This window comes from Netta rufina (genome assembly GCF_964035555.1).
Source record: "Netta rufina genome assembly, chromosome: 17".
Classification (NCBI taxonomy): Eukaryota; Metazoa; Chordata; class Aves; order Anseriformes; family Anatidae; genus Netta; species Netta rufina.
Genome location: NC_140141.1, coordinates 10,754,427 through 10,894,421, shown reverse-complemented (window position 1 = coordinate 10,894,421; position 139,995 = coordinate 10,754,427). Strand labels below are relative to the sequence as shown.

The following is a 139,995-nucleotide window of genomic DNA, read 5'->3' as shown; positions in this document are numbered from 1 at the left end:
TGTAATTATTCATTTCCTCTGGTCCCAAATTTCAGACTCGTGGAAAGAGTTTTCTATCATAAGGCAAGTCAAGGTCCCTGATGAGAACTCCTCTGGCACATTCTTTGTGGTAGCTTTTGAAATGACCTCTGGATATTTGGTTCTGGGGAATTTCAAGAAATATTGAAAAGTGATGAATTGAAAAGCACCTGAAACTCTGTCAGACTTCTTTTGGATTTTGCATTTAATTGAGTTTTATCCTGCATTGTCCCAAAGTGTCACTGAGATATGATGTGTCTTTTATAGCTTCTGTGAAGCGTTATCTTCCTGGAACAACAGAAAGTGTAAAGAGCCACTGAGATAGGCTGGATGTGGACACATTATTAAAAGCCCTCTGCGCTTTCTGATCTATGTGCATTTCTACAAGTGGATGGGAGCACTGGTCCCACAGCCCATCCCAGTGCTGAGCCTACTGCCAGTCACAGAGCTTTAAAACGAGACAGAAATTTCATTCAGCGTGAAGGAAATACTCTCAGAGAGAAACATGGCATTTCTGCATCCTCCGTGTGACCAGAATGAATGCACGGTGACATCCTACCGGGGTGAGGCAGCCGGCAGCGAGGCTTTGTGCTGGCTGGGGTTGGGATGGATGCTGAGCCCTCCTGCGTCTTCCTCCCTTCCTCAGGTGTCCTGTGCAACATTAACAGTGATGCATCAGGAGCAGAGCAAGTTTGGTCCTTTTCTGCTGTGAGGCTTTGGGAATGATTTTATAAAGGCTGTAGTAACGTCATTCTGCTGGGCTTTTATGCCCAGTGGCAGCAACCAGGAAAAAAAGTTTCTCCTTTCCAAGGACCCCAGCACAATTCACCAAGCATCCCTGCCATCCTGCAGGGTATGCACACCCCAGCAGTGCCCCTCCCGGTCCAAGTGATGGCACCAAAGTCAGAAAGGATGTCCCCTATCATCTTCCAGCTGCAGCCACTGAAGGGGGCTCCAGGAAGACCCCTCCCCAGTGCCCCCACACTTCAGTAGATCCCAGAGGTGAAATCCCAGCCACAGTGCCGCCAAGTTGTCGTGTCCAAAATGGGTCCCAGAGGTCCAGAAGCACAAAGCTGCTGGGGTTGTAGTGTCTGTGCGCTGGCTGCACCCATGTTATGAACCCACCTTGAGACAATACAGCCGTCCAGAATAGAGCCCTCCAAATAGGTTTCCTTCAGAACAATTTAGGAAAAATTAAGAGAAAAGATGAAAATTTTTTGAGAAGGAAATTAAGCCAGGCAAGAAATAGAAGATAAGTGTCACTAAATGAGTAAATAAATAAATAAAAATGGGGGCCTGTCCATGGAGCTGTGCAGCTCACCATGTTCCTGAAAACTGTGGAGAAGGGGAAGCACTGAGGTGGCAGATTTTGGGGGTAACATGAAATTAAGTAGGAAACAGGAAATTGGCTGTGGAGGGGCAGGGTCTGATGCTGCCTCACAGCCCCTGGGCTTCAGCAGCTGCAAATACAGGGTGGTGCTTGTGGGGGAAACCAGCAGCACCTGTGCATGCCCAAAGTGACTCCAGCAGTGCTCACACCTGGAGAGTGGGGGATGGCAGAGAGATCAGGACAGGCTATCAAAGACTGGGTCTGTTTCTGTGTGAAGAGACACCAAGCAGTCCCAAACTCTGCACAGATGGAAAGAAAGCTCCTGGGCCTGGGACAGGCAGGGACAATTTGGGTAACTGGGAACATACATCTTCTGCTCCCCGAGGAATAAGGGTGGCATAATTCAATCCTCAAGGAGATTGCACCAGAGCAAAAGGCGCTGTGCTGACACAGCCCATCAGTCAGCAGCTGCCCTCATAGCCAAAACCCAGGTGGGTTTGAGAAGCCATTGAACATGTCTGCAGAAAAAAAAAAAAAAAAAAAAAAAAAAAGAAAGAAAAAAAAAACAGGGGGAAAGTGTGTAGACCCAGCACAACTTCCCCAAGTCCCCCAAATGCGTTTGGAAACGTCTCTGATGAAGGACCAGTGCTTTGTGCCACACAAAGTGTGGCACAGAGCTCCCAAACCAGCAGCAGCATCTCTGCAGGCGAGTGAAAGTGTTCCCAAAATGGGTATCCCCACCCACGTACAGCACCGGGGTCCCTCTGGGGACTCTGGGCACCACAAGAACAGACTGGGTCAGGCAGTGCTCACCCTGCAGCTCAGCTCATCCCGTGTCATCTCAGACCAACCAAGTCCCTGAGATTACAGCCCCACGGCTGCCTGTGAAAAGAGCCTGGGGTGGTGAACTCAGGTGTAGGCTGGATCCCATGCTGATGGGTCACCACATCCACCCTGCTGCTGCTGGGCATTGCTGCCTTGCACTGCAACACATCGTGAAACACAGCCTTGGTACCCAGCTCAGTTTCTATAAAATTAAAAGGGTAAGTACACACTGTGCAACAGATAATAATAGCAATAAATTGGAGCATGGCATCTTCCAGAACATTCTCTTTGTTCTCAGGCTCTGACGGTGTTTTTTTCCCCTACTTGAAGCTGTATCACAAAAGATTATCTTTCTGCTCTTGCACCCTCTAAACAAATTGTTTTCCTGATTTGTCACATGCAGTGCCTGCACTGCTCTTTGCTTTATTCTATTATCAAATGATTCCCCACAGCTCATGGGAAGGGTGTTTCCAGCTGCTAATTTACGTCTGTTCCTCCCTAAAAATCTGGTGGCTAGGGTTTTTCTTGGTCATCTGAACAGGGGAAAGAGCTTCTGTCATCCCCAAAAGGACCCATTCAACCTGGACCCTAGCAAACAAGAGCATTTCCAGCATCAGAATATTTTTAATTGGTTCCATTAAAAAAAAAAAAAAAAAAAAAAAAAAAAGCTGCACAGCTTGTGAAAGGGCCTTAATTCTTATTAATTTTCCCAGTAGCAGACATGGCCTTCTTTTGATGTGCAAATTTTAAACTATATTTTTTCCCCACTCGGCGTAGATAGGGATCTTTGGGAAATGCTGATTGTACCAGCGCAGGATGGGGCAGGGGGAAGGGGAGGGACAAGCTCGATGTGAGCACCAGGAGGGGCAGAAAGAAAGAAGCAGCCAGGCAGGGGATGCCTGAGGGCTATTTTAAAAGCTAAGAGAAAACAGCTGTCCCCGCTGTGATCTGGGGTCTCTGCAGAGCTGCTCCCTGCAGTGCCAGGAGGTGCAGCAGCCATCAGCAGGGTGCCGGCTGCACACAGGGCAGGCTGCTGAGCAGTGCCCACATCGCCTGCTGTTCCCAGGGGTATGGTCAAGGCTGAGCAGTGGTCACCAGGCCAGTGGGGGAGAAAAAAAAAAAAATCAAGAAAAGGCTCTCCATGGGCAGCTGGGCACTGGGGAGCATCCAGAAGCATCAGAGATATCGGCACCACCTAAAGCAGCCACAGCCGGGGCTCTGCCTATACCAAGCTTCACCCTTGGCATGAGCCCCCTCTATTCTCTATACCCCAGGCTGTGTCTGTGTGCAGGGATGTGATCAAACAAGACCTTCAGCAAAGCTGATGGGAAATTCCAGTTCGGGTCACTTCTTTGGAAGAAAAAAGATCCTCTTCTGGGAAAATAAATAACTAAATAAATAAATAAACTAAAGAAAACTTGTTTAGAGGCAATGTATCACCGTTCCCAAATGGTGGAGTGTGAAAGAAAGGATGAATATGTCAGAGATTTCACTATGAAGAATCCAAACCAAAAAATGGAGAGAGGGAAATCTCCAGACTGACCTTCCGAACACTCAACAGCAATTCATTTCTCTTTCTTTTATTGGTTGAGTGTATAGATATGTTGTCGCCAATAAATTAAATCGGTTGTAAAACATTCTATATAAAACGATTGTTATTTTTCCCTGCATCTTTCTGTAACTGCATTGTTACCAACCACGTTGGCTCTGCCATCACCGTGTTGCACGTTCACCTGGTTCCCACCAGCACCCTCGCATCCATCTCAGGTTTTTCTCGCTGCAGGTACAGCCCATCACTTCACAGGTATAAGCGCCTTTCTCTCTAGAAATATAACTTTGCATTTAGTAATATTAACACACATGCTCGCTGCAGTCCCCTTTGCCAGGTACTTCAGATCACTCTGTAAAAACTGACTTGTCCCCATGCACCAATTTCTGTCACCTGCAAAATTCATCTGATGATTTAATGTATGCTTAGCCCTGGATCATTGACAAGGAGTAAGACTGTCACAGCACCCTCTCAGGTCCTCTGAGCTCCAGCAGGCACCAGGCACTTCCCCTTCCTTCCATTTTCCCCATCCACCTTCCTCTCTCTCTGCTCCTGGATGCTGTTTAGACAGACACTGATCTGCGAGTACTTTCTCTTGTGGCATTTTAGGAGCTCTGCCTACAAGACTCTAGTGGGAACCGCTTCCTTGCTTTGGAGGCACTTTGCTGACATCTGACCTAACAGACACAGAGGGAGAAGAGCATTTCCACCACACGCTTTGCTCCACTGCATCTGACAAAACAACCCCAAAAAGGACATTTCTAGCAAGCCACCCTAATAACCTGCCAAGAGAAGTAAGAAGGTCTGGCAGAGGAGCCAGACACCTCCAATGCCAGGCAGAGAATGATCTTCCCATCCTTGCTGGAGGGCATGACCACCATCAAGCACCTTCCCCGTCCAACCCCCAGTAGGACATCCCCTCCCTTCTCAAGGCCACCCCAAGTTGCCATCGTAGCACGAGGAAGCTCTGCATGGCCAGAGAAGCTGGAGCCACATCCATGGTCCTCTGGATGTGCCCCCCTGGGAGATGGGGCTGCAGAGTCCCCAGGCTGGAGCAGGTCTTCCTGGCCAGGCTCACACATTTTTATTCCTCCTGTTGAAGGAGGAGGAAGGGTTGCGGATCCCAAGGGCAGGCAGCAGGATTTCTTGCTGAACCTGACACTGAGTCCTTTGCCAGTGCTGCTGTGGCAATGTTATCACTGGGGGGCACCATGACAGGTGGTGGGAGGAAAACCCACCAGAGGGTCGCAGTGAGTCCCTCACACCTTCCCTGCCTTCCCTTCTTGGGTGGGCCTGGAGTGGGTTTTAATGTCCTGCATTTTAATGTGATAAGCCAGACTTTATGCAGTGCAAATCCCCTGCCTTTACTTGCTGTGAATGATGAAATGCAGGGGCTTTGTTTGCATTTCAGCACCTCCCAGTAGCAGATTTCCCAGGCAACTTTGATGTGGTGTGTGTGTGAGAGTTATTGGGGGTGGATTCCAGCATACAGAGAGGAGGCACAGTCAGCTTTGACCAAATGTCTTTAATCAGGGTTCCCGAGAAAGATAACAGAATCAGCTCAGTCTCTCCTGATAGCAACTCAACCTGGGCTGATGCAGCACAGAAAGCGGAGGAGTGGTGAATTTATCAGAAAAGTTATACCCCAGCGTGAGGTGGTGAAAACAGCAATTGTTCAGCTATTGATCTCCCACCAAAATATGTGTGAGTAGACTAAGCTCAGACCCAAACCAGCTGAAACAAACCTAGAATTACTACCAGGATGTGCAGCCAGTTTATACAAGAGTCCTGCAGACAGCATGGGGTGTGCCTGCAGGAAGATGCCACCGGTATCCACAGCATGCATTTTCAGCCCAAAGCAGTCTCACAAAAGCCCACCTTGCTCTCCCCAGGGGTAGGGATGCTGGTGAGGAGGACTTGATCCTAGGGTCAGGTGCTCAGACCTGCCCGCCACATGAACAAATCCTGGCCCCCCATCAGCTCGTCCCCACTTTGGGCACCAGATGGGGACAGGCACTGGGCTGACCACCAAGCCAAAGTGTCCTCTCTGGGAGGAGGAGGAGGGCTTGAACTGGCTCAGTGGAGAAAGCACAGCTCAGGCACACCAACGGGACAAGATTTGTCCATTTAGGTGTCAAAACCATGACAAGTAACCACTGAAGACAGCGGGAAGAAAGGAGAGGAAGCAATCTCTGAAAATCATTTTAAACTTTCCTGGTATCTTAACTGAAGATATGAGGCTGAAATATTTAACAGAAAAGTCCTGTTCCCGGAAGTTTAATTAGGCATTGGCATATAATATGTATTAAAGGTTCATATATTTCAAACAGGGCACAGAAAACTCGATAAGTTTGAAATATAACCTGCCTCTGTGAATAGCATGTCCATGGTACATCTTCCATCAGCTCCATGTCCCATCCCAACACATCACCAGCGGGAGTGACCAGGGCTGCCAAGGGAACCCAACTGGCAAGACCAAGTTTGTGGCCAAAAGGGCTTGGGTGGCTGCAGGGACCTTGTGCAGCCAGATCCTCCTGAAAAAAAAATAATAATAATAATAATAACACAGGACAAGCACTTCAGATGGGTGCTTGGAGGTTTACAAAGCATCAGTGAGTGTCTTTCCATAAAGCTCGAGGGCGCATTCATGGAAATGCATTGATCAGCTGAAGGATGTAAAAATACATCAGGATACTCAGAAGAAATATAATTGGTGAAATCAAAATTTTTCACCTGGAAAAACATGCCCCACCTGTCCAGTGCATTTGACACCCATGTACTAGACCATAGTGGACAACTCCAGTACAGCAAGAAACTGGGAAGAACTGGCCTACATTGCACTGATGCTGTGAAATATTAGCCTTGGAAGTGGGGTTTACTCACGTGGATAGACAAAGCAACCCAATTTTTTAAAGCTAAGAGGCAGAATTACTTTCTAACCCTTGTTTTACTTTTTTTTCACCTGTATGTTCTAGCAGAGGGACTCTACCTAGGGGGTTGGTTGACTTTTAAATTTCATATTCCCCTGTTTTTTGGGTGGCCAAGTCAAGAGGGAACTGATTTTCAGGAAGTGCCAAACCCTTGCCCTTGAACTTTAATCCTCTTTGAGTTATTAAAGCAGCCAGAGCACCTAGCAACTTGTAACAACCTGGCATGAGGCCACATCTAAGGGCTCAATGAATTTTTAAAAGACAAATCTTCTGGAAAAGTAGAGAGGGTGGAAAAGAAAAATGAGACATATTGCTGGAGCCAGGCCATGTTAGAAGACTTTTACAGCAAAGCCTACAACGAAAATGTGGTGTGTTTTTTTTTCCCATTTCTTTTTTTTTCACCTGGAAATGTGCTTGCAGAAACTCTGTGCATAGGAAATTATTTTTGGCGAATATTTGTGGAGCATGAAAATCCCTGGAAAGATGGTGCTCAGCACACCAGGGACCCTGGAGACACTGGGTGTGCCCCTGGGTCTCAGGATGAGGTGGGGAATGGGCCCTGGTGCTGTGCATCTTGTATTTGTTAGCAAGTATTTGTTTCGAGAAGAAAACACCAAGTGAAAACAAAAATGGGCTCAGAAGTGATGCCTGAGAGGATTGAAGCTCCCTTAATGTAACGGAAGAGCCTGGCACCTGCCCGACTGATGGCAGAACTGGGCAAATGTGACGGTGGGGAGGGGGTGCCACAGCCCACATGCTTCACCCACCCCAGCAGCCAGGTTTCACAAAGGTACTTTTGGTAACACAGATGCAGATTCCATCTCGTAAATCTCTAAAGCTTATCAAAGTTGTGTTTTCCTCCCCTCCCTCCCCCCCCCCCCCCCCCTTTTTCAGCCCTGTATATTCTTAACCACCAAGATCTTCTTATGTATAATAAATACAAAAATGCTTCTCTTCCCAGCTTTGCTGCTAAAGCCAAGATGATTATAAAGCTAAATCCTCAGCATATGGCATGGGTAGTGTACTTGCAAATTTTTCACTGTCTTGCACCGAAGGGCGGGTTAACCCTCGGTGGGGATCCCAGGGCATAGTGGAGGGACCCTCCTCCATCAAACAGGATGCGACCACAGGGAGCTGGACTCTTCCAAGCCCAGGTCAGGGTGCCAGGTGTTATCCCAAGGCAGTCTGAAGATGCTCTTCACTGAGGCCAGCTTCTAAAACCTATCCCCCCACACCATGCACAGCTCAGGTGCTTCCTCTACAGAGGGGGACGCAGAGCAGGAGAACCTTGGCCACCAGCTGCACTGAAAAGGGAGTGCGGAGACCCAACCAGGCTGTTTCCCAAGGGGTGACAGCCCCTGCAGACACCTCGAGGGGGGTCAGAAAGCTGCAAATTAGGGGTGTGGTTGCCAAACTGTGCAGCTGCAGAAAGAGCCCAGCTTTGGCTCACCGAGTCATCTTTCCATCAGGTGGGATAACAGCCCCACTGTGTGGCTCGGCAAGACCCAGTGCATCTCATACGCAGTGCAGGAGCACGGGCACGAAGCTGTCAGCCTTGGCAGGGAGCTAGGGACAAGCGTAGAGCATCATTCAGGGACAGATCTAAAGGGTGGAGGAAAGGAAGAAGGATACAGTATAAACTCGGACAGATTTGTGATTTCCTTTTGTGTGTTTGTGTCTGAACATACTGCACCTTTTTCCTGTATCCTTTGCAGTTTTCTGCAAAGTTTATGTATTTCTCTTTTTTTTTTCTCAAAGAAAGGGAAAATTACATATTTTTTTAACATCATTCCTCCTGGTAGTTGGACATGAGGTGCCAGTACAAGTATTTATACCATCAGAAAGAGACTGAACTCCAAAGATCCTTCAAAAATAGCTTAAGTGCCTTCCCACTTTACCTTGCAAAGACACAGAAGCTGTGCTGGTCCCTACAGGTAGCTCTGGAGAGACAGAGCTCTGCAGAGGGACAGCTCTGGCTGCCACAGAAGGGCAGGGGGACACCAGTGGGCAACCCTTCACAGCTCAGACATGCTGTTCCCCCAGGGCTTCTGGTCCGTGGGCTCCTCTCATACAAGGAAGGAGCAGGAGGGTAAGGCTGTGCTTCAGCAAGCCCAGGGGAACAGGAGAAAGTCATCACTAGAAGGGAAATAGGGAAGGTGTAGGGAAAAAAAGAGGGGAAGAGGGTGCCTGTGCTGCTGGGCAGCAAATGGTGGGCACCAAACAAGGCTGCGTACGTGCACCATGAGCACTACCCTAACTCACCTGGTGGATGAATGATGTTCAACTTTGCAGTTAGTGATGAGACCAGTTGCAAAGTAGAGAAAAAAAAAAAAAAAAAAAAACAGTTCAACAAGTGCTCCAAGGTCAGGGAGAGGAGCTCTTCCACCATCTTGTAAATCTTAACTCAGGTCGCTGCTTAAAGGAAAGGCTTGGGAATCCAGAGCAGGCTTCTCGATGCCCCGAGACAGAGAAGGTTTCTCTGAATACCTCCCACAAACTAACAATCCTGCAAATGGTTGTGGCCAGAGGTTGAGTTTGAATGTGCACCACTGCAAATGAGCTGTGGTCCAAACCCACCCCAGTGCGTGACTTTCTGAGGAGCAAAGTTACAGCATGGAGCAGTGCCAGCACCAGGCAGTTTGCATGCTTCTTTTCCAAGGAGAAAAACTTCAGCCCAAAGTCACTCCTCGGGCTCCACCTATTGCAGTCATTAGTGCTGAAATGGATGATTGCACAGGTTCAAATGTGCATTTTTGATCACATCTCAAAGAAAGGGTGCGTGTGGCTGGCTGAAGCTGTATCTGTCAGAAGCTTACACGAGGCAACATAAATCAAGCAGTCCTGAAGGCAGTTCAGAGCCAAAGGGCTTCATTTGAAAGTATTCCTGTGTCTCACAAGGAGAAAGCTGCATACACACAGAAAATAAATAAATAAATAAATATAAATAAAAGCTTTTGCTGCTGTTCCACTGGGCTCCTTCAGCACTATGCTCACTGCGCATGATTGGTGTGTACCATCAATAATCATCTAGATGAGAGCTTCAGACAGCTCTTTGAACAGTGAACGCATTTTGTTCCAGGGTTGGTTTCTTCATTTCAAATGTATTTTAAACATGGACAAGGAGCTGGATACATAGATGACTTGAAAGGTGCTCTCCCTTACTGGCACTCATCCCTTCACAGCTCGTGACACCTGGCCCACTGTGGCCACATGCACCATAGCAGGAAGGATGTCAGCTGTGAACAGCCCTGGCCCCGAGTGTGTGAGATTAACAGAATAATGACAGCCAGCCTCCACAGCCCACGTGCACCATGCCCACACTCCTGGACAAGATGTGCTCCCTTGTTATCAGGTACTTCGAGTGTCTCAAAGAACAAGTTGTCCCGGAGAACTGCTGTCTGCGAGAAGATGGAGGAAGCGCTGAGATATCCGGAAATCAATTCTTTGACTCTGGAAGAAGCTTTCAGTAAGATCTTTTACGGGTAATTTGTCACTTGGTAAAGAACCATCCAGTTCAATGATTTAAAAGGAGCCATTAATATCTCATTGGGGAAAAAAAAAAAAAAAAATGGAATGCCTTGAGGATGGAAACAGAGGTCAGTCAGGCATCTACTTTCTAAAGAACAACAGTGCTCTCTTCATTCACAGTTACTTTCTTGTCTCACAATAATTTGTATTAGAGCTTTATTCCTAATTGCATCACCAGCACTCCTCCTTTCAAGTCAGCTGTCTGCACATACAGCCTTACTTCTATTCAGAGCAAAGTGCTCAGCAGTAATCTCCTTTGACTTCCGGTGAGAGACCATGTCCTACTGCAAATGACCACTGAAATGTTATAAAAAGCCTGAGCTAACCCGTCAGGCACCAAATAAAGCTCAACCTACAGCATCATTGTGTCCAAAGAAAGATGACCCGAGTCAGAACACAACTTGTGGGCATCAGTCTTCTCTACTGCAACTAAATCCATGATTTAGTACTTCATGGTCACTCTTTAAAACTGGACAACATTAGTAACGAAATCAGCTTGCTTCCTAAACAGGAGCAAAACAACAGAGTGGATAATCCTTCAAATTGGTTTTGGAAGGGGAATGTGAGCCCAAATGCTTTCAAATTATGAGGCAAGGGGAGGAAGATAGCACATAGCTCTTTGGATGTCAGGGAGGAACAGCAGGTTAAACCTGCAAATCACAGGGATGCGATCACCAAGCAGGTCCAGGAGACAAGAATGTTAGTGAGTCATTTGACACGAGGACTACAAAACTAACCAAAGGTGGAGGAAGGCCATTTGTAAGAAATCATCTAAAAATGTCAAACAGGTCATCTATGTTTGTAACACATTATCCGTGGCCTCATTGAAAAGCTCATAGAAAATGGTAAATTGTCTGATAAAGAGAAAATGTAGTTTCACTGCTGTATAAATCCTTGGGTCACTCATACTTTAGCTTCTGCACGGGGTTTGGATCCCCTCATCTCAGAGATGTTCTGGAGCTGGGAAAGGATCAGAGAAGGTAAGAGGGTGATCAAAGGTCTGGAATGGCTCTTGTGTGAGAAAAACTGGAGAACAGGACCCTTCATCACAGAAAAGAGATTGCCTGAGTGGACATATGAAAGAACTCAAGAAACCCATGATAACCCTAAGAGGATGCGTAGGGCTCAGCTTTTCCTTTCTCTTCCTATGGAAGGATGAGGGGCATCAAATTAAACAAGTGGCAATCAAGTTCAGTCAAAGCAAACCAAAAAGAGCTTATTCTCATGCATGAGGTAAGAGACTTGTTGACCTTCTTGCCATAGAACACTGTGGGTGCTAGAAAGTTTACGCTGGCTTAAGGGAAACGATTTGGGAAATTCACCAGGGACTGCCAAACGCCTGGCCTCACAAATCTGCAAGAAGACACCAAAGCAAGAAAACGGTCCCCAACAAAGGCTTGTAGAGCATCTAAGATGCCATATGAGAAAGTCCTCACAGATAAATGTCTGTATAAAAGCCAGGAAGCAAAGGACTGGGTTAAGTGCTCAGTTTCCAGAGTGCAAGGAGGTGGCATTTTGAAGGGATCTATGCTTAACGCAGTGCACTTACACATGATCTACAAAAGAAGTTAATGGAAGCATAACACAATTTGCTGAACTGAGTTACTGAAGGTAGTAAAGGCAAGGGCTGACTGCAGAGAGTTTCAGGAGGAACTCGTAATATTGAGAGAGTGGATGACAAAATGGCAGATGAGATTCAATACAGATAAATGTAAAGTGATGCACATGGGAAAAACAAATCCTAACTTCAGATATACTGTAATGGGCTCTGAAAAATTACCGCTTGGGTGTAAGAGCTGGGGTTATAATGTACAGTATAATGTTCTGTGAAAATGTCAGTTCAGCTCTCTGCTAAGGTCAAAAACCAAGGAAACTGAATGTTGGGAATGAACAGAGAACAAAACAGCAACCATCTGTGTAAAACACCCAGGTTCACCTGCAAGCTGAAAATCGTGGTCTTTCCTGCCCCTGTTCCAGCTTCAAAAGGCACATGGAAAGGTTGGAGAATTTACTAAGAGCAATAGAGAAAACCAGACATTATTTAATGATGAGCTGTTAAAGAGAGGCCAAAGGAAGTCCCTGAGGCACAGGCTGCTGGAGCTGGGGAATTCTCATCTCCCCGTGCTGGTGCTGCTCTCAGGGCTGTCCCTTGGCACAGTGTTGCATTAGTGCCTCTTGACTGTTGTTTGAGGGTGCCCCAGCTGTATTTTTCACAGCTGTTTCAATGGCGTGCACTAGCTAAGAAGTATAGGTCTCTCTTTTCATCTTTGTTCACATTTCAGTTGTGGGCCCAAACTGGAACCTGAGTTTTCAGACATTATCAGAGTTAAGCCTTGTGGAGCTCTCCACCATGAAGGCGGATCTGTATCTGCTTCTCTTTGCTTCCTAGCCTTTAACCAGACACACCTTTGGGAAGACCTTCCTTCTCTTCCCAGCTTTGAGGTCCAGTAAGATTTAAGATCTTTTGATTAAGGAACTTGCTGAAACTCTCCAGGAAACTCCAGCAGACTACGTCAACGGGACCTCTGAGCATCGTGGTGTCTGATCCCCTGGCTGAATCTTCAGAAACTCCCAGGAGTTTGTAAGGTAAGAATTCTATTCTCAAAAGCCTTGTAGGCTTTTCCCATAAATCATGTCTCACTCACATGCTCCCTAATTCCCTCCCATACCACAGTTCTATCTCATTTGGGGATCAGTATTAATCTGCAGTTCCTGGATCTGCTCAGAAGCACTTTGTAAAATCAAGGTCTCACTGCTTTCTTGCCCTCTGATAGTGAGAAAATTTTAAGTGAGAGGTTTCACAGTAGACTTAATACAGTTAATAGTTTAGCTATTTCATCCTTGAATTCCTTTAGAGCTCTTGACTGAATACCATCCGGTGCTGCTGAACTGTTACCGTTTATTTTGTCAAGTTGCTTTATAACTTCATCTACTGAAACATCACTTTGAGACACATTTTCTGACTCGTCCCCCGTAAAGAAAGGTTCCGGGCTGGGGACTCCTGTAAGCTCCTCCACATGGACATAAAACATTTGCTCTGCTTCCCTGCTACACTTGTATCCTCTTCACTAGATGCTTTTGCGTCTAGATTATTAGCTGGCCCTAGAGCTGTTCTAACAGGCTTCTGCTCAGATGTGTTTGAGAAAGAAAATACCATCAGCATGCAATGCCTGAGCTAGCAGTGGGCACTGGGGAAAGGAGTGGCCCTATGGGAAGCATGGACGATGTTTTGGGAAGCTGTTTGTCACCCCAGAGACAGCAAAACTCATATTTTGAAGGACAAAAGTAGGCTTGTGTGTGGCTGGCAGTGGCTGTGCATCCAGCTCATGCATGCTGATGCTGTGGTGCCAAGGGAACAGTGGCAAGGTAGATATCAGAAAAGTCTTGGGGGGGCAGGCATGAGGCAGCAGGCACACTTCAGCTTTGGATGCCTCAGGCAGGCCCTGCAGAACCAGGGGGAGTAAAGCTGTGTGGTCCCTGCGTGGCTGCAAAGTGTGTGCTTGGCACAAAGACCTCCTGTCTCCTTGCACCAGAGAGGGATCAATCACAGATACCTTCCTTGGACAGGAGCCTTCCTCTTCCTCCTCACCTTTTCAGGTAACTTGTCCCATTTCCCAAAAACACAATGTCCCTGACACCAGCCACAATAAACTGCCTTCGGCCAAGGGGCTGGACTTAGAAAGACTTCAGTAAACACCAAGCAACCTCCAAACCAGCTGTGCTACAGCTTTTTCCTCACCCCATAGCCCAACCACTCCAACGGTGCCACGGGACAGGCACATAGGGCTAAAAGTCCTCTTCGGGACTGCCAGCTCCCACCTTGTCACCATCAGAGCCTGGATCCATCTCCTCTTCTGGAGCTGGGCTGGAGGTTGCTGCTGCCTGTTGTGCCCCCATTTGGTCCCACTGACATCGCTGTTTGTTGTTGGGCCATGCCAACATCACGGTCTCCTGCCTTCAGCCACATCTGATCCTACAGCAGCACACCTCCTTGCTCTCCAACAGGCAGCTCTATGTTCTCCCACCATCTCCTCCTCCTGAAATAACTTCAGCTGTGCTCCCCAAATCTCCCTCCACCTGGCCCCAGTCTGCACCTCCCTCCCCAGCCCCTCGCAGCTCCAAGCCACAGCCTTTCCCCATCAGCCCTAGTTCAATTACAGCCTCTTCAAATATTTCTGTTAGGCTTTGAACTGTTCAGCGAAATTTCTTTCTAGTGAAAACTGGGTTTTGCTTCTCCATTTCAGGCACTTCCTATGTATGAGAAGGAGCTCCTGCTGCATTAGCATTCTGCTCACCCTGTCGCTGCACACAAAAGGTGCCTCTGCCTTTTCGGTGCTTCCCTCCCCCTGCTCCTGAGGACAAAGTAGCCTCCGGTTTCTCCTTGGGGTTGCTCCGTGCAGAGCACGAAAAAGCAGCCTCACAAGCAGTCTATGAGTGTCAGTGATGATTATGATTCATAACCAGAGTGTTTAATGTATGATTTTTCCATCCTCTTTTTTTTCTTTTTTGTTGGACACTGCAGTCCAGGTGCTGCTGAAAGGGGTTGGTCCTGACACAGAGGAGCATTTTCCATCTGCTTTACAAATGAGGACTATAAAGAGTTTCACACACCAACTCCCTCTCCCAGCTGCTTGCTTTGACTCCACAAATACAATAGAGTCAGGTAACACCAGCTCCTGTGCAGACAGGAGTGGTCCACAAGGGCAAGGGTAACTATGTCTTATCCTGTCTTTGTGGGGCTAACATATAAGCCCAAGCTTAAAGCTAAGGGTTTGGTTTTTGGGTGCCGGACACGAGGTTTGGATCCTGTAGATGTCATCTGAGAAATGTCCTGTGGAATTTGAACCCTGGCTGTTGCTATTTCTCCATGCCAGGTCTTCGTGCTTTTGCAGAGGTCGGTCTGTCCACCACCATCGGGCAGTAATAAACAAATAAAAATATAAATAAGGTAATGCTTTGCAAACAGTAGTGTTCTAGGGGAAAGAAAGGCCGTCACACTCGGGATATACTCAGCCATGGTTTCGTATGAGCTGTCAGATGTCCCAGAAGGGAGCAGTGCGTCCCTCCCTGCAGCCTGAAATGTCCCCCTGAAGCAAAGCCCAGCTGCTCCCGCATTTGCCACTTTGGCTTATAGGCTTGATGCTGCTCTATATCCTGTTGTTTTTTGCAGCAGAAAAATCCTTTAAGTCTCTAAGTAAATAGGACCTGCTGCCTTTTTTTTTCTGATGCCTTTGCAGTTTTCCAAGAGCTGTGTGAAGGAGCAGAGCCGAGCGCGGAGCAAACTTGCCACCTAGCGGGGGACAGCCCCTCTGCGGCTCGGGTTTGTCTGCCTGAAACAGCCACCAGAGAGTGGGATTTGCCTCCAGGGGGGGATCATCTAAACGGGAGAGCTTCCAAATAAGCTAGTTTTGGGGGGTAAGAAGCGGACCTGCCTGCAACGACCAATGCAGCCGGCCTATACCCATTAACTGCAGTAAGAATGGGTGCCCAGATTTGATTTCTAGCTGGCTTTTAACCCACCAGTGTTAAGCTAGATGGATGCTGTGCGCCTGGCCACAGGCAGCCAAAGGCCACAGGATGCTGTCCTGAGGACTTTCCTTCTGTCTGTGTCTTCCTCTGGGCTCTGTGTCTGCAACCAGAGCTCCAAGGCAAGGCTCAATGACGGCAGTGATTTCCTTACTGCTTGCCTGATTGCTGTATTTCTTAGAGTTCTAATTAAAGCAAGAACTTTGCATAGTTCCAACAGACATTATATGCATCTTCTGCAGGTAATTAGATTTAGAAAAAAAAAAAATCACACAACAACAACAACAACCACAATAGTGATTGTAATTTCTTCTAGGAGCTCCTATGAATTAACAGCACAAAGTGGGTTTCCCTGAGGCATTACAGTGGGTGCCCTCCATTAAGCACCCATGAACGTACCTGGACTATAACACCACAGAGTGATAGCCCTTTCACAGCCATATCGCATGTTGGTTATCCCTGGTTTTGAGAGGATTTGGTGGAAGATGTGATTTACTGTCCTTTGCAAGAGCAAGCATCCAAGCTCCAGGACGAGCAAAGCAACCCCAGTCAGGGTTGCAGAAGTGCCAGGAGGGGCATCAGCAAGAGCAGGCTTTTACTACACAAGGACTTGTGACAGATTTCCTTAGCAGTGACTTACATAAATCAGGAGCTTCCAGGCTGAGAGAGGCTCTCATCTGCAAATCAGGGGCTCTTTGTGCTCCGTAAAATGTAAAGGGGAGTATGAAGTGCCATGCTGAGCAGGGTAAAGGAAGTCCTTCTTGCACGGCAAGCATGAAATATGTCAGGTGTCAGGTTATTACTGGCGGTCGCCTATCGTAAAAACAACTCTTGAAAATCATTTCAACATTTTTATTAAAGTTGCTGAAAGAATGGGGAAAAAAAACAGTGAATGCATTGGAATATTAAACGATAAGGCTCTTCTTTTGATGGCAACAATTATTCTCACTCCCTCGAGCCCTAAGGAGCTTTTATGGCCAGGAGCCTTCCATTTGACAGTGAAACCATTAAATGGGAACAGGTTCCCAGTGGGGTTAAGAGCAGGCAGAGAAGCAGCAGGGCAAATAGCTGAGCACTGGAAGGTGCTGTCCTCCTCGGGCGTGAGGACAAGGGCAGGAGGTCCCAGGGTCTTTGCCTTCCCAAACCGGTGCCCAGTGTGACTTTTTGCATGAATTGATGAGGGTTCATCCCCTCCAAGCCCCACCCCAGTATTTTGTTGTATTTTTGTTGGTCTCACAAGGAGAAGGGGAGACGTGCAGCTTTCATTATCTCACCCACTGGTGGGGAAGACAGGGTTGTCATCTGCGTTTTTCCCAGTTCTCCTTTCTCCCCACGAAGGCCAGATAGCACCTCTTTTCTTGCTCTTTTTCTTCTCCATTTACTGACAGTTCCCTGTTTTCATCAAAAGGGTTTAATATGTGTTTCTATTCATGACCTTTTCCTTTGGATTCTCTTGATATTTTTCATACCTAATGAAAAAAAAAAAAAAAAATCTTATTTTTTCCAATATTTTGTTCCAGCTTCATGTTTTCACCAAAAAAAAAGCTGCCATTAAATGTATTTTTTTCACTTCCATAGCATTTCTAATTGTTTTTCTTTATATTCTTCCTCACCTTATTCATACTTTCTCTTTTATTCAGTGAATCATGGTGGACTTTCCTTTTTTTTTCCCACTCCTCCCAGAATTTCTCTTATTTTGCTTCACTTTTTCTCTGGGGTAAAGTGAAAGGGTTTTTCCCCATTTTATCCCAGAGAACAGTTTTTTTCCCTGCACTGCTGCTCCTCATGTGTCACCTTCCTTAAGAGCAGCAAAGCAGCACCAGCCTTTATCTCATTTCTTATCATTTTTTTCCCTGATGGATAAAATAGTGACAAATATTGTTTCTCATTTTTCTCATTTCTTTAGCACCATATTTCATCTTTTTTTTTTCATGTGATCCCTCCGGTGGAACAACATGGCAGTGGCTTTCTTTCATTTTTCTTTTCCTCTGTTCTTCAATTTTCTGTCCAGTTTTTCATGTCACAAGCAGCAACATCTTTCCTTTGTTCCCCTTGGGTGGTTTGAGATTTCTTTTCTGTTTGGTTGGTCTTTTTTGTTGTTTTGTTTTGTTTTTTCCTCTATTCTCTTTTCCCAGTGGATGAATCAACAGCATTTCTGATGTAGGGGGGCAGCCACAACCAGCCCTGCACCCAACACCCAAGTCCATGGCAGGAAAAAAATGGGACCAGCTGCACGGGGCTCCATCAGGGGAACATCTTCAGCTCCCCAGATTCTTCCAGGGACGTGGGAACTGCTGATGGCAGCACAGAAATGTCTCACTATCACCTACAGGTCCATGGGGACAAAGTATTCTGGTTGTCAGACACTGGGACAGGCTGCCCAGTGAGGTGGGTGGTGCCCCAGTACCTGTTGGTGTTCAAGAGGCATTTGGACAATGCTCTCATCAATCTGATTTGGCTTTTGGATAGGCCTGAAGGGGTCAGGCAGTTGGACTAGGTGATCTTTGTAGGGCCTAGCCTAACCTAGCCTATCCTACCCTATCCTAATCTTGCAAGAACTAGGGTAGAAAAACAACACAAGCAGCAGACCTCTTGTTGCCTGGTGTTCTCCAACACTGTAGGGACTTAATTAGCATAAATCAAACGTCTTCAGTTAACCACCATGACTGGCACCTCCTCAGGGATGGTGGGCACTGTTAGGAAAACAACTCTGATTAATCCACATTATCTGGGACCCATGGGAAATCCTTGCTAAAACCCACCCATGTCTCTGCTCAGCCATCATTACTCATGATGCTCTAGGCTAGGAAAAAAATGTCCTCACAGAATTCATCAGAAAGGTGAGAAATTGCCACTGGAAGGTAAGCGTGGCTCGTCATCTCTCTCCTTGCTCAGAATTGCCAGGAATAAGCAGAGCGAAAGCAGACATCCCGGCCCCCTGTAGTAGATGTAGGTGTAGTAAATGGTATTTATTTGCCCCATTCAGCCCGGCTGGTGCAAAGCACTGTCTGCATCCGAATGCCGCAGGTTGGCACATTAAGAACATTGTCAGGAATTCCTCGGGATGCTGGGGGCTGATCAGCCAACAACACCTGCTCCTGCCCACTGGAAGGGGGTCACAGAGTGGTCCCAGTGAGCAGCTGCCTGCAGCCGAGCGGTGCCACCAGCCAGCACAGCAATGTCCTGCACAGCAACAGGAATTGTTCTGCGTAAGCATGAAATGTGTCTAATAAATCCAATTACCCAGAAATTTAGAGAATTAATCAGCATAAGACAAGCCTGGCCCTGCTTAACAGCCGTATCCCCCATTTCATGCCAATGATTGAATTATGCGTTATAAACAGAATTTGTACCCGGTTAACGTCAAGGAGGGTGGGAGCTGATGGGTATGTGGAGGAACAGGAGGAAAGAGGAGCAGAAAGCCCGCTGTCCCCCCGGGGATCCTTGGGGCTCTGCCATCAGAGGAGCAGGTCTCCCCCCCACCCAGACCTGAGCCCCCCTCCGAGAGCAAAATGCTCTTTGGTGCTCACTGGTTGAGGGGGGGTTTAATAACTGAATGGGTTAAAGAGGAAAAGGTGAGCAGCTGCAGCTCACCCTGATCATCCCAGATGTCCTAGAAATGGAGGGAGACAGTATCGGCAAAAATGCTTCTGATCTAGTGGCATCCTCCAGAAATTATTGGAATTAGATGGTGGGCAGCAAATATGCTGTTAGTTAAGCACTACTGCACACTGCATTACTGTGTGACACTAATTACTAACCAGGAGAAAAATGCCTCTTATGGGCTGATGTCGTCTCAGAATCATAGAAATTAATCAGCAAATGTTAAACGTACTTGCCTAAAATCACCGTGCTCCACACTCCCTATTGATTGGCTGGATTTAGTCGCGCTAATCACAGAAATACATCTGATTAACCAGTATGGCCCTGGAATAGTGGGAATGAGTTAATTTACATAAGGCAAGTGCCGCTCCGTGCAGTCAACACCGACTAGGAGCTGTGGGTATTTCTCGTCATAAGCAGAAATTGTCTGCTTACCTGGCACTTCCCAGGAAAACGCTGCCATCAGATGGGACTAAAATTAACTGCCACCCCCAAAACCAGCATGAGCACCAGCTTGTGTCAGCACAAAGCAAACATACCTTCAATTAGCGCTTGCCTGTAATTCATACTAGTGATGGGAGGCTTTACCACGGCCCCAAATGGCTCCGCCTAACCAGCATGGCTTAAGTAGGGACGTCTGATGAGCACAGGGGGAAATGTATGTAATACATAGACCCAAGCACCTCGATCCCATTCCCTAGCAGTGATGAGCATTCCCCTGGTGCCCTTTTTATCAGCCAAGCTGCCTTGGGGGCAGCTACAGACCTGCCAAGCCCCATCCTCCCAGCCCCACAGCAGGGATGCTCTGGCCCTGCCGGACCAAGGCTCCTGCTGCAGGATGCTGGCATTAATTCTGGTCCATGCACACCCACTGCGCACAGCAGCAGCTTTTCCCCTTGCAAGTCCCTGTCTGGAGCCAGAATCACTGCCCCAGCCACCCCAGGCATGGAGAAGAAGGACGTCAGCCTTTTCCTGCCTGGGTCACACTGCTTGTAGCTGCAACCCCTTCCTGTTTAGCACCCTCTGGCTTTGTAGCACTGGCAGCAGCTATCAGGCACCGGGAGAAGCTCTGCTAATGGCACATGGGAGACGCAGGCACTCACTGAACAGCTCCCCACATGTCTGTGCAATAATTCTCGCTAATTACCCTCACCAGCAGCTCCGGCAGACGGGTGGGAATGACATCTCCCTCATGACAAATGCCACTGATTACCCAGACGGCTCCAGCCTCACTGGGACATCGTTAGCCTGACACCACTGCTCCTCCCTTCCCTGCCTGCATCGGGAAGGACTTGTTCACGTGAGGTGGGGATGCCACCAATTACCCTGCCTTCCTCAGAGGGAGAACTTAATCAGTGCAAAGAAAATACATGTATATCAGCCGGGAACTACAAGTATCTGCAATCCCCAGGCATTAGGAGATGCTCTCCATAAGTAAATAACTCTAATGGGTGAGTACTCTCCATAAAAACACACAAAATCACTCAAGCAGAAGGCAAGTAATCTCCCAGCTAAGCAGCACTGCTGTGGGTAGGCAGCTCCGCTGATAGTAGAAAAACATCACATTTTCGAGTAGCAGTCTGGCCTCCGTTCATTTCTCCCAGGCATGAGCCTCAGCTGCACCGCTTGGAGGCTCGTGGCCTCCACCAAGGGCAGGGCTGGGGAGATCTCAGCAAAGGTCTGTTCTGTTCTGTTCTGTTCTATTCTATTCATTGTTCTGTTCTATTCTATTATATCCTGTTCTGTTCTGTCCTGTCCTATTCTAACTATTTCATTCTATTCCATTCCATTCTATTAATTTTCTAATTCTTATAATACTGAATGGAGATAACCATTTCTGTGCTTCAGGCCTTTCCTTAGCATAAGAGTCTCCCAAAAGCACCCTCGGTGCTTTATTACTACCAATTCCACATCCATACTAATTCAGCACCTCCAGCTGCTATTTTTATATAACTTTTTTTAAATGGTATTCAGCTATAACCCAGCATTAGCTTCCACACTGCACAGTGTGCATCACCGTTTCCAGGAATTTGTGAGTTTTCAGCACTAATCTTTCATCACAGAGACACTAATCGTTGGGGAACACGTCTTTACGTGGGATAACCCTGCCTGCAGAGGAAGACAGAGTTCAGCACAGACGCCACAAAACATCAAAATTAAAACAAATAAATAAGGAAGTCATTTAAGTCCATCATCACTCCCATGCACGTAGTTTTCTAGCTGTTGGCTAACACACCGGCTACTTAGAAAAGCTTGCAAAGCAGCGGTGGCACTTAACAGACTTTAAATGTAAACGAGAGGAATTTTTCTTCTCTGCTGCCTCTGCAAAGGCTCCGTCATTACAAAGGATTTTCAAATAGCCAGGCATATTATCAGCACATACAGGCTACATTATAGGAGTCCTCTGTAACCCCTGCAAGTTGCTTTTTCCGACCATTTCTGCGGGTGTAAAGGAGGTAGGGGCGTGCTGCTGCCTGCTGGAGGGCTGTGGGAGCACGAGCCACTCTGCTCCACGGTTTTAAACACAGAAAAGCCAAAAAGATGAAGGGTTTAAGAGCTCATCACACCTCTGCAAGGCTTTGTTACCTCGTGCAGGTAGGGAAGGCTTTTCTTTTTCCACTTCCCTATTTCAAAAGCAAGCGATGCCCAAAGAAGCATGCCCAAAAACCCGGCTGCGCACAGCGCTGGAGCTGGGGTCCCATGAGGTTCCCTTTAGCTCAGGTTTTCCCTGCCACCAAGCGGCCTGGAAGCTCAGTTTCAAGCAGGGAAATGCTGACTCCTGCATGAGGAGCGGTCCCAGGCGTTCACACGCCTACCCTGCGCCTCTCCAGCTTTAATCCTGGAGCCAACATCACTCCCGACACACAAGGGGAAGTCGAAGCACCTGAATGTTAAAAAATGGTCAAAACTGGGGAGAAAAAAAAATGTATATTTATATTATATTTTTATATATTTATATATATATATTACATTTATATATACATTTATATATATATATATATATATATATATATATATACACACATTTCTCCCAGGTACGCATTAAATCAGCCTCCAGGAGCCCGGCCCTGCCGCAGGACCACGAGCTCTGCGTCTCTGCACCGTGGGAGTGCTCAGGTCCCATCTGAAAGGGTGTATCACACTGCAGCGTGGGATCAGATAAACAGACCTCAATTAGCTTCATGTAGCTCTCGATTACCTTTTTTTTTTTCCCTGCAAATTAAGGCTGGGTTCGTGCATTTGCACTGGGTGGTAGCTGGGGAGGCCTGCCTGGCTCTGCATGGAGATTGGTGAGCTCAGCACAGAGCGGGGCAGCCCCCACTTTTTTATAAAAAAGACGTTCAAAGAGCTCGTTTCTAGCCCAGGGCTGTTCCTTACACCACCAGCTCCTCCATGGAGAGGACCAGAAGAATATCCAAGGTCCTACTCTCCCCTGAACACCCAGCAATTTCACAACTTTTTTTGCACACAGGCCAACACTTTTCAGCATGCAAGCTCCAAGCCTCCCGGTGATCCTTCACCCTTTCCATCCATCATCCCCACCTCCTCGCAGCCCTTCCTGGAGAAGCAGGAGGTGAAGAACCAGACCCGTTTGTGTGCCCCAACAGTCACTAAAGCCTGAGAAGTCAATGAAGGTCCCCCCAAGGTCAAAACCTCCATGCGTGTAGCAGAGAGTAACAGCGATGGAAATGCTGCTGTGGCCACCCAGGGAGCTGGGAGCCAGCCCTGCACCAGGCTCCTGCTGAGGGATGGGTGACACTCCTGTGTTTTGACCGGGAAGCTCAGGCTGCTGCTTGCAAAGGCATCCACGGGGCCTTGCAAGCCTTTGGGTTTTAATTAAAAGCCATTCAGAAAAAGAAAAAAAAAAAAAAAAATGGTAGCTTTTACCACAGTTCTCTTTGTGAAAATTAAAGAAAAAAAAAATGCAGTAACTTCAGCAAGGGCTGTGCATCATAGGTAATTTCAGAAACGTCCCCAGTCCAACATTCCAGAAAAAATATAATGAAAAACAGTTTTCTTTTAATTGGAAAGAAAGCATACAAATATTGCTGTTCTCATTCCCTCTCTTCCCCTGGCAGGAGGCGCAGCATAATCGAGTGCTGCAAGAAATTCTCATTTCCCCCCCTTGCAAGGAGAGGAGCTCTCCTTGGACACTCTCCGGCAAATTAAGAACAATATTTTCTCCAATGTGATGTGCCGAGACTGAGAAAAAGGTCTCTCCTCTTTCAAATGGAATGAAAGCTTTTAAAGAGAAAAACAGAAATCCCTATCTTATTTTTTTTTTAATTGTTGCTGCCTGCAACCATCCCAGGGCTGGTGCCCCTGGCTTGGCTGCGTGGCCACATCCTGCTTGCACACCTGGACACCTGGAGCTCCAGGAGCAGGGGTAAAGATGCTGGTAGGGCTCCAATTTTGGCCTGGCTGGACCTGGTGGAGACCCAGATCCACACTGATTGTTGCACCCAAGACAAATGTTGTCCCTCAGCCAGCAGTTCTGGAAAGGAGCACAGCCAGGAGGACCCGAAGGGAAGTTTCCATTTGGGAAGGTTTGTGGGGAAAGTCCTGCATAGGGAGGGTCCAGCAGCTTCACGGCTGGTCCTTCTGGGCACGCACAGGGAGATGGAGCAGCCAGGGATGTCTCAGCATCTCCCTGTCCCAGTCCAAGTCCCTGTCACAGCAGACAACAACTCCTGCAGTCGTGTTTCCTCCTGCTGCTCCTGCTGGGGTGTGGGGTGTCTGCTACCAGGAACCTCTGCCGCAAGGGAGGAAGAGCCAGAACTGGTGAGCGTGGTGGCACAGAAAGGGAAACGCCACCGCCAGCCTGCCTGAGCTGTGTCCCATGGCCACATCCCAGGGCAGGAGATGGGAGGATGAGGAGAGCAGAGGAGAAGCAGCAGAGTGGGAAGAGCCGTGTAGGGACTCCAGGTCCAAGCAAACCCAGAGGTGGACTCCCCTAGGACCTCTGTGGGCCTACCACCAGTAGGTCTCCCCCCACCAGCAGGTCCCTTAGCCATCCTCAGATGACCCCTGTGTCCCTTAACCCTACATGATGGCAATGGGATCTGCCCAAAGTCCCTAGGTTACAAACAACCCCCCTTGGAGTGCTTGGCAGAGCGGCTCTGCACCTTTTGCTTGGGTGAGGCCGCGACAGGGGGCGAGTCCCTTGTCCCAGGCTGTCCCCATTCCTCCTCGCTTGCTGTGGGGCCCAGCCCTCCTTCCAGGACTTCAGGGTGCTCCAGGCCGCCCGTGCGGTGTGTCTTATCCACCTGCAGCTCCTGCAGGCAGCGCTGGACATGGTGCAGGAGCCTCGGGGACCCAGGGCCGTGCTGCCGGAGACCAGGCGCGGTGCTCGGGGACGGGGAGGTGGCGGGGCGGAGGCGCAGACGTTGGCTCCATCTCTGTGCACAGGCAGCGTCTTCAGTCCCGGTTCGGATGGGACAGGGGGGACAAAAAAGGGGGATCCCACCCGAGGAGGTCTCACCCCACACCCCACACATCCCTGCCTCCTGCAGAGCACTTATTTGGGCCAGCGAGCAACTGTGGCTGCTCTCTAGTTGTTTTTATCCAAAGCCCGTCCTCCCTGTGGCACTGCCGGGGAGCAGGTCCTGCCCCAGAGCTACCAGCTCCCACGGGGCCGTGTCCCTGTCCCCAAGCGGGGCACACCGGAGGTGACACAATCACTGGGCACTGCCACCGCCCCTCTCCATTCCCTGACCTTCTCCACAGCCTCCTGGAGCTGATGAGATGCGGTCGCCTCCTCCTCCCTCAGCAGCACCCGGAGCTGCTCCAGGGTCTCCAGCCGCTGCCGCAGGAGGGAGCGGGTTCGATGGTGCAGCTCACGGAGCCTCTGCATGAAGAGATGGGTCCCCAGCCCGTGGAGCCACCCCAGCACGTCACCCAGGCCCAGCAAGGTATTTCCCACATTCAGTCCTCCCGATGCAGGCTCAGGCTGGGTTGGAAGCGTGGGCACAGCGGCGACCAGCATCGTGCCAACACCGCTGCCATGCCTACACCCCGAGGGACCTCCCAGCCCAACCAGCCAGGCCTGGGCACAGCCACAGAGGTGCTTTTCCCCACGGATCCTCTCTCTTTAAACTGTTTTAGGAACTTGGCCATACCCCGACACGGGACATGCAGGTGGCTGGGTGAGGGGCTTGGCCTCGACGAGGGACCCGCTCCCTCCCTCCCTCCCTGGGTCTGTCCCACGCAGCCCCAGACCCACGGCACACACCGACCTCCTGCAGCTCCAGTTTCTCGTCTTGCAGAGCCGACGTTTCCCTTCGTGCCTGCCCCGTGCCCCCATCACGGCCTCTCTGAGAGCCCCTGCTGAGACAGGACCCCCCTTCTCCACCTCCCACCTCCTCCACGCAGGAGCAGCTCCGCGCTTCCCTCCCCGTGTAGCCACAGCCTTGGCCACCCCAGCCCCTCGCCCTGCTGACCCCAAGCTCACCCAGAGTCCCCTGACCCCCACCCTGCTTTACCCAACTTGGGGTGCCCACCACCATCTCCAGGTCCACCTGGTCCTGTGTCCATGCCAGCAGCACCCAGCCAGCCCTGCTGCAGGGACAGCATCACCCACGTCCCCACCAGGACACCCCAGAGCCCACCCATGGGTCCCTGTGGGGTTTCAGCCCCATCCTCAGGGCTGTGGCTCCAGCCTCAGAGCAGGATGGGTCCCTGAGGGCTCACCTGCCTCTCTCCCTTTCTCTCCAGGTCCCCTGAGCACCAGCTCCCAGCTCTTGAGTCCCCTCCTGGCTCCTCCGCAGGGCCCGGCGCAGTGACACCAGCTGGAGGGATGGCGATGGACGTGCTAATTAACTTGATGAAGGTAACGACTTTCACGATGACGAACTGTTCTTGAGTGCTGGAAGGTTTTCCGTCAGGTCTCCATTTGCAATTATTCGTTTCTTTGATAAATGTCCCCATGTCGACCCTCCCTATGGCCACCAGCAAGGTCTCTGCTGCCAGGTCCTGCATGGGACTCGGGGACGGGGACATCCCAGCCGTGTCCCCCCCCCCCCCCATGGCAGCAGCCACCCCAACCACCCCGCTGTGCCCATGGGTACCTTGTGGGACTGGACGGCTGCCAGCCTCCCACGCTGCCCCTGGGGCTGGACAGGGCAGGACACAAAGCTCAGCACCTTGTAGTGGGGGCTGCATCTGCCGGAGGGTCCCGCTGCTGCCTCGGTACCTGCAGGACCACACGGCGTTTTGGGGGGACACCACAAACCCCATGAGCAAGTGAGGGCTGGTTCCTGCCAGCACATCTCCTGCGTGGGCACCCCAGCCCCTGACACCCTTCCCTTGCACCCTGCTTGGCCTCAGTCCCCCCGTCCTCTTCCAGCCCCTGTACCCCGGGGCCAGCCCCGACTCACGGTGAGATGAGCGGTGAGCTCCCCTCTGCTTGCTGCCACCTCCTTCCTTCTCCACTGCGAGGGCGGCGTCCCCTCCTTGCCACCCCCGGGCAGCTGCTGGCTGCTGATGTCTGCTCTCCGTGGGCTTCCTCCTGGGGTGTCCCCTGGTTCCAGCCCTGCTCCTGCTGGCTGAGCTGCATGGGGGTCTCCGGGGATGTCCCGTGTCCTCCTCAGAGGGAGCCAGGCAGGGTTCCTCCCAGGGTTTCCCAGCATTGACCTGGCTCAGCCTGGAAATCCTCACTCCCAGGGACTCCAGGCTGTCCCTCCTTGTCACCCACGGGGATGTGTCCCGCATGGGCCAGCCTGGTCCCACGGAGAGGGACGCATCCTGCCCATCGCCATCATCCTCAGTAGGGAAATAGAGGTCCTCGGAGAACACCGCGGGCTCCACCATGCCTTCCCAAAAAATGGCAGCCAAGTCCTCAGTGCAGACAGAGCTGGAGCTGCTCCCGTCACCCCAACACTGCCTCCAGGAGCCACGTCCCGCCGGCTCTGCGGAAAGCAGAGCACCCTGAGCCTCCCCAGCCAGAGCCCGACCCTGGACTGCTTCCAAAATAGAGACAAAGAAAGCGCTGCTACATGGCTTTTTTGGGGGTCAGGCTAATTTTGCAGGCACTGTGCAGCAGCACAGCTCGGCACAGGGTGCGTGGGCAGGATGCTGCAAGCTCCACTGCTGCCACAAGGAAGCGACCGCTGGGTGTGAGGTTCCCGGCCCCACCGTGCCCTTGGCACCAGCGCTCGCCCCTCCAGCAACGTTTGCGTGTCAGCAGGATCCCGGGGTGCCCTTTTGCCCTCTAGCTTTTGCTATTTTAGGCTCCGTGGTGCGTTGTTGGTTTATTTAAATGGTGACAGCTGCATAATGCTCTGCGCAACGTCCTTACCAGGGGGCTGCAAGGATCCCTGTCCCCACTCACCGGCCATCCTGGAGATGTCGAAGGCATCGGGAGAGGTGTCGCGGGCTCTGCTGCGTGCCCCAGTGCCCTGGGGCTGCGGGTGGCTCAGGGCCGGAGCACCCCAGTGTTGGTGCTTCGTGGTCTCCTCCAGACCCCCACACCTCAGCTCTGCGCTGCGCGGCTTGTGCACTCGAAGTCTACACGAGCCCAGACCGAACATGACAGGAACGAAGCAGCCAGGCTCACCCACCTGCTGGAGCTGAGGGCCAGGGTGTGGGGACCCTGCTGGCCCCTCACCCCGCTGCCTGCACCCAGGGGACTCCTCCCGGCACGGCACGGCACCGGCACGGCACCGGCAGGGCTGTGCGCTGTTGTCTGTCACCTGGCAACGTCCCGGTGACTCGGCCAAGTCTCGGCCTGCCCAGGGTTTCCCCTCCCCATCTCCTGTCCCGGGGCCTCCTCCCTGTGAGCCATCCCCTGGGACTCCTCTCCCGTCCCTCCCAGCCTGGTCCTCCTCCCCTGCACAACCTCCGCTGGGCCATCTCCCCGCCTCCCCCAGCCCTCCTGCCTCCCTGGGCAACCTCCCCCCTGCTCCTCTTCCTCCTCTGGGCCACCATCCCTGGAGGATTTCTTCCCCGGGGCCACCTCTCCTGTCCCTGCTTACCTGGGCCACCTTCCCTTGGCCATCTCCTCCTTTGGACCACCTCTGCTGGGCCACCTCCTCCCCTGGACCATCTCCTCCCCAGGGCAGCCTCCCCTCCTGATCCTCCTCCTTCCCTGGGTCTCATCTCTGGGCCTCCACCCCACGTCCTCCTCCCCTTGGACAACTTTCTCCTCCCGGCCACCTCCTGTGGTCCCTTCCCCATCCCCCTCGCCCACCACGCGCCCACCTCGGGGTTCCCTCCACCTGCAGATTTGGGGGGAGGGCGAGCGATAACCTCAGCACTGCACCTTTTAAAACTCCTGAATCCAAGTTTTATTACCGTGTAGGAGAAGAGGGATCACTCACAACATATTGTTCAAAAAGAAATACATTCAACAGCATTTACAGTAGAATGACATTAATTATTTTTTTTTTTTTGGGGTGGGGGGGGGAGACGGGTAGAAAGACCAGGAGATGGTGCTCAGATTAAGCGTTGCCGCTAGATGATCTCTGGAAGATACTGCAGTTTTTAAAATTAGCCTAAAAAAAGGGGGGGATTGCTGTTTCTGGGGGTGCTCCTCACACTCCCCAGGCTCTGCTAAGCTGTGTAGTGTCCGTGATGGTGATTTTTGGAGAGACATGGGGGGAGGGAACATCGCAGAGGAGCTCCCAGTGTCCCGGAGCCCAGCAGGACACTCGGTGCCAACACTCCCTGAGCAACGTCACCTCTGCCACGGGGACGCTCGGGTCCAGGTCTCGGGACAGCCCGGAGCTCCTCGCCCTTCCCAGCCCTGGCGTAACGCTTGCATTGACAACACAAGGAAAATAAGGCATTTGGAAGTGCTCAATCTCTAGTCCATTCTACAAAACCCATCCCGGTGCCACTTCTGCTGCTGTCCCGAGCGCAGCCGGGCACGGAGCCTCCTCCCGGCCCCAGGACGGGACACGGCACAGCTCGTGCCAGCTGTGGCCAACCTCACGCGGCAGTTTGGGTCATTGAAGAGCTTCGGAGCAAAATGTTGCTTCTCTGCTTCGGGAACAAATCACCATCACCCCTACACCCTACCTCGGGACACGCCTAGGGGAATGGCCGTACTCGTACTACAAAAACTCAGACAGACGCTTCTGTCTTCATCATTTTTTATCTATTGTGTACCATAGAAATTTAAGCAAAATAATTTTTTTTATATATATTTATATATATATATAAATTAGAAGCAAATAAATAAGATTAAGGGGTACATTGAGATCAGCGGGTGTTGCCACTCCAATAGCCACTCACTACTGTTACGCCATACAGGGTCTATATATACTGTACACATGGGTTTGCTGTAAATAACAGGTACGGAGGTGCTGGAGAAGCTGACCAGGAGGAGACTGACGGTAAGAGGAACCTGATTGCGTAAGTGTTCCGTGTGCAGCCTGGGGTTTCCAGTTCCCATTGCCTCAAAGTTCATTATTGCTAATTATCTTCCGATGGGGATGTGACAGTCCGGCTACAGGTGGCCTCTGACCCACGGGAGGGAGCAGGCAGCGTGATACGATGAACACCCAAAGAAGAAGACACCGAAAATGAAATCTGAGGAGGCAAAGGCAGGTGTGCAGGTACCTCCAATTCCCTCTGTCCCGGCGGGATCCACGGGATCTGTCCTCTCCTGGGTCCTCACTCTGTGCCAGGGGACCAGGCACGCCCAGTGCCCAGGCATCGCTCACTGCTGGTCCTCACCCATCACCTGCAGGGCTTGCTCAGCTCTCCCAGGAGAAGAGCTGCAGGAATCCCGCTGTTTCCATCCAGCAGCACGAGGGGTGTTCTAGCCATGACCTGCAACCTGCAGACTGGGGAAGACACGGGCCGGGGAAAGCAGGACAAACGCTGCCTCCTGGGAGCCGCTCTGACAGCAGAGCTCCTGCTACCCCTCAGTCCTGCTGCAGCGACTCAGAGCTGAGAGCTGGTCTGCAAGCCCCAGAGCTTCACTGGGCGACAAATCTCTTCGCTCTGTGCTCAAGCACCTCCTTACACCCCGCCAGCAGCTCGCTGTCTCAGCCCCCTTCGGATGCAGGTACGGGAAAACCAAACCAAACCTCACTCCAATCACAAAGCATCACGTTAAAGACAGTCCCAAACCTTGACTAAACACAGCAGACCACAGAGAATCTGCTCAAAGGCTTCTTTAAAGTGAAAACAAAAAGGAAAAATGGTCACCAGCTGAAATATCCTGATTGGTATTATTGGGATGACCGGGCGCTGCAGGAACCACCAGCAGCCTCCAGCAACAAGCGCCTCGGCCACAGCCCCCAGTGTTTTCTGAGCAGATTTGGAGTTGTTTGTGTTTGACTTTGAAGGAACCTGAACCAGAAGCAGATTTTTTTTTTAAATCTCCTTTAAGTCCACGCACAAATGAGGAAAAAAAAAATGTCAAAGAAAGAGCTCACACAAATGCACGGCATCCCCACGACGCGAGCATCTTTGGAAGTCGACGTCTCAGCCGATACAGCTGAGGCATTGAAAGATAGAGGCAGCAACTCCTGATAGCAATAAATATACTAGGCTAAAAACAAATCAGGTTCTCATGTCCATATTCCTAATCAGTAGCTGAAAAAGCCACCATTAAAAAAAAAAAAAAAAAAGGATGCTATTTATTAGTGCATAAAAAAATAGGTTTGGAATCCCTGTTTAGATTTTCTTTTTTTTCAGATTTCTGCATGAGTGTGTGTGTGTGTGTGTTTATTTGCACTGTCACCTGCCGGCAGGATGCTGCCAGCATGTCCTCGCTGTCCCTCTGTCTGTCCTGCTGCAGAGGCGCCCAGGGCCGGCCAGGCCGGAGCAAGCAGAGCAGTTCAGAAGATATCGGGGCACACGCTCCAGTCCTGCTTGTCCTTGGCCTCCCAGTAGCCGCCTTTGTACGCGCAGATCAGCTCCCCCGTCATGGGATCCACCTTCCTCTCGAACCACAGCGGGATGTAGCCTTCGTAGTCCTTCCCTGCACGGGGACAGAGATGATGAGGGGTCGGTCCTTCCTCCCCGAACCCAGCAGGGTTCTCCCCGCGGCACCCCCTCCACCCCATCCCGCATCCATCCCGTCCCATCCCACCTTCCTCCAGGGCTTCCACGGCCTCGGCCTCCCTCCTGCGGCGCACGGCTCGCTGCTTCTCCTCCAGCCGCTGCTTCTCCACGTTGGCCTCGTCCCAGCGGCCGCTCTCCATCAGCCGCTGGTCGGGGCGCAGCCGGCTGTCCGTGGGGGCCACCCGCTCCTCGGGCTCGTTCAGGGTGAGGGCCAGGTCGGAGAAGAAGTACATGTTCTCGGCGTTCTCCCTGCAGTGAGGACCGCGGAGGTTGGTGCCTGCCTCGAGCAGAGCTCCCATCCCTTCGGGTGGTGGTGTCTCACCCCAGCCCAGCAAAGCTGTTTTATCTATTATTCTGATCCCCAAAATGCCGTGTGTAGAGCATGCTTAAGGGGAGTCCTGCATCCCACCCCCTAAGTGAAGATGTCAGGGATGCCTCTGGGGGAGCACAGACCCCTCCTCTATTGCGTTCACAGAATTACAGAATAATCTAGGTTGGAAGAGACCTCCAAGGTCACCTAGTCCAACCCCTGACCTAATACTAACAAGTCCTCCACTAAACCATATAATTAAGCTCTAATCTAAATAAATCTTTGGTGTGGGGGAGCTAAAAGCAAAGCCTACGAGCTCCAGTATCACACAGCCAAAGCAGGAAACGACCCAACCCAAGAGCTACCAGACCAGAGCCTGAAGAAGGGACACTGGTTCGGTGTCCGACAGCAGGGCTGGTCCCCAGAGAGCTGAACTAACCCATGGGACAGGGATTTGGTGGCGAGGCAGAGCAGCCAGCACCTCGCCCTGCCACAGCCAGCAGCCAGGAGAAGCAAACCTCAGCCCAAACCAGCACCTGGCTGCCCAAACCCTGGCTGCCCAGCACGCCGCGCCGCAGGACGGGACTCACGGGAGGGGGTACTTCTTCCACAGGACCTTTGGAGACAGCGTTTGGTAGACGGTTTTCTGTTTGCCCTCCGAGCTGGTGCTGCCGTGGCTGCTGTGCACTATCTTGGAGCACTCCATCTTCTCGTCCCACGTGCCAGACATGACGTAGTGGGCTTTACCATCCGCGTCGCTCACCACCCCCGTCACCTGGCAGACGGAGAGACAAAAGTGCAGGAGGTGGCTCTGGTGGCTTCTGAAGGTGCCCAGGGGGCAAATCCAGGAGCGAAATAGCTGGTCCTGGTGACTCAAGTGGTGCTGCGTGTCCTCAGACGTGAGGACAGCACCCAGTTGCACCCAGGAGGCAGGTCCCATCCCACCCCAGCCCCTGCAGCTGGTCCTGCAGCCCATCCAGTCCTGCCCAGCTCCCAGACACGGATTTCAGCACCACCCTCCCAGCCCTCCCCATTGAGCTGCACCACATATGAAGGTGCCAGTGCAGATCCTCGCCCCGTGCTAGGATCCCTCCCACCCTCGGGCCAGGACCCCACAAGCCCAAGCCCAGCTCAGAGGGAAGAGCCAGGCCACCAGAAAGAGCAGGGAGATTTCTGGCCACGTACCTTTCGGGGGACGTCTCTGGAGAAGTAGCTGTAGGGGGTAAATTTCAGCTGGCATTTATCTTTTGACTTATGGTTAACAATCTCTATTTCACCAGACTAGATAAAAGACACAGAACCACAGCAAGTGAGAGACTTTGCAAGGAGACAAATGAGCCGTTAGTCACCGCTTGTGCAGCTGCACGGCAGCCTCAGCTGCAGCACCGCTTCTGCTCCCCGCCGCAGCCCCACGGCTGAACCCAACCCGGCCCCAGCCCTCCGAGGCCGGCCTGAGCACCCACCTGGTCGATCCAGAGCTTGCCCACGATGATGTTGTGAACGGTGGAGGTGACCTTCCTCCAGACGTAGTGGTTCCCACTGGAGTGGAACTCGAGGTGGATGGCGCCTGCGGGAGCACAGAGCCCCGGGCTCAGGGTGGGGACAGGACCAGAGGCCCCAGAACCATGCCTGTGCCCACCCATCGGCCCCAAAACAGCTCGGGGTCTGCGCCCATCCCTCCCTGCTGAAGCTGCTGTGGTAGCCACCAGGTCCCATGCCCTCTTTCTGATCCCAAAAGCTCTTATTTTAGGAGCTGTTCGGGAATGTGCCGTGAGACCATGCAGAGGGGACTGGCCCCAGGTGTGCTGCCCAGCCCCAGGATGGGGGGAAGGCAAACACAGCCCTGCAGGGAGGCAGCTTCTGGCCTCTGGCTGCTGGGGAGAGGGCTGGAACAGGCAGCAAGTCGACCTTTAAACAGCATTTAAGGAGAAATCAATTTATGGGCAAGCAGGAGTACAAAATTGGCTGTCTGCTGGCCACCGCCACCTCCCACTGGCCAGTCTGGGTGCCACCTTGGCACGAGTTAAGCCAGGATATTTCCTGAGCACCTCATCAGCAAGCAAAGCACTCTCCCTTTGCAGCTGGCATAGTTTCCACCTCCAGGATTATGGCTGGAAGTTTCAGGATTGTCTGTGACCAGGAGCACAAACACGCACTCCTACAATGCTCAGGGTGGGATTCATCGAGCCCTACCAAAACCCACGGGACTGGTGTGCTGCTTGGACCTCTTGGGTATTGCAGGAGCCAGCCCCGATCCCCTCGGCACGAGTCACCTACCCAGAGGCATGATGGAGAGGTATTTGCCCCTGAACTTGCTGGCGATCGTGATTTCCTGCCATAACGTCCACCCTCGCTTGGAGAAGACGTGGTGGGCAGCCGCCGGCGGGTGGTGGCTCACCTGGAAGAGAGAAGAAAGAGCCCGTGAGGTGCCCGCCACCCTTTCTGTCTGACCATGATGTGCACGCCCCTGCGTTCAGAGACTGCACGCACCGGTGTCATCACAGCCTGAGTGCCCTGAGCAGCTGGATTACAACCGTGAGCAGAGCCAAAACTTCTCCATTAAACCCCACGGTCACCGGCGGGAGGAAATCCTATTTGGATAACTGGATTTCAGGCACGGGATTATCAACGCTTTGCTCAGCAGGTCGGCGGGCTGAGCAGCACCCGCTGCTCCCAAGGGAATGGAAGCAGTCAGAGCAGCGCGATCAGCGTCCGTCCGCCCGTCCACCCCATGATGCCAGCACATCCCGGGGCAGGGGTTGTAATTCAGGGCAGGTTATTTATTTGGGAGGTGAGGATGGAGACAAAGGGACGAAGAAGTGTGGTGAGAAGGAGGGTGAAGAAACAGGAAAAGAGATGACAAGCACGGGAGTGATGTCGGGGCGCTCTGGTGGTATCTGACAGGCAGCACTGGGCTTCATCATCGCAGCCCAAATTGGGGTAATAAACCAAACTTGCTAAACTGACTGTACAGAACACGATGATGAGATGTGCCTGTGGCTAAGGGGTGCATCGAGCATCCTGCTACCGCCGTGTTGGCACCCACCCGCTTCCTACCACAAGGCTGAGCAGGGCTGAAGTGGCACAAGGGGGAACAGAGACCCCCAATTCCCTCAGCTGTGCATAAAGCCAGTTTGGGAATTGGGCTGCGAGGCAGGAGGGGTGAATTAATGCTGGGATTGGCACCAGACAGAGCACAACGGGGAGGCACCCTCATAGCTGGCTGGAGCTTTGCATGAGCAAAGCACTGAGCAAGGAGCAGCCATTACCATGGAGTGGTTTTGCTTGCACCTACATGCCCTGGTAGGAGCTGATCGCAGACCCCAGTGTCTCCTCCTGCTGCTGCTCCGTGTCCAGATTAGCAGCAAAGCTCTTTCCCTGTACTATGCCCCTCTCAGGAGCTCTCTGAATGGCCTCGGCCAGACCAAAAAGGCTCCTGCCCCAGTATGAACGAAGAGCAGCATCTCCAAAGCCCTGCCAAAAGGGACTGAGCACCTGGAAGACGTGGCTTGCAAGCACAGCCCCACAAAAATCACTGACCCACAGCCCTCAGTGGGCACGCTCTGCTCAACGCTGCTGCAGGTCTTGGACCTACGTTGGCCTCTGCAGAGCGATGGAGGTTTGTGGCTTTGTTTGATGCTTCTGAGAGCTGAAAGATGTGATGGTTGCTCTGCTCCCGATACAGCACAGCCACCTCCTGGAGCCCCCACCAACACGATGTCCTGCCTGCAATGGTGATAAACGGCCCCGGCCATCCCCAGGAGGGGTGGGACGCACCAGCCAAGCATGCTACATAATTAAAGAGTCAATTTTCTTCACAGGTCTCAACCCATTAAACGCTCCAGGTTTTTAATTAAGACCTGCTGTTTGACCGATACGCGTCAGAGGCACTCTGTGGTTAGCACAAGAGGATGTCAGAGGCTCTCAGGTTGCTCCCAAGCTTTGAAACTAAAACTTTTCAGTGTAACAAGAAAGAAACAAGGAGGAGCTGTGCCTCAGGCTTCACTGATGTGTCTTCTCCCTGTCTGCTCAAGTGTTGAGCTGTTACACAGACCCCAGACCCAAGCAGGCTGCCATGAAACCTGCCATGGTGACAGATGCTCTTCTCCTTCCCTTTTTCCAACCCCAACTCCTGCTCTGCAATGCTGGGACGGCCACACAATGCTCCTGCAGATGGCTCAGGCTGTGTTTGCTGCCGCTTCTGCCAGTGCCAGGAGCAGCGTGCTGCCTGTCTCGGCCAGGAGGAAGGCTCAGCACCAGGAGCTGCTGGGAATCCTTTGGGGAAGGGGCTGCTTGGACTGGACACGAGCAGAGGCACGCAGCCCACACCTCACCTGCTCGCACAGGGAACGGAAACCAAACTCCTCCAGCCGGTCGAGCTCGTAGGTTTCCCCCAGCAGGGGGTTGAACGGCTTCGCCGTGCGGTGGACCGTCGTCGAGTAGGAAGACACGGAAAACGCGGCCACGAAACACATCTGCTCCGTGGAGCTCTCGCACTTGACGGCTTTGTCCAGCAGCTCGTGGTACTCCAGGTCCTCCGTCAGCCGCTGCAGCATGGAGAGCGGCTCGTTGAAGTTTACCTGCAGGGAGAGAGGAGGGAGGGCAGCAAAGGAGGACAGGGGCCGAGCTGGGCACTTCAACATCTGCCTTTCACCCCAGCACCGTGTCCTGCTCCCCAACAGCACCCCACGCTGTCGGCTGTCCCAGCACGGGGCTCACAGCACGGGACTGGATGTGCCAGGGTGCCCTGCTCGCACACTGCCTCTGCAGAGCCACGCAATTGTGAAATAAAGCAAGAGATTCATGCTGTAACGTGCTCCCTGAACCATGCCACGAGAGCCTGAAGGCTTTGAAGAGCCCAGCTGGGCTGAGCTAGGAACAGCCCAGCAGGGAGCTGGCAGCCCCGCAGGCTAACCAGACACCATCCCAGTTCATGCATGCTCCAAATCAGGCACCGATGTCTCCCAAAATGAGCCTCAGCAGTGCCCAGCTCCCTCCTGGCTAGAATCTACCAGGCCAGGAGCAAGAGGTGGCACAGAGGTAGAGGTGAGCATCCCTGAGCATCCTTCAGCCACCTCCATCACCTCTGGGCTGCAGCACAGTGACTGGGAGAGCCTCAAAAACCTGATTTAGGGGTATCCCTGCTTCTGGGGTATCCTGCTCCTGGGATTACAGCCCCACATCAGCACCCGCAGTGCTTTTATGAGCTGCAGGCAGTGACAGCCGTGATGCACTGCAGGGCAAAGGGCAGAGAGGCAGCTCTGTCCCAGGAGAGCCCCCAGTGCATTTATTTCCAGCCCCAAATCATCGCTTTGTCAACTGGAGAAGTGTGCAGTCACCAGGTTGGGCAGGATTCTCACTGCAAATGTCTTTAGGGAAAAAAAGAGAAAGAAAAAAAAAAAAAGCAGTTGGTTTTAGCAATCTATTTGTTCTGAAAAGAATTAGAAGCACGAAGGAAAAAAAAAGAAAGAACAGAAAGTGAGATGTTTTCTGTTGCATGAGTGGAAAGTGTTCTGCCTCAAAACCATCCAAAATTCACTTTTCACTTTCATTTCAGATCAAAAAACGTATTTTAGAATGAGCAGATGGTTGAAGGACGGGAGAACCACTTCTATAAGCCCAGTTACACATTCCGTGTTAAAGACAACAAACCTCAGGTCATTCCACTCGGGGATTTAGCCTGTAAACAAGGGGGATCTTAGAGCATCCGAGAAAGACAGAGGCACCCAGAAAGGGCAGCAGCGCATCCACAGAGAAGCAAATCGCTGCCAGCTCGGGGTAACTCTGAGAGCCACCGCTGGAGCAGGCAGCTCGAGGACAAAGCCAGCAGCTGCGGCCTCCCATGGGCACCGCTCAGGAAGCCACGAAGCCAAACCTGAGGGAGGAATGAAGATTAACCCTCTCTAAATGCAAAATCCCTACAGCTGCTTTGTTCCATTTCACTGCTGCGGATTTGTTCACTCGCAGGAAAAACAAAGGAACGAATGCGGAGTTTGCAGGGGGAGGTTTTCCAATCCATTGTGTCCCCAGGGAGGGAGAGGGGTCTCAGAAACGCTCCCGAAAGGCCAAGAATCGGTTGAAGTACACGGCAGGAGAAGCTCCTGCTGCAGCCACCACACGCCACGGAGCGCAGCACAGCGGGCTCACCAGTGGTTTGTTCTGGTTTATACTGGAACTGACCAGCTTTCCAAACAGCCTTTCCCCAGCTGACTGCTCTGCTCCCTCCTCGTCTTCCCATCAGCCTGTGAGCTCCCTCCTGTCGTTGCTTCCCCACGGCAGAGGGCAGGGATGCAGAGAGAGGGGCTAACAGCGAGCTGACACCGGGCTGAGCCGTTCCCTTCCCACTCGTGGCTCTGCTGAACACTTGCTGGGAAACCCACCCACCTTCCCCAGAAAGGGACGGAGGAGCTGCAGCCCTCCAGCAGGCTTTGGCTCTGCTCGGCAGCTCCCGGAATGGTTTGATGGGGAGGGGAGGTAGCTACCTCCTCTCTGTCGGCGCCGCAGCTGCTGGTATTCCACGTCCTGAACTGATTTCTGTGCCCATCACGCCTCTATCTGATATTGATGTTTTGGCAGAAATGCTAACGGACAGCACCGGACTGCGGATCTCAGCTGGACATGGCCCAAGGAAGAGACGAACCCGTCTTTTTCTCCGAGCGTGTCAGGTACTGTTCTGAGAAATAAGATCTATTCTCCCAAGCCTGCCAGGATTTCATGGGGTTTGGGGAAGCAGAGTACTTGCGGTGGCACCCATGCCGCTTACGGGGCTGGCCGAGACCTGCTGGCAAAGCAGCAGCCTGTCCAGGGCTGTTCTGTACAGGTTCCACCTCCTTCACTGCAAGGGAGCTCTTTGCACGGAAAATAAAGGTACTTTGAGTCCCTGGATGAAACACGCTGCTGGTACAGAACACAGAAGGGTACGCGGGGCTGCTCACCCAGCATCATGTCCCCAGACTCACAAAGGGGAAAGGGTGATCAGCAGCAAGGTCTCTCCTCCTGGCCCCTGGGTGAAATGCTTGAGCACACGGGGATTCAAGATGCCCCAGTTTTCTCCTTGCCTCTGCACTGGTTGGATTTGCAGAGGACATTCAGGCAATGTCTCTCTGCTCCAGCTTGCTCAGGGCACCACGTGGGCACTCCAGGGCTCTCCACAGCCAGTACAGGAAAAGGGATCAGTCCCAACCGGGTTCAAACAGACCCTAATGCAACAGCCATGATGTCGGAGCTATTTACCGCAAAGCAATTAGCAGCACAGCTCCATGCTGCTGAGGACAGACTCCTCCTGCCTGGCTGTTTGTGCTTTCTGGCTGTGCTGGCTCCCCATAGCAGTGGACAATTTCAAGAGCAACCAAACTGCAGCCAGGACGGGTGTGCCAGTTGGTGACATGCTCTCCAGCCTGCGCGGAGGCTGCTGTGCTGCCACAACCCCTGCAGCACCACCTGGAGCAATAATTTAAATTCTCTGCAGCAAACCAAACCTTCAGCTTGGCCCCTGCGTCGTGGCAGCAAGCTCTCGGGGCTCACTTACGGGCATGGGGATCTTGGACAGCTCCTTGCCGATGCAGTTCTTCATGATGCTCCAGAGGTTAAGGCTGTAGTTGGGTTTGTCGGGGATGCGGGTCCGCCTCCTTTTCTTCGGCAGGAGATCTTTGCAAGACTCATTGTAGCTGCTTTGATTTGAGCTTTCAAAGACCTGCAGAAGCAACGGATGCACAGGTCTAAGCCACGCTCACTCCTCCTCTCCCTGCGTTTCATATTTCATCTCCCACCCTGCCCAGCCAACTCACGCTGTCCTCCAGGTTCCAGTCCTCGGGGTGCCCCTCGCTGGCCCCGCTCAGGTTACTGCCCGAACGCCTGCAGGGAAAAAAAGGCCAAATGCTGAAGGTGAAAAAGGGCAGAGAAAGGGAGAGAGGAGCCAGGGCAGTGCTGCTCAGCCACCACCAGCATGGGCATCTCCCTCCACCACCCAGGGTGCTGCCAGGAAGGCAACGGGGTGATAGAGGCCAAATGTGGGCATCAGAGGGGGCTGAGAGATGTGCACACGTGGGTCACTCCCCCTCAGGAGGGGAGGCTGCTCTAAAGCCTAAGCACAACACCAGGCAAACTCCTGCCACATGCTCAGGGGGCTTCGCCATATCCCGGGGCAGGGGCTCGTACCTGTGGTGCTTGGGGTCTGCGGTTACAGTGATAAAAGCTGGTGCATCCTCCATGGCATCAAAATACTCCGTCTCTTCATCTTCGTCACTGGCCTCTCCTTTTGAGGACTGCACACTCCCTGTGGGCACAAAAGGTTTGAGATGCTCAGTTGCTGCCAGTCCCCTTTGGAACCCATCGAGCACAAGTGTCACCGCTGTCCCCAGTGTCCTCCTCCTGCTGTGTCCCCTCCAACACAGGCTTCTTTCACAGCTTATCTCACATCAGCCTCTATTCCCCTCCACAAGGAGAGGTTGTCGTGCTGGTTTCCAGCTCCTAAAACCAAGAATGTGCCCCCCAGCTTGCATCCTGCCCCTGGTCAAGGCACACAAGGCTCCCCTGCCAGGCTCAGGGCCACCTCCAAAGTGTCACCAGGCCGCCCAGCCAGCTCCTGCTCCAGCATCTGCCAGGAAATCCGGTTTGGGTTAAAACAGAAAAAAAAAAAAAAAAAAAAAGCCAAATGTTTCAGGTGTTGCTCAGACTTCCTGGCCTTTGCGTTTTCCAGCCACGCAGTTATAAACATTTCTCTTCCCTGCTGCTTGGGGAGAGGTCACCAGGAAGCCAGGAGCCACAGCCTGAGCCACACATACCCCACTCACCCCCCAAAAATTAAGTGCTGCTGAGGCTGTGTGCAGGGACCAGGACGGATGCCCCAGCCCCATGGGGCTGGGTTGTTTGTAGGGGATGGCACCTTCTTTCCCTGCACCATCCCTATGTCCTTCCAAAGGAACAGGACCACCCCAAACAGGGGTTGGGACCATCCCAAAGGGGGTTGGGATGGATTTGTGCCTTCCCCTACACCCCCCGGCACCACCTTCGCCCCTCCAGCAGCAGCTCACTTCTCCCTCGGGGCCATAAATCCTTTTAAAATAAGACAGGGCTCTGCTTGCAGCTCTTGGCTACCAGGCTGTAACTAACGTCTCCTGCAGGGAAGGAGATTTGGCACTACTAGCCAAAGCTGTTAGATTTTATTGCCCAGTAAATAACTTTTGCCAACAGTAGAGTCCCGGCTGGGACAGTACCACCCCACAGCAGTGACCTCGGTGGCCCTGGGGACCCCAGGTTTCCTCTGCAACAGCCTGAGATGCTCCCAAGGGTAAGGGAGGAGGCTGCCAAGCCAGCCTGAGATAGCAGAAGCAAGCCAAGCTCTGGGGGCACAGCCCTCTCCTGCAACCACATCCTGAGATTTGGGGAGATCCAAGTCCCCAAGCAAGGAGCCACGGGACAATTAGGGACAATTACGGGGCGACGGGCTCCGTAAAAGCAAACACAACGGGCACGCATCCTCCCCTTCCCAGTATTGTGGCTCTGCCCCATCCTGGCTCACCCTTGGCGGTGCCGGTGCTGCCCGCGCTGCCCGGGGCCCCGCGGCAGGCTCTCTCCAAGCTGTTGTGCTGCTTGGCTAGCTGCTCGATGGTCTCCTCCAGCCGGATCCTCTGCTCCCGCTCATACTGCAGCGCCCGCTGCCATTTTCGGCTGTGAGTCTCCGCTAAGTCCAGGAAATCGCGGCAAGCCTGGAGGGAAGGAAGGGAGACGTCAGCTGGGAGCTTGTCATGGGAAAAACATCATCCCTGCATCCTTGGGGCTGCAAACAGTCCGGCCCTGAGCATCCGAACCCAAACCCGAACCTCCTTGGAGATGGAGGCAATGCAGACGGGGTCCTTGGGGTCAGGGAGCTCTGGCTGAGCTTACATGGACAGGGATGTCCCCGGACCCCAAGCAGCCGCCTCCAACCCTACTCCTGCAGGCACGGAGAAGCCAGGCAGGGCGATGGGTGACAACTACAGAGCGGGGGACGCACACGCAGGGAGCCACAGCCCCTGCCCAAGGCCAAAAGCCCCACTGGCCCCACCACGTGCTCAGCACCGCGCAGGAGCTCCAAGCAATTCAATGACAAAGTGGGGAATTTTGAGGGTCTGCCTTTCAACCATCCACAAAGCCTCGGTTATTTACAACCTTTGCATCCACTCGGATTTCACAGGTTACTTATTCAGCTCTTTCGGGCTGGCAGATGGCACCTGAACGCCGAGTTACCTCCAAGCAACAGCAGGGCTTCAGCTCCCGTAACGTGGCCCCAGGTTTTACCAGGATCTGCCCAAGAAAAGCTCTGACTCTGCAGGTTTCCAGCAAACCTGCGGATGGGATTTGAGTCTCATCCAGGGAGAGAAGTTTGACAGCATCGGAAATGATGCAGCACGGAGCAGCAGCTTTCGTGCTCCAGGTGAAGCAGCCCAAAGCAGAGGGAACAAACGTCCCATGGCTATTTAGGAAGACGCAGGGGACAGGCACGTGTGCCAACATCCCAACAGCATCGAACCAGCTGGAGGGGATTTATAAAGCCTCAGGCAGAGCCACGCAGACCCACACGCACCCTAACTCCATAAATGTTACCCCGTGCAGGTCCCCTGCACCCCAGGCATGCTCCCACCCCATGTACCCCAGCCAGATGGGTTCGCTCTGGGTTTCCTCATCCCCATGTCTGAAGCCTCCAAGAAAATCCCTCTGCTCCCCTCCCTGCACCATCCCAAACCTCGCCGGCACCAGTGCAAACCAAGCCGTGCCCCGAGCTGGCAGGCTCGCCTCTTTTATTACGCTGATGCCTTGCGGTAAGAGGATGAAAGCAGAAGGGCAAGTAATCAGATAGTGGCCACGACCTTGCCAGCACAGAAAGCTCATTACCTGCTCGGAAGATCCCAGATCGTGGGCAGTGGGTAGGGAGGTGCCAGCTGGCCCCGCTCAGGGGCTAAGCCCTTTAAAACGATGCGCCAGGAGATCTCCAGGCATGATCCCGCTGCGACCCAACACCCACACCCCCAGCTGCAAGCTTAAGTTATTCCTTTGCTTTTACACCTTAGAGAGGTGCCAAAAGGCACCCGGAGCCCAAACTGCTCCGGCAGCCGCACCCCCGAGCCACTGACGGGTGCAGAGTCCGGGCAGGTCTCCCCAGGCTCCTCCTGCCTCTCTCTAGTCCCTAAATCAGCACTTTCAGGGGTCGTTTGTCACCATTTAGGCTGTCCAAACCTTCGGTGGCGACAAGCCAGCTGCTGTGGGGATGTGCAGGTGTTGTGTTAAGGCAGCAGCGCCGGCTGGAGCCCGGAGCAGCTCTGCCTCTCCCCAAGACAAAGAGCCACGAGCAGGGGGCACCACGAAGCAGTGCCTTGCCCTGCGATGCTCTCGAGGCTGCAGCAATCCCCAGCCACAGCAGCCACTGAGCACCACTCCCTGCTGCCAAAGGACGTGGCACAACCGATTTCTTTCCCGTGGTTAAAGCCACGGAGTGGGAGCTGCCCCACACACCAGGAAAGTGCCCCGGGACCCCGGGGGTGGGACACCCCGAAGGGACGCAGCGGCTCCAGGAGACAGCAGCCACGGCTGGGGTGAGCGCGAGAGGAGGGCAGAGGAGCAGAGAAGAGGAAAACGGGAGAGAAAGCAGCAGCCAGCAACTCTGTGAGGGTGAGGACAGAGGAAATGCAGCTGCTGGGAAGCACTGACGGGGTGCTGGGAGGATCTGCCCTCACCAAACGTGACCCTGAGGAGAGCACCAAGTGCCCGAGGTGGCACAGGCAGAGGAGCTGCGGGTGCAGCTCGACGCGCCCTGCTCGCAGGACATCAAGGCTGGGAGATGCTGCCCTGGTGGTGCCAGCCTGCCCCACGGAGCCATCCCACAGCCCCATCCGCACCAGCAGTGCCCTGTCCTTACCTGCCCTGTCCTTGCCCTACCTCAAACGGGTGATGGCAGCGCCGGTACCATGCGCTTCACCACTCACGGGCATCACATCGCTGCTTCCACGCCTGCTGGTGGCTGTCCCCTCTCCCACAGGGGTGACTTCACGGCGCTGTCACCGTGCGAGGAGGTGGCCGGGGAGCAGAGGGGCGGCCCTGGTCACCGATCTCCCCGTGGTGACAGTGCAGGGCAGCGAGCTGCCGCCTCGGAGCAGTCCTGGCACGGGTCAGGGTGAGCGCAGGGGACACGAACCCGAGGTGCCAGCATCCCGGGTCACGGCCCATTCATTTCGTTAATCCCTCCGAAGGTGCAGACAATCGCAGCCAGCGGGGCTTTCTCGGGAGCAACGCGGCGAAATCCAGCTTATAAAAACCCTGACGGAGCGGCGGCTAAATTTAGCTAGGGCTGAACCTGAGCTGGATTGTGAGCGAGACAGAGCTGCAAATCCACACGGTGCGGGGAGAGCAGCCCTTCCCACAGAAGTCAGCGGGCGAGAGGCCCCCGGGTGAAGGCACCGCATGGGAGAGCGCAGGAAGAGTTTGTAGGATGAAAGCAAACCAGAAGCAATTCCCCAACGGGGCAGAGGCACAAGATGTGCTTTAGCAGAGGGCGCAGGCGTCCTGTGGCTATCACAGCCATCTGCAGAGCTCGCCTGGGGCCGAGCACGTTGTGCCCCATATGCCCTGACACAGCGGCTGTGTTTCAGCACGCCGATGCCCAAACCTCCAGCAAGGCAGGGAGAGGCCAACAGAGGAGCTGCTGTTCCCATCCCACGCAGCACCACACTGCTGGGAGCCTGGTTTTAATCCTCCAGGTTACAGAGGGGCAAAGGGGGGCGTGGGAAGGGCCGCACCGTGCCCCCATCCTCGCTGCGAGCTTGGCGCGAAGCCCCAGCCCCAGCCTCCAACCTCGCAGCCCCGAGACCCGATCGCTTCTTGGCATCCTCACAGCACGGAGCCAGCACCCCCTGGGCTCCACGAGCGTGTCTGAAAATAACCAGGGAGGAAGCAGCCCTGCTGAAGGCCGGGCGAGGAGGACTGCCCCTTCCCAGTGCCACGGAAAGGGCAGCGGGCTCTTCCCTCCGCGGCTAGCACAAGGTTTGGCACTCCATCCTAACTCAGTGCTGGGCTGCAAATCCCCATAAAGGCACGCTGGAAAAGCGCCCTCCAGGCTCCTGCAGATCCCTGCGGAGGGAGGCAGGATGCCATCGAGACCCCCCCATGGAGCAGGGGGTGAATGCCGCCACTGTCAGGATGCTCCAGCACGGCTCACGTGCCTGTCACAGCACGCACACCAGATTTCACAGCTTGTTGCAGCCCAACGGGAGCATCGTTAACGTCCCGCAGAGGATTTCTGTAGCTGGAAGCCATCACCTGAGGTCACCCGCGTCCTGCTGGGGTGCCAGTGCCACACACCCGCAGGCACCTGGGACCTCAGCGGGTCAGCAGGAGAGACACAGAGCACGGAGACAAAGCATCGCTCGGGACACGCATCGCTCCATCGCCCGGGCGTGACGTGGGAGAAGGGAACTGCCAGCTGCACTCAATCATCTCCCTTTCAAAGGTGCATTGTGCAGCGAGGGCTGCTTCATTCATCGCAGGAAAGAGCATCTTGCTGCTCTGCACGCTTCTGGTGCTGCGTAGATAAGTGCTCCCTTCCTTCCTGGGCTCATCAAAACGCAGGGACACAGCTGCGCTGCTGCTGCTTACCAGAAAATATCCCAGGGGAAGGGCCATTTCTCATCCTCTTTTTAGCTCAGAACACATTACCATCACGTCAGCGCCCCAGTCGTGGGGCGCAGCATAAAATTCAGCACTCGGCGTTGCGAGCAGGGAGATGTGCACAGCGTTAGCACAGGTTAATTTGCCTTCCCCCCCTCTCTCCCTCAAACACTGAGCACAAAGCAAAAGGGAAAAAAAGCAAGGACAGAGCCGGCCTGAATCCCAAATCGGCTCGCACAAGCAGCCGGAAGGCACCCAGACAGGGTGGACACGGTGTCAAGTGCCCCCAGCCAGGCCCACGGAGCAGCAGCACAGCAGCAGCGCAGGGGGACATCCAGGGGACACAAATGGCTGAAACAACAGCAAATCCCCCCAGAGCCCTTGGAGTGACCCTCAACGACCCTCCCAGCTGCCCGAGGAGGGCACAGGCACGCCGAGAGCTGATTCTCCCCCGGGAAGGGCTGGCAGCAAGAGGAGAGCCTGAAAGGTGCTGGGCTGAGCCCCTCCAGCTCACGGCACCATGCAATTAAGGAGGCACGGGAAAACTCATTAATGCCCCAAAAGGGCCGCAGGGAGAGACATGAGAGCAGCCAGAGCTGGTCCAGCCCTGCAGCACGCACAGCACCGCGCCAACGGCGGCGTCTCCGCCAGAACCCAGCGCTCACCCGACGTGCCCCCAGAACGCTGCTGGTCCTGCAGGAGGACCCCCAGCAGGTCCCTGCCAGCACCCGCATCCCACAGCAGCTCGGATGAAGTTCAAGGCAACCGAGGCTCTCGACTGGCAGGCGCAAGGACTGCTGATTTGGCCCCAATAAAGCGGAAGGGCTGCTCTTCAGGTGAACAGCAGCATTCACCCCGCACCCCCTCCGCTAAGCCCCCTCTGAAGCCCCTCAAACCAACCTCAGCCCAGGTCCAAGCAGCTGGGGCCGGCCCTGGCTCCACGGCTGGCTCCTGTCTGCAGCCCCGGCCGTGTAATCCAGCCCTCACCGCCCAGAGGATTAGCGTGGAGCCGGTGGCAAATCCCTGGGTGCAGCTGCGTTAACGGAGGCTCCTGCGATCCCTCGGGCACGCAGGCTGCTGAGCCCATCACCGCCGCGTCCTCGGCGGGACAGGAGCCCTGCGGTTTGCTTTCCAAAGCCCTGCTCTCTGGCAGAAAAACAAGGAAGGCATTTGCGCAATGCTTTGGCCCCGAACCGAGCCAGGCAGCACCGCAGCCCCGCCGGCCGTGCCAGGGCCACGCGGTGTCGGGCAGGAAGGTGCACGGGGAGCTGAGACCCCGCAGAGCCGGGCTGCCACGAAGGGCTCCCTTGTAGGGCTTTGCTGCTCTCCTTTGGGAACACTCACATCCTCGGTTTTCCTTCCAGAGGCTCTCACTGCTCAGCAGCCAGATCCCTCCAGCTGCACGCTGCGGTCGCTTCCTTCCTCTCTGGTACCCGCACCACCAAACCCAGAGTGGGGACCCGGCCCCCAGAGCAGGAACCTGCTCCCCAGCTCTGTCCAGCCTCAGCCAAAGGGCCCAGAAAGGCCAGATCCCATCCCAGACTTCATCCCCTGGGCTTGCCCTGCCCTCCGAGCAGCCCCAAATGCCTTCATGGTTAAACAGAACCAGGCTGGTGAATTGTCACGCTGCTGCTTCAGCCCAGAGGGAAGGGGTACCTGTGCCAACCCTCAGCACACACAGGGATCTGACCCCAGCCTCAGCACGCTTTGACAGCTCCGTCCTGCAAAGAGGGTGTGCACAGACAGATCTAACAGGCTCCTGCCTGTTGCTGGCTGCTGCTTTTCTCCAACAGAGAGAACTCCAGACTGGAAGGACGCCGGTCCCCACCACCCAGTGAACGGCCAGGGTGGCAGCAAGCAGCTGCCACTGCCCACGGGCAGCTCCAGCCCCAGGCCCTGGAGGCCCCATTTCATTTCATCCCTTGGTTTCGGCCCCATGCCACGTGTGTGCGCCCACACCCGGCTCTCCTTGCAGTAGTTTTAAAACTGCATTCTCACGGATAAAGATAACTGATTGAATAGAGAAGAAATTTAAGAAGACGTAAGCAGTCTTGTGGGAAAGACTGCTTAGCTTCTGGTAGGAGAGTGAGCTTGCAGTTGTGATGCTGAAGGAAAACTGCACGAGGCCACAAGGAGCAGCCCTGGGGGCCAGCAGCTTGCCCAGCAGCAGCTTCCCTCCCTTGTCGCACTTGTCTCCAGCCAGATCTGCCTGGCTGGGTGGTCCTGCAGCAATGTGGGGCATTTCTGACGGGGTAAGGCCGGTCTCTGAGGTGCTCAGACAGCAGAAATCAGCCCCTGTCACCCACCAGCTGCCTGGGCAGAAACGCTCAGAGCTCTCCTTCTCTGAAGCTGCAGGAGAGGAGTTATCGCAGAGCTGAAAAAAACAGGAGCTGCAAGAGACGTGAGGTCAGATGGACACGGCAAGGAGGAAGAGGAGGTGGAGGAGAGGCGCGAAGCCCCACGCCATGGTGAGGACAAAGCCACCTGCAGGAGCAGCAGCTCCAAGAGCACCGCCTGAAAGCCCCAGACTCGGAATTTATACCAAGTCCCATGGCCACGTGCAAGGTCTGAGGGTGAAATAAGAGGGCAGGAGGCTTCAGCGACCCCAGGGAACATGGGTCACAGCGCCAAGCCCAGCCGGAGGGTCGCCACACGAGCAGCCCCCCCAGTGACTTGTTCATCAGCATCCACAGCGACACAGACCCCTCGCCGCTGCCTCCTCGTCTGCCCGGGATTAGGGCCGGGTTAGGGATTTAATCGCAAAGCCACGGGCTTTCTGGGTCACTGACGTGGTTTTCGATGCGCTGATTAGAGCAGACGGAGCGGCGCAGCACGGATAATTAATTAACCGGGCTCCTCCTGCACCTTCACCGCCGCGACAGGCCCAGGTGGGAGCAGCTTAGGTTTTAGGTTCGGGTTTTAGGCAGGAGGGTGATTTTTGCCCATAAGGAAGCAGCCCCAGGAGCAAGGATGGCAACGTGCTCGCTGCTGCACCTGTGTTAGCACCAGTTCTGTAGGGATGTGCAGCTCCTCCAGCCCCACGGGTGCCCAGAAAGCTGCTCTGGGAGGGCAGAGAGGAGGTGGGATCCATCCTCCTGTCGTGCCTGCGATGAATTAGGGGATCCCAAGGGGCAGCAGGGTCCCAGCACGCTGCCCTCATCCTCGGAGCCACCCAGGGCAGCCCAGGAGGCAGGGAAAGGAAGGAAGCGAGCACGGATGTGCTGGTGTGGAGGTACCTGCTGTGTAGCAGCACAGGCAGGGGTTAAGCACGAGGCTGGAGGCTGCTGGGCTGAGCCCAGCGCCGCTCAGAGCACGTGCCCCACATCAGTGTTTTAATGCTGAGGCAGTTTTAGGAGCAGAGATTAATCACACCACCATCCCCGCGGGGCCACAGGAGGCTCACGGCACTGCAACAGCCGTGAATTTGGGCAGGGCTGGCACCGGAGCACAGAGCAGCTCTGGGGAAGCGCATCCTTCGTGGGGTCACGGAGAGGGTGGCAGCACTCCGGGTGGCTTTGCTGCTGTGGGAAGGGGAAATCCGTGCTGGGGATCAGCCTGGAGCCTCTTGTAGGGACAGCGGCGAAGTCCTTTGGGTCCCCGTGTCCCCCTGCCCCACACAAATCTCGTCCCCAAACCCAAAACCTCAGCATCTCGCAGCCAGCACCACACCCTCGCCCTCCTCACACGGGCTGTGCCTGCATGGCTGAGCCTTCCTCCCTCTGCCCTCCTCCTCCTCCTCCTGCTGCCAGGCTGCTCCCCAGCCTCGAGGTATGCCACCAATCCCACAGTGACACGCAGCCCGGCCGAGCCCCGCCGCTCCCTGTGCTCGCACCAGCCCTAAAAAAGCACAAAGGAGAAGGAGGAGAGCGGGTGTCGCACGCTTCCACGTGGCTCAGCCGCCTCGGAGCTCTGCCGGAGCCAAACCCACTCCCTTTCAAAGCCTCTTTCCAGCAGCACCCACAGCATTTCGAGCTCCCCGAGTCGCTTCCTCACCGCGTGCACAGGGCCCCCGCCCGCTGCCGAATCCCGAGCCGGGAGCTTTCCGCGCCGCTCGGCATCGCGTCCACGCCGCTCAGCACCGGGCTCTTTGTCTCTGCTCCTCCAATTACCCCCCTTTCGTTTGTTTCCTCTTATTTTGACGTACCTCCCACTCCTCCCCCACGGCAGATCGCTTTTCTGCGGCTCCGCGTTGCTGTCGCTCCTCCAGCTCCAGGCACATCGGCTGGGCCGAGCTCTCCCACGTGTCTCGCCCGGTGCGTTATTACGCAAGGCTTCAAAAAGAAGGACGGAGAGGAGCGAACGGGCAGCTGCCAGAGGTTTTTGATTTGGGAGATTTTGGGGGCTGTCCCGCTGCCTTTCCAATCTGCTCCCCCCTGCCCAAACCTCCCCCCGCTATCCCTCGCGCAGGAGCCCAGGGGACGACCTCCCAAGGAGAAGGGGGGGCTGCAGAGGGCACCCAGACCCCCAGCACGGCGCGGTTGCAGCGCGGAGGTCACCTTTTACCAGCAGAGCTGCTGTATTTACATATGTATTTACTTATTTCTACTCGCCTGCTGCTGCCCCCCGCGGCGCGGGGACATTTACATAATCCCATCGTACGCGGCCGGGTGGAAACGGGACCGGGACACACGCCCGGCCGGCCCCATCCCATACCCAATCCCAAATCAGAGACAGACCCCACGGAGACATTCATACACCGAAAGCAGCTCGCGTGGTCCTGAGGAGCCTGCCAGGACCCACGTGGGCACGCAGAGAGCATCCTCCCTGCTACAGCCAGGAGATGGCTTGGTCCCAGGTGCTTTTCCACAGCGAGGTTTAATTTCCATCTGGAAGGTTTCGGTGGCTCTGCAGTGCTCAGAGCCACCCCTGTCCCAGGAGAGGTTGTAGCAGGGGCTGACAGCCCGGAGGGCATCAGCCCGTGCCAACAGGGTAAATGGAGGTGCAGAAATGCTCCTGGGGTGTCAGCTCTCCCCACCTGTCCCGGGGTCCCAGCTGCATGGGGTTGGGCTCTGCTCCTGGCCCTGTCCCCTCTCCGCAGAACAAGGGGCTCAGCAGGAAGCAGGGAGAGCTGCGAGCACCCCCAAAGGCTGCCACCCACTCCCGTCCTGCTTCTTCCCCGTTACAGCCTCTTCCCTTCTGGCATCTCCCCCAGTGGCTCAGCGAACACAGAAAAGGACACTGTTAGAACATACCCCAGACACCCAGCAGCACCACAGCCCCTCTTACTCCATGTTTTGGACTCACCAACCCACGCCGAGGCAGCAGGTATCACCCCGCTCGCCCCTTCCCCAGGGGCTGCGCAAAGCCCCCTCCCCAGCTGCTCCTGCACCCCCTCGCCCTCCTGCTGGCACACCGAAACTCGGAGGAACTCAGGGCAGCAGCAGCAGCAGTGCTCCATGGGGACCCCAGCTCGGGAAAGCCTCTCCCCAGCGAGCGCCCGGTGTGCAGCCGCCGGGCTGATGATTCCTCTGAGCACACACAGAGTGACACGCGGCCTCCTTTCCGCTCATCAGGGCTGGGACAGCGCCGCTCCCTCGGCGATTCCCTGAGCTCTGCCTTCGTACGTTGTTCCGTGCCTGTCAGGCTTCGATTTCCTTTTTCCCTTTCAATATTTTATGGCCTTTTGCTCTCTCCTCCCCTCCCCAGGGAAGCCGGCGCTCCCGGGAGGAGCTGCTTCGCTCCAACAGCCCCACGAGCCCCACGTCCCACCAGAAGCTGTCCAAAAGCAAGTGGGAAGCCCGGCGGCGCTGCGCAGGGCCGGGAGCAGCTCCAGCAGGAGGCTGGGGGCACCACGCAGCCCGTGACCACCACTTAAACCCCTGGGTCGTGCAAAGCGAGGAGCACAGCTTCACCCACAGCAGCGACAGCACAAGCGGCAGGGGGACGTGGCTCTGAACCTGCAGCAGGCTCTGAATCGCCGTGCCAGCCTGCAAGCTGCGGCCAGCGGTGGCCAAAAAGCCCCCAGCACCCCAAAACCTCTGCTTTGCCGCGCTCTGGGGGCAGTTTGGAGGGGTTCGGCACCCGTGCAAGAGGGGAAGGGCAAAAGAAGAAGAGGAGGAGGAGAAAAGCCTCGCCCTGCCCGCTCGCGAACTGCGGCAGCACTCACGTTGACATAGCATTGGAGGTGATGCGGAAGAGCGTGGCTCGCTCGTTCACCGCCTTGATCTTCTCGCCGCTCTCGGCCGGCAGCTTCAGGTTCTCCAGCTCGCTGAGCGAGCGCTGCAGGGCGGCCCCGTGCTTGGCGATCAGGTCATTGCATGTGCTCAGGTCCCTCCAGCTTGCTCGAGAGGGTTTTCAGCGTGCCGTGCAGCTCGCTCTTGTCTGACTGCGAGGCGGGCTCCTCGTCGCCCGAGTCATCTGCAAAGGGAGGGATGGAGAAAGAAAGAAAAAAAAAAAAAAAAAACAGTTTCCATGGTTACCCCCGGACTGTACCAGCGGGCAGGGGGACCTCCTGCCTCCTGCTGCCTCCTCCACGCAGGCAGGGATGCGTCGGGGCAGAGGGAAGGGCACGAGCCCGGTCCTGACCCCCTGTTCGGCCACCCCGCTGGCATCCCTCTGTACTGGGATGCGGAGCCCAGCACCGACAGCAACCTGGGACAGCACCCCAAGGTGCCAGGAGGGCTCCTGCTGCTGCCACCGGGACTCTCAGGGCTGCTAAGGCTGAGGGATGGGGGTGACACCAGGGGAGGCGGCCCCTCTCCTTGTACACGTCTCCAAGTGGAGCCGCTGGCGCTGCCAGGAGCGCGCTGTGCCAGGGAAATCCGTTTCACCCAAGGGACTGGTCCTAAAAACTGCCTCTACCCCAAACCTTCCCCCCTGCGGCGGGCAGAAAGCCGTGATCAGCACCCGTCAGGTACCACGGGGATGGTTACAGCTGCAACTCCAGAAAACCAACTTCAACAGAGCCAGCAGCAAAACTGAAGCCATCAGGAAGGAAAAGTAACCAAATCCCCCCTGGGGGCTGCTTTTCCATTTCCCAAACTTTTCCATCACGGACACCAGGCAGCTGCCACAAAACACCGTTACTTCTGCGTGGCTCCAGGGGAAGAACCCGATCTGGGATTCTCCTGTTTGCAGACACAAGCGATACTTCCAAAGGCAACCTCAGCTATTCACAAAAACTGCCAAAACTGCACTGTAGGAGCGCCGAGCAGCAGGAAGCATCTTTCTGCCTGTCCCCAGGCAGCATTTAACCCCCAAATCCTTCCCATCCCCATTTTCTCTCCGCTGCACAGAATCAGACAGATCCTGGGTCCGATCGTGCCGCCTGTGGTGCTGCTCCTTGTGCTCAGCCAGGGACCCCTCAGCCACGGCTGGCCTCGAGGAATCTTCCTCCCCTTCCCTCTTACACAGCACCTGGGAGCGCCTGAGCTCAGAGAGACCCAGCTCGAACCCTGTAAGTCACAGTAAAATACAAACATCGCTCACCAGCAACATAATTTGCTGTAATTAACTGAAATCAGCGCACGGGAAGAAGGAAACACGGAGGCACGGTTACGATTAAATCAGAGCGAGCTAAAGGACAAAAATTTGTGCAGAGCCCCCAGACCACCTCCGGCACTCACTGGAGTGGTCACTGGGACCCCCCAAAGCCCTGTGAGACCCCAGCCCAGCGGGGTACCGGCTGGTACCCAAAAGCAGTAGGGTCAGGCAAAGCCAGCCACTTCCCAGCTGGTTTCTTGGTGCCACCAGGAAAAGTTTTGGGGACAGGGTTGGACCCTGTGCTGGCATCAGCCCCTTCTCAGCCATCGCTTCCCACCTGGGGGAGGACAGCCCCAGGTTTGCTGAAGTACGTGGTGAGACACCCCGGGGATCAGGAAACACCCATGGAGACAGAGACTGTTAGGGTCTCCTCATCTGAGGACAAAAACTGCCCCAAACCCACAGCAGCAGGCAGGGATGCGCACGCTGCCCGCCCAGCAACCTCACCCCACGGGGGGCTTCCCAATTTCAGCAACCCGGGCTCACAAACACCCTCAGGAGCAGCAGAAAGTGACAGCCCCGGGTGCCGGGGAGCTCGGAGCGCAGGTGGGGCGATGGCAGCAGCCCTGCGCCTTCACCACCGCATGGCCAAGACCCCAAATTCACAGCCCACCTGCCCCAGGACCACACGCAGCTTTCGTTTTGCTGCCCGTGCTTCCTTCGTGCACTACAAAGGGCCCCCTACAACCCTTTCGTTCCCTCTTCCGTACTTTGTTTTGGCTTGTGACCGAACTTAAAGGAAATCTGTTTTGCTTTTCATTTGTAGGGCACTGGCATGAACCAGTTGCTATAGGAACAGCCAGCCTCGCTGCAAGCTCGGAGGATTATTTTTGGAGCCCTGATGCTATTTAAGCTGCGTAAAATGGATCAGCAGCCGGCGGCCGTAAGCCTCCTCGGGCTGTTTCTCAGCCCAGCAGCCCCGGAGAGCAACACCAGCCCTCGGCACCTGCAGCACCAGCTCACAAAGAGCCCGGTAAAGCTCCCTTTACATCCCTATTTTCTGCCCCCTGAGCTTCCCTCAGCTCAATACCGCTTGCTGTTTCCCCAGTGCTGGTGGAAAGCTGCACGTGGGCTGGAAGGAGAGGAATTTCTCTGTGCTGCAGCCTTCCAGGGACACCGGTGACACTGGAGGTGGCAGGGGAGTGGCCGGGGACCCCGCCACATCGTGCTGGCCACGACAGCAACCCAAGGTGCTGCTGCTCACAGCCAGGGTATTTCGGTGCTCCCACGGATGCATGGAGCCAGGAGAGAATGGATCTCCTGGTCCTCTTCTCCTTTTGGGACCTGGATATCCTCACTTCCAGACCAGCCTCTGCTTCCTGCATCGCCTTTACCTTCTCAGGGAATCCCACCGGGCTCTCTGCTGGTCGGTGAGCTGCCACGGGAAAGGAGGTGTGGGATGGAGCAGGACGGGTGCTCCTGCTCCAACACCAGCTGCCCACAGCCCGAAAGCAAACAGCGTCGGAAAACATGGTCAGAATAGAGCTGTGAGCAGCCGAGCCACTGAGGCAGTGTCCCCAGGCACGCAGCCCCCTTCTTACCAGCCGGGTGCCCCCAGAAACTTGACAGCACAAGTGACCACGCTGACACATGAAGGATGCTAAAATAGCAAATGCACTGCTCCTGCGTGGCTTGGAGAGGGGCTCCGGCACATTGGCTGCTGCCAACACCACCAAAATGTTGAGGTGGAGGCTTCAAACTTTGCAACGGATTACAAAGTAAGCCTGGAGTGAATGGTGTAATGGTGTCGGTGGTTTTAATGAATGCTGCAGGGCTAACGAGCTGCTCGAAGCAATAACAAGGAGGAAAGCTCAGTGCTCTCCTAGGCAGGGCGTTAGGGGCACTTCTCCCACCTCATTTTGGGGCTCTGACCACCAGCACCTTCACCCAGCCCCGGCAGCAAGCACCCAGGGAGATGTTGGTTGCCAAATCACCACCAGCCACAGCACCTGATCCCCTCTGCCTGGGGGTGACCCCGAGAACCACAGCCCCCGTCCCCCTGTCCCTCACCTTCCTCCTGCCCAGCCCATGCTGCAGGAGCCGCGCTGTTCTCTGGGGCTGGAGAGGTTTGGTTTGGCTTCCTTAAAGCAAGCTTTTATGTTGAGCTTGGTGGGATTTTATGTTTATTTTGACTTTTTTCCTTTCCACGTCTCCTGGGTTTGGGGAGGGCACAAAGAAATACGATGGGGGATGATGCTGCAAAGCTCAGTGTGAAGCGAGCAATTTTCCAGACCCGGACTTCTGTTTTGCAGCTCTACCCCTTGTGCAGTTGCTCCTGACTTTTCCCATACCTGTCAAGGCGCTTTGGAGGTAAACGCAGAAGAAATCCTAAGGTGTTTCAATAGGAGCATCTCTGAGAAATCCCACGCCATTTGATAGGAGCCTCTTCTCCTCCCCAGGCAGTACAGAGAAGGTCCATGAGGGCAGGCGAGCACCAAAGCCAACCTTGGCGGAGGTGATGACAGGCAAAAAAAGCACCGTGGAAATCACACTCACTGCACCAGGAGGCTCTGTCTGTCCCTCTGGTCCTCCTAAAACTGCTCTCCCTGCTGCCACCACCCCGGTGCAGAACTGGGAGCCTTCCCCATCAGGGATTATCGCAGTGCTGATCCCCGGCCACTCCTCTGGAGCAATTCTGGAGCAATTTCCACGTTGGCTCCAAAAAACTCATCTGCTTTCCTCACTTTTAATAGCTATGAATATTAAATGCAAACTGGCATCTATATTTAATAGTCTGGCCTGGCTGCCAAGAGCGGGATGAACTTTTACAGCACCCACAGAAGCGGGCCCAGGCAGTGCTTTTTTGGGGTGGAAAGAATTATGCTGGAAATTAATCATCAAAATAGCCGAGCAAATCACCAGTCATAAATCCTTCCAAATTTGGGTGATCGCTTGGCAATTATCACCAACCTGGCAGGGAGATTTCTTCTATTGCTAATGCAAATGGAAAGCTGTTCGAGCCAACGGATGCCTAAAAATAGCAAATATTGGCTCGTTGGGACAAGCTGCGACATTTCCTCAAGTCATTTGGTGGGAGCAGGTGGTGGGAGCGAGCCGAGGGCAGCACCAGAGCCCACCACAGGGCTCTGCAGAACAGACCCAGAGCTCGAAGACCTTAAAAAAGTCCCACCAGACCCGTCTGAAATCCATAAGGATTGTGGACAGAACCGAAATGCTCAAGTTTTGAAGAAATTCAAGCCTGAGGATTTGAGAGAGCCGGTGTAAGCTGGCCCAAGGTTGGAGCAGAGAGCTCCAGAGGTGCCCTCCGACCTCCGTGGGAGGCCAAACTCCATCACTTCTAACAATCGCTTTTGGTTAACCATCAGACATAGCACACGGTTGTAATAAAAAGGAGAATCTAACATACAAAGGAAGAGATATATTTACGTATTCGTATCTGGTTAAAAATGCATTGAAAATGAGTATGTAAAATAGGCTAGACACCAACACAATAAAAAAAAATGGCTTAAAAAATTTTGGAGCCTTTCTCGGGATGACAGCTTGGCCAAGAGAGCAATCTGCCACCATGCTATGTTGAAATAAAGAAGGAAAGCAAATTCTTCTGTTCTGATTTTTAAAAAATATATTATTTCTCTTGATTTCTGCAACTGTGATTTTGTCAGTCACAGAGTCATAGAATCATTAAGGTTGGAAAAGCCCTCCAGGATCATCTGGTCCAACCATCCCCCTACCACCACTATCACCCACTAAACCATGTCCCTCAGTATCACATCCAGCCTTTCCTCAAACACCCCCAGGGATGGTGACCCCACTACTTCACCAGCCTCGCAGCCCTTCTCTGGACACATTTCAGGGCCTCGATGTCCTTCTTGTAGTGAGGGGCCCAAAACTGAACAAATTACTCAAGGTATGGCCTCACCAGAGCTGAGTACAGGGGCACCATCACCTCCCTGGCCTTGCTGCCTTCACTATTCCTGACACAAGGCAGGATGCCGTTGGCCTTCTTGGCCCCCTGGGCACACTGACAGCTCATTTTCAGGCAAGCATTGGCCAACAGCCCCAGATCCTCTTCCTCTGCACAGCTCTCCAGACACTCTGCCCCAAAACCCGCAGTGTTGCATGGGATTATCGTGACCAAAGTGCAGGACGAAGTGCCCATCACCCCAACCTGTCCAGGTCCCTCTGAGAGGCCATCCTACCCTCTGGCAGATCGACACTTACCCCCAGCTTGGTGTCATCTACAAATTTACTGAGGGTGCACTCAATTCCTTCATCCAAGTCGTCAATAAAGATATTAAAGAGGATGGGCCCCAACACCAGCCCCTGGGGAACACCACTCATGACCAGTCACCAGCTGGATTTCACCCCATTCACCACCCTCTGGGCCTGGCCGTCCAGCAGGTTGAGAAGAAGGCACTGAGAACCTCAGCCTCCTCCTTATTCTCAGTAGTCATGTTCCCCACCACATCCAGTAGAGGATGGATATTCTCCTCTTACCGTTAATATATTTGTGATAACATTTACATATATGTTGGTTTTTACCACAGTGGCCAGGGTGAGTTCATGCTGGGCTTTAGCCTTGCTGATTGTCTCCCTGCACATGCAAGCAACTTCCTTGTACTCTCCTGAAGTCACCTGCCCCTTCTTCCACTGCACATGAACTCTCTTTTTCTTCTGGAGTCTCAGCAAAAGTTCCCTGTTCCGCCACGCCGCTCTTCTTCCCTGCTGCCTTGTCTTACGGCACATGGGCACAGCCTGCTCCTGTGTCTTGAAGGCTTCCTCCTGCTTCCACAACATCTCTTCTTGGTTCACCAACAGCAGGTCTTGTGGGGCATCCCCCCAGCAGGCTCACTATCCAGCTGAGCCAGGAAGCTGTCTTCCACACGCTGCAGGAACCTCCTCGACTGCTCTGCTGCAACTGCTTGGAGCCAAACCTATAAGAAGTGACGCTGTTACATGGCCTGGTATTTCTTGCTTGTTCCTTTTTAGGACAGCAAACACCACAGCAACACAAGGACTGAAAAGACAGGAAAAAAAAGACCAAAGGGATAGAAAGCAGCTGGGATTAATGGCTTTGCCTCTCATCCAGGATGAATTACAGCTCACTAGGCAAATGAGCCCTGGTAAGAAAACTGGAGGGAGCCAAGACCCCAAAACAAAAGTAGCAAGGCTGAGCCCAGCAAGGTGCCTCCTTGGATGGAGGGGTGCTGCTGACAGGAGGTTGCAGAGGAATTTCTTCCAGGACATCAGGAAGTCAATGCAAACAAAATGATCAATAGGTCCTGACCTGTTCTGGCACCAGCCCCTTGCTGTCTCCTTGTGACTGGGCTGTGAGGACCCATTTCCAAAGGAGGTGAACAGAGCTGCTCGTCGCATGGGTGCTGAGCAACGCCTTTGAGCCATCAGCCTGGCCCAAAACCTGCTTTATAAAACCAGAGCCGCCTTCGGGTCGATGCCTCAGTGCAGTGCTGGCACCACCACACGTCCAAAAGTAACCTGAAATAGGTTTTGTGTGCAAAATTCCATTGGGAAACAAATACTACTTGTCCCTTTGCAGCACAAAGCCATGTAGGTTCCTAGCAGTGCACGTGTGATGAATTTTGACCCACCTGATGTTCTCTGCTCCCTTTCCTGTGCAGCGTTCAAGTACCAGCCTGCACGGAGAGAGGGCAATGCAGCCCATTAATGCACGGGAAGGATCTCTGCTGTTTTGAAAGAAAAGCACTGGGAAAGCACAAAGTATTTTTATAATGATGACTGCAGTCCAGCCATCAAAAATTTTATTGCTGCAATTAGAAAACGATGACGTTACCAGTCAATAACTCTGGGCAGCAAATGCTGCGCTCTCTCTGGCTTGCCGTCATTCTCTCTTTCCGGCACCTATGGGATTGTCTGATTACCCCATCACCTAAACAACTCCAACACACCACTAAGTCAGGCAACAAAGAGGGGCTGAAAGCACAGAGCAAGACAGGGTTTAAGCTCAAAAGAGTGTGGAGACAGTGTAGAAACGGCAACTGAAATACAGGACGTGATAAAAGCAGGATGCCACACTACCCCAGCTAGAGAGCACCAACCCAGCAGATACTGCATGAAAAAGGAGCCAGCAATCGCAGCTGGCTATAAATCCAGCAGGCACTGCAATAAAGGATTTTAAAGTGAGCTAAAAAAAGTGAATAAATTCAGGGTTCCATGGGCAGAGCAGTGCTATCTGCGACACGTGCCGCGCTTTCCGATCAGTCCCCACCAGCCCATGCCCAGTTTGGGATTCTGCACTCCAAAAACAGATGTGGCCATAAAAAGCCATCCATGCAAACGATAGCGGGGCTGGAAAACAACCTGCAGAGAGACTGAAATACAATTTCTGCAGAGCAGAAGGGAATGATCTGTTCTCTGTGTCCACAACAGAATGGAGAAGAAGCCAAGAGCCTCGGTTACTGCATGTGGGGCTTTTACTCAGCTGAGCTCCACTACAATCACTTTCTGTCCCCCTCCTCAGAGAGAAATGGGGAGAAAATATGATGAAGAGGGCTAAGGGGTTGAGGTAAGGACAAGCAGCACTCCACAACATTGTCACGGGCAAAACAGACTCAGCACAGGGAGATGAATGTAATTCAGTACCTATCACTAACACGCTAGAGCAGTGAGAAACAAAGAAAACAAACTAAAAACACCTCCCCCTCCATCCTCCTTCTTCCACCTTCTCTCCCTGTTGCTCCTTCATGGTCCCTCTCTGCCCCTGCTCCCCGTGGGGTCCCTCCCACGGGATGCCATCCTTCCCAAACAGAGCCTGTGGGGGCTGCCCACAGGCAGCAGCTCTTCAAGAACTGCTCCCACACGGCTCCATCCCACGGGGTCCATCCCCCAGGAGCAAACTGCTCCAGCACGGGTCCCCCATGGGTGGCAGCTCCCCCCAGACTCCCTGCTCCTGCGGGGGCTCCTCCTCAGGTGTCTTCAAAGCAGATTTCTTAAAAAGCTCCCCAAAACTCTCTTCCAGAGAAGCCAGGAGGACTTTCTTTGCAAGCAGATCATGGCACGCTTGCTTTAGGAGGAGGCAGGGTGAGGGCCCGCTCTCCATTGCCAGAGGAAAGTGCCAGCAGCCACCAGAACCACCTGGCTGAGCTTGGACCTGCTGAACCAGAGCTGAACATCCCTAAGAGCAGAGCTGGCAGGGAGCACAACTGGAGATGAAAACAAACCCACAGCTGATGCTATTGTTCCAGCGGTGGCAAGTTGGCTGCGTCGGGCACAGCCAAATGCCCCTTCCTGTCCCCAGCAGCCGGTTCTGAATAAAAATGAAAAGAAAAAAAAAAAAAGGAACAGTTGTGAAGGTGTGATTACAGGGAAATAACCATTCATTACCAAGAAATTGTCTGCTCACACTGCACATCACATCGCCAGGAAAGAAAAAAAAAGAAAAAAAAAAAAAAAAAAAGAAAAAAAAAGAAAAAAAAAGAAAAAAAGGCCTGATAAAAATAGAAAATTTTCGTTATACAACTGGGAACAGCATCGACACACTGCGTACTGACCTGAGCAGCGGGGCCAGCTCAGGGCACAACGCTCTGCTTTGTTGTGTTACTGCCTGCCTCCTCGTCTGCAACACCGCTAATTGTGGTCCCCAGAGGCTGCTGCTTTGCTTCATCCACACCTGCACAACTGGCTGGGATGGCCCTGCCAGCCCCAGCACCCCTGGATGGATGGACCAAGTTGCTCAGATGCCTGCTCATGGGGCTCCACCAAATCCCAAATCTACCAAATGCACATCAGAGCACCCCAACTCTTGGGCTAAATTCCTATCAGCAACACGGAAGCGAAAACCTCCGCGACCCATTCTCAGTCTCGGGCCAACAAGATCTGTGCCAAGACGCTTGTTACTAATTTACACTTTACTAAAGCCTCCTTGCTCTAATTTCCAGGTAATCTCCAAGCTCACAACCAACACGCAACCCAAGACAGCTCTGCAGGGAGGCCTGGCGCTCCCCAAGGCTTCAGGACTATCACCAAGCCGGCTGATGAATGCTCAGCCACACAAACAGCATTGTCATAAATAAGTGAGCATCGTTTGCTCTTGTCGAACTGACCAACAAAGCACGTGGGGAAAAAACAACATCCAAACTTTGTTATTTAATCGCATCTGTCTGGAATTTGCACCAATCCCACAGCCCGGTGTTGCCCCCAACAAGGGGACAGGAGCCCCGTTGCAGAGGTGGACAGGACTCCGGCAGATCAGCAAAATCACCACTGGGGTTGGCTTGTTTTGTTTTGTGAGGTTTTATTTTGAGACAAAAACCCACTGGAAAGCTCCCTCTGCATGTCCACGGGTCGCCAGGCCTTGCCCCACCACAGCGTGGGGTGCCCCGGCTCCCATCCCTGCCTCCTCTTCCCCAGCGCCCTGCATGTGGCTATTTAAAACTACCCAAGGTCTCGGGTAGCCTCCAAGCACGTCACCAAATGTACATTTTTAATGATGTTCAGATGTTTTCCAGCCGCAGGCCTGGCTACAATTTCAGCAGAGCAAGGAGCAGAGCTGCTGTGAGGAGCAGCCTCTCCTCCACGCACCCAGGAGTGGAAGAAATGGGGAACACTGCTGGCAGCACAGCTGGGTGTTAATTAAAATAATAATTAAAAAAAAAAAAAGTCTTTTTCTGGCCGTCTCCTGTCAGCAGGGAAAACACAGCCTGCCCCAGGCTCTCTCTTCTTCCCAAAGCCGGTTGGAGATGGACAGAGGACGCTCCGACGCTCCCGTCAGCTCTCTCCTTCCCCGCCAGCCCTCAGTAACATGAACAAAGTGACAGGGGACCGTGCTCCCGGGAGGGGAGCAGCGATGCAAACGGAAGCAAGGAGGAGGTCACGGGGCTGTGACAGCACTGTCCCCGCGGAACCGTGGCCGCAGCAGGACCGGGAATAGGGCAGGAAAATTTGTCAACCCCGGGGGCTTCAAACTGCTCACCCCAAAGACACAGCCCGTCCTGAAACCTCTGCTTCTGCAGCGCTGTCCGGAGCAGCTCAGGAAAGGACGAGCTTTTTTCCTGCCAAATGCAATGGGTAACGCACATCCCGCACAGTTGTGTCCCTACAGACTTGTAAGCTCAGCTCAGCTGGTTGCACAAGCAAAGATTTTGGAGAAACCATCACAGAGCTGCCCAGGATGAGCTGCCAGGCAGCGCAACACAGACACCAACCCGTTAACGCGTGCCCTTATGCGTGTTTATATCTGCCTGAGCCACCTTTGCTCAGCTTACCCGTGTGTAAGAGGATCAGAGCTGGTGTCAGTTACCCACCTTCTTCCAGTTCCACACAGGTCAGGAAGGGTCAGTGGAAACAGAGGGATGTGAGCGACCTGGAAATCTCTCAGCCCCTTTGCTCCACTGCCCCCACGTAACGGAGAGCCCCAGGCACAGAGAGGGCGAAAGCAGCTCACGAGCAGTCCCGAGGAGTCCGACCTGAGCCCTCTTCCCACTGCTCCTGCTTTTGGTTTCAAGCCCTGTTCCTGCAGTACTCACAAGCAGGCACGGCTACGCCCCGCAGCACGCACCTCCACCAGCCTCGCTGCGAGCACTGGGCTGCCAGGACAGACTTTGTAAGGCTTTGAACTGGAAGGAAAGACAAAGCTTTTATTAGTCCCTTAATAAAGAACAAGCAACGGACTGCAAAAGGGTGAAAAATACAGAATTTCACCCAAGAGACCTTTCACCGAGCGAGGAACGCAGCAAAGCTGCAGGTAGCGGTGAGGGGGTTGCGCGGCACCGCACCCAGCTCGCTGCCGAGCCACTCCTGCTCCAGCACTGAGTGCACGATGCGCCAGGGCAGTGGCACAAAGAGGAAGCACCTATTTCCTTTCTAAAGCTTCGTGTTTCTGCTAAATATCACTGAGAGATTAAAACACCACCTCTGAGGAGGCTGCGGCACAGAGCGCAGGCACACGGCCGCTTGCACCCTGGCAGTTCTGCTGCCTTCCCTTCCTCCTCCCTTCTTCTCTCCGCTTTCTGGGCAGCGAGTCTTCCCAAACACAGCAGGGCAGGCAGGGAACAAAGCACCAAACTCCTCAAGCGGGGGCAAAAGAAAAATCATGAATGGGCAAACAGCCCTGAGAGCTCGCTTCCTACAAACAGAAAGAGAATTTCATCAGTCCCGCTCGGTGACAAATCACGGGCAGGGCTCAAAGCAAGTGACAGCGCTCAGCATCCCCGCAGCCTGGCAGCCCGTGGCTGTGGTCGGAGCCTCTCTGCCACCCCCTGAGCCAACTGCCAACCTGGGGTCCCTCCCGACAGAGCCTCAGCAGCAAGGTGACGCTCCAGAAGCTTGCAAGGTGCAACGAAAGCAATCTGTTCTCGGCTGCCTCTCCATCTTTCACAACCGCGGGTGCCATCGCCTCGGTGCTGCTGCAGGGGACATGTAGAGCTGCTTGAAGGAGAGAGTCCAGGAGACAGAAAATGTTTTTCCAAAGCTTTCCAAACCCTCTGGTCTTATCAGAAAATAACAACCTGCTAAAGAAGGCAGAGTGTTTCTTGCTGGTGCCCTCGATGACCTGATGCAAAGCCAGTGCAAGGGGCTCCAAGAGGCTTCACCAGACATCACGGCACTATCTGGGCCTGCCTCCAACACCTCTGTCTCCTGGAGCAGGTTTCTGCCTTCAGTTCCAGCGTGAGGCTTTATATTTTGAAGGTGAGGAATGCAGCCAGCACAGGAACGTGCCCTCAGCAGCCAGGAACACCTGCAAGAACCTGCTGTACCGCGTCACCTGCCAGCTTGGCACAGGCGTGAAGAATTCTGCCATTAAATGCTCTCTTTGTGATGGAGAGACCTTCCCAGCCCCGTGCTGCAGTGCTTTGGGGTTTTGTTCAGAAGAGGTGCATCCGAAGTGCTCCCGGCTCAGCCACGCTCGCTGCCTCCAGGCAGAACCCAGCCCTGCAGCCACGCACTGCTTGGGTAAGGGGCGAGGGCATTACCCGTGAGCTGGAAGGAGCAAAGCAAGCTGTCCCCTCAGGGCTGGATGCTGACCCAGCCAGCTCCAGACACCATCAGAGCTGCTCTGCTCATCACTGCCTTCGGTGACCTTGTCCCATCGTCGGTTCCCTTCTGGGAAGGGGCGAGGCACAGCGCCCTTTAACCGAGGGCTTGAGGCTCCTCAGGGTTTGTCCACCCCTGCAACGAGCCCGCATTACTCACCAAACCCCACTCTGCATCCTTCCTCCTGGTGGCCAGGTTAGTTTTCTGCTGGATGAGTGAGTGTGAAGCCAGTTTTAATCCCATGAACTATGGGCACAGCATCAATAATTTCATCTCCACTGGACTACAAGGCAGGAAGGGCAGTGGCTCACTAATGTTTGGCCGCATGCTACTCTCCACACAGCAGTTACTATCGAGGACTTAGTGGAAATACGTCCTCTAAACCAGCAATTTGCCCCTGGAATTGCTCCTCCATCGTCTGCCCCCGATCCGGGTTTGGCCAGGAACTGCACGCCCGCAGAGCCAGGCAGTTCACTGACGCAGCATCTTCTCCCCCAGAAGTGCTGTGCTGGCCTTCAGCGCAGCCTCATCAGTAAAGAAGCAAAAAATAAATCCATTTGGGCTGTACGCGGGGCCTCTATTTGCAGATCCACGTGGATGGAGCTCAGGGTTCATCTCCGCTCCTTCCAGTTCTAGAAACCGTTTCCAGTCCCTAATTACAGCACCAGGCTGTCAAGACGGCCACTTCCTCCCTAATTACTCTTTGTGTGGAAGTCACAGCTAATAAGCCCGCATTGTTAGTGCCTGCTGCTGATTAGCTCTGGCGAGGAGAACATCTCCTGCCTGGCGCTGCGAGGCTCTGGCACCAGGAGCGCACGCATCTCCGCCAGCACCTGCGCGCCCTCGGGCACCTCCACGCCACACGCACGAGTGCAGGAAGAGATCTCCACGGCGGTTATAAATGAACGGGAAAGAGGCAGAGAGTCCCTCTTCTGCTTTCTTGTAGCCCCCTTTAGGCACTGGAAGGCCTCTATGAGGTCTCCCCGGAGCCTTCTCTTCTGCAGGCTGAACAATACCAATGTCCACAGCCTGCCTTCATAGGAGAGCTGCTCCAGCCCGTTGATCATCCTCGTGGCCTCCTCTGGACTCTCTCCAACAGGTCCCTGTCCTTCTTGTGCTGGGGGCCGCGAGCTGAACGCAGGGCCCCAGGTGGGGTCTCACAAGAAGAAGGGGAGAATCACCCTTCTGGGGTCATTCAGAGGGAAGCAACAGGGGATTTGTCATCTCCTTGTGCCTTGACACCTCGGTGAGATGCCTTTCCAGCAAACGTGCTACCCAGAGAGACTCCATCGCATAGGGGAAGTGGTATGGAGACATGCCTGTGAATTTCACACATCAGGTATCAGATATTGCTGCCTATTTTTGGCTTCATCTGCTCTTGGCTGGCTATGCCAAGGAAAGAGGTGTCATAACTCTCACACAACAGCCTCCCTAGGAGATTTCTAAATAAATCTGGAAGAAGGCTGAATCAACACTTCTGCTTTTGGAAGCAGGCTACAGCGCTGTCCATCACCAAGCGAGTACAGCACTGCTTCCTGCTGGCCACCTGCATGTGGCCATCAACGCAGCCTTACTTCCATAGCAAGAGGGATCTGCGCACCAGTCCTAAACAGCTGTCGAAGCAGCTTCTAGCTCAGCCATAAAATAAACAAACTGCCATGCAGCTGTAGAAGTGTCCTTCCTGCATTTAGCTTATGTCCTGGTTAGAAGCAACCGACCCGTGTGTGTGTGCCGTGAGCCCGGCCAGCAGCGTGCAGGCGGCAGCAGCCCAGGATCTGACCTCCGTCAGGAGACCGCCCGTGTCCTCACCGAGTGCTAACGGCAGGCTGCTCCTGCTGACATTTCAGAGCAGGGTCACCAAATGCTCCAAAAGGACCCGGCAGGGCCATTTCTGCTGCAACTTTCCTTGGAAGCTGGATTGTGCTGTAAAGAGCACAGGGCGTCTGTGCAAGGCAGCGTCACCTTTCCCGTGGCGCAGCACAAGGTGCTGAGCGCCTCGGTGCTCCCCCCTCGATCTGGCCGATGTCACCAAAGCCAAGCCACAATCCCCATGGCTCTAATGGAACAGGATCAAGACACGAATGGAAAAGAGCGCTGAACATCTCCTTACTTCCATTTCCACCTCTTTCTGTCGCTCTGCAAAGTCTGCGTTGGTTTCGCACACAAGGGACACCCAGCAGAAACCACTGCTTGGAAGGCATCTCCTGCCCCCAAAAGGTCTCTGGTCTCATTAGAAGCCATCAGCATTTTAAAAGTACCTCAAATGGTTCCTTTTCAGCGAGACAAACAGAGTTAAAGCCTTTCTATTTTTTTTTTGTAGAAAACAGCTATTACAATACAATGATTTTTAAGTGAGAAGCAAGGGATCCTTGGGAAATATCTTCACTTTGGGAGAAAGCATTGCCTTTTCCAAGCAGAACCAGCCTACCAGGGACTCCTTCACTGCACAGCCTGCACATTACATCTTTACAGCAAATTAATTTGAACAGCCAGTGTTTTCTAGCCTTTGGGGTTCAGCTTTTGTTGCTAAACCACGCCAATATCTGCATTTTTCTCCCGGTTCTCCTTCACCACCTGCCTGTGCAGCACTCCCCGGCAACCCGAGGCTGTCAGGCACCACGTGGGCATTTTGCACGTTTAATACAACCCGGTTCACATCTCGCATGTGCTGTCCTGTGATCCACGTGCCCAGAAGATCGTGAGGATGCCCAGCTGCTGCAAGCGCCCTGGGGATGGACACGAGCCTAATTTGGGCTTAAGGCACTTTGCTCCCCACTGGAGCCAACTTACACAAAGCAGGCGCACGCACCTGAGCTCTGCTAGTCCTCACGTCATCAGCTGGAGAGGAAAACCAAAGGAAAGGAGGGGACAATCTGGATTTGATTAATAAAAAACAACAAAACACTTTTTTTTGTCATCTGCCTAAAGACTGCTGTAAATCCGCAAATGCCAGGATTTTGATCTGACCTATTTGCATCTCTCCCTTCCATGCCTTTTTTTTTTTTTTTTTTTTTTTAAAGGGAATTACGTTTAGGCAAAATAACTTGCTGTGAAATGAGGCTTGGGAGCAGGACAGAGACACCTCCACGAGCAGGGACCACACCAAGGGGAGGCTGATGCTGTGCAGCGCTCTGCAGCCACCTTCCCACCATGCGTTAATAAAAATAAAACGGGGCCAGCGTTTGCAGTAAGGAAGCAGTGAGCCTAACCACCTGTAGCTACCGAAGACGAGATGACACCTCACCTCTCTTCTGATAGCCAGGAATGGAAATTCCAAGGCTGAGCAAGTCCTGGGGCTTCCTTGTGGTCAGCAGCGAGACACCAGCACGCACAGAGCAAGCTGCCCACAACCCCAGCACCTATCTCAGAAGGAAGCAAACGTCTCTCCAGAGGTGCCCGGTTCTTTACGAACCCCCAGAGGAAGCCCAGGTTCACCAGATCAGGCTCACACTTCAGGCTCATACTGAGAGTCACCCCAGCTTCCCCCAGCAGCACAAACCCAAAGCTGATCCTGGCGGAGCTCCAGAGAACCCCCTGCCCTCACACCGCAGCTGAAATGAGTCCAGGAGAAGGCAGGGAGATGAGCACGGGTCCCAGTAGCACCAGGTGGCTCCCGGCTGCCCAGCAGCAGGTGATGCTGACACAGGGACACCTGCAGAACACTTCTGGCTGGCGAGCTGCGAGATGCCGAAGCACTGGCTGCACACAAGTGGTCTCGTTTTGTCTTAGCTGCAAAGTTTCTCCTAGAGCAAAGCAAACCTGTCTGATGTGCTGAAACCAAGTAATAAGGCCGTCTGTGGCAGGAATTAACTTGACACCACAAACAAATCAATTCTTTTTGATGTTTAAAGCGCACAACATGAGCAAAATGTCTTACAATTTAACCCCAAACAGACCAGGGTGCAGCACGCCCTCCCTGACAGCCCCTTCCAGAAGCAAGGGGAGGTCTCGCTCCAGGACGCACAGACCCCAGGGCTGCAGCCCTGCAGACCGCTGTCCCCACGGCTCCCAGGGGCTCTGCCACACCACGGTGTCCCCCTCCCATCCCTCCCCACCATGCCGGGATGGCCACTGACCCTTGGGGAACTTGTTGAGGCAGGCGGAGTTGCAGAAGGAACGGACGGATCCTGACTCCCAGCAGCTCCGGCCCTTCATGCCCAGAGCGGGGCTGCGCTCGCGGAGGCTACACGCTGCATGGCCGTTAGCTTCAGGACAGAGGAGGAAAAAAATAATAATAATAAAAAGAGAGAAGAAACTGTCCTGATTCAGCGATCGTCCTTATTCAGCCCCACGTCTCACATGGCCACTTCTCGCCCCACGCTGACAGCAGAGCACTACGGCACCGGCTCGCAGCAGCCACCAGACCCCGTGGTACCGGCATGCACCACTGCTGGCTTCAGTACACACAGCAGCCCTTAACTCCATCTCTGCCAGGAAGAGGCATCCTCCTCCCCAAAAAGGGGGAAAATTCAGCCCCGGGTAGCAGCAAGGGCGGGATTCACCACAGCCGTCTCCGGAACGATGCACAGGAGGCTGCGGGAGATGCAGTCCAAAAACCAAAGGGATGCTGTTCTGTGCAGAGGATGATATTTGGAAGCTTGTCCCTTTAAACGCTACTGGAGGTTATTTTTGGGACGCTCGCTTAAAATATACACCAGAATTCCTTCATTTTTCTAAGAACCTTCATTATACATTTTACTCACGCAGCTCCGTTTCGGATCACCCCGAGAGCCCCATAATAAAACCTCCACGGTTTGCACGCACGCCTCCCTGACGGCCGTTTTCTCGCCCCTCTGCTGCAGCAGGATTGGATTTTCCCAGCCTTTAATATTTTACTGGTCCCAGGGGCAGGTCCAGAGGCAAAATGCGGCACAAATCAGCGGCACGAGGAGCTGCAGCCAGCGCGGCACCACGAGCGTTCAAACCGGCACAGCACGGCCACGGGGACCTGGGCACGCACCGAGAGCTTGCCAAGACTTTCAAGGCAATCTGGGTGAAAAGAAGGCAAAATCTGGAAAATGAAGCTCTCGGCACACGCTGCACACTCAAGGGAGAAATAAAGCTGACAACACACACACACTGCAATGTGTAACTTCGTGTGCTTACCCAACATACGCATCCATCTGCATTGGCTAAGAACCAGCCATTTTTCAAGGGAAAACCCACAAGCAACACAGGGACAGCAACTCTTAATTAGAGGGCCTTGATGGGATCTAGCTCCTAACGAGCACTCCTGCTTCTGCTATGGGATCCAAGAACCAGATGGAGCTGGGATCCATGGTTTGACATGAAGAGCACAGCCACCACGTACATACAGCCACAGAGAGCCTCCTGGACAGCTCCATGCCCACAGGGACACACGTGCCTGAACTCCTGGCAGTAGCTCGTGTACACACCTATCCGCAGCAGAGCTGGGACTTCCTACAGCCCCCCAGCCCCCCGTTACCCCAGGGCATTCCCTGGCAGGTCAGGGCCACCGTCAGGCTCAGGCACATGTGCCCGACCCCACCAAAGCCTTTTCCTTGCCACCGGCAGCCACGCACCCCAGCTCGTTACACCACGGCACTCCTCCTGCTGTGCTCCTGTAAGCAACCCCCTTGCTCTAGGGGTGACTTAAGCACAAATTTGTTATAATCCCATGGCAGAAACTGCAAGGGGGGATTGTGGAAAGCGGAGATAAGATACTTCCCATCAGCTTGAGGTTACTGAAGCTTTATAATCAGCTCTGCTTCTCTTCTGCCAGCTGCCACGAGCCTCCTCCTGCAAATAGTTAAGTCACAGCCACCGAGCTACACACCTGAATGCTTGAAGAATTAGTCTTAGAACTTTTAAGCAAGTTCCATGCTTAAAAGCAGATTGCAGATTAATCCCTGCATTTAATTCACTCTGTTCAAAACTAAGTTACCAAATAAAAGCCTTGGTCCCTGGCTCAGCAAAAAGCACCTGGGAAACACCACACGTCAAGGCGGAATTCCTGCTCGCTCGCTTTCCATGAGCAACACCCAAGGGACCTGAATTAGGTGCCTGGTTTTGCGTGCAGCAGAAGGTGGCAGTGGGCATGGGTGAGCCCAGGTGGACCAGGGTGGTGGCAGGAGGGGAACACTCACCTCCTGCTGGCACTTCCCACCGCCACGGCGCTACGTTCAGCTTCCCTCACAGCAAAGCTGGGCTGATGAAGGCAGCTTTGCTTTTAGCCTGACCCCTTCATCCTCGTTGGATGAAATTCAAAACCTTGAAGGAATTCTTTACCTGAATGTGCCTGCTAACACCCAAAACAACCAGACACCAGGGGCTATGTACTTCAGCATCTCCTTTTGTCATCATTATTCACCTATCCTGGAAGCATCCATAGCCCTTGATCCTTCCACATCACTACATCTATTTACAAAAACAACCACTAGAAATATCAGACAAATTAAAAAAAAAAAAAAATCCAGAGCTCTAATAGGATTAGTTGCACAAAACCAACTCAACTCCAGCTCGTTTGTTAGCCCATCAGAAACACTGCAGGTCCGGCAGCTCCTGTCTGGCACAGGGCAGAGACAGCACGGTGGAAGAGGTGTGTGGGGTAACCACCTCTGATGTTGAGGTGCATCAACAACCTTCAGGTTTCCACCAAACGGTGGCAAAGCCCTTCCAGACGTACTACACGCATAGAAACGAGCACAGCCACTCGAGCCACAAGCACCAAAATTGAAGTGGCCCGACTCCCCGACGTCACAGCGCTCCGCACGGCGTTTCCACAGCCCCTCTTCCTCACATAGCACTCGGGATGGGCTGGGGATGTAGCACCGAAGATCAGCACCAAAGATCAGCACCACACAGCTCCAAGTGAAGCCAGCAGGGGCCCTGCAGGCTCCATACCCACCTCGGTATGCTCCATATCGTCTCGGTGTGCACCGGCAGCCGCAGTCCGGCACATCGGGGTCGCCTGGGGATGGCAGCGGTGCCATCAGCCGCCCTGCACCCGGAGGAACAGGACAGGAGACAGAGGCGTGGGGATTTCAGCTGTTCTGGCTTCAGGCTTTCTAAGGGATAAGCCCACACAAGCCCCTTGTCACAGCCCTCCTCTGGAGCGCGCTGGGCAGATTTGCTTTTTCGGAGGGACAAAAGCCACACAAAGACGGGCGCCCTGCCAAATCCCAAGCCCTCGCTTCAAACCCTTCTCCAGCCCAGGGACCTGCTGCTGCACACCAACGGGGCTGCCTCTGCCCCCTGCAGCCATGAGAGAGAATTGGTTGCCTTTCTCCCTCGCAAAAACCTTCAGCGTGTTTGAAAACACCAGTAACACCTCTGGAATCCCCTTCCTTGTCTTTTTTTTTTTTTTTTTTAATTACTACTTCTTTCTTTCTCTTTTCCCTCATTACATTTCTCCTGGCTTTACTAAATTTCACCTTACTGATATCAGACAACTCACCAACTTCCAACACCTCTTCTGACTCCTGCCGCCGTTCCCATCCTCACTCCTAGAAGTCACTCGTGCCATGCCTACGCAGCAAGAAAATCCTCAGGCTTTCAAAAGGAAAACACAATTAGCATTTTAAAACTTTGTCCTGCCAACCAGGTAACACAATACCTCCTGCTGCACTTTCTCACAAGTGCTGCGCATCAAAATAAAAATTATTTCAGGGTTAAAAAGTAAAGAGGAATACAAGATGCACGCTATGTACACAGATGGACACGGCAGCTTTGCTCCTCTGGCTCTTTAGACTTTCTCATTCCTCTTCTTTCCACAAGGAATTATTTTGCATTTCTGCCACAAGCTTATTCTTAATAACACCTGAAAAGCAACCTCACCTCTGCATCTGGTACTGGGGTTCCCCAGCCCCTCACCATCAGCGCTGCTGGATCCTCAGCCCCATCCCGCTGCTCCTGGGCTGCTGAGGTCACACCAGGACACCCAGAAGTGAGAGCACAACCCTCGCTCAAGGTGATGCAGAAGGAAACAGACCCCCAGGAGCCCTTTCTCTGGCTCTGCCCAAGGATCTGCTGCTGCTTTACATTTTGTTCCTTCCTCCCTTTAGCTGATTTCACTCAAGAAGCGCTGCTGGACCGAGAGCAGACACCCACAGGCTCACCCCGGGCTGAGGTGGGTTTGTGTGCTCCCAACGCTATCACGTTACGAACACCACCCACGCAATTTGCCCTGGAGATGGACAGAAAGAGTGATGGAAATAAGCTCCTGGTGCAAACAGCTGGAACAGTTAGCGTGTGGACCTTGCATTAAGGCGCTGATGGCTCTGCCCACGTACGGCTCAACCCCGGCTCTCTGTCACCACGTCGCAGCCTGGCATCTAGGCAGGAAACAAACTGTTAACAAACGCGTTTTATGCGCAGCTCGTCTGTTTGCATTTCTGTTCCTTTAGCCCGATTCTGCTCCTCTCAGCGCTCGCATCAAGGGCGGCGAGGAACAACTCGCACAGAGCTCAGAGGGGGCTAACGCAGAACGCGCTGAAATGGAACGGGTGGGACCCCATGTCTGAGCTACCCCAAGCTGCTGTTCATCCTCTCACATTGCAGAGCCTGACAGGAGGATTAAAATACACAGAAAACCACCCCTGAAAACGAAACATCTTGTCTCTTCGCAAGGAATGGCTTTAAAAATTTGTCTCCTTGAAGCATTCTGGCCCAACATGTGTCCAAAATCCCCCACACGTTGGAACAACACGCTGCTGTGTGCGCATCGCTGTGCACCTACAGCACACAAGACTTTTTACTCGCTCGCTGAAAAAGCCTCAGAACCTGTTTTTCCACAGTAATTTTAAAGCTGACAGCAAAAAGCTACCTGGGGAACACAGCACTCACCCCCAGGTGTCACTGCAGCATCAAACCAGCACCACTCGCTGAGAAATGCACGGAACAATTGGCAGTGCCCCGAAACTTGCAGTTTGTGTTCACATCATCGTTCTGCTTTTAAGGTTTCCCAGGCGTGATAAAGCAAACAAGAAAATTAGGAGTAATACCGCTCTGAAGGGTTGATCAGTTACTGCTCATTGCTCTCGAATCTCAGCATCAGGAAGGCACCCAGGAAACAAAACAGCATTTATTTTCCATTTCTAGTTGTTGATGTTTGTTTTGTTTTGTGTTTTATTTTAACCCAGATGCTTCCTTAAAACAGCGCAAGCTTTATCAGATGAGCTCCAGTCCCTTTGCTTGTGCCACTCAACCATTCCAGGAAACTTCTCAGCTTAAACCATGCACTCCTACAGCTTCCTTCCCTAAAGCAGACGTCCACCAGTCAGGAGACGAAGTGCACAGCAACAAGCACCGATTTCTGAGCTGTTCCTCCAAACCACACACACGTGCAAACACAAATCCAACAAGGCCAAGTTCCTCTTCCCCTCCAGGGAACGCACTGTGCCCCGACCAGAGCTGCTACGGGCAGATAAAACCTTGCTGCTCGCCACAAGAAAAAAATAGGAATTGACAATAAAGCTAAATCCTCACCAGCGAAGACATTCATAACTTTTTATGGCATACCAAGGCAATATCTCCTCTTTTTTCTTTGCTTGTTTACAGTTATTCACTGTGACGCATCACCAAGCATCAGAAATACACAAGTAGTTGAAAAAAAAATAACCAAGGACGAGGCAAAGCAGCAGGACGCAGGTGATCCTGGTACGGCACAGCAAGGAAATGCACGGTTTGGGTCGTTTTGGGTTGCTTTTTTTTCAGGACTTTCAAGCGCCGGGGGTCAAAACCCTGCTGAGTGAGATCCCAGAATCACCAAAAACAAATAGAAGCAGTTTCAGAAGCAGAGATGTAAATTACAGCTGTCTCCAGTGGATTTTGTCACTCAGCCCCACAGCAGACCCCAAAAGCCACAAAGCTCATGGAGAGCAGGAACGTGGGGTCTAACTCCAGCTGACCGCACCGCTACCGGCTGCTTGACGCTGCTGATGCCTTGGCACTCAGCATAACCTCGGATGGCAGGAATTTGGGGGTAATTCAGCTTTGATAATACTCAGAGCTTCTCATTTTCCCTATTTTTCAGGCTGTTTCAGTCTCCGGTGCCAACACCATTAAGTACACGTCCAACTGTTTGGGCATTTTAGGATCTGGAAGACCCGAAGGGGTACTGAGGCTTCGGCAGGAGCTCAATGCTACAGTCCAGTTCCACAGCTGCTTTTTTCCAGTACTATTCACCGAGAAAAAGAAAAGGCATTAAATATGTATGTTAAAAACAGCCGGGACATTTGCCAGCACGCCGGTAGGAAGCGTGGAAAAAGAAATGCATTAAATGAAACGATTTAAATAACACCTCTCCGCTGGGCTCTGAGAGGACAGCTTCCCATCGCCACGTCCCAAATTAGGGACGAGCAGTAGCCAGGGCAGGCGAGCCAGCACCTCCAGCCCATGGAGGACACAACAACCCGCAGGCTGCTTTGGCACAGCGCTGGCTGCGAGCTCCTCGGCTGGCACCACGTTTCCAGCCCAAGATCTTCAGGGAGATGTGGATTTTTAGCAGCAGAAAGGAGACCGCTTCCAAAAGGAGGAGTTCGATAGAAAGGGCGTACCAACAAAAAGGGCACACGGTCATTTTTTTCCCTCGAAGGCTAACTCATTTCCATCGGACAGGTCTGCTCAAGGTGACATCCCACATCGCTGCTGGCTTCATGCAGCTGAAAACAGGCTCAGGACGGGATCTACCCACTCTGTTTCACATTGAAAAGTGAGAATGTCAAAGCCTGAGTCCCTTTACAGGCAGCAAAAACAAGGATCTCTTTTGGGAGACCCCCCTTCCATCCCTGGGAAGGAGCAGATTGGGCTGGGAGGCACCAAGCCACTAAAATCCAATGCCCCCCAGCACGTTTACCAGCAGCCCTGTCACGCACCTGGGACCCGCAGCATCACCAGCCCCCTCTCAGCCTGCAGTTCTGTCCCCTCACCCGTAAGGAGGATCAAGGCAGCATTAAATTCTGTCACCGAGTTGATTTTCATTTTTTAGGGTGAGAATTTTGGCTTAAAACCTTCTAAACTCCATGGGAATGGTAAATTCCCACTCTGCTGACCACCCATGCCCTGCAAGCAAGCCATCTGTTTCAACAACTTACGTGCTAAAAGCTCACCTGTTTTAATCCTCTGTGTTGGTTCTCCTGAAATTAACCCACAAGCAGCAACCACTGCGCTTGTCGGACACGTGCTTGGTGCACTCTCACACCGAGCTGATGCTGAAATCAGGGAGCTGATCACTGAGCTGGGGGAGCAAAGCCAAATCCGTGCCAGCAGGCAGGCTCAGCAGCTCCTTCCCAGCACCAGATCCCCGCCGTGGGGAGCGGGGAAAGCTCAGCACCCTGCTGGGTCGCTGGGATGAGCGGCTGCAGTGTGGCACTGGGTTTCAGCACCGGGAGGAGGAGGAGGAGGAGGAGGGCTGCAGGAGTGTGCAGCACCACAAGGTGCCAGCACAGGCTGGGCAGAAGAACTGCTGAGGGATAGCTGAAAAGGAAATGACAGCGAGCAAACGCCTTCAGCACCTTCGCTGCCGGCCCTCTGCTGGGCCATCCCTTACCCAAAAGCTCCAGAAACCTCATGAGGGATCCTTGGTGACGAGAGCCTCATGCTGCCAGTCCTCCTCCAGGCAATAGGAACACGGGGATTGTGGAGGAGACGTGGAGGAGATGTGCCAGGAGAGGGCATCCTGCCACCGCAGCATCGCTCCAGCAAAGCGCCAGCACCCAGCTTGGGCCTCAGCCGCGGCACCCACACAGCTACGGCCACGGAGAGCAGCGTGCTGCCACCACCACAGCCTTTTTCTAGGTGGTTTAGGGTCATTTTGGTGGAGTTCCTCATTCCCCTGGGCCCCTGCAGCAGATGCAGTGCCCTAAATGACTGCAGAACACCTAAATGGCCTCTTCACCCATCCCAAGGGACACAACCTGTCCCCCAGGGATGGAGCCCGAGCAGTGCTCCCCAGGCACAGCCTGGCAGCCTCCAGCTCCCTGCGCGCTGATGCGGCCAGGTCCTATCCCTGCTTTGGCAGAGGGGTTGGACCCGATGATCTCTTGAGGTCTCTTCCAACCCCTACAAACCTGTGATCCTATCCCCATGAGTCCCAATTCACTGAAATTCACCAAAGCAGCGCTACCAGACTAACCCAGAATAAAAACATTTCCCTTCCCACATTGAGCTCAAATCCAATTCTCCATTTCGCAGGTATGCTGCAGAAGCTGACGTGCTCAGGTGGACAAAAAGTGAAGCAGGAAGCTCCCTTGCAGCCATTCATTCCCAAATGACTTATTTCTAATTAAAATTGTTATTATTTTCAGACTTAGAAATTGATTTTCCTCCGATAGCCTTTCTCTATACCAGTTAAAAAAAAAAAAAAAAAACAACAGCCCTTGCAAATCGTAAGTGCCTAACAACACAGAAATACACTGAGCCATGTATCTGAGCTGGACACACTCCCCCTTGCCATGTCCAAGGCACGATCCCACTTGCACAAAAGCCCCTGCTATGTCATTCAGGGTATTAAAAAAAAAACACCTATGGGTCAAACTCGCTTGCTTTGAGCCTTTAAGTAACAGCCACGCCTGTCACCACTTCATGGGCACTGTGTCCCCATGTAGCATCTTGAGTTTATACAGTAAGGTTTTGGTAGCTGGGGCCGCAGGGGTGGCCTCTGTGAGACGAGCCCCAAATGTTAGATAAGGGCCAGTTTCAGCCAGCTCTAAAGGGACCTGCCGCTGGCCACAGCCAAGCCAGTAAGTGATGTTGGTTGGGCCTCTGAGAGAACAGATTTAAGAAGGAAAAAAAAAAAGGAAAGGAAAAAAAGGGGGACAGAGTGGTTGTGGTGGAGCTCAGAGCACTCAGAGCAGGGAGAAACCACCAGACGTGGGAACTGTGCCACTAACAGCACCAGGAAAGCCCCCCCGATGGGATGGGTGCAGAAAAGCCCAGGTGTCAGATTTAAGCATCTCCAGACACCGCTGCTCGGGGCGCCTGATGCCAGCAGTACCTGCAGCACAAGGCAGCTCCACCACATCCTCCCTGGAAAATAAAAAAAAAAAAGGACCCAGCTTCGTTCCTTGCTGCAATCGCAGGCTTCCCCCAGCCCCTACCTGCTATAAATAAGCGTAGAGCCTGTGCTCAGCACACGCTGTGCTCAGTGAGCTGCTGCTTGTGAACCTACACAGCATGGGTTCGTGAAGGAGCTGCTGTAGGTGCAGGACATCAGCCATCAGGCCTGGAAGTCCAAGGGTAAGGTTAAATCAGAGCTGGGCCCAGCAAACCCCGGCCCTGGGGATCAGCAAGGAAGCATCCTCACCGACTTGCGTCCCAGCTGCAGCTGTAAGGCAGCAAGATGACAGACTAAGCTAATTTTAGCAGGCACAGCGAATGAAGCAGCACATCCCTCCCGCTCCTGCCAGGTGCAGAGAAGCAGCTTTCAGAGCACAGGGAACAGGGTGAGGAGCCCAGACTCTGGAAGAGGAGACAAGCAGCAGGGATGAGCACGAGGGCGGCTCTGCAAGGCCAGAGGCACGCTTTGAAGACCCAGCCTGCGCTGAGCTGGGAGCTGCTCACACAACACCCAGGTGTTTCAGAGGAAACCTGGCTGGGAGCTTCCCGTGGGGCAGCTGGTTCCTGCCGGAGCAGCCCTGGCCACCTCACCACCGCACCAGATGAATTAAAAATCCCAAAATTCCCAACACCAGCTGCTCTGAAGCCTGTGAACAAGATCTCAGCAGCACAGCTCAGGTTCACAGCTGCCAGGGCTGGCTCGCTGCTCATGGCTTCACCTGCAGGCAGACACATTGTAAAACAACCGTGGAGTTGTTTGGGCACACGAGTCAAAGGAGCCTGGTTTCCATCCTGCTCTCAGGACACGCAGTAAGCCAGCCTGGAGGGACAAGTGACACAAGTGACAAGGCCAGCAGTCACACAGAGTTCACGTGTGCCATAATCAGATGAAAAGGCAGAAGAAATCAAGAACATACGTGGGCACATCCCTCTGGTGTGGCCGGTGCAGCCCCATAGCCTAGCACCAGCAGGAGGCCACCAAACCTGCTCTGGGGGCAGAACCGAGCTGCTCTGACACCCCCAGGCACCAAACCCGACCAAGAAGTCCTCATTCAAACGGACAAAACCCAGCTTAGAAGCAGCCAACAGCGAATGAACCCAAGGCAGAAGGACCAGGCGCTGAATCCCAATCTCTGCAGCCGTGTCCAGAAGCCAGCACAACCTGCGGGCGCTTTGGGGGTTTTGGGACCTGTGTGGGAGCAGCTTGGAGCCATCCCAAGGGCTTGTTCTGTGCCCAGCTACTCAGCTCCTCACCAGCACCAGGGCAGCGGCCCCTTCATGCACAGCAAAGCTCCCCAAATGCATCTGAGCCCCCTGCAGGAAGAGGACGAATCCTGATGGAGGCAAGGGACAGGCAGGAAACGTTTTGAGCCGGGGGAAGTGACCACACACCACTCGTCAGTCACCAGGTGAGGAAATTCATCGTGAATTAAGGAAGATGCGTGCATGCACTTCCTGGGTTTTATTGATTTCGCTTTGCAGTCTTGACAAGTGCCCTTGATAAATTTGTTTTTGTTTTTTTTTTTTGTTTTGTTTTGTTTTTGTTTTTTTTTCCTGGAAGCGTGCAAAAATGGTAAAATCAAACAATCCACAAAAAGGCCACTGAGCATTAGACAAAGGAAGCATTTATTTACAAAGAGCTGACAGGCGTGAAACAATGGAATTAACACTTCCTCAAATCACACACGCACCCTCAGCGAGAGGCAGCAGCGTTTGTCCAGGGCAGAGGAGAAGAGAGGCCAATAAATCAGGAAAACGAGAAACACGCAGATCTCACAGAAACAAAAACAGGGAGCAAAACCTCAAGACTTTCCTTTAAGATCACAGTGAAAACAACTTTTTTTTCCCCTCCCTTACAAAAAAGCAGGAGAATTAAAAATAAGTTAGTAAAAAAAAAAAAAGGGGGGGCCTTTCCTAGCTTGGGAAACACAGGAAAATCCTAAAAGATTGCCCTATCTTCCTGACGGTGCAGACAGAAGCTCTCTGCTGCTTTAAAACTCAGCTTCATCTGATGCAGAGCAAGCAGGAACTGCAGCCCAGAGCAGGGAAGCAGCCTCCAGCTGTGCAGGTTTCGGGCTGAATCTCAGCTGAACATCCATCTACAGGGATCCATCAGCTGCAGAAATTCAGCCGACTCGATGAAGGATTTGCCCCCCAGGCCTCACATCCCAAGGTCTGTGAAACCCTGCGGGGCTCTCCTCTGGGACCAGCAGATGCCCTGACTCAGCCCACACACCGCTCAGGTGGAGAGAAATTCCCCAGGCTGATCAGATCCACTCTAAAAACAATGAAAAAAATAAATCACTAGGGTTTCTTTTTTTTTTTTTTCCTGCCAGTTTTCAATTTCTTAGAACATGCAATATGTGTTCGTGCCACCTACTTTATCCACCCGTATTTAAAGTGGGTCAATGCTTCCAAACCATTCAGGGCAATTGCTGGTGGAGCCAAGCACCCGAGCACGCAGCCTCAGGAGATCCAGAGACACGGCCACCTCCTGGGCACCATCCCCAGAGCCCTGTGCGAGATGCCCACGAGCACGGTGACAGCCAGGGATGGATCCTGCCCCGGATTGTGCCCGTGGTGGGGCAGAGGCACCAGAAAGGAGGAGCCACGGATCCCATCAGAATGCAGCTCCGGGTGGATGCTGGGGAGGTGAGGGTTGGGTTGTCTCGGTCTCTCCCCGAAGGTCAGGTTTGAGCAGTGAGGACAAACTGTTAGAAAATCCAGGGCAGCAGCCCGGAGAGCCCAGAGGACAGGAGAAGCACACACAGAGCTCCCTGGCACCGCTGCAAAGCGCGGCCGGCAGAAAGCTTTGTGTGCCTCGAGGCTGGCATCCTCTGAACGCAGCCCACACCCGACCCGGGATGTCAGGGCCCCAGCTGATAACGAGCATAATTATTTCTAAATGAGCACAGCGGAATGTTATTTCACAGAGAATAAACGTTCCGAAATCAGATCAGCACAGCTCCATTAGTGACACATCACGGCTCACGCAGGATTACCTCCAGGAACGGACTGGAACCGCCAGCAGGATTAATCCTTTATGGACACCGCCAGAAAGATGCAGAGGGCCAACACGGACTTCCCAGAGACTGAAAAATACAGATGGAAAACCCCAAGGGCCAAGCACAACTGTGAAACCCTTAGAGAAATCCCACTTGCTGTTTTTGAAAGGGGGGGGAAAAAACTGGCTGAGAGTCTCCAAAGTTCAAAACCTTGATTAGGGACAACTAAGAGAGGGAAACCCAAGAAAAAGGCTCTGTCCCAGCAGAGCTGCCAACCACACTTTCCGTGTCAGCAGCTCCTGGCAGAGCAAACAGCAGCCGGCAGTGCTGGGAAAATCCAGGCTGTGCGGATCAGAAGCTAATTAGAAGAGCGAGGTAAGGGCGAGCTGGCAGCGAGCACCCCTCCTAATATGTGCCCCGCGAGCCGAGGGAGCACGGCACCCAAGGAGCGGGATGGAGCAGCACCCGAGGAGGAAGGGAAAAGGGAGCGTGGTTGTGAAAGGCACTGACGGAGCTGGGAACAGCAGCGCTCTGCCAGCAAGCTGGCGTCGGGAGCACGCAGCCAACAACGAGGGCGATTGTCTCGTCAGGCTGCAGTCAGAGCAGGAACCCGAGGGACAGCCACCGGAGCAGGAGCTCGCTGCGAGGCAAGGGAGGATGTCAACAACGGGACGATTCACAGAGCTGGGCAGGGAAGGCTGCAGATGCTTTGCAGCATCACATCGCCAAGGCAGACTGCGTTTAGCAAGCAAACCCCTTGCTTGGGAAGAGGGGGAAAAAAAACAGACAAAATTCTTCAAGCAACAAGACCGAGGCTATCACTAGTGCAGTTAGAGGAAAAGCTTTGGAGTGGCTAATTATGCACCTTTTCTTCCTATAAACCCCAGAGCAGGGGGTCAAAAGGAGTTACCAACTCACCTCTCCAAGCAACCAAGCAGCCCGAGTTCATTTTGGAGATGTCATTGCTTAGGCCACCAAGAACAGATTTCTACCCTTCCCTTGCAAGGCTTTTCCAAAGATCCTCTCCCTCACATAGCCAAGAAAATAGTTCTCAAATACCCACACTCACCATTTCACAGAATTAATCCCCGTACCTCATAACACTGCTCTAAAACAAAACAACATTTTACTACCTCAAAACCCAGGCATCGATCACAGTCACCAAATCTAACTCACGCTCTCCAAGCCACATCTGCAGAGAGAAAACCGAGCTTAAGGAAGAGAGAAACGTTCACCAACCCCTTATAAATGCAGCTAGAAATAAGAATTTGGGATTTCAATGAACGGCGGCAAGCTGCTCAGCTGTGTCCAGGCCCCTTCTGTGACGTTATGCGTTTATTTTAATGGAATTCAGTGTGACATTGTAATTGAGAAGAGATAGACGATGGCAAACCATCTCCGCTCTCGCTTTCTGCTGCTAATCCACGCGGTACTGCTCGTGACACCAGTCAGGCTTCTCATCAGCGAGGACAGACACGGATATCGAGCTCTCACGTAACATCTGAGAGTATTTGCTCATGTCCCAGCTCACGCTGCCTTACCAAAATAGTCCTAGCCCTGTGCTGGATGGAGGGGAAACCAGATCCCCTCCGGCTACACCCTGGATCTGCAGCAATGTCTCCCATCTCGCAGTTTGGGTATAGGGTTCGCTGTTTCTTAAAAATAGAAACGAAAACCCGTTCTGTGAAAAGAGCACCTCTTCTCAACACACAGCTCGAGCTCACCAACGCTCGCAGTAAAAATGTTTTTGGGTAAGTTTACTTCAAGAAAACTACCGGGGAAAAAGGCAGCTTTCATCCAGCAAAACATTCTCCCAGCAGCTGGGCACCTGCAGAGCCCAGCAGCACCACCTGCACCCCGTTACACCGCCAGCAGCAAAAAGTCCTTGGGGGAAGCGGCTGAGAGCTGCACGTGTTGCACCTCCTCGTGCCTCAGTGCTGCCAGGGCACGGGAAAGCAGCAAGAGAGCGGTGATTGCTGCCGAAATACAGGGCTGGGATCACTCAGGGCAAGAGGAATTGAGTCAAGACGACTCCCACGTGAGCAGGCCTGAAGGATCTGAGGGCTCCTTCAGCAAAGCCAGAGCCTCGTCCTTCTGCTTGCAAACACGCAGCTCGAGGCTCTGTGCCATTCACAGCACAGAGGAATTTTACTTGGACTCGAACAGAACTGTCCAACCTGACACACGTCCATGCTCCACCTGAATTACGAGGTCCCTAACTGGGACAAAACATCATTTGGGTGAGCATTCAGCACAGAGGACTTCCAAATCCTCAGCTCCAACTCCCTACCAGATCAGCAGCGCTCGCATGGCCGGCAGACAGCGAGCACGCTGCACGATGCCATGCTCAGCCAGGCCAAACAGGCGTGTCTAGAAGTCTCCATCTTCTCCTCAGTCAGCTGCATTCCCCATCAGCATTTCCATATACTCCAGAGCTGCAGAGCTGCGGGACAGAGGGTTCACGGTGCTTTCTGTAATTAAATCTGTAGATGCTGGTGCCATGGAACACAGCACACTTAAATCATTATGGGAAACAAGTAAATGGCTCATGCACTAATCAACTTCTAGATGACCTTGTGGGACGGCTAATTATGCAAAAAGCCAGACCACGCGAGCGCAGGACTGGGGGCTCACTCCCTGCAAGCCGAGCAGGTTATGCTTTGGCACCGTGCTGCTCTGTAAAACAGGACGCTAGGCACAGAGCGCCCACCCTGCGCTCAGCAGCCGGCATCCCAAAGCACCGTCCCACCGACCCGGAGATGCACACGCTGCTGCGCTGCCTTCCAGAAACGCGGTCAAACCAATTTTCTGTTGACTCCGTGTTTTCATGAGGCGGCAGCATCAGGCGGTGCTGCTCAGACATCCACGCAGCCCCGAGTGCTGCTCAGAAGAGCCGTGCCCAGCAGTCACATCGAGCGCGCCGCAACGCGACGTGGGTTTGCTGAACACAGCAGCGCTTCCCCTAGGGAAGGAGAGTTTTTTTTTTTCCTTGATGCACTGACCGAGCCACAACCTTCCTCAGTGGCAAGTCTGGAAGCCTCATGAGCACTACCCACAGATGCATATTCAGTGCAGCCAGTACCACAGAGCAGCATTTATGGATGTCCCAAAGCCCCAGCCCCGGACCAGGAGAGCAACACGCTACAAGAACACCAAACCAAAGCAACCCCAAACTGGGCAGCCAGTATCTCACCGTACCATGAAGCAATGTTCTCATTTTAAGCAGAATGTAACAAAAGCAGGTGTTCCCTACATCTTCTCTCTTGCATAAGGTTTGATTTCCAGCATTCAAGGTAAGAGCAGAGTGGTTTTGTAGGGCAAAATGGGTGGCTGGCTGGCTGGCTTTTTAATACATTCATGGGTTTTGTTTGCTGTGATTTGAAGCCATCCTCGTTTGTGGAAGAAAACCAAATGTGAATCCCAGAAGAGTTATGAACACAAATATTTCAGAAATATTGTTTGTTAAGCACTTATCAGATCTGTTACACAACAGAGCAGTAAAAACTACGCTCTTGGGAGGAGCACGCATGGGGTTTTGACAGCTTTACATAATGCAGTTGTCCTAAGTATACACTAATAAATACCAAACCAGAGCTTAGCGTGTACAGAGGGGAGACAGGGAATATACACAGGCAGCTAGATTTATGCATCATTCATCTCCAGCACTCCCCTACAGTGGGGGTGAACAGGAGAGGCGCTGCTCTGGCATTTTGTTGTGAATCAGAGCTCCCCAGGGCGCCACTCACCGCTGTGCTTTGTGCCTCCTGCATCACTCCCCACCACACTGACCACCTCAGTCTCCCTGAGAAACACACACCATCCTACCTTCCAGAAGCAGCACTGTAACTTCACTTTCACTTACTCTCCCCAATTTACAGTCATTACCCAGGGGCTTTAAAGACTGGCTTAAGGCTGCGTGACCAGCTGAGAAGACGTTCGGCGCACGCAGTATTGCTTAAAACCCTTCGTGGCTCTTTGGGAAACAGACAGCTACTTTTAATTGCATATGAACCGGTATCTGCTAGGGTTTCTGCACGATTTAGCAGGCCCAGAAGGGCTGCTTTACAGGAAGGTTTTTAAGAAGGATCCAGCTGCACGTTCGCACGCCGAGCCGCGCTCTACCTGACTGGTTGTTCCTCATGCGGATGGCTTTCGCCTTGGCCAGCTCCAGCGCCGTGACCCAGCGCTGCCTCTCCACTTCCGAGTTGGCCTTCAGGTGGTACGTCCTTCCCCCGTTGGAGAGCACGATGTTGCACGAGTCCTCCGTGTCGATGTGGGCCGTCGACAGGTTGATGGTTCCGCGGCACGTGTGGGCCATCTCTGCCTGCGTCCTGCACAGGAACAGAGGACAAGGAAGCATAAATCCCTCTGCACCCACCCTCCCCGGGATGGCCACCAACCCACACACCACCAGGGCATTTCTCATCTCATTTGCACTGCTGCTCTTCTCTCTCCCTGCTATCCCACCTTTATTACTCTCCAGTTTTGTGCCTTTCCATACCCTCTCCCTTCAATCGTTCTCTTTTGTCCAAGTTTGATAAGATCTTGCATGCGAAGATCTTCATTTGTAAAGCAAACGAGCGTGGCATAATTCCTCTGGGGCTGTTAAAACACCTTTGCTGCAGGCAAAATTGCTGCACACTTCAGCAGGTTTCATCAGCACCAAGAGCAGGCGGCTGTTCTGGAGCCAAAATTTCCAAACAACCAAACCCTCCTCGTACCCCCAGCTTAGCCAACCGAGGAGAAATGGGTATGCTGCTACTATGGCACCTAATTCTCAGCGAGCAGTTCACCAAGCAGCTGCAAGAAGATGGAGCTCCAGGTCAGGCCAAACCTTTCTTTGGATCATTATCCAGGGATCAGGCCCCCCTGCCCAGGGATGCTTTGGTTGCAGAGCACGAGAGCTGTGCAGGAACAGCACACAGACCAACAGCCAGCGCTCCAAACACTCCCTAGCATGTTTTCAGCAGCACCTAAAGGCACTTTTTTTTTTTTTCTTAAGCAGAGACTAGATGTATCAAAGGCACTCGGGTACAAAGAGAAATGCCTGATGTAGTCTGAAACTGCCTCTCCACCCACTGCTGCACTTACAGACACCTAAAATAGCTCAGCCCGTGAGTCCCACAGCCCTCCCAGCACCCAGCTCAGGCACAGCCCACAGCACAGCGGTGCTGGCAGCACCCACGCAGCCCACCCCCGGCACACAGCCCACCCCCACGGGGCCGCCTGCTTTCCAGCCGGGGCTGCAGATGCCGTAAGCCCCATCCCTCCGGCCTCTCGCACAGCCTGGAGCAGCTGAAAGGCAGATCTGCAAGCAGGAGGAAATCAGAGGGTCTCCTTTGACCCTCTTTGCATCTCCTCCATCTTTTACCACCCAACCGTTTCGTCCCATCCCATCCAGCTCTGCCCCAGCACAAGTTAATCTTGCCCAGCGTGTTCACCATGAGGTGAACCAGGTCCTGTGACGTTTCTTAAAAACCCTCAACCTCCCCAGGCCCAGGGGATCACGCTGGAGAAAGGTGGGAGCAGAGCAACAGTGTCATGGGATGAATCAGCCTCACGTTTTCCTCAATGCCCCTGTCCTGAATCATTTCCAGAGTCCTCTCTCCAGCTCTTTTCCTGACACGAAGACCTGTTGGAATGGGACAGATGTCAGATAATAATTAGATGCATTTTTCTAATATTTCAGCAAAACGCATTACTGCCCAGTTGCTCACTGAATTGCAGTACCAGGAGGAACCAAGGGAATCTGCAGGAATTTCTCTCAGCCACTAATGGCTCCTTTATTTCCCCCCAAGCCAGCAGCACAGTCCTTACTAAAGAATGTCCTCAAAGTTTGTCATCATTAGCTTTAACTCCTCAAGACGGGGGCCTGTTAGAAAAACCCATGGGTGTTTGCTTATCAGAAGCCGCTGAGTGCATCGTGCAGCCTTCAACAGGGGCATCACCACTCTGGGCAGATGCTCACCTGGACAGCACCAGCACGAGAAATCACAGCCAGTAAGAAACCACCAGGCTTAGTGGCAGGACTGGAGAGAGCCTCAGCACACGAAGCTCTGCCAGCATCAACATCTCCTCTCCGCTGTTCCTCCCTGTCTTAACCCAGCTGCTTTGTCCTGGAAGCACAGCACGCCGAGGCACAGCCCTCCCAGAAGGGTTGGTTCATCCTCTGCTGGATTTGAGGTGCCCCAGCTGGGCAGATGCCTGCGCTGCTCCTTGTGGGGCAATGCCAGGTCTCTCCTTCTGATCCTGATTCTGATCTGGGTCATCACTGGCCACAGCTTTTCTATCATTTTACACCAAGTCACATCCTTACAGCTGGCAGAGCTGAACAAGTCACCGACTGCTGAGCATCAGAAACTTTGACTAAGGCACATGAAGCAGCTCATAGTGACAGCGTGGCACGCACAAGACCATGCCTGCCAGCGCCAGGAGCATCCCCCCGTGATCCCAAAGAGCTCAGAGCAGTTTGCCAGCTGCTTCCTTCTCCACGTCACGTCCATCACACAGGCAGGGGTGCAGCGAGCTGCCCCAGAGAGACCACGAGCACCAACCTCACAACTCAGCGTGATGACACTGGTTTGTGGAGGGGATAATTTGGCCCCAAATTAAACCAAGCACAGATTTTTGTTTCCAGAGTCACCCAGCTCATGATGCAGCACGTACTGGCACGGTCCCAGCAGGGCTTGCTTTTCACTTTGAGCAAACTGCTAAAATGATTTTTCTCTCACACAGAAAACAAAGGTCTCCAAGGTGACTTTGCTAAATCGATTTAGTCACATGAAAACAGCCCTGCTCTCCCACCCAGGAAAACTGTTTCTGTATAGGACTTTGCTCTTCGAGCTACTTCTCGGTGCAAATCTGCATGGGAAATCAATTCCCATCACTCAGCACCCACACGCAAGGCAGGCACCTGACCCAGCTCCGAGCCAAGAAGCCATTTCCCCTGTCCGCATGCAGGAAAATACGAGGTGCCCTTCAGAAGCACTCCTGCTCAGCTGGATCTGCTTATTCACCGCCAGCAGCTCAACTATTGCATAACGTGATCCAGGCAGATTTTCTGATTCTCGACTTTCTGCAATAATCTGAGGGCCGCACAGATGGGAGAACACGTGGGCGGGCTGCAAAAAGCTGCCCAAGGGTTGAGGGTGGGCACGGACCACACAGAGGTGCCCGCTGCTGGGTGCCTGGGATTTTCCGCTGCTCCCACTCCGAGCTAATTACCGGGTTCACCTTCAGAGATGTGAAATCACAGCTGGGTGGAGAGGTGAAGCAGACAGCTGCCTGGCAGAGTCCACGCGTGGCGAGAGGCAGTGGAGCTGGGCAGCATTGCCCCGTCACAGCTCGGCTCCGATTCGTACCCTGAAATGAGGCAGCATCAAAGCATTCACCTTTGTTTTCTCCACAGCACGCAGAACATGGGAATCAAAGCTTCAGACGAGCATCGTTACTCGGGCACCCTGCCCACAAGCACAGCAATCCGCAGAACGCTGGATTTTGCAAAAAGCTGAACAACCAGAAGATGTTTGAAAACATTGTTTGCATCGTCTTCTGGTTGTTAAAACATTACTTGCATCATTTCTCTCTTTATTTAACGAAGCCACTTAAATACCACAGATTTAAATAGAACTCTTGCAGCTATTTAGAAAGGCCTTCAGGATGAAACTCCCCGAGTCTGATCTTTGGCATCCTACTGCCTGACAGATGAGCTGCCTGGCGTGATGCAATAGGAACAGCAAGCTGCTGTTTAAGGACCCGCTTCCAGCTCTGGGGGAATACCTGAGCTGCACGCTCCCACTTGGCAGTGACCGAAAGGAATCTTAGAAAGGAATTTCATTGTTTTATGGTAAGAGCTCAGAAGACAGGTTTATCAACAGAGCAAAGATTAAAAGAGAAGAAAAGCAGAGAGAAAGGTTTTTTTTTTTTTATTAAAGCGAGCGAGGATGATGGATGCTTAGGGCTAAGCTGCTCTGTCACAGGGCTCTTGTCAGCAAGGCTGAGCGGTCTCTGAGTGGCCTGAGTAGTCTCTCGCCTCTCTGACTTTCATGAGGGTGCTGAAAATGCTCCAGCTAGCAAGTCAGAACTTCTTTAAACTGGATTATCCACAGAAAAAATGAGTGAGATGCTCCACAAACACTGACCTGAGGCTTCTTTCCTAAGCTGGAAGTACCAACACTGCCTGCTCACGCTCTGCATTGCTCACAAATCAAGGCAGCTCCTTATTTAAATAGAGCTCACCTCTTGGCAGGTTTCTCACTATTTAATCCACTTAGACCTTGATTTTCAGCAGGAAAGCCTGCACCGGGCTGAACTATTTCAGAAATTTGTAGAAGAAACATGGTTACTCCAGCGCAGTGGCTGCAAGACAGCCCCGCAGCTGCTTGGCCTCCTTCCTCCAGCACTCGCATGAGACTTTCTGGCAGATGGCCCGAGGTTACGCAAAGATGAGAAACTTTGCTGTCTCCGGGATATTGCCAACATCCATCAGCTTTTGAAAGCAGAAAATGAAAAATGAAAAAAAAAAAAAAAAAAACACTTCCACAGGGAACTATGAAACTTTGGTATGTGTTTGGAAAGGACTTCCCAAGCAGAAATGAAAATCAAGCCACCAAGGAGGTTTTTGTTACCAGCTAAGAGCAAAATCGGAGCTCCCCAAGCTGAGCCTTGTGCTGGCACTTTGTCCATCCACCTCTCCTTCCTGACAGCACACGAAGCAGCCTACAAAAGGGACAAAATTCTTACATGCTGGTTTTCTTGAGGACAAAGCCTGAGCCACAACACGAGCAAAGCTTTCCCTGCCAGCGAAGAGCTTTCTGTGCCATCACCAGGCTCGGGACCGAGCAGTGAGCAGAGCCAGGCCAGGCTGGTGGTGGCTGCTCGTGATGCGAGAGGAGACAGATTGAGAGGGGTCGCTTTCAGAAAGGCATTTAGCATTCGGGGCATTTATCCATAAACCTGCCCTCCTTCTCCGAGTCCAGCCTGCGGATGGAGGGATGGGAACTGACCCACGGGAAGAGCCAAGACTTGGGCTGGAATTTCCTTCAGAAGATGCCTTCTTGTTTAACTGCCTGGATAAAAAGTCACGTGCACAGGATTCTTGCACGCTAGCGATGGGACAACAAACAGATTATTTGATTTCCATTAACCTTGCACACAACCTGCAGGCCATTCTCCATGGCCAAAGCATGGATGTTAGAAAACAGACAAACCACGTTAGCAGCCTGTTAGTGCCCCTGTAAGAGAGAGAAACTGGGAAGGCCTCATCGGTCACACACTGACTCAGATTAAAACCCACCTATTTTTCCCTACAGCGCCTTTCGCAGATGAAGTTGAGCACGGTTTGATTTTAACACTGCCCTGCTGATTTATCCAACTCGCTGTCCCATCGTGCCGGGAGATTAACACAGCTTTACCCAAATCAAGGGCTCTGCAGCCAGAGAGAAACCTTCACAGCGGCTGCAGAGCTGGGAAATGCCCCTCGGGGCGAGCCTCGGGATGGGAAATTGCTCTCAGGGTTAGCAGAGAAGGAAACGAGGCGCACCAACCGAGCGTGGGGCATTTCACCCATCTGCTTGGATTTTGAGCATCCCTTTTTTTTTTTTCCAGGGAGCGGCTGGCTGTGAAGCTAGTGAGACCCCTGCCTTCCCTTTTATGTTCGAGGAATCCCAAAAAGCAATTTAAAACCGCCTTCGTTCTGAGGCCTAAAGTTCCCCTGCCTCAAGTCTGAGGATACGAGCACAGACACCAAACCTCCTGGGATTTTTACCCTCCTCGGTACAAGGGAAAAGGATTTTTTACGACAGCTTAATTCCAGGGCACGAACGGCCAGGAGAAAGCAGGCGCGTGCCCCAGGAGGTGCTTTCCCAGCTGGCACGGCAGGCAACGAGCACGTTCAACACATTACAAGCTTGTTCAGCACCTCTCGCACAAACCGCAAGCCCCACATGACAAAACAGCTGAGATTTTTTTTTTTTTTCCTTCCTTCCTTTTTCTTTTCACTAACCCTACCGAGTCGCAAACAAAACCCAAACAAGCATATGGCAAGTGTCGCCCTGAGATGTCTGCACAAAGATTCAATTTGCTTCTATTTGCAGGCCGATTAATCTGCAACTGGCTGCAGTCAGGATGGGTACAGATTAGTGACAATCAGATTTAAGGAGGGGAAAAAAAAAAAAAAAAAAAAAAAAACGAGGCTGTTTTCTCAGCGCTGTTGTGTGAAAGCTTTCGGTCACAGCCACCAACGAGCCAGGAGAGCTGCACTGAAGGGGTCGGATCTGCACGGCACGACTCCAAACCTCTGCTTCGAGCAGGGGCTGCAGGAGGAGAAGCGATCTGGCTGCCACCTGCTTCCTCTGAGGAGGGGACACGGAGCACAGGGCCGCCTCTTTGCTGAGAAGACAAAGTGCAAAGATGAGGATAGGCACAGATGTCCAAAGTGCTTTTTATCACTACCATCCGAACGCCAGGTTGTGCCCCTGCTCCCTTCCAGCACAAAACCCAAGCAAGGCTCCCACCCTGAATCAAAGGATACCCTAGAAGCGATCTGTTCAGGTGCACATGCTTCAGAAGTAGCTTTTATAACAGATTTATCTGTCTCAGGTGGGCACAGCGCACAACTCCTGCCAGGAAACCTCAGCCAGTGAGATACAAAGAGTCAGCAAGCCACCACTCAGAGATCAGCAAGTGCAAAACTGGTCTGAGAAAGGAGACTTTGCGCTGGGTTTTTTGATGAAAAATTAAAAAAATAAGACTTTAAAAAAAAAAAAAAAACAGCAAGGCCTTTAAAAATTTAAAAAATAGAAGGGCCTGTATAGTTTTCAGAGAACGTTTTAGATCTTAGGATTTTAAATCCTCCTCCACCTGAGCAAGGGCTCCAAGATCACCTCTGGTTATGGTGCAGGGGTACGGCACTGCCGATTTCCTCCCCTGTAGGCTCTCCCCAGGCTACAAGCAGCCCAGCTCTGTTCCTACAGACTGGTTTAGGAACGTGTTCTGGTAACTACAACGTGTGCCAGGCACAGCCCACACCGCAGCTCGGCAGGGACTAGAGCAGCTCCACAAAATCACAGCTTTCAGAGAGAGCTGCTAGAAAGCACAACTGCCTCTCCCAAAAATGCCCAAGCAGCACAGTTTACTGTTTTCATTACTTCCTAAGCAAAAAATGCTGAAGATCTAGAGCAGAAGCGAGATTTATGGAAGGTCTGGTCCAGATCCCATCATCCGGGCAGAAGTTAGTTTACACTGAGCACTGGAAGGGACACAAATTACACGTCTGGTGGCTGGTTTCTAAGCAAGAAAGAACAAATGACCACACACAAGGTTAATTTGACAAATTGCACAGAAAGCCTGACATAAATGCAACACGGCAGACACAAGCCTGAGGCAGCATTGTGTCTGTTATTGCCTCTGCCTTTAAGTTTCCACTGGCCCCTCAGCCCCTGGAAATTGCGTTAAAACAGTAAGAATGAAGCTCAGCCACCGTCACCTCACATTTGCATTTTCTAGCCACTATGTCCAAGAATATAAGAGCACGCAGGGCACAGCGTGGGGAACATTAAGACCAATTTTATTCTGTTCTTATCCCACTGATGTGCATCCAGCCTGATTATTGTTGTGAAAAGATGCCCTGTGTCAGGGCGTGCCCTTACCAGTCCTTTTCAGGTCAAAGCTGGAGAGAAGAGCTTGTTCCAGGAATATCTCCCCTGCTGCAGGCAGCTGCCTGCAAGCTACAGCCAACGCTGATGCTTTCAGTACCAAACTAATTTTCTTTGGAGGTGCTGTGCATGAATTATGGCCCATGACCTCGAACACCGAAGAGCACTTTGAAGTCATCCTTTTTGCCAGCTTTCAAACGGTGCCAAAGTCACACCATAATTTCCTTCTGCGGGAGATATTTCTTACGGATGCTTCAGGAGGGTGAAGTATCTTGGGGTCACCCGCAGCCATAACTTCTTGGGCTTCCTGTGCCCACCCAGGAAACGTATTCCTGGAACAACCTGCTCAGACCTACAAGCAACCTCGGGAGCTGAGATGTACCCAAGTGACTTCCATGATCTCCGTTATGACCTCTATAAAATATTCAGATTTACAGGCCCACCCCGTTGCCCTTTGGGGACACGCTCCTGGGAAGTGCAGAGGACAGCAAGTCACAGAACAGCACTTTTTTTTCATCAGGACTGATGAAACAGAAACAGAAAATGTGAGCAGGAACGTAAACCACGCCTGCAATGTAAGTACCCCAGGCAGTGTAACACAAGGCAAGATCCTTCCCATTCCTTACGACTCTACCCAAAGAATAAAACATCTTGACAGCTGGCTTTTCAGCCGCTAGAGATGCCAAGGGCTTTTTTTTTTTTTTTTTTTTTTTTTAATAGCAATCAGGAGTTAACTGCTTACTGGCCCGTGATTCACACTGGCAGGGCTCTTGGGTCTTGCAGCCCCTCCTGGACAGACCTGGCTGACCTCAGCAGCTTCACTCGCGACACCAAAGGCCCAGAACACATCTTTCAGCATCTGTGTCTTGAGACTTCTTCCTGAAGCCACATCTCCGTTGCCATCAGCTTCCTCAGATGGCCTCTGCTCCTCAGGGTCAAGCAAGTCAACCAAGGAAGAGGCACAGGGGGAAAAGGGATGCGATGGTTAGAGCAAGGCATTAACTGATCAGCGACACAGCTCCCAGATACCACGCAGGCACCAGCGAGACCCACGTTCCCTCTCAGCCTCCACGCAGGAATATATAACTGCACAGAGCACACACAAGTCATGTGCTTTCAGAGATTTATCTTGGGAATCTGAGTCACGTCAATACTCGGCACTGGGAGCAGTCTTTGCGGGCTGTATATTTGCTGCACAAATCCCGTGGATGTTGACTGGGGGTTACCAGAAATAGAAAAGTGCAGTGTATGGCCAAAAGGGAAGGGAAGGTCAGTAAGCTCCCTAAGGAAGGGCTCTTGCATCGACCAGGGGGAGTTGCAGCTTTCAGCCAGTTTCCCAACTGCTCAAACCAGACTTTCAGTGGTACTTCAGCAGCTGGTGTTGCAAGAAACCCCCTGGAGCAACAGGAGCTGATGCAAAACTATCAGAGATGCTTTGGCACAGCTGAAGACCTGCCCTCCACAAAACCAGCACCAGAACTTCATCCCAAGGCCCTGCCTTCGGTTTCAGCAGCCACTTTGGGAAGCCAAGGAGCCTCTGGAGATGCCTGCCGCATGCATCCCCCAGGAGGCAAGCTGCACGTTGCACACCGAGGTGCTTCACCCCGCTAATCCGCCCCCCTGAGCCTGCCCAGCAGCTCGGACACACGGACAGCAGGTCCCAAAGGCCCTCTGCAGCCCCTGCCCTCGTGCCCCAAGCACTGCGGAGTGTGTCCGGCACTTCCCACCTCAGGGACGGGAGCAGGAACATTATTTTTAGACCTCAGAAGAATTCATTTCTGCAGGAGATGCATTAAATGCTTATATTCCTTAAAGCCTGCCTTCCTTGCTGCTCTAACGGCCTCAAAATTGGACCACTCGAGACAGAACAAAAAAAAAGAGATTTGTGTTTGCTAATTTTAAGTGGCCAAAGCAAGCGAAGTGCTGTCGTGCACAAGGATGACATCCAGATTATTTGGCCAGTGCAGAAAAAACAAAAGTGGAAGTGGGAAAAGTTGCGGCCTCCTTGCCACGTGCTGGTAGCAGGGTCCTGATACAGCCTCCTCCAGCAGGTCACGAGGCGACGGGCAGTTACCTTTGAAGACAGCTCTCGACACGCACAGCACTGGAAGGAACTCACTCTCCTGAAGCTTCTTCACGCCTTGAAGTCTCCTCCAGTCAACAGAGAAGAGACGAACTCCGTGGCACAGCGTTAGAGCACAACACGTTGAAGAACAAACGCTTACAGGGATGTGTCGCTGCGGGTCCTGTACAAGAAGAGCCAAACTTCACGAGAAAGCCTCTCCACAGACACACATCCCTCCATCTGAGCAGACCCATGGAGGCACAGTCCAGACGACGACTTCTGTCCCATGCCAGGGCCCTTCCAGAGCCACTGCAGCTCACGACCAGCTCAGGAACAAGAGAAAGAAAAGTCTCCAGTCCCAATAAAAGGGTTTACCCAGCACCAAAAGTCTTTCAGGTTCGGAAAAACACCCCACAAAAGCTCAGATTCCCACCAAAGGTTAAGGGATATCTCCCTGTTGCACACCTTCAGGTGTATCCCATCCAAGGAGGCAGTCCTCCAGGCACTGGAGGAGAACAGATGCAAAACCGTGTGGAATAAAGGCACCCAAGGAGGCAGCGCTGCACTGCTGCAGAGCTGGGAAGACAAATCCTCAAGGGGAAAAGAAACGCCTAACGTGAAACAGGAGGCAGGCTGCTGTAGGAAACCTTCTCACAGAGCCAAACCAGCACGCTGAGAATTACACACCAGTGGAAAAACAGCAAAACTCTTCTTCCTGAGTAAGGGAGCCAGGTAACCACGCCTGAAGATCATGGGAAGAGAAAACTGAGCTGTTAGCGCTGCAACGCTTGCACACAGGAGCAGATTCTTTTTATAGAGATCTGGCACAGCCGAACCGTTCCTCTTGAGGTTTTATTAAAGAGATAAAAGGTGCACTTAGCACTAAGCAGGATGATGTGCCTTCACGGATTGCAATCACATGAGCACGCTGAAGCTGGATGGTGATTTTCAGCGTTTCTGCCAGGTTTACATTCCTCGGGCTATAAACTCACCCTTAATACCTCGCACATTACCGCAGCCCTGTTGGCTTTCCTCGCACAAAGCCAGCAGACCTCCCTGGGTTTTCTCCCATTAGCAACTAAAGCAAAAACAATTAGGGCGACAGACAGCTCCGCGGCCTCTACAGCAAGCCCCGTCGTGCCGCTGCACCTCACCCATCAGTCCCACGACAACTGGCTGGTATCAGGCGTTTTTTACCCTTCTCCTTCCATCAAAGATGCACTGAGCAGAGAGAAAAAAGGCAGCACTGCCTCTTCACAACGCAGTTACAGGCACCAAGCCTGCAGTGACAGAAGGGAGGACCCCCCCCCAGCAGCCTGCATCCTTCGAGCGAAACCCCCTGGCAGCACGTCGGTCTGATCAGCAAAACCTTCCCCCAGCGTTTTGCCTGGGCAGGGGACGTGTTTAAAGGTATTGCTGCCGGCAGGCCGTGGGTTTACCGTAACACCTGCCACGGGGAGTAACAGCACGGCAGTGTGCGTGAAATCAGCAGCGCAGATAAACCAGCAATTCCTTAAATAAAGCACAATTACGAGTTAAAAACACACAAATGGCAACAGCCGGGCTCGCTTGCACAACAGGCAGGACACAGGCCTTGCAAGAACTGACGCAGCTCCTCTCCAACGCAGAGAAAAAGGAAAGAAAACATTTAAAGGCCGGTATGTTGGGTGCAAGACCAGGATGGATTCACCCTGCACCAGTGGGGCTTCATAACCCCTGCTACGCCTTGAGGCCAGCTTGCTGTTAGTGCTTAGATTAGCTCCTGGGCTGAAACTCCCTTCCTAAAACTACAGAAACGGGAACCCTGCATCACGGACATACCTCGGATAAAGGCCACACATGAGAGCCCAGGGCAGAGCGCTCCAGAGCCTTCCCGCAGGTTTTGTAGGGATTTCTCCCCAAAGCTCTCAGTGCCCCATCACCAAGCTACACCAAACACCGAATTTAGCTCCTACAAGATCATTCTGGAGACCTTTCTCCTGCTCCCATGAGCAAACGCAACCCACGCGTCCTTAAACCTGTTTACAGGCATTGCGCACTTGGAAATTAAAAGTCTGGGTGAAGTAATCTTGTTCCCTTGTCTCGGAGTAACTGAGCGACATCACAGCACTGCTTAGCAAGGGGTGACAGCGAACGTGTTAACCTGCAACACCCCCAGCCCGGAGAAGCCCGAGATGTTCCATTACGGCGCTGTCAAGGCAGGTGAGGCCGGAGCTGTGAAGCAGATCTCACTTCAGTCCAGCAGTTTCGGACCCCACCTGCACCGAGACGCGGCGCTGCGCCGTCTGCAGGTCCTCAGGCTCAGTGCCCGCAGGCTGCAGGGAGAAAAAGCACAAAGGGAGTCCCAGCACATTACTCATGCACCATCTTCTAGGCCTCCACAACTAGAACTCCAAATTTAAAGCTCCCAAGGAACTCGCATCCATAGGTTGTCCACTTTGAAGCCACTCTGTACACGCGTCAGCTAAGGAAACCCTAACACACCAGAAAAGCAGTTTGAGCCCATCCTCGATTTCAGAGGTGCGTTTGTATCAGCTTGTCAATCCTCACGTGTCGGACAGGAGCGCTTCCCTAAACTTAGGGGCTGACTTGTAACTTTAGAGGATAAAACTGTGCTGATTTTTTAAAGAAAAAAAAGGTAACTCAGCTGCAAACGGCGCAGGAACGGAGCTGCGAGGCTCGAGCTGGAATGGTTTGCTGAGCAATGCTGGCTTTTACAAAACCAAACTCTCCTGACAGCCGGCGCAGAGCACACAGAGATTATGTTGTGTGAACCACACTTCAGGCCCACTGTCCTCGCTGATGCCTCACCAAAGCGGCTTTTCAGATTTATGGTGGATCCTGCTTATTTCCAAACACGACGCGCAGAGGAGAGCCCCGGGCGACCCAGGACTCCATCCCAGCAAGCTGAAGGCACGCGTGCTGTGTGTAAAGCACCAGAAGCCAAACACCCAGACACAAACATCCAACCGAGGTCAGGAGGCCCCTCGGGAGCCTCAGGTGCAACCTGCCCGAAGCAGGAGCAAGCAGCTCAGCTCGCGCAGGATGCTGTGTAGCCAAAGTTTGAGCACCACCACGAATTTCCTCCAGCCCCCGTCTCAGTATTTGGCCTCACTCCCAGTGACACATTTCCTTGTGCCTGCCGGGGGTTCCCCACCTCCCTGGTGCACACCAACCCGCTGATACACAGCAAAACAAATGCTGGGAATAATGTTGTGCGATCTCACGGCTACAAAAAAGAAATTAGCGTGTAGTGCTTGGTCACAGGACACTCACCAAGCCGCACAATATTCCTAACAGCTCCCTGACAGGATACAGCTGCTGTGAGCAGCAACCAGCTCCAACAGGAGTCCTACACCTTGTCTTGAGACGCTGGCAGTACCACACGATTCAACAGGAGGTGCTGAGAGCACGCTCAGTTGGAGGTACACAAGATGAAGATGGTTCTGTCACCTTTTGCACCAGTTCCCTCCAAGATGCAGCAACCTACGAGCAGTTTAGAAATAAAATACCACCTCGGATAAAACAGCTTTTGGTACAAGTACTGCCTTACCTCCTGCTCTCCAAAAACTACATCCCAGGAAAGGCTCGAATTAGAGAGGCTGCAGCAATCCCACCGACACAGAGACACACGAGCAAGAGGGAAAGGGAAAGCTGCTTGGGTAAGACAGAGCCACGCATTAGTTTCACCTGAGCACACGCTATAAACCTGCAGCACTTCTTGCTCTGCTGGGGAACATCCAAGCAGTGACACAGGAGCAATAAATGGCAGCTGAATGGTAGCCAGCTGGAGGTCAGGATGCTCAGGTCGGGATGCCTCCAACAAGGACTTTGGACCAGAGCTGGAAACTTCATGACTCGCAGCGAGCTGCAGGGTAGGGGGCACCCCTCAGCTGCTGCACGGCTCCGTACCGTCACGGGTCGTGCAGATCCGTGGTACCAACGAGTTCGGCGGCCGTGCCAAGGAAGCAAGCAGCTTGCCCCGTGTTAACAGCGATGGAGGGACACTGCTGGGGTGCCCGCACCCATCCCCGACCTAAATTGCAGGAATATGCAAGCAGTAGGGTGAAGGACAACATTTTCTGCTCCATTTCTCATGAAGTGCTTACAGAAACCAGCTTTAGCTATTAATAACCGCTACGAAGAACCGCTGCTTTGTGTTAAAGAAGGGAAGGAGAGGCACAGACTCCCACAGCACCGTATTTATCCCCGCTTGCATTGCAGAAACTACCCTAACCTGCTCTGCATGCCTGCACTGTGCTCTTTAGAAAGATTTGGAGAATTAGGCTATTTTTAGGAAATGAAGGACCTCCTCCACAGTCACGGCGGGGACATACATCTACCCAGGCGTGATTTCAAAGCACAAATATCCTATCTTGAAGGGCTAGATTCAAAAAAAAAAAAAAAAAGGTAAAAACGATCAGGAAGGGTGACAGAAATACCATGTGGCCCCAAAGGAGCATGAAAGCAGGGCTGCTGGAGGCATGCACGCGCCGTGCCGAACGCGACAGCTCATTGCTAACGCGTGCCTGCGAGCCAGCCTGTACTACTGACGCTGCAAAATGCTATCGCAGCCCACGTAAGCGCTGAATGGCACCGCAGAGCTGGCCAGAAGCAGGGCCAGCAGCTCAGAAATGCCACAGTCACAGGCAACAGCCACGGCTCCCCCCGAGCCTGGGCTCACAGAGGTGAAGCGAAGCACACAACAGCCTGGAGCGGGGCCAAGGAGGAGATGTTGCTCCCAGGGCTGCCACCGGCGGGCGGATCGTGCCACCAGCCCCCCTGGTACCACGCTCTCGATTTGCATTTTTAATTTTGAAGTTGCTGCACACGCAGCCCGCAGGCACCCGGGTGAGTCAGCAGCCGCTGACCCAGCAGCAACAAGCACGTCCAGCCCGGTTATCCTCCGAGCTTTAACTCCGGCTGCCTCCGCCTGCCGCTGTCAGACAAAGAAAAATGAAGCGATGAATTATTAAAGCAGCTTTTTGATCGAAACCAAACAAAGGTTGATAGAAAATGTACCAAGATCCTCGCCCAGGTGCCCAAGGAATGATTAAAGGCCCGAAGGGAACCCAACACCTCCCGCTCAGCCAGGGAGCGGGCCGGAACAACTCACGTTTCAGGTGATGACCCCAGCATTGGCCATCAGCGCTGGATCCGAGGAGACCTGCAAGAAGCAGAGGGCTCCGATGTCACGGCCTGCTTAAGTCGCCTGAAATTACCCGAGTTACCTAGCTACAACCTAATTTAGACACAAGCACACCTCAATACGGCAAGGTTCAATAGTCTGACCTGCTGCAGCACGAAATCAGCCGACAGGTGAGGGAAGCCAGAGAGGTTCAGCAGCGACTTACAGTGCAGTAAACGCTGCAAGTTGCTGAGGGAAAATGCTTCTTTGCAAGGGAATCGGGCAGAATTTAAGAGGGATGCTGCAAGGAAAACCAACCACAAGCAAGGGAGCTCTGCACCAGGTGCTTGCATTACTTCTGGCAGGAGATCGGCTCCTTCACCACGGACTCAGTGGGCACAGAGGAAGGCTGACAGGGCAAACACAAACTTAAACCTGTGCTTGGAGCAAGGGAAATCAGAACCAAACGCCTAAATAGTAAATATGGGAAGAGATGGGTGCAGGAATTACAGCCAAAGGGCCAGGGATGCCACTGGAGCAGCAAGGACAACCACAGCACACGGCGCCCGCGCTGGCTTCCACCTTGCCAAGAGGGTGGAGAAGAGGAAGGGCAACCCAGAGCCTGGTGGCAATTTCTCAGAGGGAAGCAAGGCCACTGCTGGCACTAAACTGCAGCCAGACCGTAGCAGCTCTCAGCTGCAAAACGCAGAGCTAAAGGCAGCTCCCGGCAGCGCCTGGAAGCGACGCAGGGCTCGGAGCAACGACCTTCCCCTGCCTTCGTGGAGGACAGCAACAAAAGCTGGCACACTCGAGACTAGAAACGAGTGACAGGCGTCTTCTCACCCCATAGATATCCTCGCAGCTGAGCCCATAAGTAAGCCTCATACCCACAAACACCTCCAGGACTAGAACTGCAGCACGAGTGATGCCCTCTGGAAGCTCACGATGCAGCTGACCTTGAGTTAGCAACACGGGCTGCAGCTACACCGCACAAAACCAGGGCACGCCGCTCCTCTGGCCACCTCAGAAGTGAGCACTTGCACAAGATCAACCAGTTACTTCTGCTGCGGCTTCATCGGATAAGGCATGTGGGCCAGTAGGCTAGATTTAAGAGTCGAGCAACTCCCTGGGTGCAGCATGAACTGGAAACAGAGTGAGCTGGTCGAGCAGCTCGAGCGCCGCTTTGACTCGCGCCGTGTCTCCGGTTGCAAAGCACAGACGACGAGATTCCTCAGAAACAGGCGAGAGATGAACAACGATCAACAGCACAGCGCCATATGGCTTGAGCAAGCACCGTGTGAAAACAAGATGAGTGGAAACAAGCATTACGTGCTGTTTAAACACAAGTCGCTCGCAGTTACCATGCAGCCACGGGGCTGTCTTGAAAACCTGCATGCTCCATCACCCCGAGGATGAGAAACGGTCAAGCTACTTTATTTCTGTGGAGAGATGAGCTGTTTATGAAAAACATGCTAGGAAAATCTCTCTCCCCTCATTTTATTACGTGAAAATTACCTGGGCATCCTCACGGGGTGGCTCTGAGTTGCACATGGGTTTGAGACCAGAGGTTGCTTCTGGAAGCCCTCAGTTCTTCTGCTCCTGTCAGCAGCAGATTCCAAATTCCTGCCTGAACTCACCGCCTCAGCTTTCAATGAGAGTCTCAGCACAAGCTGGAGAAAGCCCCTCTGGGTCGTACTTGAGAACTTAAAGCGCTGATCAAGAGTTAACCTCTGGGTAAAGAGAGCTGGGGGAAGAAACCTGTTCTGGGAAACTCAGCTCTTCCAGGGAACCACGCCACCACCCCAGCATAGGCAGGACAGCTCATCTGCTCCAGGCACAGCTCGCTCCTGCAGGAGCTGAGAGGGGAGCTGAGGCTGCTAGGTGGCGGGGAGCCTTCCACATCCCAACCATGAGCAATTAGACACAGCACAGAATATTTTTTTCCTTCTCCATTTGGCACTGCTTTAACCATGACTTCCTGTGGCCACAGTAAATACTGAAATACTGCAGAAGACGCTTCAGATACCGGGCTGTGCACCAAACCTGTAGAGGGGACAAGATGAAACTCGAGCTCCTTGAAACATGAGCAAGCTGCCCGGAGAAGACAACCCACGTCTAGAACGTCGGTCACAAGAACCAAAGGCAACCTTTGGTGAATTAATACTTGCCTCAAGATCCTCTCTAAGCTCCTTGAAAACCCGTATCTGTTCAAGGTGATGAGGTTCTCCCATACACACAGTAATTATAGATGATGATAAATCTGCGAGTGGCAGCCTGCCAAGGAAGAGTTTTGCTCATTAACGAAACAAGTAGCTGTGCCATGCTTGAACACAGCTTTCCAGCACAGAGGTGATTTCCAAGTCAGCCAGAAAACTTAGCCAAAAAAAAAAAAAAAGGACAATCAAGGGCAATTAAAATGTAGAAGAAAACAAGGGGCTACTCAACCTTCCAAGTGCCAGTCATTCCCGAGCAATGAGAAAGTCAGGAATATCCTGCAGATGAGTCTCCTGGCTGCAGAGGGCCAGCAGTGCTCCAGGTGCTGCCATGCAATTAGGTGCCAACTATGCTAATTGAAGCACATGCCCCGTGCCCCCTGCCATGCCCTAGGCACCAGCCCTGCCCGTTCCCAGCTGCATTTGTAGCTATTCAAGCACTGGCCTGCAAAGCACGCCTGTCTTTGTCAGAGACCAGCCTGCAAGCACCTTGTGGAGAGGGAAGAGCCCAGGTTGCTGAAGAAGGGCCCCAGCCCAACCCCTGGGTTTCAGCGGTCAGAAAGGCAGCACTCAGTGTCTGCAAGGGAGGAGGCTGCCTGGCCAACTGGCTTGCTGTGCAACTCCCAAACCCCCACGTCCCACTCCACATGAAGGTTTTGCAGGGTAAATTATAAAAATTACTCAGCTATGCCCATTTTCTACAGGTTCACAGTAAGGAACACGAAGCAAAAGCCCGCATCCTGCACAGATGCTTCTCAAGCAGCAAGATTTGATGCCTTCACTGATTCAGCAGGGATACAGGAGGCTTTTAAGATGCAAAGTTGTTTGGAAAGAATCCTAGGTAGAAGTTTTAATTCAGAAAACCATCCCCGTACGGCCAAGGGGGCAGCAAACAGGTGTTCTCCCACCTCCACTCTGCTCTGGAGCCCTTGCAGGGCTTTAAGAGATCAACTCCACAGACATACAAAAAAAAAAAAAAAAAGCAACCAGGCAACCTGACAGGCTTTCTGATTTCTGTTTTTGTAAGCCAAGCAGTGAGCAGCAGGAAATTCAAGTGAAAAGAAGCGCTTCAGCCTGCAACTAGATCAATACACACAAGGAGGCCGCTTAGGCGGCAGGGCACGGCATTTCAATTGAGGTGACTTTTCGTGCACAAGCCAAATGAAGTTTTTCTCACCTTCCTCAAACCAGCCCTGAGTAATCAGCAGCTAAATCAACAAGGCCGTCCATCAGGACAACCATCTTCCAAAATTCAAATTGCACAAGTGCCAAAAGCCACAGAGGGGGACAGAGCACAGCGAAGCACGGGATTTAACCTGTGCAGCCTTCAGCTGCAAAGACGGAAAAAGAAAATTCTAGCACGCTTCTTCAGAGCCGTGATGAGCACCAAGACCCAGCAGACAGTGGGAAATGGGGCTCACAAAGCAAGACACCTCCCCAGAACTCACTTCTTAAAGACTCTTCATCGGCACCAAACAACCAGAAGCCCAAGTATTTCTCCAGCAATTTCCTCAAGGAAAAGAGGCAGATGAAAGGCACTGCCTGACAGCTACAGCTTCCTTGCTCTATTGATAAGCCAGAAGCAGTACTTAAAAGCATAAATGCCCTTTTATAAGGGATTCTCTCACCGGAGCTCTCTGCCACAAGCAATCCCTGCAGACACTCAGGGGTGGGCACTGCCTCCAAGTAACAGCTGCTCTGAGGAGCCTGGCAGGTATTTCTTCCATTTGTTTAAGGAAAACTTTCCCATGTTCTGTGATTTTTGCACTCCAGGCTCACAGCTCGGCTGACGTGGCTCCCGCCAGGCACCACTGCCAGCCTGAGCAGTGGGGATGCTCGCAGCAACCCTCCCAAAAAAACACCCCGCAAACCTCCAGCATCATCTCTCCAGGTCCGCACCTGATGCCGCTCCACCTGATTTCCCCAGCTGGTTTTCGTTTGTTTGTTTCCACCAAAATCACCTCAGATTGCCTCAAAACAAACCCGCCGGTGCAAAGCTACGATAACCGCTAGAGAAAGGCACTCGGTCGCTCGTGACAGGCTTGGCCCCAGTACAAAATAAATAAATAGATAAACAAATAGGTAGATATATTCTGCCAGGGTTACAAGCGGAGCATTGAACCTCATCAACTGACCCTGCAGCAGGGCTCGGGGCTGAACCGAGCCGGGCTGGGCCAGGTCCCCGGGGTCCCCCCCTGTGTCCAGGCGGGTTGGGGGGAGCCCAGACACGGAGCTCCCCGGGCTGCGGCCTGCCCGGAGCCGAGCCCGGCCTTGGGGTCGGGGTTTGTGGCCGCAGCCAGCCCGGTTTCCATCCCCGGGATGCCGTGGGGGAAAGCAGAGAGCCGGCTCCTTGGCCAACCCTCGGGGAGAAACCCTGAGAAGGGCAGCGCGGAGCGGCTTCCCCAGGGCAGCCCCCAGCTCCCAAACGGCCCCGTCCCCGGTACCTGTAGTAGCTGAGGAGCCCGTTGCTGAGCACGAACCAGCGGCGCTGGTAGCCCTTCAGGTAGTTGGTCCACTTGAAGAGCCAGCCCTTGTAGGTGTCGGAGCCCGGGGCTGCGGGCGCTGTCCCCGCCGACCCCCCTCCACCGCCGCCGCCGCCCCGGCTCCCCGCTCCCGTCGCCGTCGCCGCTGCTTCGTTGCTCATGGCTCGGCGGCCGGAGCCCGGCAGCTCGTGGCAGGCCAAGCAGGGGACGGCGCTGAGCAGCGAGACCAGCCCGCGGGTGCTGCCGCTGCACAGCGCGGCCGCCTTCCCCATAGACCCCGCGGCTCGGCCCCGCTCCCCTCCGCTCCGCTCCGCCGGGCAGCGCTGAGGGAGGGGGGGGGGGGGGGGGGGCGGCACCGCCGTGCGTCATGGGCCGGGAACGAAGAACGGGGAATGGGAATGGGAACGGCAGCCCCCTGGCGGTGGGGCCTCAGCGGCTCTGTTGCGGGATCGGGTCGGGATCCGGGCGGGATCTGGTTGGGATCCACTCAGCCCGGATCCCGCCGCCCCCCCCCCCGCCATTTTGCTCCCGCCGCCATTTTGCGGCCCCGCGGCCGCGGGCGCCCCCTCAGCACCGGGGTGGCTGTGAGGCACCGGGACCCCCCCACCTCAGCCCCGGGACCCCCTCACCCCCGGGCAGGAGCCGGCTCCTTGAGGAGCAGGGAGGCGAGAGGCAGCTGGTGATGGAGCTTGGGCAGCTCTTTGTAACAACCCCGGAGTGACGGGAGCATCGCAGCCCAGCAGTCCCCCAAAAACACCTCACCGACACCCTTTAAAAGTGGCTGTAAAAAGAGGGCGGCCCATGGAAGAATAAAAATGTGCATGGAGACACAAGGAGGGAAGGCCTGTGGTACCCCACGGTCACCAGCTCAGTGCTGGGTGAGGCGGGGGCACCGCCTGCTGAAGCGCCACAAGGAGCTTTGGCAGCCGCTGCCTTCCCCGGGATCTCCTTTCCCTGATCCCGCTGATCTGCTCTTATCCCGCTAATCGCATCACTGCTCGCCGATCACCTGCGCGTGCACCTCTCACTTGCAGCCCTGCCGGCACCAACAGCCCGAATCGGGAGGTGCCACCACCCTCAGGGCCATGGTGGCCACCAGCTGATGCTGGCCACCGACACAGCCATGGGACTGGCCACCTCAGGCAACCCAGCCCCTCATCCACCGAATAAGAGACAAAATAGAGACAGTCAGCATGCCCTGTGCTAACAAGCTGCTGTTTGGGGGCTCCAGCATGGCCTTGGTGTGGAGCCCATCCATGACCAGGGGGTGAAGAAAAGCAAGCCGTGGTGGCACCAACACTTACACGCCGAAGAGCACCTCAGAAAAAGAAATAAACCGTGGTGACTGAAGGCACCTGAGCCAGGATCTGCTTCTGTCCCTGCTGATGCCCCTGCAGGCAGAAGTTGGTGTTGTGTGACAGCTGGGCCATGGATCTACTGCAAGGCAGCGAGGCTGTGCTGGAAGGAGGAGCAGGTGGGGTGACACGAGGCCCACAGGGGACCCCACAACAGTTACAGGGTCCCAGTAGGCTGGCGGTAAGTAAAAGTGTCGTGAACAAGTGCCATTAGCACCGGGTGGCCAGTCTGAGGCTGAGCAGAAGAGAGATGCTGAGGCTGGGGCCAGCCAGTGATGAGCAGCAAGAGGAAAAGAGGTTCCCCCAGCCTCTGACATAGGCCTCGGAAACATCTCCAAAAATATGGATTTGGATCCAAGCCTGAGGATCTGGGCCAGGCAGCTCCTAGGGTGAAAAAAGATGTAGCCAAACTCTATCCACTGCTCTGTACAGAGCTGCATCTGCTCTCCTAGAGCTGGTTGAACATTTCCTTGCTTTCTAAAGAGGAACCCCCGAGAGACCTTCAGCCATGAGTGCCAGCATTGCCAGCATGAGCAGATATTGAGACAGCTTATATGGGTAAGTCCCGTGTCTGGAAACAGTCTGAGAGAAATTTGGACTCTAAAAGCTGGAATGTTTCCATCAGGTGTTCTGGGACTGCCACCCAGCCGAACATCTCTCCAGATAGGCTTTGGCAACTGGAGGTAACGTGGAGGTTTTAGAGAAACTCAGACAGGAAGGCATCAAAATCAGTGCCCAACAACCACTCTGACATTCTCTGTTAAGGGTTTTAAAAAACATGTCCAAACCTTCTTTTGCCAAGAACGAAAGGGCTGTGGGCATTTGTAAACCAAAGCCCCTCTGGAGATGAAACATCCTTTCTTGGTGTAAACATACCCCAAACTGCCCACGTGGGTACCAACTTCTGAAAGTCTCTGTGGATCCTGGAATCTCTTCTGTCTGCAAACAAGAGAAGAAACCTCCTCTGGCTGTGTCTGAGGAGGGCTGAGTCTCACCTGATCCTGCCTGTCAGAACCTTGGGTCCAGGTGTGAGTGATCACAGCAGGCACTTGGGATCCTGCACAGGACGGGACATACGATGGCAAAAATCCCATGATTTGCACTGAGTGTGTGAAGGAGGTGTCACAGTGACCCCGTGCTTTTAACCAAACAAACAATCCAGGGCAGATCTGGCAGGACCGTGTACTTGGTACACAGGGCACTGCTGTGTCATCATCCCCTCGCTGCAAGCTGAGGCTTTGAACACCTCCAGGGACTCTTTGCCCAGAGGAAAATTGTCCCTCTCTGCCTTGGTTTGCAGCACAGTCTGTTTGCTGCAGGTACCCATTTATGAGCAGAGGTAGAGAGGCAGCCAAGAACTGGGGCTGCTGGGGCTTTGCAGCCACCATCACTGCCCTCTCCTGAGAAAAGAGTCTGCAGTGAGGAGCCACCGGTGTCAGGGAGTGCAGCAATGTCACCAGCACTCTGGATCAAAGAACTGTTTACTCTGAGACTTGTTAAATGTGAAGAATACGTGAGAGGAGCTGCCGGGGTCATACTGGTTACATACAGCAGCCTAGTTCCCCAAGGAAATGAAACAGGTAAGACATAGCACTCTGTAACTCTGCCCTTGCACAGTTTCAGCCCTGGCACAGTTGCAAAGAGCTCCACGCTACAAAGTTTCTACCTGGTTACTGAGAATAGGAAGCAGAGGGAGGAATTCAAAAACGGACTCACGGCCCTGTGAAAGGGAAAGGCTGCAGAGCGCTCTCAGGGCATTAGGCCCTGAAGAATCCAGAGGAGAGCGTGATGTCAAAAGGGAACAGGCATTAAACGGGGCACAGCTTGCTGCTGGGCTTGGGGAGCGACCTGTAGGATCAGGAGCACAGCATGGGCTGGGCTGTGCCACGTCCCACCCTTCGGATATCCCCTGGTGAAAAATTTGAATTTCCAGCAGTGATACCCTGGTGTACACCTCGTGATGACACCTACACCTCGTGTGTCAGCACCTGGTGAAAGTCAGGGGTGAAGTTCTAAACCAGGTGCTGACACACGAGCAAAGTACGGGCAAGGGAAAGAAGCCAGGGATCTGCACTCCTGGCCCAGTCCCTTCACCAGCAGACCTCCTCCTCCTTTTCAGAGCAGCAAAGCTAAACCTAAAGTGGAGAGACATCTTCATGCCACCACTCTGCTAGACCCAATCTAGGAGAGGCAGCTCCACCCCTGGACAGCTGGAGCCTTAATGCAAACATTATCTCAACTCTAATGCATTTATCTGGACGAGTTCAGTCTCAGAGGAGTCAGCAACGTTTCCAGGAGAGGATGGAGGAAAGAAAATAGATTCTGTGATTATTTCTTAGCCTTTGTGTCCTTGCCCTTGCCTTTGCCCTTGCCCTTCTTCTTCTTTTTTGACTTGAAGGTGGACCGAATCAAGTAGCCTCTCCAGAAGGCCTGGATGCGGGTGGCAGCAAGGGTCATGGTGGCCAACTCCTCCAAAGCCTTCTTCTTCTTCTCCTGACATATCCTGCGCTCCTCCTCGATCTGGGAATACTCCTGGAGAAGCAGAGCGTGTTTCTCCATCAGCACGGACAACTCGGCCTTCTCCTTGGTGTAGGCAGCGTGAACCTCCTCGTACTCAGCCTAGCAAAAGAGCAGACAGCACGGAACATTCAGCAGCTCCTCCCTGAACATTATTAAACACCTGGCAAGGGAAGGAGCATGGCTAGCAATTAGCAGCCAGCTCCTAGGCCCCTCCCGACATTTTGCTTTGCCAGTAATCCAGCAGCTTTTAGCCATCTCCATGAAAGGGCAGGAAAAAGCACCTAGGGCCATCTCAGGGGCAACTTTAGGGGGTGCTGACGTGATTCTCAGCCTCCTGCTCCACAACGACAGAAAGCTTCACAACTCTTCCTCTGGATGGAGAGCTGCCCCTCGCTTCCCTGGCCTCCTGTGTGAGAGCCACGCGTCCACGTGGACGGCGATCTACCTGAAGGTGTCACCTCACGGGAGAGCAAAGCACGTCAGAGAGGATACCTGTTTTTCTGCCATGTCTGCGTCGTATTTCTGGACCCAGTTCAGAATTTCCGTCTCTGCTCTGCACTTCCTCTGAAACGAAAAATACCGTGGGTTACCTGCAGGCACTTCAAGTGGAGTAAAAAGCCTGAGCTAAAAAACAGCATCAGAGCTTTGAGCCCCAGCATCGTTATCCTGGAGGAGAACACCTCCTCCTTGTGGCAAGCTCCCTTCAGCTGACGTGTATTTTGCCCCTGGTTTGGATAGTCTCAGGGGACAGACCTCCATTCCCTGAGGCCAAAAGCACCTTGTTTGTTTTACAGCACAGAGCTGGGCGAGGGCTGAGGACTGGAACGCGTCTGAGAGGTGTGTGGAATGAGACAAGTCATCGACAAACTGGGGCAGCCACCCCAAAACTGAAGCGACAGAGAAATGCTAAACATGAAGGCCCTCCAAATACAGAGCCTCCTAAAACAGAGACATTTCTAGTTGTGAGACGGTTCAACAGTGGCCTGACTCGGCGGTTTAACCAGGTTTAACCCCATCAAGAAAAAAATCAGCCAGAGCCTATCACAAGCCACATGATTTCCTGTATGACACTGGCCCAGGATGTCCCAAGGGCTTCCAGGCCATCACGAGGTCAGACACGGCACTTCCCAGCTATTCACCCCGCAAGAACAATCTCAGGCCACCCGGGGCTAACGCACGTGCTAAGAAGAGGGAAAGGACACGTCTGTAGTCGGTAAATCTCCCTGTCCGAGCCGAGCGACTCGTCGTGACAACTACTGCAGCAGCCTGCAGGCTCAGAAGAAACCAGCTGATCAAGCCACTGCACTACGGGAGGTGTAAATGGGTGCCTTGGGTTTTGAACTGCAGCTCTGACTTGTATTTGTGCCTTGTCACAGCTGCCCTGTCCTACATTGCCCAGTGCACGAAGGAAAGAGGTCCCGTTACCAGAGTGTGCAGTCCTGTTTGGGGTAAACACCAAGAAGGAGACAAAATTAAAAGAAAGGAAGCTCTATCTTTTTCTAGCTCCAGATTTTCCATGCCCAGTTATCTCCCGAGGCCACCTGCATTCAACCCTGAACGCTACAAACAATAAAAGATGTTTTTATGCACAGGCTGGACCATGTTTGCTAGGCTCACCCCACCCCAAACCTCTTGTTTCTTAACACCCGCCTGTCTTGCTGCAGCCTTGCTGCTCTGAACTTTGACTAGAGCACAGCCTCTCCAGCAAGCCGTGTCGCAGCACTACACGCGGGTGTTTCCTGAGCTGGGTCAGGGCACAGGAGGAGGACCCGTGAGCAGGCTGCTTCCCCGGCACCGCTGCAGGCTTGCTTTCCGCTGGAATCAGCAGAGCAGGAGGCCAGCGTCAGCACACTGACACACAGCGTGTGCATCCTGCCAGGAACTAGCAGGAATCAAGTAATTAGTGGCAGAAGGCAGCCGCCAGACCTAACAGCAGTACAACAGGTCTTAAATTTTGTATTCTGGAGCTCTCCTGCCATTCACCTTTCTGAGAGCCAGCTCTGATGCTCGATGCTCCAGCACCAGCTTCTTGAGTTGTGCTCTCAGCTGCTGAATGTCCTGCTGTAGGCTGGCACACTTGGCCCGAGAAGCTTGCAGCTCCTCTTTTTGCTCTTTTTCTCCTTCCCACTTGACCTGCAGAATGTCGGTCTTGCAGTTTTCAGCTAGATCTTGCATGCTCTTTTTGAGGCCTTTGATCATATTGTCCTTTTTCTGAACCTAGACCCGGAAAAGAAGAAAGAAATACCATCAAGACTCGCAGGTGAGGCATAAAGCAGGCAGAAAGCACATTGCAAAGGTGGAAGCGATCTAAGAATAGGGACCTGCCACAGCTGGCTGGGAGAACAATCAGATTTCCGCCAGCTTCTCCCCTGTGAGCCTGAGAATAAAGCTGGAGAAGGAAGGAGCCAGACCAAGACCACCGTCACTGAAGTCTTCTCATCTCGACAAGAGCCAAAATCATCCCTCAGGATTCGGATGAGGCTCAGTGACTGTCTGGGAGATGCAGCTCAGTGGGCTGCCTGCAAGAGAAATCCTCAGCTGGGAGCAGTGAAACAGATTTGCTCGTTACGCGCTGGACAAGCTGCCAAACTGCACGTAAAAAATCTCAATTCACAGATCTCCAAGGAGCAGAGGGGATGGGGAGCACGAGACAAAACCTTCCCCCTCTGACCCCTTGTGCAGAAAGGGGAAGTAAAAGCACACACAGAAAATGAGGGACTGCTTGTCAGGAGTCCAGGGCTTGAATTCTGGCACAGCCCATGGGCTCACAGAAAGAGCCTGGCAAATGCCTGTTAGTTAATCCATGCCTCAGTTGCCTTCGCTGAAAAAGATGAAGACATGATACCATCAGATATTAATTACAAATGCTCCAAGGCAGCTAGTATTACCAAGTTGGAAGTCACAGAAATATTGGTATTAAGCAAGAGTGAAGGCAGAGCAGATATTAAAAAAGGATTTTAATCTGAGCAATCTCTCCCCAAATGACTTTTCATCATTTCATCAGCAGTGAATGGAGCCTCTCCCTGGCAGCTGACACTGTGGCCCTGCCAAAACACCACTGCAGTAATTTGTGCCTGTCCTGCAGCTCCTTTGTAAACCCAGTGACTTGTGCCCTTTAAGTTGGCCTGTGAGAGCAGGTTCAAAACATGCCAAATGCAAGTTCAAAAATGAAGCATCCAGTAGGAATCTTTAAATTATATTTCACAATGAAATAAGTATCTTTCGATTTAGGATCTGATTTAGAAATCATCTCTGGAACCGCCACTTTCATATCTCCAAGAAAGGGGTCAATCTTTAGCTTATCAAAATTTTGCACCAGTGACCCTTTATCAGGAAACATGTTCTCACACTGTTGTACCTCCTCATCTCGAGTACAGATTGCTGCCAGCAGTTCTGCCCGCGAAGCTGTGACTGTTTCAGTGTTTTTCTTAATCCGGAGGGAGACATCTTCCATGAACTGAACCATTTCTTCCTCTTTTGTGGGATTAGTCAGGAGTCGCTCCAACATGAAATTCCTGAACTCCCTAAAGGCTTTGATAAACGCTTCAGCTGATGGCTCTCGTGGCCCAGCTTCGCATTTCAGAGCCTTACAAATTGAAGGGTTGGCCTGCAAAAGCCTCACGATATTTCTAACAGAAGACTTCAGCTGTTGTTCGAGCAGGCAGAGAGAGACCCTTCGCTCCTCAGCTCTCTCGGCATCCTCTTCTTCAGGGCTGGCAAGCAGTTGCTCCATTTTGCTTGAAAGCTTCTGGTGCTCAGTTAGGTTCTTTGTGATCTCAGGTCCCAGCAGAGCCGAAAACCTATCCAGCGAGGCGAGAATACGTGGAACCAAGCAGCTCAGCTCCAGCTTGGCAATCGTCTCGTCCAAGACGGATATAACCCATTCCGTTTCAATGCTATCAGGTTTTAACCAACGCGGATCTAACACCTTTGTGGCATCTAACGCGGTCGCTGCCTTCTTTGGAGACACAATGCCCATTGTCAGGGGCTGGTTGCTTTCCTTTGTGTCCTGAGAGGACACCTGGAGCTCGGTAGGATTTGCCGTAGCCATGTCTTCAGTTAAACACCTGCGGGTTTAGTGTGGCAAGGTCTAGAAGGGACACAATGCTCTCATAGTACAAGAACACAGAGGTCCCTCTGCTGCTTCTGCCGCAAATTCTTCCTTTGTGGGTTTTATTTCTGAAAGGAAAATATGATACGAGCATTAGAGGGACGATGTAATTCAGGAAAAGCTGGGAATTTCAGGTTACCCCAGAGCTCTCCCTGGGTCTGTGCACCCAGGCAGGACACGGGCTCGCACGCCACAACTGTTCTCTATCCTAGAGAGGCTGCTGAACCCCCAGGGCCATGAGAAGACCCCCGAGGAGGGAGGGCAGCCATAACCCCTTGGCCCCCATGGCTGTGGGGGGAACCCCTCAGCCCCTCAGCACCACCTCAGAAGGCCCAGCCCGGGCCCTGCGGTCGCTAGGCAACGCGAACGCGGGGGCGGGGCCTCCCGCCTGCCTCCGCGCCCGCCCCTCCTCGAGCCACTCAGCGTCTTCGCTCGCTTGACGGACAGCGCCACTGGCCAATGAGAGGCCTCGCGGCGGACAGAGGCCGGCCGGGGTGTTGATGGCGCCGGGCGGCCATCTTGGGGCGGGAGGGCTGGGCGGGGAGGGGAGGAGCCGGCTCCGCTGGGCTCCTCCCAGCTCCCAGCCGTGCGAAATAAAAATAAATAAATAAAAATAAACATAAACTTCGTACACTGAAAATGAGCTTTGCGGCAGTATTAAATCACGATGTAGCCCCTTCAAGGGGGGTGAACGCCAGAGCATTAGCAACCAGAAATTACCCCAAGCGTGCTGTTAAAGAGGGCTGGTATTACAACGCTCTGCATTTGGGGTATACATAATAAATAAACCAATAAATTAATAAATAAACTCCAGAAAATAAATCCATAACCTAATAAACTCCAGAAGGCGGCGGCTGGTGGCAGCGCTGAGGAATTCCCAGCAAGCTGCTCATGACACCGGCGGTGCCCAAGGGGAAGCAGCAAGCACACAGCAGCCCCACAGCGGCTGCGGGACCCAGCTGATGCACCCAAACCAGCCCAGCACCTTTATTTCTGTGCACCTTTATTTCTTTATTTCTTCATTTCTTTTATTCCCTGAGCCAGCACCTGCAGCTCCGACAGGGCTGCAGCGGGGCCGAGGTGGGATCAGATCCCTGTGTGGGCTCTGTGGTGTCAGCTGGATGTGTCCCTGCCAGCCCTGCTGTCCTTCAGCCCCTAGTGAAAGCACAGAGCTCATCAAGAAGACCTTTCAGCTCTCTAATTTGGTGGGTGGGATCCTGTGACCACACTGGATCCAGCCCAGCCTTGCTTCAGGATGAGCAGGAAGCACAGGAGGGCTGGCAGGTAATGGGGGCGGCGTGCCCTCGGCTGGATGTTTGCCCTGCCCATCAGCACAGCTCAGCAGAGGGGCCCTGGAGATGTGGAGAGCTGTCACTGCCTAATGGGGACTTCAGGGCTGAACCCTGACCCCCGTGAGAGGTGAGAGGCTGCTGCCTTCCCTGCGAGGCGTTCTGGCAGTGAAATCCATCTTGAAAAGGATGTTGTTTTCCTTCCAAAGCTGATGAGCCTCTTGATTGCTCCGTTTGAAAAGGGACGTGGCTCTCTGAGAAATGCAGACTCAGGCTTCCTGACAGCCATGACCTCGAGGAGGGATTGAGATGGACTGCTGAGAGGCTGCCAGCCGCATCCTGCACGCCCCATGCGCGCAGCCTGCCTGAGGGACAGAAGGCTTCTTGGAACATAACAGCAGGGGGATGATGGAGAAGCGGTGGGTCGCATCCAAACCTCCTCTAAACTAGGGAAAAGATGTGGAGCACTGCAGCTCGCTCCTGGCCTTGGCTAACTGGAGCCGTCCCAGACTTGCAGAGCAGACTGAAGGCAGCCCAGCTCGTCCTGCAGCATCACACACCGCTGCCGGGAACAAAACCAGGCCAGTGTGGGAGCTGTCACTGAACCTGTGTCATCCCAACCTCTCAACCAAGACGTAGAAAAATCTCAGATCCATCCTGAACCAATTCCCTACAATCTGCTGGTCCGCACGCAGCAGCCTGACTGAGCCACAGCGGGGCTGTCCTGCCTTGGGGGCATCAAACAGGAGCGAAACCAGAAGAAGGGGAGATCTCATAGCCAAGGGACGGGACCTCTGGGTGGCAGCGGGGACAGCAGGAATGGGCAGCGAGGGGTTGCTGGCCTTTGCAGCTGCTGGCTTTGCAGAGCCGGGATGGAAGGAACTGGTCCCACCATGCTGTCGGTGGCGATGCCCAGGCTTTGCTGAGCAGGGCACGTGCTCCCATTTCCAGCAGGACACGCTGACCCTTTTGCCTTCCTGGTGGCTTCAGGAAGGAGGACAGGTTGGATCCAGGAGTTGTCTCCGCGGAGCAGCAGGGGCACAGGAAGTCCTGTGAAGACCTAGGAGCAAAACAAAGGCACAAAGAGCTCTGCTTTCCCTTCGGAGGCAAAGCAGGCGTCACGCAGCCAGCAGGCAGCGGCTAACGCTGCTTTGTGGGCTTTTTTTTGCCACCCAGCTGCTTCCTCCTGTGGAGAATAACTGAGTACATAAACTGAGTACATGTTTCGGAGGTGGACGGGCAGACGGATGGATGGTTGCAATCATTCGCTGCTCCTCCTAAAGCAAAAAAAAAAAAAAAAAAAAAGGGTGCATGAGGAGAATTTGCCCAGACAGTAGGTTTAAAATAAAAAAAAAGGACTTTTCTTCCCGTCGGGTCATTAAACGCTGCCCCAGGAGGTCTGCAGCAGCCCAGCAGCACGTGGGGGAGGGGTTCTCCTTCCACTGCCCCCTGGGGACCCCTCGCTCTGTTTTTCTCGTGCTCCACAAGCCTGTCACCTGCCCTGGGGATGCAGGCAGGTGCTGAAGAGCTGCAATGCTGTGTGGTGACCCACGAGTGGCTGGACCAAACCCAGAAGCCCTTACTCAGGGCTAGACCAGCCCGTTCCTCCCAGCATCTTCCCACAAGGGAAACCTGGGGGTGGCCAGCACGGGGCACCTCAGGCTCCTCTAAAACTGCCCTGTGCTCTTTGCCTGGTGGCACCTCCTTGCTTTTCACCTCAACACCTCTCATCCTAGGTTTCAGTGCTAAAGCCAGCCGCAGTGAGCACGACCGAAGACATTTACTGCCTGTCCTAGCTGGTGACTGTCACGGTGAAGCACAGATCCAGATTTTCCTTTCCATAGAGGGAAAAGGCTGCAGACGCAGGGCTGCCAGGCAGTTAGCTCTGCTGGGAATTTCTCCTTTCCACCTGGATGTCACCGCTAACAACGCCGCTGGTACAGGGCAGGGTCCAGGCAGCAGCGTGGAGGAGGCAGAGTGCCCACCAGCAAGGTCGAGAAGGAAGGGTCTGTCCACTCAGGTGGCTGAGTCTGGCTGAATTACCTGAAATTCTCCTAAGGAAGAAGGATGAAAAAGATCTCTCCGTTTTCAGGACCCAGAAATTAGGGGGAAAGTTTGTTGTTTCTTTAAAAACTAGCCTTACAACAAACTGAGAAGACATTTCATCATCAAGGACTGATGCCTCCAGATTTTGGGGCACTGGACTGTAACTTGCCAAGTGTGCTGCCCTGACACCAGAGGGCTGTACAGCTGCATTGGATCCTGTGAAAACTCTCCTTAGAAATCCCAGCCAAAGGGGACAGTTTGAAGGTACTGAGCATTTTCTAATTCGGTGAGGAAGAGACTGAGGATGTGACAGCAATATTCCAGCATCCAATTATTCCCTCAGGGCCACCGGGAAACATTAAAAAAATCGCTCTGCTTCATCTGAAGCAAAAAAAAAGGTTTATGTTAAGAAAATCCCAACACTGCAATGCAGGAATCTGACTGAAAAAAAAAAAAAAAAAAAAAAAAAGGCACCTTGAGACTGTAGCATCTCCTCCACCACAAGTCTTGAAAACAAGTGGGCTGGACGTTTTTTCAAGGAAAGTTCCCTGCAACTCACACACCATAAATTTATCCTGCAAGCACTCACAGCAATAGGGTGGACTTTACAGCCCTGGTTTATAAAACATTGGTCTAAACCAAGGAACTGCTGAAATCACGATGCTTGGGCTTTCTGGCCAAAGCAGGAAGGCAAAGTGCCCTGGCACAGCTGCAGTAAGGTGAGGGGAGAGGACTCAGGTGGTGCTTGATGGGTCCCAAGGGCAAAAAGCCTGGTGCACAGGAGGCGAGAGGAGAGCTGAAGGGGACTCATCAATGTGTGACTGCCCAGCTCTGTCTGATGACACCCTAAATCCTAATTCTGGATTCATCCCCCTGGTCCTGCAGGAGAGGGTACAGCTAATGAACCCATTACTGCGGGGCTCAGAGTGGGAAGCACTACAGGAGCAATCAGGCTGCTGAAATCTTGCAAAACCTTTGACTCATCCCCGTTCCTGGGAGGCCACGTGTCAGCGCTTCACCCGTTTCTCAACATTTAGCTATTTTAGGAATGACATCGAAGTGCAGGTGAAGTCTGACCGACAAGGTCTGTCGCTCACGACTCCAAAACACCGCTGACCTGCAAAGATCATGCTGAAGGCTGCCTGAGAACCGAGGCCTTCCCCCCCATGATAACACCCCCAGGCGTTTGCTTCTCGCCCTCCCCATGGACAATCCCCAGCAGAGACTTTGCCAAGTCCCGGGCATCTGCATCCGGACCCAGCAGGCTGAAGATTTAAGGTCCAAAGCGATGATTTCATGGTTCCGAGGAACTGAGACCAAAGCGTTTGCCCAAGACATTCCTCCAGCCTCGAGTCATCTGCGGGTCTTGCTGCCAAGGGAGGGGAACTCCCTGTGCTTTTCCACAACACAGCACCCCAAACACAGCCAAGTGAGGGGCAACAACCCAGGGCTGGGGCGGGGTGGAGGTATTCACTTTTTTCTCCAGGAGAAGCAGGGCACGGCGGCTGCTGCGGCTGCTACTGGATGATTTGGGCAGGGAGCTGTCGGGGCCGTGGCCTCCCACCTCGATGTCTGAGCCTACAAAGCAGCTTCGGGCATGGTGTCACATGAAACGGGGTGCAAGCGATGCTCCCCGGGTCTGTTTTGGGGTGCGAGGAAGGGGACCTGGGCTGGCATGGGTGTGTGTGTGTGAGGGGGTCCCACAACCTCCAGGACAGTACCAGGAGGTCCCACCACCCCTTGCCTGGATGAGGGGGTCCCGCAGCCCCCAACAACTTTGAGGAGCTCCCACATCCCCACGGTTTGGGATGATACCCAACGTTTACAAGCCCGAAGCGAGGATGTGCTGCTGTGCTGAGCACAGCCTGGCTACTAGGACGGCTTGCCCGGGAACCGAGGGGAAGCGAAACGTGGATCTGCACCAGAGCTCTGAAATAAATTCTTGTTATCCAACAGGGTTGTGGCGTGGAGGCTGTGCTGCTAAAGGTGTGGAGATGTGAACAGAAGCTTTGGGGCTTGCTGTAAATGCAGCCGGGTTCCTCGCATCGCTTGTGTCGGGGTCCCGTTGGTAAGTTTGAAGTGAAGCATCATGTGCCGAGTGTTTCGTTCCGGCACAAACCGTGCCTATAAAGCAGGACAGAAACTAGCTGCGGCTCAGGATACTTGGAATGGGACCAATGTTTGCTCTTCCTGAGATACTTCTCTGGGTTTTGACACAACAACCCCAATTCCGGTCATCTGCTGCATTGCAGAGAGGCCGGGAAGGGTGCAGACTCCAGTGCTGGGAGAGCCTGAAGTCCTGAACCCTCCTCTTCCTCCTCCTGATTCCCCCGGCTGTTTTTTTCAGAAGAGGCAGAGGAAAAAGTACAGACATGTCTTATTTTGATATATCAAAATAAAGCACAGTTTACAAGATGTCCTCGTCCTCCTGCATTTCTCCTGTTACAGACTCAGCTACAGGCAGCCGACAGCCCTGTGCACACACGGAACCACGGAATGGTTTGGGTTGGAAAAGGCCTTCAAGATCATCTGCTCCCCCCCGCCAAGCAGAGCAGGGAGCCCCCGTGCTGCGGTGAGAGCCCAGTGAGATGCTTCAAAGCGAATCCCGGAGTCTTTTTGGGTGCTGAACCAGAAAATGTCACGCTGGAGGGGAGCCCCGAGGGTCAGCCTGCCTGTGTCCAGGCCTCCAACCAGTCTTGGACGTCCCCAGATGTTGCTCTCCAGTGCAGACGCTGCTCCCCGCGTGGCACTTACCCGGTTAGGCTGTGCCACCAGGCAGGATGTGTTTCTTAACGCCTGCCCTGAAAACGCCCCTGCCATAATTTCAGCTGCAGAGCCAGGACGGCTCTGACACCTCGTTAGGATTGCAATGGGGTTAGGAGCACAAGGCAGCATGCGAGGGAGGGCTGTCCTTGCTCAGCCGGTGCTTGTCCAGGGAGATTTGGGGAGCAGTTTCAGAGCTCAGAGAGGAGGAGCTGCCACCTGACCGTGCCCCTTTGGGACACCCAAGCAGCTGGTACTGGGGAATGCCACCGGGCTGAGATCATGGCCTGAAATACCCGGAGAGGGGGACAGCAACCAGGCCAGGCCCTGTACAGGCAGCATAACCCCTCCAGCACACAGCAACCCATGGGATCCCTGTGCCCAGCCTGGAGCCAGCCCCTCTCTGGGACCAGGCCAGCATACAAAGCGCTAAAAAGAGGGCAAACAAGGCAAAAGGATGGGTTCAGCAGGATCCAGGCAGCGGTGTGGGTGCCAGCCCCGCTCCTCCATCCCCTGGCAGGGGGCAGCACAGCTGCCAGGTCCTGGGGACACCGGGTTGGGAGCTTTGCCCAGCCTCATCCCGGGGGCCGCAGCATGGCTTGCCCTTCAGAAGCAAACCCAAAATGCCTTCCAGTCCTCCCAGCTAGGGGAAAACCTCTGAAATCTGAACCCTAAAAGCAAACAGGCAGAGGAATGGGCATGGCTTGTGGCTGCTGAGCTCTTGGCAAGAGCAGGGGCTGTGCTGGCGGTGAGGCCGAGGTGAGTCACGGGGCTGGAAAAGGGCTGGGGTGGTGCTCTCGGCCCCCGGGGGCAGGGTGAAGCCCGTGGGCACGGCGTCCCCTGGGAGCTGGGGCGCCCAGCCGGTTCCAGGTGCGAAGTCACCACAGAAGCCACGGTAGGAGTACAACAAAAATAGAGCTTTATTTCAGGACAAGTGCCACCAGAGCCAGGCCGCGCTCCTACGGCAGAGCACCCGCGGGTGTGCAGCCGTGCCCGGTGTGCACGCAGCTGGGCTGGCGCTCACGTGCTTTGCACGTGCTGTGCCACTGCTCCGTCAGAGGTCGGTGAGCCCTGGCGGAGCGTAACGCCCGCTGGGGACACCGGCACCGCGCCGCCACGCAGCACCACGAGGGTCCGGCGCGCTCCGTCCTTCGTGCAGGGGGCACGAGGCGTGCGTGCACGTGCCCCACGTGTGCACCGGGCTTACTCCACCCAGCAGAGCTCAGTAGCGATGCACACACACGTGCACACACACGCATACATCTGCTGTGCACGGGGAGGTGCTTGCACACGGAGGCTGTGCACACACGCACACGCACAAGGCTCTGCACATGCACTTGTGCCTCCCGGACCTGTACACACCGACACACACGTGCCCCGTGCACAGAGCCGTGCAAAGAGAGCCACTCACACGTGCAGAGCCTGTGCACACCAGCACACACACGCCTACACGTGTGAGACCTGCTTGCACACGCAGAGCCTTTGTGCACCAACACTCACGTGCTCCCTGCACACACGCCAGAGATCCACTCACTCTTGCAGAGCCATTGCACACCTGCACGCACTTTCCCCACGCACACAGACACCCCCTTGCACACACAGACCCTGTGCACTGCAGCACACACGTGCACACCCAGAGCTCTGCACACCAGCACTTCGGTCTGCACGTGACCGTGCGCGCCGGCAGAAATGTGTGTGTGCAGAGCCATGCACACCAGCACACGCGTGCACAAAGGGCCTGTGCGCACCGGCACACACGTACACACACAGAGCTGTGCACACACACGTGCATACAGTGCTCTGAGCAGCAGCAGGCGTATGCATGCCCAGTACCATGCACACCAACAGATGTGCACACAGAGCCACGCATACAGCACGCACACACGTGCACCGTGCCACGCACACCAGCACATACGTGTGCACGCAGGGCCGTGCCCACTGGCACACACGCACAGGGCCGTGCCCAGTGCTCGCCGCCGTCCCCAAGGCCTCCCCAGCCCTACTCGCGCCTGCGGGGGGCACGGCCCGGCCACGCTGCCCAGCGCCTCGCGACGAGCTGCGGCTGGTGGTACATGAACATCCCGGCCAGCGTCAGCCCGATGCCCAGGTAGCTGAGCCCGCTCAGGTGGCTGCCGAAGAGCAGGCGGGAGAGCAGGAGGTTGCCCACCACGGTGAGGTTGCCCAGGAGATGGATGGTGAGGGCGGAGGTGAGGGAGAGGACGCAGAAGCTGGCCAGGTTGTAGAGGACGGAGCCAAGGCAGCTGAGCAGGACGCAGCCCCAGAGGGAGCCGTCGTAGCGCAGGACGCCTTCCCAGGCTGGGGCCACCTCCAGCGCCACGGCCGCCCCGAAAAGGAGCCAGAAGCTGGGCAGGGCGGTGAGGCAGAGCAGGGAGACAGCATCCAGCCGGTCCTCCTGCAGCAGCAGGCCTGGGGACAGGGGGAGGGACAGTCAGCGGGAGCTCCCCGCCCAGTGCTGAAAGAAATCCCGAAAGAAATCCCAAAAATCGCAGCAAAGGGGGATGTGGGGAGCAGCCCCATCTGCGGGGACGGGGGAAAAAGGGGCTGCTCCTGGCCCTGCTGAGGCAGTTCGCAGGGTCCTGGGGTGCCCCCCAGCCCGGGGACCGCAGGGACGTCACAGCACGTGCCCAGCGCTCGTCCTGACGCCAGTGCCCGACCCTGCGGTGCCTGCGTGAGTCACAGGCTCCGGCTGCCGCGGCGGAGGAAACGCTCCCTTCCCAACCAAAAAACAAGTGAGCTCGGGGCCAGACGGCTCCTCTCTGCTGCTGCCAAGGACATCGCGGCCCGGGTGGCCCCGCTGCTCCCACAGCGCCCAGGGGCCCCATGTGGGGACGATGCCGCTCGGTGCACAGGGACGATGCCACTCAGCAGGGGGATTTGTGGGGGCTGCGGACCCGGCCACCCCATGGGGAGGGGACAGGGACAGAGGGGAGCGGTGTGTGACTCTGTGCCAGCCAAAGGCACTGCCGCCACCCCGCAGTGTCCCTGGAGCTGGCTGGTGTGCCACCGCGGGGACACCAATGTGTTTGCTCCTTGCCAACAAACCAGGGTCACCTCGGGCCAGGATCGTGGGACAGCCCCCAGGGCAGGAAGCCAGGGGGTGAGCAGGGACAGGGTGGTGACATTGGGGTGAGCGGACACCTCAGTGTCACCAGGCTAGGACAGGGGACAGTGACAGGTACATCCCCAACCCCAGAAGCAGCGGTGGCACTGGTATCAAGGGTGGCAGAGGGGACCAGAGCGCCACAATGGTCGTGGTGCTGGTGGCACCTCCTGGGCGCAGTACTGCCACCAGCACGGGGACACCCCGGGGGCGCGCGGGCGGCACTTACTCTGCTGCAGCGACTTGAGGGCGCGCAGGACGGTGGCGGCGAGGAGGACGCAGCCGCCGGGCTGGTGGAAGTGGACGCCACCGGCGATGCTGCAGGCGGCCCCGGCGCAGACGGGCCCCATGGCCGCGTACTGCAGCGGGTGGTGCCGGCGGCCCCGCAGCAGCGCCGACAGCAGCAGGGTGGCGAGCGGGGCGGTGGCGTGCACTGCTTGCGCCGCGTCCAGCGGCACCAGGCTCAGCCCCAGGTTGCCCAGGGCCACGCTGCCGCAGAAGGTGAGGCTCAGCAGGTAGATCCTGGCACGGGGACGGACGGATGGCAGCGGGCCCCGTGCCCACCCCAGCGGGTACCCCAGCGCCACTGCCGCCAGCATGTGCAGGGACGACAGCAGCAGCGGGTAGCGGAAGCCGTGGGCGGCGAAAATCCATTTGTTGAGGCCGGCCAGGGCAGTGCCGGTGCCCAGCCAGGCCAGCACGGTGAGGGCCAGCGGCAGAGGCGGCCCCGACAGCTGCCACCCCGGCTCAGGTCTGCGGGGCTGGAGGGTCCCGCCGGTGGCTGTCATCGCTGCTTCATCACCGCCGGGGCACCGCGGGCACATGGGCACCGCTGCCACGCCGGCTGTGCCAGTGCGTGCGGCGTCCCCGGCTCCTCCCGGCGTCGGCGTCGGCGTCACCTGCCCAGGGTGGGCCCACGGAGGGGTCAGCCAAGGGGTGCCATGTGCAAGCGGCGCCGGCACCAAGGAGAGAGGAAAGTTTGATGGCGGGGAGCGAAGGCAGCGAGGCTCCTCCCCACCGGGCCGCCGCACGTCACCGCAGCCGGCAGTGCGGGCCTGCGGAAAACCGGAGGAGCGGCACGGCGAGCTGGGAACCGAGCTGGGAACCGGCAGCAGTGGCTGCGTGTTCCCCCCCGGAGCCGCCCGCAGCCGGAGGACCGGAGGCGGTGGGAGCACGGGCGGCCTCCATGGTGACGGTGGGGCTGCGTCAGTGTCCCCGGCTGACTCACGCCGGGGCGGGCGCCATCGCTCGCCGGGCCTGGCACGGGCACCGGCATCCCCGCCCAGCGCACCGCCTGCCCTGGCACCGCTCCCCGCCAGCTGTCCCCGCCCTGGTCTCGTTTTAGGAGGGGATTAAATCTCACGGGGTTTCCACGCACGTTTCAGATGGAACTGCCCTGGCACCGGTCCTCGCGCTGGGGCCACCGCGGTCCCCACCGATGCCATTGCCCCCAGCCCCTGGGGTGGGGGGTGATGTTGTCACCCCCAGCTGCTAAAATCAGGAGGTGCGTGGAGGGGACTCTCCCTGCTCGTGGCTTGTCCCGCTGCTCCCGGCTTCAGACTGCCCCACAAGCACCCTCGGGGGCACTGCGCACCCCAAAAACAGGGGCTGTCAGTCACCAGAGCGGGGGACAGCACCGAGGAGCTGCCGGTGCTCAAGCAGGGAGCCCAGGTGCGCCCATCCCACTGACCCCATCCTCACCCTCACCGGCGCACAGAGAAAGCACAGCACAGCCCGGGGGATGCTGCAGAGTTTCATTGTCATCGCCCCCATCAGTTGGGGCAGCAGCGGGGTCCCCCCCCTGCCTACCATTTGCTCAGGCGCAGGATGACGGTCTCCCCGTCCTCTGGTCTGTAGTCGGCAACGCCTGCGGAGAGAGGCAGCGGCCAGGGTGGTGGTGTGGTCAGGAAGACAGAGCCACAACCCCACAACCCCCCCAGGCACTCACTCAACCCCCCCAGGCACTCACTCAACCCCCCCAGGCACTCACTCACCCATCTGCAGGCTGCTGCCGAGGCCGCCCAGCAGCTGCCAGTAGTGCCGCTCCTGCGGCTGCGCTGCCAGGCCCAGCACCGAGGTCAGGAAGGGGCCCTGGGGGGTGTCCTGGGTCTCAAACCTGGGGGGTAGAGGGGAGTGAGGGGCCTCGGGGTCTCAAGGGTGCCAAGAAATGCAAGGGAACAGGGTGGCAGCCCCCTGCCAGGGTCTGGGTCCCCCCTTGGCACATGGGGGTTACGCACGTGAAATTTTGGGGTCCCTGCGCTGGGGCTGCCCCGAGCAGGTCCAGGAGGGAGGCACCGGTGGGCACGGGCACCGGGAGGTCGTAGAGCAGGTGCTGGGGACACTGTGCCACCGGGCACTCCACCACCAGCCGCACCATCATGTTCCCCGGCCCCACGGGCAGCGGCTCGATGGCGAGGGGCTTCAGCGTGTCTGTGACAAGGACAGCCACCACGGTGGCATCGGTACCAGCCCGGTGCCAGCCCCCTTGGCCCCACCTTGGCCCCGGCTCCTACCAGGCTCCTCCTTGCACTGCATGGAGGCGATGTCCAGGTAGCTGCGGCCATGCAGCACAGGCAGTGCCTGGGCCATGGCTGCGGCGCTGGTGAAGGCGTCCAGGCGCTGCAGCAGCGCGGCCATGGCCCGGCCGTACGCCGTATGCGTCCTGCACTTGTCAGTGGCGATGAAGACCTGGGAGGAGAGGGAGGAAGGGCTCAGGGCACAGTGACATGGGCACGGTGCTGCTGTGGTGCCATAAACCTGCACCCACACCTGCACCCTGCACGTGCCCGCAGGCACCCATGCTCCTGAGCTCGCACATGCACCTGCACCCGCGCCCACCTGCATGGCCAAGGGGGTGCTGAAGACGTTGCCGATGAAGCCGTCCTCGCTCTGCGCCACCACAAACCTTGCCCTGATGCCACGCACGGCTGCCCGCAGCTCCGCCGCCAGCCTGGACCTGACGAGCTGCTCCCGCTCCAGGCAGGCGAAGGCCAGCGCCGCCACCGCCTCCGTGTCTGCAGGGATGCCCCGTGTCACCCTGGGTGCCGCACACCCACCCCGGTGTGTCCTCGTAGGTCCCCAAGGGTCCCACGGCCCCTTACCCACGGCACTGCTGCCCGCGTGCCGGAACCGCCGGCGCTGCTCGGCCACCAGCAGCCGCTGGATCACCTCCTCGCGCACCCGCTTGCCGTGGACACACAGCGCCAGCACGCCCAGGCTATACTGGTAGTAACTGGTGAGGGGGTGGCCGTGCCGTCGGGAACCTGGGGACGGGGCACCACTGTCACCGGGGCCAGCTGGTGGCCCCGCCGGAGCCAGGGATGCCAGCGCCCAGCTGGGTGACCACCAGGGCCACCCTGCGGGGCCATCCCCACCTGCCCAGTCCTTCTCCAGGTAGTACTTGAGCCACGTCACCAGGAATCGCTGAGGACCGGGGTCCGGTGGGGGGCAGGAGGCTCGCAGCCCCAGCAGGTACAGCGCCAGCCGCCCCGTCTCCGGCCACTGCGACGCCGCCCTGGTGTCCCTACAAGCAGCGGGGTCGGCGTTGGGGAGCAGAGGGACCCACGCTGTCCCCGTCCCCAATCCCATCACCTACTTGCTGTGCTTGGCATCCCGGTGGCGATGACCATGGGACGAGTGGCTGTCCGAACCCAGGCTCCTGCAAGGGATTTGGCACAAGTGGGACCAGAAAGGGGGTCAGCGAACGTCCCCTGGTGACACACGGGGGTCTCAGGGGACCTACCGGCCGTAGCGTCCCTGGAAGGCATCCTGCAGCCGCTCCAGGTAGCGCCACTCGGCGCGCAGGTCGTGGTCCCCGGCGAGGCGCAGGCCCACGTAGACACCGGGGTCAGCGTCCAGCCCCGGCTCCTCCGCCAGCCCCAGCAGTCGCGCACTCAGCACCCTCACCACCGCCTCCTCCGGTGCCCCTATCCCCATGGGGGGGACCCCCGATGCATGAGGATGGCAGCGGTGACAGCTGCGAGCCCCCAACCCGTCTCCATCCTTTTGGGGGGATGCAGCGTGGCCGTGGGGACGCGCTCCCCACCGGGACACCCCCACCCCACTGTGCGCCCCCAAAAGTCACCAAAGAGCCGGAGAAGGAGGCAAAGCCAAAGGAAATGGGAAAAGGGGAGGCCCAGCCTGGTGCCACCCGCAACCCAACCCGTGGAAAAGGGGGGGGTCCCCGTATCCAGCCGGGGGTCCCCGTGTCCAGCCGGGGGTCCCTGTGTCCAGCCGGGGGTCCCCGTTTTACTCACGGCAGCCCCGGGCGGGGAGCACGGCCACCGGCAGCAGGACGAGGAGCAGCCACATCGCGGAGGGGGCCCGGCAGGGCTGCGGGGGGGGGGACTTTGCCCGGAGCCGGGTGTGGAGCGGGGCAGGACGCGCAGGGCGACGCGCCCCAGGCAGCGGCAGGCGGGGGGCGGCCGGCACCGGGCGGCACCGGGAGGGCACGGGGCGGGGACGGGGATGGAGGGGGCGGAACGGGGCGGGGGGGGACGGGCGGAGGGTCCGCGGATCGGTGTCGGTGCCGGTGTCGGTGCCGGCGTCAGTCCCGGTGCCCGTGCTGATGTCGGTCCCGGTGCCACCCCGGTGCCGGTGTCACTCCCGGTGCCACTCCCGGTGCTACTCCCGGTGCTACTCCCGGTGTCACTCCCGGTGCCACCCCAGCCCCAGCCCCATCCCGGCCGTGCCCCAGTGCCCCCCAAGGTGTCCCCCGGTGCCCCCCCGGTTCCCAACCCAACCCACCCCCATCCCCACCCCGCCCCACCCCCGGTGCCCGCCCCTCCCCGTTTCCCCCGCCCCTTTCCCCTCCTCCCCCCGGGCTGCCCGTGCCGTGCCTGCCCCGAGCCGTTCCCCCCGGAGTCCCCCGAGCCCCCCGGACCCCCCCCAGCCCCTCACAACCCCCCTGCACCCCGCACCCCCCCGTCCCGTACCCCGCACCCCGCAGCCGGACCGGGGGCGCAGCGGCTCCGCACAGGCGGGGTGGGGGCAGCCCGGGGCTTGCGGAGCGGCGGCACCACGAGGGAGGCGGCGGAGCCATGGGGGGGCTGGAGAAGAGAAAGGTACCGGGGGGGGACAGGGGACAGGACCGGGGACCAAGACCGGGACCGGGACCGGGGTCGGGGACGAGGACGGGACCGGGGTCGGGGTCGGGGTCGGGGACTGGGGACGGGACCGGGACCGGGGTCGGGGTCGGGGTCGGGGACTGGGGACGGGATCGGGACCGGGACCGGGGTCGGGGTCAGGGTCAGGGACCGGGAACGGGGTCGGGGACCGGGGACAGGACGGGACGGGACGGGACGCACCAGGGGCTGGTCCCGGTCCCGGTCCCGGTTCCCCCTCCCGGTTCTCGGTTCCCCCTTATTTCCCCTAGAGCTCCCCTACCTCGGTCCGGTCCCGGTTCCCCCTAGGTTCGCCCCCCCGGTTCCCCCTGGGTTCCCCTCTTCATCCTCCCCCGGGCACCCCCCCCCTTTCCCCCCGGTTCTCCCCCCTTCCCCCCTGCCTCCACCCCCCCGGCTCCCCTCCACCCCTCCCCGGTTCCCCCTCATTCCCCCCAGCTCTCCCCCCTTTATTCCTTGCCTCCTCACCCCCTCCGGTTCCCCACCACCACCCCCCAGTTCCCCCTCATCCCCCCGCTTCTCCCCCTTTTCCCCCTTCCTCCATCCCCACCCCAATTTCCCAGCCGTGTCCCGGTGCCACCCCCCCCATGACACTGCTGTGACATCTTTCTCCCCCCTCCCAGTACGAGCGGGGCTCGGCCACCAACTACATCACCCGCAACAGGGCGCGGAAGAAGCTGCAGCTCAGCCTGGCCGACTTCAGGTGCGTGGTGCGGGGCCGGGGGGGCGCTGGCTTTGGGTTAAACCAGGCTGGGACCCGGCCTCACAGCCCCTGATCCCCCCCCCCGCAGGCGCCTCTGCATCCTGAAGGGGATCTACCCGCACGAGCCCCGGCACAAGAAGAAGGTGAACAAAGGCTCCACGGCCCCCAGGACCTTCTATCTCCTCAAGGACATCAAGTTTCTCCTCCACGAGCCCATCGTCAATAAGTTTCGGGAGTATAAGGTGCCTGCCCTGCCCGATGGCCCTTTGGGGTGGGGTATGTGGTGTTTTGGCCCCTCTCCCCGGTGCTCAGCTCCCCCTCTGTGCCTGCAGATCTTTGTCCGCAAGCTGCGGAAGGCGTACGGCAAGAGCGAGTGGGGCACAGCGGAGCGGCTGAAGGACAACAAGCCCAGCTACAAGCTCGACCACATCGTGAAGGAGAGGTGAGCCCGGCTCACCGGGGGGGGGATTTTCCTCAGCAGAAATCAACTGAGGGCTCCTGTGAGGGTCTGGCTGCCCAACGGTGTCGCCCCCATCCCCACAGACCACCCGGCTGCCCCGGGGTGGCTTTGAGAACCCGTTCCCTTTCTCAAGCGAGGTCTCTGCCAGTTGTTGCAGTCCCAGCTGGTTTCTGGTGGCTGTGGGGCTGGCTGTGATGCCACCTTCCCCCTCCTGCCCGGCCGCAGGTACCCAACCTTTGTAGACGCGCTGCGGGACCTGGACGATGCCCTCTCCATGTGCTTCCTCTTCTCCACTTTCCCCCGCACGGGCAAGTGCCACGTTCAGACCATCCAGCTCTGCCGGCGCCTGGCCGTCGAGTTCCTCAACTACGTCGTGGCGTCCCGCTCCCTGCGCAAGGTGGGTTCCCCAGCGAGGGATGAGTCCTGCCGGGCTGTCCCCGATGCTTCCTCACACCCCCTGCTGCCCCGGGGAAGGCTGATGAGAACCAGGGGACACCCCTGGCCTTCATCCCTCGCTCTGTTCCCCGCCAGGTCTTCCTCTCCATCAAGGGCATCTACTACCAGGCCGAGGTGCTGGGGCAGCCCGTCACCTGGATCACCCCTTACGCTTTCGCCCATGATGTGAGTACCCGGGCATAGTGGGACCTGTGCTGCTGCTGCTGCTTTGCTTTTCCTTTCCCTGGAGCCAAGGAGGGGTGGTGGGGACATCTCCTCCCTCTACATCTCCTCCTTCTCGTGCTAGAGGGGCACATCGGGCAGTGCCTGTGGTGGAATCCACGAGGCCTGGTTTGGCAGCCCTATGGGGACGTAGCCCCTTTCCATCAGGGATGGCAGTGTCCGTGGCCCTGCTGCCTAGCCATACCAATCTCCCCAGCTGTTATACTCCTCCTTTTATCAATTATTTTACCCAGCAATTAAAGATTAGCTGGTAGTTACCTCATCTGGAGGTGCCAAAGCACGTCGGACCCCGCGCCCTCTTCGCCAGGGCGGCGAGGCAGCGTGCTCACAGCACAGCCATCCCCACAGGGCTCTGTGGGAGCTGAGGGTGATGCAGCCTGCAGAGCTGTCCCTGTCCAGTGTCTGGAGGTGGGCATAAATCTCTAGACCTGGCTGTGAAGAGGGCAGGACCTTCCTCCATCTGCAGATGGGGCCAGAGTGGGGGCAAGTGAGCAGCGGGGCTGGTGGCCTGACCTCCCAGCAGCTTCATGGGACCCTGCACCTGATGAGTGGATCTGGTCCTTCATCCTCGTGTTCTCACCCTCCCTGCCTGCCCGCAGCACCCCACGGATGTGGATTACCGCGTGATGGCCACCTTCACCGAGTTCTACACCACCTTGCTGGGCTTCGTCAACTTTCGCCTCTACCACTCGCTCAACCTGCATTATCCACCCAAGGTGAGGCCACTGCCTGCCCTGGGGACACCGGGCTGGTGGCAGCACCTGCTGCGGGGAGCAGAGCCCCGGCAGGACCTGTGTGTGTGGTGGAAGGGCTGGAGCAGAGGGTGTTTGGGCGCTCCAGGCCTGGGAGCTGTCTCCCCATCTTTGTTTCTCCTCAGATCGATGGCCAGGCGGAGGTTGAATTAAAGCCTGCGGAGGGCAAGGAGTACGCCATGGATTCGGAGAGCTACCTGGAGGTGAGGGACGCTGCTGCTACCAGGGTCAGCGTTAGGACCTGTGTGGCCTTGGCGTTCACATTGACTCCTCCTGGTGTGGAGGACTCGTGGTGCAGGGACTGAGGAGCAGAGCCTGATCGCCCCTTTTGGCTGGCCAAGGGAGGGAATCGGTGCCTGCCCTCGGGGGATTTCCTCTGCGGGCCTGCCTCTTACGTCTTCTCGGTCTCCTGCTGCAGAAACTGTCGGCTCTGAGCGCCAGCCTGGTGCGCGTGGTGGCACCGGCCCAGGAGGACGAGGTGGAGATGGATGAGTTTCCTGTGGAGGGGGTAAGAGCCTGGCGGGGTGGCTCTGCAGCACATCTCGTGGCTGGGCGAAGGCTGGGGCTGTGCAGTGTGGGAGCTGGGGGACAGGCAGGAGGATGGGGGCAGCACCCAGGAGCCCCCCATGCAGTGAGGGGCTTGGCAGGGGCTGTGTGTGGGAAGAGGCTGAATGCTTTGCTCTGAGCAGGAGACCGCTGAGCAGATGGACGCGAGGAGGAAGGAGCAAGAGGCCCTGGAGAAACACAAAAAGCTGTTCGAAGGGCTGCGCTTTTTCCTCAACAGAGAGGTTCCTCGAGAGCCGCTGGCCTTCATCATCCGGTACTTCCTTCATCAGCAGCCTTCCCCAGCAGCCCGACCTTCCCCGTTCCCTCCCAGTGGGACTGCTGAGGCCGATCTGCCTCGTGTCCCACGGGTGAGGTGACCCTGAGGGGTCTCTCCGGTGCGACCGCTCGGTGTATGTGGCTGGCAGGTGCTTTGGTGGCCAAGTGTCCTGGGACAAGTCCCTGTGCATCGGTGCCACCTACGACGTGAGAGACCCCTCCATCACCCACCAGATCGTCGACAGACCCCGGGTGGAGCAGCAGGTTGTGGGCAGGTGAGGCAAGTCACTTGTCCCTAGCGTGGCCACCAGGGCTAGTGGCTGTCCCGAGCTGTCCCCATGCTCTTGTCTCCTCACATCCTGCTCTGCTGCAGTCCTGCAGCCCCCTGGGCTCCAGAGCTTGGGGCAGGAGGACGCGTTCTGACCCCCGGCTCTGTCCCACAGGTATTACCTGCAGCCTCAGTGGGTTTTTGACTCGGTCAATGCGAAGCTGTGCCTCCCTGTAGCTGATTATTTCCCTGGTGTGTTGCTGCCCCCACACCTCTCGCCCTTCGTGACGGAGCAGGAGGGAGACTACATCCCTCCAGAGAAGCTGAAACTGCTGGCCATGCAGCGGGGCGAGGACCCAGGTGACACTCAGCTCCTGGGGCTTAAAAGGAGGGGAACCAGGCAGCACTGCTGCTTGGGCAGAGCTCTGCAGTGTCAGCTCGCTCCCAGCTGATAGCAGTGGTCTCTCTGTAGGTGAAGAGAGTGAGGAGGACGAGGAGGAGGAGGAGGAGGATGACAACGATAACGAAGAGGAGGAGGAAGAGGAAGAGTCTGAAAAGGAAGAGGAGATGAAATTGAAGAAGATGGAAGAGCAGAAGACTCAGAGCAACAAGGTGAGGTGCCTGGCAGCGGGACAGGAGCTCCAGGAGAGGGCAGCCTTTGTGAGTGCCCTCCCTGCCGGGGCTCAGCTCGCTGCAGCGTGTCCCAGCCCAGTCCTTGCTCTGGGACTGCTGTGGCCGAGCTGCTCCTGCAGCAGCCCCTGGGTCCTGAGCCCTTGCTAATGGGCTGTAGCTCCTGCTCACACTCAGCACCTGCTGAGTGGAAATCCTAGAATGGCTTCTGTTGGAAGGGATCTTAAAAAAACATCCAGTTTCAGCTCCCCTGCCAAGGGCGGCGATGCCACCAACCAGACCAGGCTGCCCAGGGCCACGTCCACCTTGGCCTTGACCAGCTGCAGGGATGGGGCATCCTCAGCTTCTCTGGGCAACCTGTGCCAGTGCCCCTCCACCCTGTGAGGGAAGAGTTTCCTCCTAACCTCTAATCTAAGTCTTCTCTAAATTTAAAACCCTTTCCCCTTGTCCTATCACTGTCTGCCTGTGTAAAAAGTATTTTTTATATTTTTTTAAGCTCGCTTTAAGTTCTGAAAGGCCACAATGAGGTCTCCCTGGAGCCTTCTCTTTAGGCTGAACACCCCTACTTCTCTCAGCCTTTCCTCATAGGAGAGGTGCTCCAGCCCTCTGATCATTTCCGTGGCCCTCCTCTGGACCTGCTCAAACAGCCCCACATCCATTCATCCTCAATGAGTTCCTCTCCCCGTCCGTCCTCAAGTCTGGGATTGCCCCAGCCCAGGTGCAGCACCTTGCACTTGAACTCATTGAACCTCAGCAGGTTTCCATCAGTCCGTTTCTCGAGCTTGTCCACGTCCCTTTGGCTGTCGTCCTTCTGTTGTACCAAGTGCATCCCTCAGCTTGGTGTCTTCTGCAAGCTTGCAGAGGTTATTCATGGTCCCACTGTCTGTTGAAACGTCTGTGGGCACCCAGCACGCAGGGTCCTGAGCTCTTGGCTCCCTGCAGGCGCTTCCTGTGAAGGTGACCGCTGGCAAGGTGAAGCTGGAGGACAAGAAACGCCTGGAGCAGGAACAGCAAAACGAGGAGAAGCGCCTGGCCATCATGATGATGAAGAAGAAGGAGAAATACCTCTACAAGAAGATCATGTTTGGCAAGAAACGCAAAATCCGAGAGGTATGAGGATAAGGATGCCTTGAGACAAGGAGCCCTGCGCTAGGTCTTATCGAACTGGCTTGCAGCTCGGGATCATTAAATCCTGTCCTGTCCCCATCTCGTGGGGAGGGAGCAGCCTCTGGCAACCTTGTGCTTCCCCAGCTCTGGTTGCAGGAGGGAGCTTCACCCATAGCTGTGCCTCACGCAGCTCCCTGCCCTGCTGCAAGCATGGGCAGAGCTGAAGCTGCTCTTCAGGGCTGAGCCTGTGTTGTCACAGGCTGGTCCCACATTTATCAAGCCTACAAACACTGCTGCCACTTGGGGATTTCCAGCTCTTCTCCTTTCTCTCCTCCCCGTACCTGAGGAGGTGGTGAGGACATAGACCACAGGTGTGCTGGGCTGAGGCTGTACAAGCCTCGTGCCTGGCATTACCAGGCTTTCAGGCGCTCAACCCTAACAGAGCAGAGTCTCCCTGTTCTTCCCCAGGGCCAAAGCATGAGCTCAGCAAGTAAAACTCAGGCGGTGCCACTGCTCCTCTCCATCCCCTGGGAGCAGACTGGGTTTGGTGGGTCTGAGGGTGGCGCAGCTCTCGGTGCTGGCAGACTGACCTGACCGTGGGTCTGGGGGTTTTTCTCTGCAGGTGAACAAACTTGCTGCAAAGAGGAAAGCCCACGACGATGCCATCAAAGAAGAAAAGAAGAAAAACAAAAAGGCGCGGCGAGCGTGATGGGGCATTGGCCCCCTGCACCAGGGGCTGGACTGGCTATGTGCTGCAGAGACCGTAGTGTTTGGGTGAAAAACCCTCAGCTTTGCTCTTGGGACAGAAATTGTAAATTAAAACGTTCCCTGTCTGTAAATGCAGCTCCTGCTGTGCCTTTCCCTGGGCTGGCTCACTCCACACAGATGCTGGGTTAGTGCATGTCGGCAGCACTGCCTGTCCCTGCCCGCCTGCCTGGAGGCAGGGTGCGTGGGGTTGCTCAGCTTGGTGGGATGTGGTGGTGTGCTTGGAGGGGCAGGGGGCTTGCATAGGGGCTGATGGGCTTCATCCCACAGCATCCTTCTGGACAGAATGAGCAGAATACAGTTAGATAAAAGCATAATAAGTGGAGTGAGCAATTGGCTAAAGGGTCGGGCCCAGAGGGTCCTTGTAAACGGGGTTAGCCTGGTGAGCCTGTTCCATTGTGTGACAACCCTCTCAGTGAAGCACCTCTTCCTGCTGTCTAGCCTAAACCTCCTCTGTTGCAGTTTGACACCACTCCTGCAGGTCTATCACTGGTACTAAAGAGAATAGATGGCCTCCTCTTCCCCTTTTGAGGTAGCTGTAGATGGCAATAAGGTCTCCCTCAGCCTCCTTTTCCAGGATGAACAGGCCAAGTGGGGTGATGGGACCGGGGTGTGGGCTGGGCTGGAGACCCCAGGCTGGAAACCCCTTCCTGGGAGCGGCTGCGGAGGCGCAGGCTGGAGCGGGGCAGTGGGTGCTGTCAGGGCAGCAACGCAACAGGGCAAAGAGTGGGCCTGGCATGGGGAAAGGGAGGAGAAAGCAGCAGGGGTGGGGATGGCAATGACCACTGTGTTTGCGACACTGACAGGTTTTCTGTGATTTTATTTTATTTTTTCTGTGTGGTGGAATAGGACCCTGATGACTTTCAGGTCCTTTGGGGCCGGCGTGTGTCCCAGTGTGTCCGGCCCCGGCCCCGGAGGGTCTTCTATTGTCCCCGGCGGGGTGGCCTCTTCTTGGATGGTGCAGAGGCCTGCGAGGAGCTGTTCTTCCTCTTGGGGGCTTGCCGGGGACCCCGAGGTGGGCAGCCCCTGCCCCGCCTGGTGGTGGAGGGCCCTGGTGCAGCCTCCTGCGGCTCCTCTTCAGGTGCTGCCTGCTCCACGGGGACCGCAGCTGGTGGGGAGTGAGGGCGGCTGGCGTTCCCTCCAAGGGCATCTCTTGATGCGCCGGGCCCCTCATCCCTGCTGGAGCTGGCAGGATGGAGAGAGGAGACTGCGCCGGCTGCAGGAGCCACCCCGTCGGGGCCAGACGGGACGGGTTCTGGCCCGGGGCTGGCCTCCCGATGCTGGGCTGCAGGAGGAACATGGAGGCCCAGCAGGCGGTGGGCCTCCCTGCTGCACCGCTGCACGGCGACGTCCAGGAGGTGCCGCACGAACGTCGCCGCGTTGTTCCCTCCCAGGTCTTCCTCCACCAGCTGGAGCAGCATCTCTTCCTCCAGCCCCACCAGGCGCAGGGTCTCCCTGATGGCGTTCTCCAGGAGCAGCGCCTCCAAACGCCGTGCCCCGAAGACTCTCCCGAGCTCGCGGCGCACCCAGGAGAGCAGGGGCCGGAGCAGAGCAGGGTGCTCCTGGAAGAGACGGCCCCAGGTGTCCGCGGGGAGGCCGCCCACCAGAGGGCTGGGTGCCACCCATGCAGCCCACGGCCAGGCTGCCTGGGCCCCAGAGGAGCTGTCGGCGGCGATGGATGCCGATGGGCTGATGACCAGCTCCTCAAACTTGTCATCAGCCTGCACCGAGTGCACGATCGACGTCAGCCTCCGCTTGCAGAGGGGGCACTCGGGCTTGGTGTCAGCCCACCGCTGGATGCAGGCGAAGCAAAACTGGTGGCAGCACGGCAAGGTGAACGCGGGGCTGCCCCAGCTGTCCAGGCAGATGGGGCAGCGGGTGTCCAAGGCCGCGGCCATGCTTGCCACCAGCTGCGGTGGGCTGTGGGGAGCAGCAGGTGACGATGCGCTCCCTGGTGCAGACGCTGCAGCAGCGGGGGTCGCCCTGGAAGAGGAAGAGAGGGGCCACTGTCATTCTCTGGGCTGGGGAGGGTCCCTCAAGGAGGGTCCCTCAAGGAGGATCCCTCTGCGGGCACATAGAGGAGTCCCTGTGCCGCCTACCTCTGCTGCTGCAGGTGCTCCTCCTGGATGTCCCAGCTGCCTGGTCGGACCAGGGCTGGGAGAAATGCAAATGTGGCTCTGGGGACGTGAACCTCTGAGAGCTCCACGAAGCAGCTCTGAGACCACGACCCAGCACCAAGGCACGCCAAAGTCCGCGCTCCAGTCCTCGCACAACCGCTCGGCTGGAGGGGAGGCACAGGCCACTGGGCTGAGCTGCCGTGCCCACATTTAAGCAGGGAGGGCCACGCAGTCACAAAAGCGCATCAGCGGGATGTCACAGACAGTGGCTGGGCACATCGCCGCCCACCAGCTGGGGACATCGCCACCGGGATGTCCCAGTCCATCACAGCGACATCACAGTGGACTGTCCTCACCTTCCTCACCTGCAGCACGTTCTCCAGCAGTTCTCCAGCCCCAGCACATGTTTCTGGGCTTTCCGCAGTGCCACGGCCTGCTCCATGCACCGCGTCTTGTGGGCTTGGCACTGGTGTTTCATATCAGCCCCTGAGGCCTTGGCTTTGTCTCTTGGATTGTTCAGCCTGGAAGAGGCTGAGGGGAGACCTCATTGCAGTCTGCAGCTTCCCCATGAGGGAGAGCGGAGAGGCAGGTGCTGATCTCTCTCTTCCCTCTGGTGACCTGTGCTTCAGCGATAGGTCCTGAGTGAATTTCCTGTAGCTCGCCCAGTGCCACTAGCAGGGCTGACATAGGCTACAATTAAAAGAAAAATAAAAGCCGTGACTGTTCCACAGGCAATGTCTTGGTCTTACTCAAAAGCAAGCTCACAGCAGCGCCTGTGGGTGCTGCTAGCAATGACGTTTATGGGGGACTCTCGCCTTGAGTCCTGGGATGCTCTGACTCGCCAGGACGCTCTCTAACAGTCTGGGACTCCAGGACACACCGTGAGACTTTGATCTTTCTTTTCATTTCCAAATGTTTCAAACACAAACCACAAAATCACTCTTCTGTGCCAATGGTTACATGAGAAGTGCCCAACCCCTTTTTTTGCATCTTCTCAAGCTTTAGCAGAGCACTGAAGGTTGTGCTCATGGAAGAACTTTTCCTTCTGCTGCCTTACTTTTGTGTGCTGCAACAGAAGATCCGTGATCCAGTATGCTTCCTGATTTCCCAGCTGATGACGCAAATCAGGTTTCAAAGACAAAAACAACGTAACACAGAGTACACCAACTGGGCATTAAAAGGACATGACCTTCTCTGAAAAATCCCTGTTGCTCTGTTCCCTGTTGCAAATGTCTTACAAGCATCGATTCAGCAGCTGCTGTATTCAAAGAACTGCTCAGCATCAAATCATAGAAACATGGGATGGTTTGGGTTGGAAGCAGCCTTAAAGATCATCTCATTCCAACGCCTGCCAGGGGCAGGGACACCTCCCACTAGACCACGTTGCTCAAAGCCCCATCCAACCTGGCCTTGAGCACTTCCAAGGATGGGGCATCCACAGCTTCTCTGGACAACCTGTTCCAGCGCCTCACCACCCTCATCATGAAGAATTTCTTGCAAATATCTCATCTAAATCTACCCTCTTTTAGCTTCAAGGCTGCAGAGGGGACAGAGACAGGCTCTCTCCAGTGGTGCCCAGTGCCAGCACACGAGGCAGGCCTTCAGCAGCCCTGAAGGCTCCTGCACCTCCTTGGTGGTGCTAGCAGTTATGGTGACCTTGAGGAAGAGGAAATTACACTGGGGTTAATCACTAAATTAAAGCAATATATGGAAAATACATACAAAATATATGGAAAATCTAGAGGGGCCATGGCCACCGCCATGCATAACTTGGGAGAGGATTCCTCTTGGGAGAGGATTCATCAACAACAGCTGTGTTATCCTACCCCATCTGTAAATCTCTGCCTCTCTTCTAAACCCACATCCCAACATTTTGTTCCTCAGAACACAACCTCCCCCCCTTCTTCCCTCCCCGAGGCCTGTGCGCAGCCCCGGAGCCTAACATGGCTGCCGCCCGAGGGGGCCGCCCAGCCCGAGCCCAGCCCTTGGTGCCACCCCTGGTGCGTGCAGCCAGCCCCATGGGGAGCAGCCCCCGGCCCCGTGGTGCCACAGCTCGGGGTGGGAGGTGGTGAGGCGGCGGCAACGTGGGGACAGGGGGAGGAGGAGCTCGTTTTCCTGTAAGGTTTGTGGTGGTTTGGCGTTTTTTAACTCTTTTTGTTGTTGTTGTTTAGTTTGGAGGTTTGAATGTGTAGCTGCAAGGGTTGAGGAGGGCTTAGGGGAGCGTGCCTCATGGAAGTTGTGTCATCTCGTGGGGTTTTTGTGGAAGATCCTTGCTCCGGGGCAGCAGCGGGGTTTCAGGTGTGGCAACTAAGACAGCCATGGCATGCTGCGACGTGGCAGAGCCCTGCTGCTGCTCCGCCATTCGCATTGCCATCTCAAGCCTCCATTTCCCCCTCCATAACTCCCCATAACGCTACAATGTCCCCACACAAAATCCGAGAGGTATGAGGATAGGGATGCCCTGAGACAAAGAGCCCTATGCTAGGTCTTACCAAACTGGCTTGCAGCTCTGGATCATTAAATCCTGTCCTGTCCCCATCTCGTGGGGAGGCAGCAGCCTCTATCAACCTTCTGCTTCCCCGGCTCTGGTTGCAGGAGGGAGCTTCACCCATAGTCTCTCTTCAGCATTGTTCATTTTGCATGGCCACAGCTATGGGATGTGCAAAATGTCCCTGCCCACCTGCCTGGAGGCAAGGTGTGTGGGGTTGCTCAGCTTGGTGGGATGTGGTGGTGTGCTTGGAGGGGCAGGAGCTTGCATAGGGGCTGATGGGCTTCATCCCACAGCATCCTTCTGGACAGAATGAGCAGAATACAGTTAGATAAAAGCATAATAAGTTGGGTGAGCAATTGGCTAAAGGGTCGGGCCCACAGGGTTCTTGTAAACGGGGTTAGCCTGGTGAGCCTGTTCCATTGTGTGACAACCCTCACAGTGAAGCACCTCTTCCTGCTGTCTAGCCTAAACCTCCTCTGTTGCACTTTGACACCACTCCTGCAGGTCTATCACTGGTACTAAAGAGAATAGATGGACTCCACTCCCCCTTGTGAGGAAGCTGTAGATGGCAATAAGGTCTCCCTCAGCCTCCTTTTCCAGGATGAACAGGCCAAGTGGGGTGATGGGACCGGGGTGTGGGCTGGGCTGGAGACCCCAGGCTGCAAACCCCTTCCTGGGAGCGGCTGCGGAGTCGCAGGCTGGAGCGGGGCAGTGGGTGCTGTCAGGGCAGCAACGCAACAGGGCAAAGAGTGGGCCCGGCATGGGGAAAGGGAGGAGAAAGCAGCAGGGGTGGGGATGGCAATGACCACTGTGTTTGCGACACTGACAGGTTTTCTGTGATTTTATTTTATTTTTTCTGTGTGGTGGAATAGGACCCTGATGACTTTCAGGTCCTTTGGGGCCGGCGTGTGTCCCAGTGTGTCCGGCCCCGGCCTCGGAGGGTCTTCTATTGTCCCCGGCGGGGTGGCCTCTTCTTGGCTGGTGCAGAGGCCTGGGAGGAGCTGTTCTTCCTCTTGGGGGCTCGCCGGGGACCCCGAGGTGGGCAGCCCCTGCCCTGCCTGGCGGTGGAGGGCCCTGGTGCAGCCTCCTGCGGCTCCTCTTCAGGTGCTGCCTGCTCCATGGGGACTGCAGCTGGTGGGGAGTGAGGGCGGCTGGCGTTCCCTCCAAGGGCATCTCTTGATGCGCCGGGCCCCTCATCCCTGCTGGAGCTGGCAGGATGGAGAGAGGAGACTGCGCCGGCTGCAGGAGCCACCCCGTCGGGGCCAGACGGGACGGGTTCTGGCCCGGGGCTGGCCTCCCGATGCTGGGCTGCAGGAGGAACATGGAGGCCCAGCAGGCGGTGGGCCTCCCTGCTGCACCGCTGCACGGCGACGTCCAGGAGGTGCCGCACGAACGTCGCCGCGTTGTTCCCTCCGAGGTCTTCCTCCACCAGCTGGAGCAGCATCTCTTCCTCCAGCCCCACCAGGCGCAGGGTCTCCCTGATGGCGTTCTCCAGGAGCAGCGCCTCCAAACGCCGTGCCCCGAAGACTCTCCCGAGCTCGCGGCGCACCCAGGAGAGCAGGGGCCGGAGCAGAGCAGGGTGCTCCTGGAAGAGACGGCCCCAGGTGTCCGCGGGGAGGCCGCCCACCAGAGGGCTGGGTGCCACCCATGCAGCCCACGGCCAGGCTGCCTGGGCCCCAGAGGAGCTGTCGGCGGCGATGGATGCCGATGGGCTGATGACCAGCTCCTCAAACTTGTCATCAGCCTGCACCGAGTGCACGATCGACGTCAGCCTCCGCTTGCAGAGGGGGCACTCGGGCTTGGTGTCAGCCCACCGCTGGATGCACGCGAAGCAAAATTGGTGGCAGCACGGCAAGGTGAACGCGGGGCTGCCCCAGCTGTCCAGGCAGATGGGGCAGCGGGTGTCCAAGGCCGCAGCCATGCTTGCCACCAGCTGCGGTGGGCTGTGGGGAGCAGCAGGTGACGATGCGCTCCCTGGTGCAGACGCTGCAGCAGCGGGGGTCGCCCTGGAAGAGGAAGAGAGGGGCCACTGTCATTCTCTGGGCTGGGGAGGGTCCCTCAAGGAGGGTCCCTCAAGGAGGATCCCTCTGCGGGCACATAGAGGAGTCCCTGTGCCGCCTACCTCTGCTGCTGCAGGTGCTCCTCCTGGATGTCCCAGCTGCCTGGTCGGACCAGGGCTGGGAGAAACGCAAATGTGGCTCTGGGGACGTGAACCTCTGAGAGCTCCACGAAGCAGCTCTGAGGCCACGACCCAGCACCAAGGCACGCCAAAGTCCGCGCTCCAGTCCTCGCACAACCGCTCGGCTGGAGGGGAGGCACAGGCCACTGGGCTGAGCGGCCGTGCCCAGATTTAAGCAGTGAGGGCCACGCAGTCACAAAAGCGCATCAGCGGGATGTCACAGACAGTGGCCGGGCACATCGCCACCCACCAGCTGGGGACATCGCCACCGGGATGTCCCTGTCCATCACAGCGACATCACAGTGGACTGTCCTCACCTTCCTCACCTGCAGCACGTTCTCCAGCAGTTCTCCAGCCCCAGCACATGTTTCTGGGCTTTCCGCAGTGCCACGGCCTGCTCCATGCACCGCGTCTTGTGGGCTTGGCACTGGTGTTTCATATCAGACACTGAGGCTGAAATCTCTTGGATTGTTCAGCCTGGAAGAGGCTGAGGGGAGACCTCATTGCAGTCTGCAGCTTCCCAAAGAGGGAGAGTGGAGAGGCAGGTGCTGATCTCTCTCTTCCCTCTGGTGACCTGTGCTTCAGTGATAGGTCCCGAGTGAATGGCCTGTAGCTCGTCCAGTGCCTGTAGCAGGGCTTACATAGGCTACAATTAAAAGAAAAATAAAAGCCGTGACTGTTCCACAGACAATGTCTTGGTCTTACTCAAAAGCAAGCTCATAGCAGCGCCTGTGGGTGCTGCTAGCAATGGCATTTATGGGGGACTCTCGCCTTTCTCGCCTTGAGTCCTGGGATGCTCTGACTCGCCAGGACGCTCTCTAACAGTCTGTGACTCTCTAGGACACACTGTGAGACTCTGTGATGCTTTCTTTCCATTTACAAATGTTTCAAACACAAACCACAAAATCACTCTTCTGTGCCAATGGTTACATAAGAAGTGCCCAATCCCTTTTTTTGCATCTTCTCAAGCTTTAGCAGAGCACTGAAGGATGTGCTCATGGAAGAACTTTTCCTTCTTCTGCCTTATTTTCGTGTGCTGCAACAGAAGATCCATGATCCAGTATGCTTCCTGATTTCCCAGCTGAAGACCCAAATCAGGTAACAACAAAAACAACGTAACACAGAGTACATCAACTGGGCATTAGAAGGACATGACTTTCTCTGAAAAATCCCTGTTGCTCTGTTCCCTGTTGCAAATGTCTTACAAGCATTGATTCAGCAGCTGCTGTGTTCAAAGAACTGCTCAGCATCAAATCATAGAAACATGGGATGGTTTGGGTTGGAAGCAGCCTTAAAGATCATCTCATGTCCTGTCCAGGGGCAGGGACACCTCCCACTAGACCAGGTTGCTCAAAGCCCCATCCAACCTGGCCTTGAGCACTTCCAGGGACGGAGCATCCATAGCTTC

The 139,995-nt window shown here is 54.8% G+C and overlaps 5 protein-coding genes across 5 annotated transcripts; 1 reads left to right on the top strand and 4 right to left on the bottom strand.

Annotated features, from left to right (window-relative positions):
- Positions 1 to 28,585: 28,585 nt before the first annotated feature.
- OSBP2 (oxysterol binding protein 2) lies at positions 28,586 to 103,601 on the bottom strand. The gene is given in 15 exon segments (XM_084297227.1): positions 28,586 to 31,573; positions 32,225 to 32,409; positions 32,820 to 32,915; positions 33,098 to 33,201; positions 33,912 to 34,032; positions 35,969 to 36,214; positions 39,163 to 39,327; positions 39,422 to 39,488; positions 39,792 to 39,909; positions 41,155 to 41,341; positions 51,379 to 51,383; positions 51,386 to 51,542; positions 51,544 to 51,629; positions 83,870 to 84,078; positions 103,252 to 103,601. Coding segments are annotated over 15 exon segments (2,532 nt in total). The 5' UTR covers positions 103,563 to 103,601; the 3' UTR covers positions 28,586 to 31,098.
- Positions 103,602 to 106,973: 3,372 nt separating this feature from the next.
- Positions 106,974 to 111,216, bottom strand: DRC10 (dynein regulatory complex subunit 10; the record flags this gene model as incomplete). The annotated part of the gene is made up of 4 exons (XM_084297442.1): positions 106,974 to 107,264; positions 107,658 to 107,729; positions 109,149 to 109,382; positions 110,524 to 111,216. The coding sequence occupies 4 exons, from the start codon at positions 111,214 to 111,216 to the stop codon at positions 106,974 to 106,976; spliced, it is 1,290 nt and encodes a 429-aa protein (XP_084153568.1).
- A 7,054-nt stretch (positions 111,217 to 118,270) lies between these two features.
- On the bottom strand, positions 118,271 to 121,762 carry SLC35E4 (solute carrier family 35 member E4). The gene is made up of 2 exons (XM_084297052.1): positions 120,725 to 121,762; positions 118,271 to 119,801 (listed from the first exon to the last, which is right to left on the bottom strand). The coding sequence occupies exons 1-2, from the start codon at positions 121,317 to 121,319 to the stop codon at positions 119,374 to 119,376; spliced, it is 1,023 nt and encodes a 340-aa protein (XP_084153178.1). The 5' UTR covers positions 121,320 to 121,762; the 3' UTR covers positions 118,271 to 119,373.
- A 470-nt stretch (positions 121,763 to 122,232) lies between these two features.
- TCN2 (transcobalamin 2) lies at positions 122,233 to 125,174 on the bottom strand. Its single transcript, XM_084297094.1, has 10 exons — positions 124,752 to 125,174; positions 124,238 to 124,421; positions 124,091 to 124,153; positions 123,870 to 124,018; positions 123,597 to 123,758; positions 123,334 to 123,509; positions 123,009 to 123,183; positions 122,733 to 122,925; positions 122,490 to 122,611; positions 122,233 to 122,362 (listed from the first exon to the last, which is right to left on the bottom strand). Exons 1-10 carry the CDS (start codon positions 124,804 to 124,806, stop codon positions 122,301 to 122,303), a joined length of 1,341 nt encoding a protein of 446 aa, XP_084153220.1. The 5' UTR covers positions 124,807 to 125,174; the 3' UTR covers positions 122,233 to 122,300.
- A 220-nt stretch (positions 125,175 to 125,394) lies between these two features.
- On the top strand, positions 125,395 to 131,878 carry PES1 (pescadillo ribosomal biogenesis factor 1). The gene is made up of 15 exons (XM_084297048.1): positions 125,395 to 125,558; positions 126,239 to 126,318; positions 126,407 to 126,560; positions 126,651 to 126,760; positions 127,004 to 127,175; positions 127,310 to 127,399; positions 128,056 to 128,172; positions 128,334 to 128,411; positions 128,627 to 128,716; positions 128,898 to 129,028; positions 129,180 to 129,305; positions 129,474 to 129,658; positions 129,771 to 129,910; positions 130,871 to 131,038; positions 131,658 to 131,878. The coding sequence occupies exons 1-15, from the start codon at positions 125,535 to 125,537 to the stop codon at positions 131,742 to 131,744; spliced, it is 1,752 nt and encodes a 583-aa protein (XP_084153174.1). The 5' UTR covers positions 125,395 to 125,534; the 3' UTR covers positions 131,745 to 131,878.
- Positions 131,879 to 139,995: the final 8,117 nt, after the last annotated feature.

Coding starts and splice junctions, on each gene's coding strand:
- SLC35E4 (XM_084297052.1), bottom strand. CDS start 121,319: ATGTGCCCGCGGTGCCCCGGCGGTGATGAAGCAGCGATGACAGCCACC. Junction 119,802..120,724: donor CCTCAAGTCGCTGCAGCAGA/GTAAGTGCCGCC, acceptor CCCTGTCCCCAG/GCCTGCTGCTGCAGGAGGAC.
- TCN2 (XM_084297094.1), bottom strand. CDS start 124,806: ATGTGGCTGCTCCTCGTCCTGCTGCCGGTGGCCGTGCTCCCCGCCCGG. Junction 124,422..124,751: donor GCTCCCCGCCCGGGGCTGCC/GTGAGTAAAACG, acceptor CCATGGGGATAG/GGGCACCGGAGGAGGCGGTG. Junction 124,154..124,237: donor TTCCAGGGACGCTACGGCCG/GTAGGTCCCCTG, acceptor AATCCCTTGCAG/GAGCCTGGGTTCGGACAGCC.
- PES1 (XM_084297048.1), top strand. CDS start 125,535: ATGGGGGGGCTGGAGAAGAGAAAG. Junction 129,911..130,870: donor AGAAGACTCAGAGCAACAAG/GTGAGGTGCCTG, acceptor GGCTCCCTGCAG/GCGCTTCCTGTGAAGGTGAC. Junction 131,039..131,657: donor AGAAACGCAAAATCCGAGAG/GTATGAGGATAA, acceptor TTTTCTCTGCAG/GTGAACAAACTTGCTGCAAA.